Source organism: Halichoeres trimaculatus, unplaced genomic scaffold (genome assembly GCF_033239565.1).
Source record: "Halichoeres trimaculatus isolate MK-OKI-2021-1 unplaced genomic scaffold, fHalTri1.1 fHalTri1_scaffold_21, whole genome shotgun sequence".
Taxonomy (NCBI): Eukaryota; Metazoa; Chordata; class Actinopteri; order Labriformes; family Labridae; genus Halichoeres; species Halichoeres trimaculatus.
The window spans coordinates 2,196,450-2,303,887 of record NW_027437199.1 but is presented as its reverse complement, the minus strand read 5'-3'; the positions used below and the strand labels follow the sequence as shown (position 1 = coordinate 2,303,887).

The following is a 107,438-nucleotide window of genomic DNA, read 5'->3' as shown; positions in this document are numbered from 1 at the left end:
ATTTTGAGACCAAAAGTTGGAAAATTACACAAATGAAGTCAGAAAATGTCAATAAATTGCAATAAAACAAAGAAAACATTAGGTAATTGTTGACAGATTGCCAGGAATTTAAAGGAATAGTTCCACTTTTCAGCTCTTGTGTCTCAACACTAAACTCGATGCTTCAGCTTGCTTAGCATGACCAAATACAGATGGTTAAAATTCTGCTTATTAGCATCTTTAAAGCTACGTAGTTGCAAAGGAGTTGTAGTTAAAGTTGGGTTTTATAGCATTTTGGGAACTAGCTGTTTTCTTGGTCCTTATGCTAAGCTAAGCTAACCAACTACCTGCTCAAAACAGATTAACACAAAAGTAGCATTAACCTTAAGCGTTAATACCAAAACAGTGTTTTAGTAAAAAACTCCTCACAGGAGCTTTAAATGGATCGAATGTAGCTTTTACTCAAATTATGTCGCCTTAAAGCTCCTGTGAAGATTTTTGAACTGGATATGAAACAGGCTGAAAGTCACAGCAATGCCTCTTAATGACCCACAAAATGAATTGAAGCATTAATAAAAAAGATCAAACATTTCGTTTTTTTAATTTTTAACGCCTTTAACTGGTGACAGGGGGTAGGCGTCACACTTTTTATTCTTTAATTAACAGCAGATGCTCATGTTGAGTAAAACATCTGAAAGGAAGATGACGTTCATTGTTAATTGGATGGTTGAGAGATATCACTCAAAGGTTCCTCAAAGGAGCTTTAAAATGAATTTCATTTTCCTTTTTCTGAAACAAAAAAAGCTGTTTTAATATATTTTAAAGCTCCTGTGAGGATTTTTTTAACTGATAATGAAAGAGGCTGAAAGTCACAGCAATGACTCTTAATGATTCACAAAATAAATTAAAGCATCAATGAAAAGATCAAACATTTCGTTTTTTAATTTTTAAGTCTTTTAACTGATGCCAGGGGGTAGGCGTCACATCTTTATCTTTTATTTAACAGGAGGTGCTCATGTTGAGTGAAACACCTGAAAGTAAGATGACCTACTCAAAGGTTCCTCAAAGAAGCTTTAAAATGAATTTCATTTTGCTTTTTCTTAAATAAAAAAAGCGGTTTTAATAAATTTTAAAGCTCCTGTGACTATTTTTTTAACTGGTTGTAAAAAAGGCTGAAAGTCCTTGAGATGCCTCTAAATGACAAACTTAGGGCTTAAAAATTTAAAAAAAAAAATTGATGATTTTTTTTTTTTTAGTTTTTAAAACTTTTGATGGTTGTGAGGGGGTAGGCGTCAGCTGATGCAGTCTAGAGCGCGTATCATCTTTATTTTTCACAGCAAATGTTAATATCCAGTGAAGTATTTGGCTGTTTAAAGGAAGCAAGTCAAAAATTTTTTGTCACTTAAATTGTTGAGAGGTATCAGTTTGTCCACAGGGGGCGCCGGCAACAACACTGAGTCACTCACAGGAGCTTTAAACGATCAAAGTCTCATTTTCTTCCCTTTAAAGTGGCTCATACTCCATCGTTTGCTTTCAGTGGGATTAGTGTTTAAATACGGCACATTTTATTGTATTTATTCGTATTTTATTTTGTATTTTGTGGACCAGTCTGTGGTAAAAAGTTGGAACTGTAAGTTTTTGGAAATAAAAGAATTTTGCAGGTTTTTTTTAAGGTGGAAATAAGCAAAAAATGTCACATAATCATCTAAAAATGTTATTTTGAAGTTTTTCTGATGGTTTTACAGGTCAGCATATTTCATGTGTATTGTTTATTTTGTATCTGATGTCTCTCTCTCGTGTATTTTTGTTATAAAACGACGTAAACGTCTCGTTCTGAAGTGTCATCAACGGGCTGTGAAACCGCCTCGGTGCTTCTTAATGAATGTATCTTTAAATAAAGATGACTGACACACGATGTGAGCGTGCTGCTGTTGAATTCCTGCGTCAGACGGCGTGTTGACAGACAGCCTGAGCGCTACCTGGCTGCAGCACACCTGTGTGGGCGGGGCCAGCAGCCCTGTGACCTCCGGCTGATGACAGGGCGGACTACAGAGCGGTGTGTGTTTTTGGGTCGTGTGTGTCGGGGTCTGCGTGGGGACGAGGGGTTAGCCAGGTGTGATCTTCAACTTGGAGGAAAAACAAGTTTTAAAAACAGTGTTTTTAAAGTTTTATTTACAACAGTAGAAAATAAAACACAAATATTATAAAAACATTAAATTTCTATTAGAAACGGTACAAAAATATATTCAGAGCCGACTGTTTTTGGAGGAGAACGGGTGAAATGTGAAGCTTTCTGTCAGGAGTGCGGTAGATAGGAGTAAACGGAGTTAATCCAGATAAACGCCGCCGCAGCTTCACGCTCTGTTCGTCCCGTGTGCCGCCTCCCCCGTGTCGAACATGTGTGACGTCACGTAATCCTCGTACTCCCCGTCGATCAGCTTGGCGGCGTTGTTGCGAGCGAACCAGCAGTCCACGCTCTGGGTCCCACTGTAGATCCTGCGGCTCTTCCGGACCACGGGGACCGAGCGGTCCTTCACTTTCAGGACGGTGGAGGGTTTGGCGTCTCCGTCTGCAGGAAGCTCGGCGAGGCCCACTTCCTCATACAGGAACTGACCTACGAGTTAAAACGGAGGTTGGAGCCGTTTGAGTGTTTGACGCCAGATTTTGATGTTCATGAGGAGCCAAAAACAAAACAAATAAAGGTTAAATATGTGTTTTTTTAACATTATTCTCTCAGGCTTTTTATCTGTGAGGGATTATGTACAGTGATCAGGTGATTATTAGGAAGTTTTCCATCAAGTAGAGATTAAAAAAAACGGGATGGCTTGATTTTTATCGAGCTATCAGGGCGGTGTTTGAAGGTTAAAGCCTGTTTCACTCTGACCCAGGTGGAGACAACCAGTGAGCAAAGTAGAGACGCCCAGTTTGGGGCTAAAGTAAGGTTCCTGTGAGCAATGGCTGGGACAAAACATCCATATCCTCCTGAGACCAGGAAGAAAAAACTTTTATAATCTGATTTTTCTGCATTACATTATTGTCTTGATTGAAAGTAGCATGTTGCAATATTTTCTTTCAAAAACTTTTTTTTTTTAATTTAATGTCCTTTGCAGGGACAGCAGGACTTTCTTATACTGAAAAACAATCTTTCTTCTGTCATCTTTTCTACCGTTTTAAAGGTTAAAGTTTTTTGTTATAAAAACAAAACAATTAATCAATTATCTAAAACTTAGCTTCTTACAGTTGTAGCTTGTTTGTCCTCTATTTCTAGGTCTATAAATGTCATCAAATCTGGAATAAACAATGAATACTTTAAACTTAACTTCCATAGAGCTGTATATGTGTACTTGTGTATTTATGAGTGTTTATGAGTTTTTAAAGATCAGTTTTTAAGTATGCAGGTACTCTGCATTTCACAAGAAAAGTAGATGTACCAAGTCCCCCTGTCCACCGTGAAAGACACTGGAAAAAACTGTTGTCTTGAGTAAAAAAACAAAAAAAAAAAATCAAAGTACGACATCAAAACTTCTCAAAATACAGAAACATCAAACATTATGCGCAGATATATATAAAAATATCTTTGAAAGTGACGTCAGAAAACTAAAATGCATGTTGGGTCTCAGAAGGACATGCCAATAACAACAACCCCACCAGTAACCCCATGTACTCATCTACCCATCTACTCCATGAGGTGGCGCCACTGATGTGAACAGAGGTTGAAAGCAGCTTCATACCAGAAAAGAGCGGCGGGGATTCGATTCAGACAGCGTTAAAAAAAGAAACTGAGAGATGCTCAAGTTAATCTTGAAACAAAAAGAGAAGCAGCTGTGAGCGCTCGATACTAAGACGAGGAGAAAGGAGAAGAGTATTTTCTTACTCTTTGGTAAATCAGATTTGGTGATCTATAGGGGTGTAACAGTACACAAAAATCATGGTTCGGTGCGTACCTTGGTTTTAAGGTCACGGTTTGGTACATTTTCAGTACAGTATGGAACAATGCTAAACCATTTGCTTGTTTAGCGTGTTTATTAAACCAAAAACTTGCCGTTATACAGCGAGGAGGGAGGCTCTTCAAGCTCTGGTTGGTCGTTAGCAGCAGCCATGATGCACAATTCAGACACAAGCTCCTGTGGCTACGGAAGCTCTTTGATATTCATCTTCTGATTGGCTCACCGTGAGACGTCACGTCCACATGATATGCACATGATCGCAAAGCACGAATCACAGACCACTTTCCTCATGAATATTAAAACGCCTTCCCTGCTCAGCCAATCATAGACGAGCACTCATGTGAATATTAAAGAGCCATGTGCAGCGGCTAATGTAAACTTACTGTACTCGTTTGAATACAGCACTGTACCGAACCCAACGGCCTTATGGAGCGGTTCAGCACGGATACATGTACTGTTACACGCCTAGTGATCTATCGTTACCAGATTCTCCTATAATCGTATCGTGAGTCGCCCTGCAGCAGCAGCAGCTTTCCCACCCTGTTAGGAACAATATCTCATTTATAACAGCAGCCTGGCAAAGAGCACTAAGCCTCTTAAAGGAAAGGAGGCAGAAAGAAGAAACAAAACAAAGGCACACAGCAACAGTCGACAGATTGAGTTGTGTAGTTTGTGTTTATGATGAGAAACTGCAGAGTGAGTGAGACCGGCAAACCTGGACTGACCAAACCTCTGCAACATCAGCGCCATCTGAGCGTGGCTGACTGATGCTCACTTCTCTCAGTAAGATGAAGATACAAGCTGCAGTGTTAGAGGTTAGGTCATACCCCTTGAGCACAGGGGACGTGGACCTCAAGTTCAGGACAAACCTGCAGCTCTCTGCTATTCTGACCCCTCCTCTTGCTAAATAACCACAGAAAAAAAAAGACGCACTTACCTGACTTTTTAAATCCAGACACAAAACCAAAAACCTGTTGTTGGGTTTCGGTACCAGGTAAAACTGATCCAGTCTGATTCTGGTATCAGTTTAACGTCCTCTGATCTTTAATATGAGGGAGACACCGCTGTCATGCTTCCTTTATAACAGTTTAGCTGTTCAGGAAAAATGCACAGACCTCCCAGTGTTGATGAACACAAGGGAGCATAGAACTAAGTTACCTAGATCTGTCCTACATGAAATTCCACAATACAACTTTAAAAAGTTTACAGAAAACTGAAAGTCTGAGTCAATTTCTTTCTGTTTTCATGTTAAGGCAGATTTATTTTGAGCATGTTGAACTCTTTTTATGCTTCTATAGGCTTTGTAGCTCTAAATAACATGTGTTAATTATGTTAATTTATGTGGAAAAATAAGATTTAAGGAAGAAAAAGTGTTGGGAAAACTTGACACTTTGAGTCTGAATTATTTCTAATGATGCAGTTTGAAATCCAGGAGTTTTATTTTGCTCTGTGTGACTTCACGTCCACTTCAGATTGATACTCAGCTTGTTTAACAGTTTTTACGCCTCTATGTGCTCTATTTCTATACTTAACTGTCAGTTTAATAAATTATATTAATGTAAAAATGTGATTTTAGGAAAGAAAATTCATTCGTTGTTTATGTGAACTGTATCCCTGACAGGGTGAGCAGGACTCGGCTCGTATTGGACTGTGAATTAACGTATCATTGATTAGTGACGGGTCAGGTCGGCTCTTACCCAGCAGCCCGTGGACGCTGTGCGACAGCCCCTTGCTCTGTCCGATGTAGAAGCCCAGGTGGTCTCTCTGGTAGGCGGCTGGGTTTTTGTACTGATGCAGCAGAATCACAAAGCTGATGTTCCCGCCCACCGTCACCGTCACGTTACTCTTCCCCACAATGGACACCGAGAGGGCGCCGCTCTCCACTGACACGGTGGAGTGACACGGCAGCACCATCCTGTCCCGCCCGTCCAGGATGACCTTCTTGGGCGTCACCTCGATGTAGGCGCGTCGGGGCCGATCCACCACGATGATGATGGTGCTGAAGTACGTGCGCTGCTGTTTGTGGCTGCCAGGCGGAGCTGGGGCGCCGATGAGTTTACCGTTCACCGTCACACCTGGAGGCGGGAAACATGAAGCGTGTGATTCCTGACGTTGATCACGATGAGAGGTAGAGGAGGTGTTTGAGTCTTACCGGAGTGTTTGTGGTCGGAGACGAGGCGCAGGACGTGACCCGGCTCCCCGTTGATGTTGAAGCAAACCGTCAGCTTACTGAGCGGGAACTCGACCACGAAGTGAGGGTCGCCGTCAGCTGAGGACATTCAAAGGTTAGGAAAATAAGATAATAAGGTATGAGCTTTTATTTTGAAAGGCCAGCTTGAGCGCTCATCCCAGGACCAGGACCTGATCCTCAGACCTGAGCCGGAGCGCCCCCTGTCCTGTGAGAACCAGCAGAGATGAGGGAGATGATAGAGCAGCAGTAATGACGGGGTCATTAACACTCGCTAACGGCCTGTGACGCTCCCTGTCTTCACTGTAACACATCCACAAACATCCACCTTCATCCTGCACCGCGTGTGTGTGTGTTTTTGAACACGCACTTGCATGTTCAAAGTGCCACGTAGAGCCCGTGTTGGTATTTCAATTAGACGCTGTGCTCCCTGCTCTCTTCAGGTGGAGTTCAGAGGAATCCCTGAGACCGTGGCGCTGTCTGACAAACGTCCAAATTACAGGACGGCCACACAGAGCGTCTCACAGCGTCTCACAGCGCCTACTGTACATTCCCCGTCTGCTTTCTCTTTGGTCTGTGTGGAGACGCTAACCGCAGCGTACACGCTTAAAACACGCAGAGTTTAGATGTCGTCAGATGAAAGGAGGAGGAGGAAATGAAGGAGTCACCTGATGTTTTGGAGATGGTGATGGATTTCTTGGCTGGTCTCCTCTGAACGTTACCTGCAGGGAGAAAATATTCATTTACAACCAGACACACGGCGGCTTCTGTACGTAACATCAATCCAGCTTCAGAAGGAGCGCAGCTGCAGATTAATAACACATAAACTTAAAGGCAAAAGATTAGAAAACAGCATCAAAAAAACATCTAAAGTTTCTCTTTCAGCCCAACTTGAAGTATCATATTTATCATGATAAATATGCCCGAAACTGAAATCTTATCAAGTGTTTTTGTCTTATTTTCAATATTGAATGTCTTGTTAGACTTAATCTGAGCCACTTTCTCCTGACCAGTCCAGAGAAATGTCTCATTTCAAGTTATTTCAAGCTTCAGGAAGGAAAAAAGAGAAGATTCAGGGTCTAAAGCTCTTATTTTCTAAACTCCACTTCAGTCAAAACAAACAAAACTGAGTAACTTTCATCTTAAAGCTGCTGTGAGGAGATTTTAACTGACTGGGAGACAAACTGATTTTAATATTGACGTCTTTTTGAGCAAACTAGACTGTTAAATAAAAGAGAAACTGCTTAAATAAAGTTTTATTTAACATCTGAAACCAGTGAAGTCAGATCAAGATATGAGATTTCTTTAATTTCCCACGGCACAGACTTGGAGAATGAGGCATTAAAAGTTTTGTTTTGTCAGAAATACAACTTCATATCTACTGCACAAAATCAGCAAAGACAACTTGGTCCACAGGAGGCGCCAAAATCAACACAAAAAAAAGATTCCTTATAGGAGCTTTAACTTTTTCAACAAGTGCTCTTTAGTTTACCGTAAATCCTTAACTATTTGGGCAAGAGAAAAATCAAACAGCTCATAAAAGAAGAAAATACAAGCTTTACGGCGAGATCCAGGTATTATGGTAAAGCATGGGAGCCCACGTGCAACAACGTTCCAATCACAGGCTATAATTAATGCTCACTGTTCTCATTACCGTAACTCTTCAACTATATGGGCAAGAGAAAATATTCAAATAGCTCCTGAAAGAAGAGAAGATGAGCTGTCCAGGCTCTTTAAAGCACAAATTAACAAAACAAAAGTCCAGGTGGCCTGGTTGAGACTCAGGCGATGAAGGGTTTTACTTCGACCTCAATATTTTACAGTTTCAAGCCTGTTAGTCGAGTTTCTCAGTCACAGCTGAAAATGGAAAGAGTGGACTGTGTATTCTTAACTCTTTACACTGCAAAACTGAAATCTTATCAAGTGTTTTTGCCTCATTTTTAGTAGAAAATGTCTTTTTAAACTTAATCTGAGCCACAATCACCTAACCAGTCCAGAAAAATGTCTTGTTTTAAGTTATTTAAAGATTAAAACGATGTCTGAATTGCTGCGAAACGTAAAAAAAATCTGCTAATAGAAAAGTTTAGGAAAAGTTTAATCTGATTTGTTGTTAGACGGTGAGAAAAAATAAACTTATGTGTCAAATTTCTGGATTCAACTGTATATTTTAGTCACGATCCAGCATGTTGTAGCTAAAGTCAGAGAAAAATGGTTGCTGAGGTAGGATCAAAGGTAATCTGTGTAGTTTCTGGGAAGTTTGTGGTGATTTAAATCAAACTGAAGCTGCTCTCCCTCGAAAAACACCGTCAGCTCGAACATCCTCACCTCTGCTGCTGCTCACAGAGGAAGTCTGGCTGCCTGGTTTCCCTGGTTTCCCTCCAGCCCCCTGCAGCTCCTCGTCCTCTGGGTCTCCTGGCAGGTCGTTCTCAGCCTCACCTCCTGCTGGGCCGACGGTTGGCGGCACCGCCATGGTGTTATCAGGCAGCACTTCGGGCTTCTCCACGACCAGGTTGGTGAGCGGGCTGAGGAAGTGGTAGGTCAGGGACAGGTTGGTGGCGTGCTGGACGTGCTCCTCCCGCTCTTTACTGGTTTGGCTTTTCAGCTTCGACTTCAGCTCCTCTTTGACGCTCAGGAAACCCCAGACTCGCTCCACAAAGTCCTCTGTGATGGATCCTAAAACCTTCGCGCCCTCTGCCATGGCCGCTGTGGCCGCTCTCACGTGTTTCTCTGTCTCAATCTGTCGGCGTCGGAGCGGTACGTCCGTCTCCAGGACGATGCTCTTGTCGTTGTTGCTCGCCGTGACCTGGACGTGGAGAGACTCTGCGCTTAGGTTCTTCAGCTTACCGGCGATGACGAGCTCCGAGCCGTTGAAGTAATTGGTGAACAGGTTCTGGGTCACGTACTGGACCGAGTCTTCGGTGTAGTTGATCCTGATGTCAGAGAGCAGAGGAGTTCCTATCTCATCGTAAAACCTGGAGGAGAAGACGACGACAGACATTACAGTCTTTTATTTCCCACAGAAGTCTGAAGCTAAAACTGTGACAAAGGGTTTCTGTGGTTCAACTAAAACCAGTAAAACCAGCAAAACTCAGTGAAATAGGAGAACAAACTTATTATAACAAAGATTCATAAAGTTTACAAATATATTCACAGATTTCGATCGAGGAAATGTTAAACACCAACTCATCCTGGACCAGGTCCACACTAGACCACCACAAGATACTGTCCAAGGAGCTTCAGAGCAGCAGTTAAAAGAAACTTCATGTGAGTAAGAGGACACTAAGTTATTTTTATTAGTTTGTTTGTATGTGTTCCCAGAATTCAGAGTTTTTGCTGATTTTTTTGTAGTTTCTTTTCTCAGCGCTCTGACTTTATTTTCAGCTCTGAGAGTTTATAGTTAAAATTTTTATATTTCCTTATAATTCAAACTTTTCTGTCTTAGAATCTGATTTAAGTGACGAAATTTTAATTCTTTTTTTTCCCCCATGATTTGTTTTGTACAGAGGAGGATCAGGGCCACTGAGAAAAAGACATCCAATATTTTTTTTTGTTAGTATTTTTTTCTGAGAAAAATTAGTAATAAAAATAGATTAATAATAAATAAATAAATAAAAAGTCCAAATTTTCTGTTATTCACATTTTTTCTGAGAAAAAAACAGTAGAGAGAAAAAAATAGAAAAATTAACAAAAATCCAAATTTAAATATCAATTATTTATTTATTTTTTATTAATTACTGACAAGAAAAATTTGAGGGGTTTTTTGTTAAATTCTAGACACTTTTATCCTACTATTTTTAGGTTTTAATTCTAATTTTTAATATTCACTTTTTTCCTTAATTTTTTTTTCTTAAAATAAATTCTGAATCAAATTAACAAAACAGCTCGAGTTCACATCAGTCGAAGCTGTTTTTAAGAAGCTTGTTGTTACTGATTTTAGTAAAATCTCGTATTGACTCAAACGAACCTCTTTCCGGCCGTAAACCTGCTCCCCTGACCTCTGAGTGCTTCTGCACACATTCATAAAGAGTGTGTGCAGAGAAAAGAGTGTGTGCAGAGAAAAGAGTGTGAACGTGTGTGTGTGTGTGTGTGTGTGTGTGTGTGTGTGTGTGAGTCCTGTGTCCTGTCCTCGCTGTCAGGCCGTGGTAAACCTCCTCACCTCTTCAGCGGCGTGTTTGTTCAAGCAGGACGCGCGCCATTATCTGAGGAGTCTGTCTTTTAACCCCAGGTACACACCCCAACGCAGGTTTCACAACACACACACATTCCTGCCCCGCTGAACAAACACCGAGTGTGTCCGAGTGCGGAAGAGACGCAGAGCAGAGGGATGGGAGAGAAAGAGGGCGGCTGTCACATGGCGGAGTTGATTAAAGAGGCGTGTTGTCAGCACCGTCACATTTTGGCTCCACGTTCCCTCGCAGCTTGATGAGAGACGAGTTGGAGGGTGGAGGAGGGATTAAGAGGAGTGCACTGATTAATAAAAAGGTGTTTTTCCCTGAATGGAGGCGACGGTCGACCATCTTACCCTTTGAGCATGGCGCTGGCATTGGCGTCCTCGTTGATCCGTCTCATCATCCCGCAGTTCTCCAGACTCATGCGCTCCAGGAGCCGGTAGTCCACGTCGTTCCCCAGCCCGATGGTGAAGATGCAGAATTTCTCCTGCACAGCTGAGCGAGTGTTTCCCAGGATGGCGTTGGACTGCTTTTCGCCGACCGTGGGGCGCCCGTCTGTGAGGAAGATGATGAGGGAGACGCTGTTGGGGCTGGCGTCAGGGCGGGAGAGGTGCTCACGAAGGAGAGCAGAGCCCGTCTGGATCGCACCGTCGATGTTCGTGCCTGTAGAAAGAAAACAACGTCAGCGTTTGTTTTTCAAACACTATCACATCTGCAGGTGGTAGCGTCTCACCTCCAGTGGTCGCCAAGGTGAAAATGAACTTCTTGGCGTCCCTGACGTTGATGGCGGTCACTGGTACGAGCTGGTTCGGCTGCCAGACTTTGATTTTGTTGGAGAAGCTGATGAAGTTGAAGCGGTCAGTGGGGCGCAGATCCCTCAGGATGGTGAACAGAGCTTCTTTGGTCTGAACAGGAAGTATAAAAACATCTTTAGTAACAGTCACGGACACTTTGGTTCAGCCTTGTTCTGCCAAACACGTTACGACCGCCGTTAATCAGCAGCCACGCCTGATAACCAGCTGTTGGCTTTGTGTCACACGAATAAGATGTCAGGAGTCTCAGACTCAAGACTCTGAAGATGTTGGAAAAGCTTGTTTTTAAATCTTCATTTCAGGATCTGCAGATCATTTTCTCCAGAGTAACTTTTGCTTTTCATATCCGACCTTTCTCTGCGTTAAAAGCTCGGGCGCTTTGATGGTTTTCACTGACATATTAATGAAGGTTGGCTTGTATTCACATATGTTTATGAGTCTTGGCTGCAGACGTTGACTGTGAGGCTAAAAGATTTAGAGCTCCCCCTACTGACAGGCTTTAACAGAGGTCACAAGCCTCTTTGAGGGTGACAGCTGGGACAGGGCTCAAACTGTGAAACACACAGAGACAGAGGATTCTGGCACAGCGCCACTCGATTCCAAAGTGTTGGTCTAAACTAAAGTTTTTCTCCTTACTTGCGTATTCCTGGAGTTTTGACCCTTTTTTCAAACTTTTTAAATGTTTATTTTTCAGAAAAGTTTAGTTGTTAATCTGCTTCATATCAACCAAGTAATCTGTCCCGCTGTGAATATTCACTCAGATCTTTTATGATTGGTTAGATGTGTGTTGCAGTTAGCAGACTACTTTTTTTGCTTCATATCTCATAAATAAATGCATTTTATCCATTCTATACACAGTCAATGATTACTGCTTGCATCACACTGCAAAAAACTAAAACCTTATCAAGTGTTTTTGTCTTCTCTTAAGTAAAAATGTCTTATTGTACTTGCAATAACCCTCATTAAACTGACCAGTCCAGAAAAAAATATCTAATTCAAAGTTATTTAAAGACAAAATGAAGTCTGAATTGCTGTAACAAATTAAAAAAGATATTTACCAATGGAAAAAGAAAACTTGCTTGAAACTGGAGAAATGTCTTAATACAACAAACTTTTCTCCTCTTCCACTGGCAGATTTTTTCTTAACTTATTACAGCAACTCAGACCCCATTTTGTCTTTAAATATCTTAAAACAAGACATTTTTTGGACTGCTCAGGTGAATGTGGCTCAAAATAAGTCTAAAAAGACATTTTCTGCTAAAAATCAGACAAAAACTCTTGATAAGATTACAGTTTTTGCAGTGTAAAGAATTAAGAAAACACAGTCCACTCTTTCCATTTTCAGCTGTGATTAAGAAACCTCGACTCACAGGCTTGAAACTGTGAAATATTACAGTCTAATTAATACCCTTCATCACCAGAGTCTCACCCAGACCACCTGGACTCTTGTTTTGTTATTTTGTGCTTTAAAGAGCCTGGAGAGCTCATTTTCTCTTCTTTCAGGAGCTATTTGAATTTTTTCTCTTGCCCATATAGTTAAAGAGTTACGGTAATGAGAACAGTTATTGCTAATTTTTTGCCTGTGACTGGAACATGCATTACCGTAATTCCCCAGATATGTCCGTAAAGCTCATCTCTTCTTCTTCTTTGAGGCACCATTTGATTTTTCTCTTGCCCATATAGTTGAAGAGTTACGGTAATGAGAACAGTCAGCATTAATTATTGCCTGTGATTGGGACATTGTTGCATGTGGGCTCCCAAGCATCACCGTAATGCCTGGATCTCGCCATAAAGTTTGTCTTATCTTTTTTCAGGGACTGTTTCAATATTTACTCTTGCCCATATAGTTGAAGAGTTACGGTAACCAGAACAGTGAGCGTTAATTATTGCCTGTGATTGGAACATGTATAACCGTAATACCCCGGATATCTCGACATAAAGCTTGTCTCTTCTTCTTTAGGCAGGCCTGTACAGTGCGACAGTTTTCGTCGCATTTGCGAATAAAAGTCATCATGTGCGAGGAGAAATTTGTAAACACTAGCACATGTGCGAAAGAGTTGCGCAGTAAGGCTTCACGCAGTGAGAAAAGTATTGTTTATGTTGGTACAACTGTTCAACGGGAGTTGTAGTTCTAACGTGTATGGTATCCGCCTCAATTTAACAATTACGGACTACATTACCCAGTATGCTCCGCGCTCCATCTCAAACTACGCTAGCAATGAGGGCAAAATGAAACTATATCTTCAGGTGGCATCCGTAAATACGACCGGCGACGACAAGGTAGCGAAAAGAAGACGTCTTTCGGAGGAGTCGTCTGTCGCTACAGAGTGTCTGGACACTACCGCTTCATCAACTTCATCTGACGGTACCGTCGCTTCGGACAACAGCAAGACTTACCGTTTGAAGCTGCAGTGGTTAAAGGACTTTCCATGGCTCGTCTTTGACCAGACCAAGAAGGCAATGTTAAGCAAGTACTGTGTTGAGGCTGGAGAAGCGTTAGCGGGGAAGACAACCTACGTTACTGGTAACATTATCTTTAAACAAAAAACATGGCACGACAAGACGGCACATTGCCTGCAGAGACGCACACCTCGCCTCTAGCCAGCCGGCTCGCGCAGGGACAGTCCCCGCTGCTGTCAACAAACAAGTTGTCAAGATGAACGAGGAAATGCTCTGTTAAGTAAAACTGAAGATGAATATTGCATACTGCATTGCAAAGGAGGAGCTGCCATTCACCAAATTTGGCAAAAAAGTGAGTAGATTATGACTTTAAACGGATCTACTTTACTTACTTAACTACCTCTCCTTTTATTTACAATTCTCACTCTCCCACATAACGTTTATTTTCATAGAGGAGGGTGCAGCACTGACAAAGTGCAGGAGGAGTGGCAGAATCTAAAGGTTCTTGTTGCCAGGACCTTCAGAGACAAGAACTACCCAGCCCTGTGGCAGACTCTTCTGACAAAGTAACCATACAAACATGACTTTGAGGTATGTCGACAATAATGTCTCTAGTATTAGTTAAATGTGTTTAAGCAGAACTTACATATAGATTCTGTTTTACAGAACATCCTGCACTTTGTGGAAATCATGCTGCTACTTCCAATCTCCTCTACCCAATGTGAAAGAGGTTTCTCCGCCCAAAATAGAATAAAGAATACTGTGCGGAGCAGTCTTCATGTCTCCACCACGGAAGATCTCATTTGGATCAGCACTGAGGGACGTCCACTTGAAACGCTCGACCCAACAAATGCTGCAAACCAATGGCTCTCCTCATCTAAAAGTTCCAGGCGGCCAAACTATAAGGAGTGGCCACAGTCTGTGTCTCAAATCTAAGAGTCTCATTCAGATCAGCATGGGTTGATGAACTGTAAAGAACCTACTGAAGAATGTGTTCCTTACTGTTGGTAAGCTAATGAAATTTTACTTGTGGTATCGAATAAGTACATTATAAACATTTTAACTGTGCATCCAGGTGTGCTACTGAATTTTTCTTGGTGCTACTAAAATTTTGAACTTACTAGCACCAGTGCTACCACTTTAAAAAGTAAGCGTACAGCCCTGTTAGGAGCCATTTGATTTTTCTCTTGCCCATATAGTTGAAGAGTTACGGTAATGAGAGCAGTGTTCATTAATTACTGTCTGTGATTGAAAGATTGTTGCATGTGGGCTCCCATGGTTTACCGTAATGCCTGGATCTCGCCGTAAAGCTCGTCTTTTCTTCTTTAAGGAGCCATTTGATTTTTCTCTTGCCCAAATAGTTGAGGATTTATGGTAAACTGAAGAGCACTTGTTGAAAAAGTTAAAGCTACTTTTAAGGAATTCTTTAATTTGTGTTGATTTTGGTGCCTCCAGTGGACAAAGTTGTCTTTGCTGGTTTTGTGTAGTAGATGTAAAGCTGTGTTTCTGACAAAAAAATCTTTTAATGCTTCATTCTCCAAGTCTGTGCTGTGGGAAACAGACTAGTTTGTTTAAGAAGATGTCAGTGTTTAATCAGTTTGTCTCCCAGTCAGTTAAAATCTCCTCACAGCAGATTAAAGTTGATAATTACTCAGTTTTGTTTGTTTTGACTGAAGTGGAGTTTAGAAAATAAGAGCTTTAGACCCTGACTCTTCTCTTTTTTCCTTTTTTGAAGTTTCTCAGACTGACTCTCTCTGCAGCGCTGAGCGTGGGTGTGATGTATAATCATCGTGTCGCTCTGGGGGATTCACTGAGGTCTCCATACGTGCCGTATACAGCCGGGTCAGAACCACACGCTGACCTACGCTGAAACCCTCTATTGTGGAGCCGCATCCAAACACACTCGTTGTTCTGTTCGCGCTGTCTGCTGGGGGCCGCGATGGGCGGGCGGATGGATGGACGGGTCGAGGGTGCTGTTGTCTAGAAAGTTCCATTACCCCATCGACTCTGACCTTCCTCCCTCACAGCTCGGCCTTGTGCTCGCCGTCTGCGCTGAGAGTCTGTTTTTCAGTTTCTCTGTTTCTGCGCTTTCTGTCACGGCAGCTGCAGAGTTCAGCTTGGAGGATTACCGTGCTGTTACAGATGGAGGGAATAAAGTCCTGATACTGATACTCCTGAGTGGGCGTGAGGAGGTGGGGCGTCAGGTTTCTGATCCGATAAAACCATCTGAAAGTCTGAGGTGAATTGTTTTGCAAGAGAAGCGAGGAAATTCATCAGATTTCCTCTGACACATGTGGGGAACAGTAAGGACAGGTTTGTATCCGGTGTATCCGGCCCTTTAAGACGCTTTAAGCTGCACAGATCAGGCCTTAATGTGAAGAGCTGATAAAGAGAAAGATCAGACGACTTCACATGTGAAATGTGATGAATTCACGACACTGACCTGTCTGATTTTGGTCCCCAGCATGGAGGCGCTGGTGTCAATCACAAACACCACGTTCTTGGGAACCACAGGCAGGTCTTTGGGGGCGAAGTAGTGCACGAAATGTCCGTTTAAGACCTGGGAGGGAAAGAGAGTTCACACACGTGAGATCAGATGAATTTCAAAACATTTCACGATTCTTAAGACAGAGCAGAGTTTGGCAGAGCAGCGGCTGTCGTGGCAGGACGCCAGAGAAATGAATGACTAGCAGGTGTGTGTGTGAGTGTGTGTGTGTGAAGCTGGATTACAAAATATGACAACTATTCCCATGCTCTGTAACCGTCTGCTCTCCTCCATCACCTGGATGTCTCCGATCCCCATGTCTCTCTGCACGTCGAAGTGGATGACGAAGTCTCCCAGGAGGCCGTTGGTGGTGATCTTGGCCTGCTGGACGATGTTAGGGCTGAAGGTGATCTTGCAGACGTTGTTTTCCTTTTTGATCACGGTGGTAATGGGAGGCTCGGGCTTGGCTGGAGCACAAAGACAGGAAGTGTGTTTGTGTTTTAACTGGATCGACAACAAACGGCTGAAGAAAGTCAAGTGACCGTGACCTGGGGGGGGGGGGTTTAAGAGGGTGGTACCCCGGCTCTAAAAGTGATCTCTGAGGATTTGGCTCAAAGACTGCGACGTATCCACTGTCACGCCCAACGCTGGAACACTTTAAGCTAGCAGTTTAGCGTTCTAGCACTATAAGTGATAAGGGAGACAGAGTGAAAAAGCGTCACCTTCTTCCTGACAGTTAAATCTTATCTTTCTTTATCATCGACCTGAGACCAAGAGCATCATTGTCTTTAAACCTGCATTTTTAGTTCTGACCAGCAGGGGGCGACTCCACTGACTACAATGAGAAGTCTGATCAAGATAAGAATATTTAAGTGTTTCCACCATTTTTTCCTTCTTCTAGTCAACATTTTTTAACAAGCTTAGGGTCTCAATCTCAAATTTTCAGTCTTCTTTTGTACAACATGATGTTTTTCTACTCTATGGTCCCGTTTTTTGGAGTATAAACAACCTTAAAGCAGCGTATTCCTCAACCAAACCTACATGTTGCTGCTTGAATTAACCCATTTTTTCAGTTTTTTTGTTGCACTCTATGACATTTTCTTTATTTCTTTCAGTTCTAGCCTTGACCATCTTAAATTTATGTGGCGAGCAAGGATGCTCGAGTTGGTCCAAGTAGAAGCACACAATGCCACCAACCCATGCTCAAAAAAATCCTAGAAAACATGATTTTTTTGATGAGCTTTGCAAACAGTGTGGACCCTAAACTCTTAAAAAGTAAACTTGATTGAACTAAACTTAATTTTGTTCTTTACGCTTATGATAATGTCAAACAAATCCATTAGAACAGACAGATAGTGCTTCTTTCAGATATTAATATGCTATTAATTGCGATTAAAATGTAATTAATTGTGATTAATTAATTGCAAAACCTCAAATTAATTTGATTAATCTTTTTAAACCAGGTCTGACCACTAATAATAGTACACATCCACTCTCTTGTGCAAATTTAATAGCATCTGTTTCCAATAAAATAAGCTAACTCATCAGCTAATCTGCTAAGTTTAAAGCTATACTCTTGTGTTTGCTAATAAATGTAAGTAAATAACATAATTATGACCAAACTATAGATATTGGGACTGTAAACTTGTTAAAAAAGGAGTTGTGAGTTTAAATGGTGTGATGAATAAGTGTTTATCATTTTGTAACAAGTGCAGTCTCCCCCTGCTGGCCATGACATAGAATGCAAGGTAGAAACACATGAAGAGGCTTTCTTTAAAAGGAGCAAACCACATGTCGGAAACTATGAAAAAAAAAAAAAAAGATTAAAAGTAACGTGTCAGTAAACCTGGAATCTTCGGTGCATTCGGGTTTGTGGGGGTGTTGCTCCTGCCATTACGCAGCGGCAGCACCTGGAGGTCGGTGATCGGCGAGTGATCGACGATGGTGACGTCCACACTGAGGCGGCTGACCAACTGCAGCGGCCTCAGACTCGTCACGTGCTCGTAGCGTCCCAGGCGCCGCTGCAGGAGCTCCTCGTAGGTGAGGAGGAAGATGGCGCGGTTACGACCTGGGATGTTCGCCGCCATCTTGAAGACCTCCACTTCTGGTTCTGGGCTGGAGGGGGGAGAGGGGTAGTGGATCAGTTACGTCTCCTCAAAACCAACATAAACCAAAATTTCCTCACAGGAGCTTTAAATTATTCTCTACACGTGTTTTTCTGACATGATGCTGCTTTTGTGACTCCACCTTTTGGCTGAAATGTGAAAGTTAAATCACCAAAGCAACCACAGGGGCGTTCAGGAAAGAGGAGGAGTGTTTCACTAAACCATCCAAGTGGTGACATAATTCACATGACAGAGCTGCCTTCTTCTCAGCTCACTCCTTCCATCCTCGTGTCCTCTGCCCTTTAGAGCTCAGTCACTGAATCATTGAGTCTCCTTTAATGAAAATGTCACTTTAGGAGGAGTTGATGTCACTTCTTCCGTGTGTCACAGAAATTTATGTGAACAAATCTTTAGGGGAATGATGTGATTTTACCCTCAGACACACTGAGCCTGTGTGAGAGCTCTTAGTCTGTTTATTATCAGTCTCTGTTTGCAAAATAGGAACATTAGGGGTTAGAGGAGCTGCTGTGTAATTAGAGGACACACACACACACACACACACACACACACACACACTCACACACACTGGGGTTCGTCTCACCTTGCATCACCTGCCTCTTTGTTCCGTCCTCTTCCGCTCTCCTGTCTGACCTTCTTCTCCCTCGGCTTGACCTGGCTCTGGTACACCCGCCCTCCGATGATCCTGGTTCACAGGGGTCAGAGGTCGAGGATTAAGGGCTGGTAATCAGGACCACCTATTGTCACATGTCAGTCTGGTTCTCTTGAACAAAAAGGACTAAACTCAAACCCCACACAAACACCCAGTCGTTACCTTTAGACGGGCTGTTTATGGGTCTGTGTTAAAGTTTCCCTCTTTTTGCTCTTTGCTAACGTCTCCTTAACAACAGAAACATCATAAATCCTTTTCAGCCAACAATGCAGCATAAATCTGCTTAGATTTAACAGTTTCTGGGGACAGCCTGTACGAGAGACTGATGATGGTGTTATTATGAGAGGGTTTAGTGCTTAAATGGTATTTTAAGGTAAACTATGAGCTAGCATTAATGCTAATTAGACTCTCAGCCTGTTTACTCCTGCTAGCTACAGACGAATGACTGGACAGGCTCAACCCTGAAACTTTAATGCGACTCTAGTTACTAATTAACCATTAAATCATCTTATATTTTACTTTAAACTCAATAAATTCAACGAAACATACCGTAAGGATGCGGGTAAAGCGAATAAACGTCGACATATTTAACCGAGCGCTGTGAGACGATATCACTCCGCCAGTGACAGTTTGTCACGTCAAGGCGTAGTGCGGTGCTATAGACGAATGACTGGACAGGCTCAACCCTGTAACTCTAATGCGACTCTAGTTACAAATTAAACATTAAATCATCTTATAGTTTGCTTCAAACTCAATATATTTGGCTAAACATACCTTAAAGATGCGGGTAGAGCGTAAAAACGTCGACATATTTAACCGAGCGCTGCACGCGATATCACTCCGCCAGTGACAGCTTGTCTCCTCAATGACGTAGTCTGGTGCATCAAATAGACCTATACAAAACTAACGAACAGCATCCAAATTAGGCATTTATCATTAAATAACACCATGAAAATAATCTCAAAGTGAGAATAATAGTAATATACGAACCAAAACTTAACAAAAATAGGTGTTTACACCAACTTTCTTCATTTTAATGATAAAATTTGTATAAATGGCGCGAAACTAGTAATAGGGGAGACCGGATACAGTTGTAACACTTCCAGTTGCTCCAATAAGGAACAAATTCAGAGACACCTGCTTCTCTATTAACATGCTCCGTTTAATCCTTAACCCACATAAGAAGAAAAAGAAGTGCCCTGAAGCAGACACAGTTATATTTGTGAAGGAAAACATCATTTTGACAAAAGAAAGTTTTTCTTTTTGGCTCAAATTATTTTTGTGATTACCCAGCCTGCTTTGCAGTTGAACTCATCAAATGCAGATCACGTTGATCGCGTGTCTAGCCCAGCTTTATGTTAAGGTTTTTAGTGAATATGCATTCTTTCAATGCAGACAACACTTATTTTAAAAATGAGGAACAATTTAGACATTATTCTTACCACAATTTCTTAAAAATGATTTCCCTGAAATTACATTTATCTTTTAACATTTTAGCACATTTTCAAAGAAACTGTTTATCATGTTGGTGGGATAGAAGTCTTTGAAACCCATGTAGCCTATAACATATGACAGATTCAGCTTTATAGGGTTAAATCTTTACTCTGAAGTAGGCTAATTTTGTATAAAAGTTTTGAAGAAAAATATAAAGATTTCAATATCTTAAGTCATTGTCATGGCCTTTATTTCATCAAGTAACATTTCACTCCAAGGTTTGTTACAACTGACCTGGACTAAGGGGTCGATTGTTACAGGTCACTCCTTGTTTTTTAGTTGAAACCATGCATTTCCTGTTTGCTAGTTTGTGCAGCAGTTTGAAGACACTGGGTTAAAAGAGCTTAAAGTTAGAGACAGAAATGTCAAAAATGCAACTCTCCCCAGTCTACCCTAAGTGAAGTTAGTGAAGTTATTTTACTAATCCATCTGAACTATGCACAGGTACTGGATCCCAGCTGTAAACAAGGTGAAATTTAGAAAAATTTTGTTAGTGTATTTTCTTTACTTTTTCTTCTTCTTCTTCTTCTTCTTTTATTTTTATTTATTTTTTTTTTATTTTTATTTTTTTTTTGCAAAACCACAGGTTGATTTTACTCATTACCTGTGCCACATAACGTTATTGTAAAGGGTAACAAGCATTAAAAGGACATAACCCACTGTTTACCACACTTCTTTTGGTGATTTAACAGCAGTTTAAAGTTTAAAACTCTCCAGAGGACTGAAAGTCTATAGGAACACAAAGATGGGAACCTTTTATAAAGGTTAAGTATAGTTTGCTGTTAAAGTAGGATTTGATGAAGTTTGATCATGTTTTCTGGATGTCCCCTGAACAAACCCTGGTTTATCTAGTTCTGTGCTGAGGTATTAAAATATCTAAACGACACAATTTCCTTAGGAAAACTGTCAGGTCATGCTCCAAAAGGATTCTAAAGTGAGTTAAATCCAGTATTTAAATCCTGGCAGTCATTTTTGTGTCTTTCTTACATGGTGAAGTTGGAGACGTAGGCTCCAGCAGGGACCTGAAACTGGAAGACGCCCTCTGAGGCAGCGGTGTGCCTGTTGAGCATGGCGCAGTACACCGCCGTGAAGGCGTAGCGGGAGATGATGGTGGTCTTGATGGAGAGCTCCTGGATGTGAGGTTTAGTCTCCTACAAAACAAATTTGCATCATCAGCGCTGAACCTCGCTAATGTCACACAGATGTTTGTCAAGAAACGCCAGTTTGGCACCGCCTCACGCAGCCCTGGTGCACAAATCCCCAAATTTATTTTTGATAAACTCAAGAAAACAAAATTCCCCCATAGTTACAACAACCAAAGAGCGGAGGAATGCCTTCCCATGAGCGCAGTGCAGTTCAGATGCTCAGGCACATCTGCGCGCTTGGCTGATCTCGGTGCGTAACGCCCAAACGGCACAAGTCAGAGATGACAAAATATGCTTGTAAATAACTTCAAGTAGGTCATGCATTCTAGGTCACTGCTAGAAATATATGGTTCCGTTAAAATCAGGTGTTTCTTTAGGACGAGGAAGGAGAGCGCGCTTTAAACTCTCCCTAAACTGTCACATCATCCAGACAAAGAATCGATTTTTATCAACTGTGCCAAATGATCACCGAGCAGTTTTTAAATCTTTATTTTTGATAAAGCTCTTCAAATATGTAATGTTAACGTATCTTTCCTTTAAAAATGACTTTAAAACACGCCTAAGCTTCTGAATTTAAGAGAAAACCAGAGAAATAGTGACATATCTTCATATCAGTGTAATAAATTCCACCTCACCTTGCTGAGTATAGTTTTCACCTGCCGTGGGACCCTGCGTGGAGCCTGTGTGCACGAAATGAGTCAGAAATTAAGTCTTTTTTACAGAAAAGAAACAAAACAATACAAGATGTCTTTGGAAATGTCCTTACAATGTCTAAATCAAAGTCTGCAAGGTCGAAATCAAACTCCTCTCCAAACTGGGTTTCCTCCAGTTGGCCCAGCACGTTTGGGATGAAACAAACCAGTAAAGCAAACAGCAGCATCGTGTAATCCTTCTCCACTCAGAGTTAAAAAGTTAATTTAACATTATTATAATGATGAATGTTATTATTAGAAGTGTTTCCGCGCGACTGCTCCGGGAGTCCGGATCAGAGTGACCGGGTGTGGGGTGAGGGACTCGGGACTCAGTGGGGAGGGAGGAGAAACCGCCCACAGAGTGGAGGAGAGAGATGCAGAGTTCAGTCCCTCTCTGATCCCGTACACCCCCTGCCTGAGTGCCTCCTGCTGCGTTCAGGGACTGTGGGAGAATTAAAACGTATTTATTCCAGAAAACATTAATTATATTAACTTTTTTATTTACCAAACTCACTTTAACTTCATCTTTGTGCCGCATTTCTCTCAACCGTTTCTTGCTGTATACATACTGAACAAATGCTCCCCAGGCCACTAGGGGGCCCCAAAGCTGCATGCTCAGCCTCACCTGAAGAGCCACGAGTTAAAATGACCTGTCTTTTTCAGCAGCTATCTCTGCCTTATTATTTCCCCTAAATGCTTAAACATTAAATTAAAAAATGAAATAAGCTGCAATGGTAATCTCGGTTTGGTGTTTTCATGGCATAAAGTACGGTGGCCCTAAAGACCAGTGGGAATAAACGTTTCAAAAAATGCAAAATAAATTTCAGGAGTAATGATACATTTTACAAACCACATATAAATTTCAAAAAAGACTGATACAAGGCACAGAATAAAGATTTCGCAGAACAAAAACACATTAAAAAAAATAAAAGAAAAAAAAAATACATTTCATAGAAAGCAAACGAAATCAACAATCACAAAATACATTTTACCAATCACAAAAGAAATTTCATTTATCACAAAATAAATTTCACCAATCACAAAATAAATTTAACCAATTAAAAATATATATATCACCAATCACAATTTTTTTTCACCAATCCCAACATATATTTCACCAATCAAAAAATACATTTTACAATTAATTTTTTTTACTAATCACAAAAACAGTGATTACAATCAATTTTACCAATCACAAAGTAAATTTCACCAATAGCAAAATAAATTTCACCAATTACAAAATAAATTTTACAAATTAAAAAATAAATAGTACCAATCACAAAAAAACAGCAATTACGAATGATTTTACCAATCTCAAAATAAATTTCACCAATCACAAAATAAATTCATAAATTAAAAAATAAATTGTACCAATCACAAAAAACAGCGATTATGAATACATTTTACCAATCACAAAGTACATTTCACCATACACAACATTAATTTTACCAATCACAAAATAAATTTTGCCAATCAAAACATTTTTTTTTTACCAATCACAAAGTAAATTTCACCAATAACAAAATAAATGTTACCAATGACTTAATACATTTTACAAATCACAAAATTAATTTCATGAAACCGGAAAGGTAAGGATCATGCAACTTGTCTCTGATTGGCTAAGTCAAAGCTTGTCAGTCACATCAGTCATGTTTACATTGGATACCAGCTGTAGCAGGGCATCTACCATGATGGGAGAGGAGCTTGATTTAACTGTACAGTACTTCAACAAGGGACATTTATAAAGCGTGATTATAGAAATGTTTTCCTCTTATCATGATACAAACACATCACTAGGAACCCTTAAGTCACGTTTAAAGAACTTTGGGCTGCAGAGGAGTCTAGTAAGGTCTCACTTTTGACACTCAGACCTTGTTTCTGCTTGAGTGTTAGCCACATTGCTTGGTATCCAAACAGTTATCCATACACTTTAAGACATGTTATATAGAAAAAAAAATTGAGATCATTAAAACAGATTAACATTTATTACCACAGAAAAACACAAAAAAAGTAACAAAAATTGGTACTGTTGAGTACTGATATCAATTGCCAGGTACCAGGCATCAGTATTGTATTGTTTCAAATGTGAAAGGTATCATCGTCATCATATTAAAGAAGATCTTTGTAAATAAATAAATAAAGATCAACATTGTTAAACCATTAAATAAAAATGTTAACCTATTTTATTTATCCAATAACTTCAAATTCAAACACAGGTGAATAAAAAGCCACCTGTAAGAAGAGACATGTAGTACCAGCTGTTGCCACTAGGTGGATGCCATGAGTCCAGTTTGTTCCAAGCTTGTTCAGAGTCAGCTGTGTGTCATTTTTCATTTAACAAGTCAAACCTTCAGCCCATGATAAACTATTTTCATCTTAATCAGCCGTTATTCAGTTTTTCTTCTTCTCTTGTTTGAAATGTGCTGCAGAAACTGACTTTCTTGGCTTGATCTCATGTGAGCAAGGCATATTTTTGATTTTAAGTCTAAAATAAAATAAAGATGCAAATAAAACATGCACATAACAAAGAAATCAGGCTGCTTTCTTCATTTTCCTGCAGAGATTCTTCTTTGTACGTGCCTGCTTTCTTTGCCTCTGTTGCCTTGGAGTCTTGTTTTTAAGTTAAAGTGCCCAAACCTCAAATTTCTCCCCTCTGTATCTCTAAATAACACCCTGCTCCTCAAAGGAAAAGATCTCCTGAGGTTTTCTGTGTGATGAAGGAGGTGTGGATGCTGTTTGGCCTCCTTTAGCGCCATCTTGTGGGCCTGCTGCAGCATCACATGTGCTTGAGTAAACTGGGAATAAGCAGCAATAATGTGAATGCACATGATTTAACGTTGTACCTGCTCTTTTATATTAACGCTGCTCCACGGTGAGGGAGACATCAGAAGGATGAAGATGAGCGTGCATCCGGCTGTTCAGGTTGTGACTTTGCCTCAGAGTCCCAGACTACAAACAGTCTGTGTTTGATGAGTTTAATCTCTAAATGAGATTGATGTGTCCTATTTACCCGGCCCACTGCAGGTCAAGTTTCAAAGTTTCCTTCTCCTCTCCGGCTCACATGAAACACAACAAATATTGACAGGGGCCGGAGTCGATCAGTTCAGTGGATTTTAACCTTCAGTTCTCAGCTCGGCTCTCCCCAGAAGGAACGTCCCTGCCGTGTCCCAGCAGCTGTGTTGTGTGTGTTTTTTTTAATATATATGTGTGTGTGAGGGAGTGTGTGTTTGAGTCCACAGGACGGAAACATGAGGCGTCTGGTGCTGCTGCTTCTGGGGCTCCTGCTGCTCCATCAGGGCCGCTGCTTTGAGTTTGTGATCGACGGGGAATGGGAAGACGAGGCGGTGGGTGTCTTAAAAATACTGTTTATAAAACTTTTTATTGGGAGATTATAATCTAACCATTGTTTACAGTAACAGATTATTAGATTAGAGCATGAATTAAGATATTTCTGAACTGTGTGGTCTGATATTAGAGGCTGAAACATGATTTAAAATTTTTATATGTGGATAGATGCGACGCAGTTTGGGGACTTTTATTTTGAAAATCTTTGTTTTTAACTGTTTTTAGTGTTATTTTCCAGCTGATTTAAATCACACAAACCTAAATTACTTTATCAAGAAACTCTCTCATTCCAGTTTCAGAAAGTTTTGAGAAACAAGGAAAGTTTTGAAGCTCGGCATTTGACGGGAAAAGCTTTGTAATTCTTTGTACATGTTTTAAATCACATAAAAAAGAAAATACGCTCATAATAGATTTAAAGAACTTACATAACTGTCCCCCAGTCTGATTTTTCTGGCTCTTTGCACATTTTTCTTATTGTTTAGACATTTTTTGCTCGTTATAAAACAACTGTTGTGTAACTTTTCTTTACTCAAACCAAATTAACCCAGTTCCCGGCCCTGACCTTTGACCTTTAAAACCTTTGATGCCTGTTAAAAAAAATCAATTTTGCAGCTGAATCTTCAATATGAAGAAAAACATTGCTTTGAAATCTTATTAGCATGTGTTTTTTAAAAAATATTCTGCAGAAATTAAACCCTAATTCTGTTTTTCTACTAGCAGACTCATATCCATGATCATCAGGAGAGACATAAGGTGAGATTTTAGAGCTCAGCTTTTTCTTTTCTTTCAATTTATAATCTGCTCTGAGAGTAGATTAAACTGATGATTTGTGTCTTTTTGTGTGTTTCAGAGAGACGTATTGACCAGCAGTGAGCGTGAAGACTTGGAGGTATGACTCCTCGTGCTGTTGAAGCCTCTGCACCGTGACAGAGTTTAGCCTTATCTGACGGTCAATATTCAGCTGTTTGAAGAGATTCTCGTGACTGTCGGGTTATTGACTTTATTCGGCACTAATCCAGCCCTGCCCCCAATTTCCACTGGTCTTTTTCTGCCTAAATGTGTCTCAGGAAACCCAGTTCTGATTTGCATCAAAGTCAATGCTAACAAAGAGCTAATGGTCGCTAACAACTAAAGCTAGAATTTTATTAAGTCGTTACTCGGGAAACAGTCGCTGCAACTTCATGAATCACTCTACCATAAAAAAAATGTGTAATTTGGATTTTACTGGGATGAAACACTCAGTAAATTAATAAGTTTGTGTATACTGGACTGTTTAAATTTTTTAAAGGTTAAAGCTAAACTGGATTAACTGTTCCCTTTTGTTTCCTGTCTCTTGGCTAAGCTGACCAAGGCATAATTAACAGAAAAGTAGAGTGCCTTTTTTTTTTTTAATATAACTTTTACGGAAAATATAGAACTACTTCTTAATAAGGCAGCTTCACATCCTGAAGCACCATTTTCTTAAAAAAAATCTAAAGATTAAAATGTTTGCAAAGATACTTTGAGAAAAAGTAAAGAAAACAGTACGCTACATATCCACAACTTTTACTTTCAGGGTCCCAGACTAAAATCTTACAACAGTTTGTACTTTGATAGTTGTGATTCAGGGTTGCCTCCCATACTAGTTTTGGATATTGAGTGAATTTCCATAGGGTTGTATTTAGAGGCTATAAACCACAACAAAATGCTCGTTAACTGTAGCTACGTGTGGGAAAAAGAAGGCAAAATATGTAACTTGGGGGAATAAGCTTGGAGCAGTTACAAAAAAAATCCTAAAGCAGCTTTAAAGGGAACTTTTCCAAGCCAAGACTTAAGATTCATTAACAATAAGCTTTGAATTTGTATCTTTCTTTCATCCAAAATATCAAACTTTTCCTCACAATTAGCAGCTTCACATCCTGAAGCAACATTTTCTCAAAAAAATTCTAAAGATTAAATTTTTGCAAAGCTACTTTAAGAAAAAAATGAAGAAAACAATACGCCACATATCTATAACTTTTAGTTTTTAGGGTCCCGGATTAAAATCTTACAAGAGTGTATATTGTGATAGTTGTGATTCAGGGTAGAGACAACAGAGAGGAAAGTGTAGCTGTTAAATCCTCTGCCTCCCATACTAGTTTTGGAAACTAAGTTTGTTTCCGTAGGGTTGTATTTAGAGGCTATAAATCACAACAAAATGCTCGTTAACTGCAGCTACGTGTGGGAAAAGAGGGAAAACCTTCAACTTCGGGGAATAAGCTTGGAGCATTTACAAAAAAATCCTAAAGCAACTTAACTAAGAACTGTTCCAAGCTAAGACTTAAGAATCATTAACAATTAGCTCTAAACTTGTATCTTTCTTTCATCCAAAATATCAAAGTATTCTTCACATTTCACCATTTTTTGGATGATTTTAAAGATTTCTTAAGATAAAAATGACTGCATAGCTACTTAGAAGTCACCTTAGGCTCATTTTTAGCACAGTCTGTGAAAAACAGCAAACTACATATCAATTATTTTAACATTTAGAGATCCAGGTTTTGAAATTTTACATTATAGTGTTGTAATATTTAGTGAGTATTGAGAGAAATGAGATTTAGAGCGTAAACTCCCTGCCTCCCATATTAGTTTTGGAATCCAAATGGGTTTCAGTGTAGTTGTATCTAACTATAAATCATAGCAAAATGTATTTTAACTACAGCTGTTCTTATTAGACAAAGCCAGTTTTAGAATTATAATAATACTTAAAAAAAAAACACTTGGAGAAACCAGACAGAAAAACTTCCTAGGAACAAAAGCTTAGAGCAGATATGAATAAGCCAAAAAATAGCTCAGCAAGGAACTGTTCTAAGCTAAGACTTAATAATCCTTAACATTAAGCTCTACCTTTTCATGTTATGTTCACATGAAATATCAAATATTAGTTTAAATTAACAACTTCACAACCTGACGCATGAATTTTTTAAACATTTTTAAAGATACGTAACGGTTAAAATGTTTGCGCAGATAGTTGATGATGATTATCAAGTGTGATTGGTGATTGGAGATACAAGCGTGTTTCAAAGTACGGCTACAATGAAGTTCAGAGGCCACCACTTTAAGTCTTGAAAGATGTTTATGAAGTTATGAAAAGAAATGGTTACTAATGCGTTTGTATCACATGAAAAAGCAATTGGAAACAGTTTGTCCACAGGGGGCGCCAAAATCAACTCAAAGTGAATCTGAACAAAGGGAGATCCTGAGCAAAAAATGAAGCCTACCTTCAAGAGAAACGTTTTCACCCACTCGACTATTTCCTCTACAGGCCATCCGCGGAGATGACATCACCGTCAAGAGCTACAAGGTGGAGAGCCGCATCACGTCACGGTTCGCCCACACCACCGTCAGGAGCTCCGTGGTCAACTCTGGCTCCAGTGCTCAGAGCATCGGCTTCAACGTCCAGATCCCCAAACGAGCTTTCATCACGAACTTCACCATGTGAGACCAGCTCCAAACGCTCCCACAGGTTTTTGGATTGACGTGGTTTTAACATTGGTGCTTCTTTGTTGCAGGAATGTGAACGGGATCACATTTATGGGCTCGGTTAAAGAGAAAACAGTTGCGAGGAACCTGTACGCTCAGGCCAGAGCCAGAGGCAAGGCTGCAGGGATCGTCAGGTACCAAATTCTCAAATTTACCTTTGAGATTTCTTACTTCAGGAGACCTTCAACAGCTTCTCACAGACTCTGACGTTTCTTTACAGGGCAAACTCTCTGGATATGGAGACCTTTCAGACCGAAGTCCACGTCCCTCCTGGCAGTCACATCGAGTTTGAGCTCCACTACCAGGAGCTGATGCAAAGGAAGTTTGGCTTCTATGAGCACTCGCTTTACCTGCAACCCCGAAGGCTTGTGCCACAGTTTCAGGTAAGATAATCATGACTTGATGAATGTTTTCACTCAATCCACTTGTTCTTTAAACACACCTTGATGTGTTTTCTCTCCAGGTGGATGTGTTCATCTACGAGCCAAAGGGAATTTCAATGGTTGAAACGCCAAACACTCTTGGGGAGCAATACACAAGCCTGATCAAGATGACATCATCCAAAGACAAGGTACAACTGAAGACAACCAGAGCAAGGTGACTCTTAAAATCCCAAACCTTTCCTAATTCCCATATGTCTTTCCTCAGGCTCATATCACCTTCAAGCCAAACCTGCAGCAGCAGAAGAAGTGTGCAAACTGCACTGAGAGCGGCATCGACGGCCCCTTCACCGTGAGATACGATGTGAACAGGGACAGCAACGCCGGAGAACTACAGGTATCACATTAACCTGTTCAACTGCATCAATTCGAGCATCATTAACTCATTAGTTGATCAAGCCATCGCGATTTCTTCCAGGTGTCTGATGGGCACTTCGTCCAGTTCTTTGCCCCGAGTAACCTGTCATCTCTTCCTAAAAACATCGTTTTCGTCATTGACGTCAGCGGATCCATGTGGGGAGTCAAGATGAAGCAGGTAAGCTGGATTCTTCGCGCTACCTCCCATACTACTTTTGGAAACCATAAGCAACCACATTGTAATCCCGTCAACAGACAGTGGAGGCCATGAGGGCTATTCTGAGCGACCTTACGATCGACGATCACTTCAGCATCATTGACTTCAACCACAACGTGCGCTGCTGGAGCGAGGAGCTGGTCCCTGGTTCCTCCATTCAGATTGCAGACGCCAAGAAATACGTTGAAAACATCAAACCCAACGGAGGTGAGAGGGGTTATTGCTCTTCTGTCTTTTCTCGAGTTCCCTGATCAAGAAACGTCACCTTAGCTGACTTTCAACCCAAGGTACCAACATCAACGAGGCGCTGATGAGAGCAGTTCAGATGCTGGTGAGAGCGTCCAATCAAGGGCTAATCAACGCTCGCTCTGTCTCCATGATCATCCTGGTGTCTGATGGAGACCCAACCGTGGGTAAGACTCACTGAAACGACATATTGAGGACATCGTGAACAAGTACCAACGCCAAGAGATAACAGGTTGATCTGTTCCAGGTGAGATCAAGCTAAGCGCCATCCAGAAGAACGTGAAGCGGGTGATGAGGGAGGAGTTCTCGCTTTTCTCTCTGGGCATCGGCTTTGATGTGGACTACGACTTCCTGGAACGTATCGCCATGGAGAACAGAGGGATGGCTCAGAGAATCTACGCGAACCATGACGCTGCAGAACAACTGCGGGTACGTTGACCTTTCTTGCTCTTGAAGGGATTCAGTCCGCTTTGTTTTGACGTCAGCATCCTCTTCCTCTTATTTCTTTCTCTGCAGGCATTTTACAGCCAGGTGTCCTCTCCTCTGCTGAGACAAATCACCATCCAGTTCCCAGAAGACACCGTATCAGACGTCACCCAGAACAGCTTCGATAAATACTTTGGCGGCTCAGAGATCGTCGTGGCTGGAAAGGTGTTGCCATCCGACAGCAACACCTTGACCAGCTTCACCACGGCAGCTGCTGTGAGTACAACAAGCACACCTGTAGATTCACATCCAGATTTAACACCTTTAGTAGCACTCACAGTCTTTTCTGTGCTGTAGGCGAGCCTCGACATCACCCTGGAGACGGACGCCGACATCTCGGAGCTGGACGAGGAGCTGGTCAAGCATCAGCATTCCTTCACAGGGTTTGCTCGGCAGCTGTGGGGCTACATGACCGTCAAACAGCTGCTCTCTGAAAGGTAAGAAAAGGAGGAATTAACCGGAAATTAATGCATATGAAAGGTTATAATCAAACATGTTGATCTGTGGTGTGTCTCTCCTGCAGGGCACTGGCTCCCACAGCCGCCAAGAAAAGGAAGATCACGCAACAGATCATGGCGCTGGCAAAGGAGCATCAGTTTGTGACTCCTCTTACGGCTTTGCTGGTGGAAAGTGAGGATGGCACGGAGAGGCTGCTGGCTGACTTCCCCAAAGACCCCAAACATGGCTGCTGCTCAGGTGCCTGACAGGAAAATCAGTCTTTAAGTGTCGATGGAGTTCATTGTCTCAAACCTGACTGTACCTGACTTTGTCCTCGGGTTGTAGGAATTGGCGGAGGAATTGGTGGAGGAATTGGCGGAGGAATTGGCGGAAGGCCCGGAGGAGGCAACGGAGGTGGCTCGGATTCCTCCAATCTGGCTCCAGTCCGTGTTGTCTACGCACCTCCACCTTGGGTCCAGGTGGCAACTGCAGCGACCCCTAGTGAGGCCGCCAAGGGTCCAGAGGAGCAGGCCGTACCCGGTCGACTCGCCTTAGGTACGAACTTTGTGGATAACGACCCTCACTTCATCGTCCACCTGCGCAGAAGTAACGCGCATGTCTGCTTCAACATCGACTCCAAACCGGGGCACATCCTCAACCTCGTCTCCGATCCTGGAACAGGTAAGCTCCACTACATCTGTAATTAAGTTAATTAGCTTAAATGTTTTAAAAATTTTAGGAGATGCTTTGCTGGGATCCAGAACTTCATGTTTCCAAAATATAAACAAAAAGTTTCGCGATCATTGCCACACAGTTCCACTTTTGTAAAGCAGAGGAAACTGATCTTTTGTAGCATACTGTTTTGTTAGCGATTATTAGCCTATTAGCTTTGAAGTATCAGAGATGTTAGATGCCTCTTTCAACAAAAACTTAAAACTACAACTTGTTGATGTTTAAAGATGTTATGCTCCTGATATGAAATCAAGAAAATGCAGACTCTTAATTTAAGATACGTATTAGCTGTTTTTACCTGAATGCTAAGCTACAAGCTAACTACACCCCTGCTACAGCGCCATGTGCAACAAGCATAGGCATGTAAGGTGTCAAACTTCTCCTCTTAGCGTCTGCAAAGAGGTTAGTCTATTTTTTTCTCAATATTTTTTTATTGTTTACTTTCACTTAAGGGTTTTATGTGTTGGTTGTTGAATTTCATCCGTCAGACAACAAAAATGCAACATGATATTTCACTTGACTGTACAACTCTTCAATTTATTACATCTATTCTATTTGAGCCAAAACCCCAAAAATTATTTCATAAAGAAGATTTCAGATATTTCGCTGCTTTTCTCTGACTCACACTTCTGTCTTCAAGGTTTGGTGGTAAACGGTCAGCTGATTGGCTCAAAGAAGTTAAAAAAAGGCAAACTCAACACCTACTTTGGCATCATCTCAGCCTACTACCAGCCTGATGGAATCAGAGTGAACATCAGCCCTGAAAACATCGCCATGAGCGACGGCGTCAACCACCAAACCTTCACTTGGGGGGCCACAGCGGACATCACACAGGACGGGTAACAGTTCAACAAACTTGTGGCTGCGCTACCTGCTGCACGTCTGGGTATTTTAAACATTTTTTTTTATGTGTTTGTGTTTCAGTGTGAGGATTTCCATTGTGAAGAACTCCCACGTTACTATCGTCATAAATAATAACATCCAGGTGATGGTGTTACTCCACCGTGTGTGGAAGAAACACCCGATCAGCGTTGACTTCCTTGGTATCTACATTCCCAACGACAACCCGTACTCCCCAATGGTCCATGGACTCATAGGTACCCCAACACTCAGCAACCCACAACACCTGGGAAAACCACTCAGAGTTCCCTTGAGCAATTTTCTGACAACCAGTGGATTTAAAGTTTACCTTCTGGTGCGTTTTTGGTCTTTTTTATGAGACAGGATGTCTAAAAATAAGACAGGAAGCGCAAGTGGTAGTGTCAGAGAGTCAAACCAGTGAATATGTAAACAAGGGTGAAAGCTTCTGCACAAGAGAAGTAGCTTTAACCGCTATGCTAACAGCGCTCCTGCTAGCAGGATATAGAAAAAAAAGTTTGATTTTTTTTTTCTGATTTTTTTTTTCCTTAAAGAGGTGATATTAGCTTTTTTTTCACATTTTATGATACTAAACATGAGCAGAGATTCCAATTTTGATGTAATCCTGTGTCGGAGGGATCTCAAAATGAGATGTATTTGAAAAGTCACGAGATTTCAGTGAGAACAAGGTGAGATTTGCTCAATTTGTAACATCATCAGTTGTTGAATAACCTTAAAAGGGCAAAATTTGTATCTAGAAAAGAAAAGTTTATCCTTACCTACAATAGAGGACGGGTTCCGGAATGTTTCTGGGTACTCTGATGTTCCTTAAAGAGACAGTAGCTGAAACAAACGGAGGCTGAAAGGGCGGTTTTCACGTCACTTGTCTGAGATAAAGAGAGGTTTTTCAGCTTTAAATCGTAAAACTTTGAGTCCTCCTCTTTAGCAAACAAAAGCTAACGGCTACATCCTCTTAAAGGTCCCACATCCTGCTCCTCTCCTGCAGTTTAATCTGGATCATTGATGTCTTCATGAAATGGTAGTAACATGTTTTGGTCCAAAAAGCCAATAAATCAAGCACAGCAGCATTGTTTCCAGGCTCTCATAGCCCCTCTGTTCAGAACGCTCTGATTTAGTGGGCGTGGCCTTCATATGTAAATGAGCCACCGCTGATACCGCCCCGCTCTTCCACGTCACTGAGAGCGGCGCCACGAGCTCCGAGTGCACAATGTTTAGAAAACAGCAAAGCTCGTTTACCGTAACATTACAGGCTAAAACAACAGGCTAACTGCAGCTAAAGTTAGCATCCTGAAGCTAACACAGAGACAGGGGGGACACTGAGGAAAAGCTCTTCCATCTGCTCCACAGCACACAGCATTTAAAATACTCACATTTCCAGGGTCCCAGGTTTGTTGGAGGATGGTTGGTAATGCGCCTGGATTCAGGACCAGTCTATTGGCTAGCCCTCTGTTGGACTGTCCAAAGTTGGAAAAGCAGTCGGCCGTGAAGTGACTAGCACACACATGCACAGTTTTACTGAGTGTAGCTGGAACATTTCCTGATAAATGAACTCTAGACACTTAGTCTGTCTTCTTCTGAGATGGGAAGCTTGAGCATGGAACTATGTGGCTGTTTACAGCCAAAAACAGAGCAGTGATGGCTCTTCAACTTTGGTATTCTCCTCCCAGGGAGGTGGTTTGGAAGTATCTGCTCTGGTGGACCAATCAGGTCAGACTTGCTCCTGATTGGTCAAAAAAGGGAATCACTGACGTCAGCAAATCCCCAAAATCCAAACAGCTCGTTTTAGGTCAGGATTTTACATTAACAAGCTCTACTAAGAACAGGTTTTATCACTAAATATCACATTTTGTGGGCTGGGAGGAAAGACAAAGACCCACAAATTTCACTTAAAGACTTGATAAAGTGATTTTTGCATAATATGAGGCCTTTAAATTTGGAGTTAAAAAACGTCCGTCATGGCTCCTCAGGTCAGTTCCACAGAGAGCCCGAGCTCAGCGTGTACGACGTGCGTGACGGAGCCGACCCTCTGAAGAAAGAAGCCACCATGGAGGTGAAGGGCAACAGGCTGCAGGTCACCAGGTGCGTTAACCTCACATGAGAAGAGCTCAGACAAACTTCTTCTTCCTGATGACGTGAACTTGTCGTGTTTGTGTTTCAGGGGCTGGCAGAAGGACTACAGGCGGGACAACAAGCTCGGCACAGACGTCTACTGCTGGTTCATTCACAACAGCGGGAAAGGCTTCATCGACGGCCACTACACCGACTACATCGTCCCCAGTCTCAACAGCTTCCTGCAGACGCACTGAGCAGCTCTGAGAGACGTTCGAGAACCAACTGCTGCTAACAATCCTCCAAAAGTTTAACCGTTAGAAACCGGAGCTGGTGTCTGCGTCTTCACTTCCTGAGTTCAGTTTTTCTTAATCATTTTCCAAAAAGCACCAGGAGTCACATTTCATACATTTATTTGGAGAAAATGTACATCGTCAAATTTAGGATCAACTTGAACAATAATACAAAATAAAAAACAAGTTGAACAAACTGCTCTCGTAGTTTCTCTGTGTTACCTGGCTGGTGGTGCATTGTGGGATATGTGTATGTACAGGTGAGTAAAGGGGGAAGTAAACTCTGACACAGTAGAGTCTTTCAGCCCTTCCTGAGATTGAAACAGGGAGGAGTCGAGTTCAGGCCAGTTTGGAGAAATCCTCGTAGGCGACGTCGACTCTCTTTCCTCTCTGCTGACCCTGAGGACGACACGGAGGGAGACTGTGATTAAAGCTGCGGCCGCCACCGACTCGAAATGATGATACAGGGAGGAAACAGAGATGCCAATTCTGGGATTTTTCTTTGATTTGTCGTAACTTTGCCTCTTTCCTCGCACTCTTTATTTGAGATTCTGCAGAAAACAGTCAAAATTATGATTTTCTTGAAACAAAAATGTTAAATTGCCTTTTTTTCCTGGCGGGAATAAACAGCACAAAACTGCAAAAAAATTTAGAGGCGTCATATTCAATCTGCAGCTTTTCTCATACAAACGTTGCCTTTATAATCGTCGTCTTTGTGGTTTTTATATCTTTTGTCATAAAGTACCAGGCGCTGGGACACTGACACAATCAAGCGGTCCACCATGTTGAATGTTTTGGTATGTGACATGCAGACTTGGGGAGTGACCGATTACATGTAACAACGTTACATAACCAGGATACAAAAGAACGTAAGATGTTAAGTAGCTGTAAGCTAACTTTGGTACAATGCATCAAATAGTGACATTTATGTTAAATATCGTAAATGGTCCCTTTATAAATCGATTAAATTAATTATATTAAATTAAATTAAATTATTTTAATTTATAGCTTTAATTTTCTTCTTTTTTTTCAAAATTCAGTATTTGAACACCTTATTTGTTAAAAGTGTAAAAATTAATTTCATTGTTTTGTTTCTTTAAAAAAATACACATAGAAGACGACACATCTTTCATACCCTCTTGTCTTTATCTGCATGTTTGGTATTGAATTATTTCAAAAGTAAATAAAAGTAATCAGTAACATTACTTAAATTTTGTGGTACTCAGGGTAAATTACTGATTACAATTTTTAACAGGGAACTTGTAATTGTACTGGATTACATTGTTAAAGTAACCTTTCCAACCCTGGTGACGTGTCAACAACCAACGTTTTGATTGGTTGGATGTTTACCCATCACAAGCGAAACTGGAAAAATCAACCTTGGTCCAAAAAAACAAAAGCTGCAGTTTTACTCAGTGAAATAACGTTGCTGCTGTGAAAGCTTGCTGAAAAACAGTAAGTTTGAGAAAAGATTAATAACGCATGAAATATTAGCACAAAAATATGCGTCTGGGGTGTAAAGGTCTTAATTCTTATCAGATTTAATTTTGTGTTAAAGCTTTTGGTCGTCATGGACAGAACAGCCTCAGACAGTTTTGGATAATCAGCATTAAATCCTCTCAGGATCTTGATTCGATCTCAGGACCAGAGCGCCCTCAACTGGCTGAGCCAAACTGTGCTGTCTACTGTCTACTCTGTGCTTAAAGTTTAAGATGACGACAGACTGGATGAAGCCTGGAGCTGAACAACACTTACAGAGTCGAGTGTGAGCGAAGCGCTGAAGTTCTTCTCGTCTATCCCTTCCAGCACGGCCTCTGTGTCTCTGTGTGGACCGTTCAGGATCAGGACACGTTTACCTGTAGGAGGAGATCAGTTTAACACCACTTCCTCTGATAATCTGAGAATATTTCCTGTAGATTATTGGTGTTAATGTGAAGTGAAGGCTTCACCTGGTGCAGGTATGACCGTCTCCACATGGTTCTGATCCAGTTTCAGTTTGTCTCCAGAGTCCACCATCTTCACCACCGCTCCGTATTTGTCTCTCACCTCCTACAAACACAGGATCTTCCACAGTTAGCAGCACAAATCTTTGTTTACTCTTCCTCTTAACAACAGTGAAGAAGAAGTGCGCTCACCATGACCACGCCCTTCTTCTTGTGGTACTTCTCTCCGAGCCTCTTAGTGACGACTTTGACGACGATGTTGGGCTGCAGCCAGTAATCCGTCCTGACCGACTGCTTCATCCTCCTCTTCTCCTCCATCTGAAGGAAATAAACTCACTCTCAGTACAGAATAAATAAAAAAACAGAGGAAGACTGGATCAAATAATCATCATCTCTACCTCCTTGATCTCCTCCAGAGCTGATTTCTTCTTCTTCTCCATCCTGGAGTCTGAACCTGAGGACGGCTCTTTCCTTTTGGTGGAGGATGCTGCAGCTTTGAGGGCGCTGGCACTCAGCGCAGAACTGAGGAGAGACAGAAACAGCTGAAGAAAACCAAACAAACTCTGCAGAGCAACAAACCAAAGGCTGACGCATACCTGGATTTGGAGGGACCGGCTATGGATGAGGAAGCACCAAGGTTGAACGTGACTGCAGGAAACAGGAAGAGGAGGAAAAATTCACATCTCTGTTCTTTTAAAACCAAATCTGCTCTCATATTCGTCTGTTAACGCTGCCTCACCTTTTTCTTCCTCACTTTCTCGTTTCAGCTCTGTGAAAACTGGAGTCTCCTGCAAAATAAAGCTCAGGTGAGTCACAGCTGGAATCCATCTGAGCACGTGCAGAGCTGTCGGTCTGTTCCTCACCTCCGGCTCTTTGCCGTCTCGGCCTCTGCGGACCTGCTCCTCGATGAACTTGGCGCTGCGCTCCTCGTCGTCCAGCTCCTGCTTCTTCTTCCTCGCCTGCTCCTCCTGCCTGCGGATGGTCTCGGGGTCGCGGTCGATGTACTGGACGTACCAGCCTTTAGGAGTCTCATCGACCTTACAGAGACCTGTCAGGAACATCCAGCACAAGGTTATTCTGAGGAACTTTAACTTCAAATCTGTCCGAGTTTAATTTGGATTTTTAAAAAATTTAAGAATTTATTTCTTTCACGGTTTTAGTTTCCAATTTTTATTCGGCTTTGATTTTTTTTTTACAGGTTTTCTGTTCGATTAATACAATGTAAGTTCTGGCGCTGGTCAAGTTTCATATTTTGTTTTTTCATTCTGATTTTTGAGACATAATAACATCCATTTCAAATGTTGACATTTATCTTTTTTTTTTTTTCTTTTTCCAGGTTTGATTTGATATGATTTGCCATAAGATCACTCATACATGGCTTTCTGTAACCGTCACTTCTTATTTTTTTTCACAACTTTATTATTAAAGTTTTCAATGATCACAAACAAAACCTTTTCTCTACAAATATAATTTTTTTTAACAGTTCCCTACCCACTTCAACAACATACAAAAGAGAGAAAGAGAAAGAAGGAAAATAAATAAATAAATAAATAAATAAATAGAATAAAATGAAATAATAAAGAAAGAAAGAAAGAAAGAAAAAGAAAAGAGAATACATTTAATTTGTTTTATTGGACTTCTTTTTTTTTTGAGCAGGTTTAATTCAAAAATTTTAGCGGTTGGCGTTTAATTTTTCTGCAGAAAATTTTCAATACACTGTATATATTGATTGAAATTGTAGTACAGTAGAAATAAAATGTCATATGGTTTTATTTGGACTTTTTTCCACATAAAATTTAACAGATTTAAGATTTAAATTCATTTACTTTATTTTTTTCATTTTTTTCACAAATACTAATGGACATATTTAAGAGTATTTTAGTTTTGGTTGTTGTACAGGTTTATTTCTGATATCTTTAATGTTAATATAACTGAAAATTTAGCATGTTTTTAGTATGTTTTGTGTATTGATTCAGCCTTTAAGCAGCTCTACATCACAGTTTTTTTTTCCATGGGTATGAGGTGTTGTCAGATGTGACACATGCTTTACATAGGATGCCTGAATTTCCCGGGGATCATAAACGTTACATCCATTAATATCTGTTTTTAATCTGCTGTGAATCTATGGCCCCACCTTCTCTGCCCAGCCACTTGGTGAAATCTGTGAGCGTCTCCCACTGTGTGGAGTTCATGTGGACGTGCTCTCGGTCACTGATGTACTCATTGTAGACGATGTTGTTGTGCACACGCTTGGTCCCTGCAGGAGGGAAACAGAAGCACAGATTGATGATGCTTTAAAGCTGCTGCTGAAGAAACTTCTGGATCATGTGTGGAGAACCAGGACTCACCAAAACGTCTCCTGAGCAGCTCCAGGAAATCACTTTTAAACTCACTGAAAGGGAGGAAACAGTGGGAACAGGTTAACTACTTTAATAACATTATTGTTTATCAGATCATGGAGCTGAACTCACTCTGAGAAATAGTCCATGAACTTGTTTGGGTCCTCTGAGGCCAGCAGCAGCTGTCTCTGGTGAGACTCTGACATGCAGTGACATTTAAAGCCATTCTGTGAACAAATACAAGAAATAAATACATACCCAAATGGCCAAAAACAGGAGAAACACTAAATTATGTGGATCTAATAATCAACTCACCTCATCTCGGCATTGTTTCTGACACATTTGACAATACCATCTCAACTTCTGGAGTCCTTTGGATTTAATCCGGTTGGCGATGGCCTTAGGAGACAGAAAATCGGCCTTTCCCATCCTGGCCTTATAAAATTAAGATAGAAGTCTTAATATTTATTAATTTATAACGATAAAAATAAGAAAACACTCCTCGATACGATGCTAAACTTCAACAACCGCTAACATGGTAAACAGCTTCCGCGTGTGAAGCGTCAAAGTCTCGCGAGATTGTTTGAAAGAACGCGATTACTGTAGATGCGTTCAGGGACTCATTGCAGGCTTTCGCCAAGTTTTAACTGCTAGAGTGTTTGACCTAAAATCAAATGGTAAGTTTAATCAGTCTGTATTCAAAAGGTAAATTATTGAGATTAAATCATATAGATGAGTTTGTGCTGGGTATTTATCTAGTTTTTTTTTTTTAAACAGATTATTTTTGTATTTTCTTCTATAATATGTTTTCAGCTCATTGAAACTTGAAATTGTTTATTAGAAAACATTGAAAATATATATTTGAGAACCAGATGATGCTTCCTCTATACACCTAAAACATATTCATGCTTTGTTTTGGGGGTATATGGCGTCCGGCTATGTAAAACTAATTGTTACAGTACTTGTGGTAGTCCGTGAAGGCAGCATCCATCCATTTCGACTTTAAGTTGCGCCTGCGCAGTCCTGCGTGTCTGACCTTCATAGTAACCATGTTCGCCAGGAGCAGCGCGTTGGTTTTCACCCCACAATGGTAAATTTAAGATATTTAAACACGCTAACAATATCATTTAACTTTGAAATAACTTACTAACTCTTTATAGATCGGAGAATAAACTTAACTTGTTTCTCCTGCTCTAATTTTCATTGAAGTATGAATGCAAGGACATGCTAACGTGGAGGCCGCAGCTAATGAATGACAGCGGTGTGCGGCTAATATGACATTTACAGGCTAACGATCCCAGACAGTGCGGGAGAAACTAGTCCACAAAGTGAAAAACATCATTAATGACACTGTTTAACAGTTACTACACAGTTAGGATACATTAACTACAACATTATCTTCAGTTTGCATGAAAACGTTACGTGCACACTGAAGCTAAGTGATGCTAACACGCCTGCAATGTTATAAATCAATTAAAATTCATCTGATTGATCCAGAAACTTCTGTTACTGCAAAACTCTGTTCATAACATTGATTTATGTTGATGATATTTGCAGCTAGAGCTGATATGCACTGTTTCTGTTAACAGGGGGCAGGTCAGGAACATGGCTACCTTGAAGGACAGTAAGTACTTTAGTGTTTTTGTCCCTGACATGAGAAGCAAACGTTTAAACAGCATGTTTTAAGATATCCTCTCTTACTGATATTAAGTAAAAAGCAAAGAATGAATTGTCTGCAAGTCTTTGCAAGTAGTGTAAAGGTGGTTACATGTAAATAAAGCTGCATAAATGTGGTTTATTATCATATAATTAATTTCTTTCCAGAAGTTTTCTTTAATGCAAACTTACTCTCTGTGGTTGCATTTTAAAAGACTTTGACTTTTCATTTGGTGTGATATTATTCGTGGGAGGTGACAGCAACAACTATGGGGGACAAATAATTGAAGAGAAATGCTAGCTTAACTTCTGCTGGTGAACACTGATGGAAGATAAATAAAAAGCAAGATATATGGATGTAGGTTTTGTTTGTGTTTGTTTGTGCTTTAAAGGGTTAAAATCATTGCTATTCAATATCTTAAGTACATGTGTGATCTGTATCCAACACTTTTCAGCCTGTGACCCCCAAAATAACTGTACAAGGACCCTTGACCCAGCTGTTTTACACTAAAGCCTAGAATAAAGATAGAAACCTAGTTAATCTGCCACAATCACACAAAGGTCATGTGGCAACCAGAAAGTTGGAAAATAGGTGAAATAGTTTTTATTTGCATGGTTTTATTAGAAATGTTACTTCTATTTTCATTTATAGTTAGTCAATAAAGGATCAAGGAAGTAATTTTACTCTAGAAGGCATCTTGTGAACCCCTGGGAGGTCTTAAAGGCTTTAATAAAAAGGTGAAATATTACTAATAATTTTTTTAAACCCCAAGGTGAGGTCTTGAAATTGACCATTTAAATTAAATTTAATAAGCTAATATCAGAGGAGAGTAGGAAGAGGAGTTTGTGCTTTTCTATTTCATTAAAGCTCCTGTGAGGTGTTTTTTTGATGGCCGTTAAACAGACCGTAAAGAATATTAATGTCTTTTTATGGCCTATTAAAGCAAACAGGATCATGACAAAGAGATAATTTTATTTCTATATTGTAATTTTTTATGTTTGAAACAGCTGACGGGGGGTAGGTGTCAGACAGAGTGGCTCCTTTTTAACAAAGATTCTCTCTCTGACTGTTGATAAACGGAGATTTTTCTGTAAAGAGGCACCAAATCTAAATCAGGGTGTCTGTGGGGTCTTAAAAAGTATTAAAAGTTGATAAGTCAGTTTTGGGAAAATTAAGGGCCTTAAAAAGTATTAAAAAGTCTTAATTGTGGTTTAATGAGGTATTTAGTTTCATAGGTATTCAAGCTTTGACCCAAAAAATGTCCATGAATATTTATTTTCCCCTTTGCAACCGTCCCCTGATTGGGACGTTAATACAGTTATAAAATAGAATAGAATAGAAAAGAGTAGAGTTACTTTATTGATCCCAAACTGGAAAAATGTTGTGTTAACAGCAGAAATCGATGTAGTCAGTAGAAAAATACAAAAATAAAAAAGAATAGAATAAAAAAAATACTTAAAGACTCTAGTTAGAATAAAATACAACAATAAGGATTGTGAGCGGTATAAACACCAGCTATAAATTAACGTCATTTCTAGTTTCACAAAGAGAAATTAAATACAACATTAAAGCAAATCACACAATCTCTGGCACATGTCCTAAATTTTAAAAATGATTAAATAATTTCTCTATTTTTTTTAGGAAGTTGGCCTTGAATAATTTAGTTTCATGTGTTCTTTCAAGCTTTATTCCTCCTTAGCTTGCATAATTTCTGTAAAAATGTAAACTACAACTGTTAAAAAGTGGATGCCATCAACAACTGAAAGTTGCGATAAAGTCTTAAAACTTTTTTAAAGGTTTTTGAAAAAGTCTCAAAAAGGTATTTAAATCAACCTCAGGATTATAGCATATACCCTGTAAATGCACAGGACTGCTGAGTCCATATGGAGCGCCAAAACATCCCTCACAGGAGCTTTAAAATGACTCAGATTGATAGATTCCTGTTGCTTAATTTTGTATCATTAAACATCTTTGCAGAACACGTTTTCTTAATTCTTACTTTGCAAAATCATCTTTTTCTCTCTAGTCACCATTCGGTTGAAGTCCATCAAGAACATCCAGAAAATCACCAAATCCATGAAGATGGTGGCCGCTGCTAAGTATGCCCGCGCTGAGAGGCAGCTGAAGCCAGCGAGAGTCTACGGCACCGGCGCTCTGTGTACGTACGCTTCACCTCCTTGTTTCAAGACTAACGTTTAATCCAACTTGAGACTGAACTCTGTGTCCTCTCCAGCTCTGTACGAGAAGGCCGACATCAAAGTGGACGAGAAAGCCAACAAGCACCTGATCATTGGTGTGACCTCTGACCGTGGGCTCTGCGGCGCCATCCACTCTGGTATCGCCAAGGCCATCAAGAGCGAGATCGCCAACCTGACCGACGCTGGGAAGGAGGTGATGGTGATCAACGTGGGGGACAAGCTGAGAGGTCTGCTGCACAGGTACGGAGGGGCAGAGAAATGAGATCAGCTGATTTCAATAGGATACAAGCTTTTAATTCTGCCAATATTATACTTTTGAAAATGTGAATTAGATAATTTAGATTTAGTATATTTTGTTTGGTAAAACCAGTTGGAATCGTGTATTTTTAAAAATTAATTCTCAGAAAGAAAAGGTTGTTGTGTTGTTTTTTTCCTCAAAGTGCTGCTTCAGCAGGTGAAATTAAGATTTATTCCTAAATTTTTCCACATCTTTCTCATAAAACTGTTTTTCTCATTAGAACCCACGGGAAGCACATCATCATGAACTGTAAGGAAGTCGGCCGTAAGCCCCCGAGCTTCGGCGACGCTTCAGTCGTCGCTACCGAGCTGCTGAACTCTGGATACGAGTTTGACCAGGGAGCCGTCTTCTTCAACAGATTCAGGTACGATACTTCATTTTTCTGTCTTCATGGGTTTTATTTTGCAGGAGGAATGTTTCAGAAGAAGAATAACCCTCCTCTTTCCTCCTCTGCAGGTCTGTGATCTCATACAAGGCGGAACAGAAGCCTCTGTACTCCAACGACTCTGTGGCCAACGCAGGTAACGATATTTATTTGATAAATCTCCAGTCTGAGATTTATTTACTGTTTCGGATCGTAGCAACAGAGTAACTAACGTTCCTCTTTGACAGAGAGCATGGGCGTGTACGATGACATCGACGCCGATGTGCTGAGGAACTACCAGGAGTTCGCTCTGGTCAACATCATCTATCTGGCTCTGAGGGAGTCGTCCACCAGCGAGCAGAGCGCCAGGATGACTGCCATGGACAGCGCCAGCAAGAACGCCTGTAAGACTTCATCGCTGACACGTTTAACTTTGAAATATTTACTTCCTCCCACTCTGAGTCTAAAGTTTAACTCCTGACACTTTCTCCCCTCTCCTCCTCTTCCTCCAGCTGAGATGATTGACAAGCTGACCCTCACTTTCAACCGTACCAGACAGGCCGTCATCACCAAGGAGCTCATTGAGATCATCTCTGGAGCCGCCGCTCTGTGAGTCTCCAATTTCCTGCTCTTCATTTGCACATTTTCCTCTGGCTCATTATCCTCCTCCGGCTAACTCCTCTGACCTCTGAGACCTCCTCCTTTTCCTCCATTCACGTCTTTTTTTGTGTTGAAACATCCTAAAGCTGTCACATTCTCTCGTGTCTAATTCTCCTCTCTGACCTGATCCTCACTTTCTGCTCCACTCAGGAACTGAAGCTTGTTTTAACAGAGGAGGTAAAGCTGTAGAGCAGACTGTGGTGTTAGGATCTGGTCTGTGGAGCGCTGTAGGAGAATAGAAAGATGTAATTGTTGCTGTAATAGTGTAGTCTAGTTAATTTGAGGTGTAGTAGTGGAGATTTTAGCTTGTTAGCATTCTCTTTCTGACCGCTTTGTGTTTGTGTCTCTGCAGATAAACGGGTGAACTCATCGCTCCCTCTGCCTCCAGCTCTGCAGAGCACTTCAGACCCATGTCGTCGAGAGTCTATGAACATTTGTGCTTCTATTTGTAAAATATATAAGGAGAAAATAAACCTCTTACTGATTCCTCATTTTCTCAGCTTTTCCTGTAGATGTCTCTCACAATAAATCCTGATGACCAAGAATGAGAAATGTTGATGCTTCACTTCTGTGGCATTGATTTTTCAGAGACGGTGAATTATACATTTCCTGTGGTTTATCTTTTTCAGGTCCTCCTTTAAACAGCTCTGTTTTAACGAGAAATGTACTCTGGTTAAAACTTATTTGACCATTTGAGGAAGAAATTCAGTCACCTTAAAGAAAAACGCAAATTTATTGATTTATAATCAACAAAATAAGAGTTTAGCTGCCTGTATGACGCTAACTATTTCAAGATTTGATCTGTTATTGTTCACAAGGTCATTTTAAAGCTTAATCATTAAAATGAAATAAAATAACTAATGCAATACTGAGCTAAAAAAATTACTTTCTAGGGTGTTAAACTGAAATTGCAAACCTAAGATACCAACCAAACATGTATATGATTAAGCTAAAGACCACTATTTTTGTTTTAATTTTTTTGCTAATGTGTTCATGCTTTACAGGATTGACATCAATCAATCTTCTGAGATCCTGTTGTGACAATGAATTTGGTGCAGCCATAAATACTGTTGGACCTCACTGTTAATTTACTTAAAAAGAGGCAAAGACAGTTATATATGTATAAATTCAGGTTTATACTGATGCATCAAATAATGAAAGTAATAAGACAGGAGTGGTATTAATAGTTCTGGTACTAGAGTTCAATATTTAAAACAATAAATGGACTAGTGATGGAGTATCAGTGTACACAGGGGAGATGGTAGCAATTCTTTTAGCAACACTATTGGTAGGGGAAATAAAACCAGTTAAACCAGTAATATGTTCAGACTTTTTTCATCTTTAAGTATTAAACATAGAGTTATGTGTATTTTCTTAATACAGAAAATTGACAATAAAAACCTTTATATCTTGATGATAAAGAGGAAGAAGAGAGTGAAATATGTAATCTTATCAAGTCAAAACTGGTAAGGAAACTTGAAGATGTTTAAAATATAAAAAACAAAACAAAAAAACCTGAATAGATAGATGCTGCAGATCTTTGTTTCAGTTTCAAATACGGAAAAATTTGATTAAAACATTATGAAGTTGGTTTGAGCATCCTATGGTGATATCCTGAGCCACCCCATAGGTGGCGGTAACGCGCCGAATCGTTGTTCGCCAACCGCCATGAACAAAGAAGAAGAAGACGCTGAATTTGAAAACACCGGGAAAACTTGTGTTCGCCGGCAGCTTCCCTGAACTCAGTGTGTCTTCGTGTTTTTACGGGCACAGGATTAAAACAGGAGCTCACTTTGACGAAAGTAAAAGGTTTTCTGGTAAGTTGTAGAAAATTTTCTCCGTTTCTTGAGTCAAACCGTCGGTTTTGTGACGAAGTTAGCGCCGCGGCAGCTAGCATAACTGTCTGTGAGTGCAGAGCCGCGCCAAAACACGACAGGCGTTCAAATACACGAACATTAACCGAGTACACGGTGTTTTTACTGTCTAATGTGAGCACAACATAAAAATAGTAGCCAGGGAATTCATTTTACTACATTTTGTACACTGAAAGTGCAATAACTGAAGACGTTTTCTGCTTAAAAGGCATCTAAAAAGGTATTTTGTGATGTTTGTTCCACTACAGTAGTGTCCACAAAAGTGATCATCCTCTTCTGAGTACTGGATTAATTTGTTCTCATGTAAATGATTTCTTAAAGGCAGATTTGTGCAACTTTTCATTAAGGATTTGAACTTAAAACATTATTCAAAATCTAAATATTGCTTCCAAGTAGACTCATTTGAAAATATAAAGGTGAAATTTGTTACCTTTTGGATCAGACATAAAATAGAACAAAACAAACTTAAATACGACGATTTAATAAAATATGGTACAATACAGGAGGAAACTATGCAGTATTATAGAGTGCAGATGTGTTAAAAATGTATTCTACTTTATTTTATTTTATTTTATTGATTTTATTCTGGTCTAGTATTTTTAAACTTATTGATTTTTATTGTTTTTATGTATTATTTGTTGTAAAGCTCTTTGGTTCACCCGTGGGTGGTTGTAAAGGGCTGTATAAATAAAGCACATTTAAATTTACATTTTTAAAAATCAAAGAGGAAGCAAAACGAGCATGAATGTATTTTTTTTTTTATATAAGAAATGACATTGTATAATTAAAGTATCTGAGCTGCTAACGGATAGAAATTACCTAAACAAAAATGTCAGAATTTCATCCAAAATATTCTTTTATTATTACATCCTTCTGAACTCAATTTTGTGATTTTGTGATCAACATTAATATTCTAAAATGGACTTCCTGTTGTTTAAAAATGCCTAATTATTATCTTTGAACTTCCTCATATAAAACAAAAGAGCTGTTTTACAGTTTTTCTCTTTGTAGGTGATGTGTAGATGACTTTAGTTCCAATTTTGTAGCAACAAGTCAGTAATCTACAGTTTTATGCCATGCTTTCCTTTTCTCAGGTTTTTAAGCAACAAAAATGTTTCACATAAACAATTTTATTATTGTTTATCATCATTATTTTATTGACATCTTTATTAGCTTCCCTTATTTTGATTTAACTGGGACCTGACTACTATTTTTTTTTCCACCTGATATGGCAGCATGTGTTGGCATAAAAATAATCAACCTTTAATCTTTAAACAAAGGAATAAAAAACAGTTTTTTGACACTTGTAAAAATAAAGGCTTCAAACAGAAAGCAGATTAGTAAATAAATTGTGGTTTAACAAAAGAAGTATCATCCTCATCCTATGTTTTGTCTTTGGGTTGTAGTATCAAAAATGTCCACCAGGCTGTGCTGTCTGATAAGGCATGAAGCATGTTTCAGTCTTCAGGACCAACCTGACAGTAAGTCAAACTTACCAGGAGTGTTTTCCAGCCAAACGTCACATTCAGCATGAGAAAGGGTTTAGTTTTGGTCAATTTAGCGTCTTTCTTCAGCTCAAACTTCAGATTTTTGGTGTAAAGATGTGGTTTCTCATATTAACGCAGAGCAAAAGTTATATTCATAATTTCCTCCAGAATACAGATAGAAACCAGGACACGAGCTGTGGTTTGCGGTTCGCATTTATTATCGTTTGTGTGTCCGAAGCGCCTGTGTGTGCATAAACGAGTGTGTGTGTGTGTGTGCATACATGTCCTGCAGGCCTTGTTTGTCTATTGTGTTTGTGCTTGTTATTGTTTACTCCTGAGGGGAGAGCCGAGCGATTGCATCTGAACACTGAAATTACAGCGATGCCAGACTCTGATAAACGCAGTCAGAGAGCAGCAGCCTCCTCGTCTCCCCCCGCGCTGCACATACCCCAAACTCAACATCACGTAGACGCGGGTGAGGAAGGGTGAGGGAGGAGGAGGAGGAGAGACTTTCTGCAGAGTCGAGGTCACAACTATGAGAGATGAGAGCAGATTGTCTGTTTGTTTCTGTCGTTTTAATGTTTGTTTTGTGGAAAAGCCAACGCAGGGTCTCGGTGAAAAGGAGAAAAAGGAAGCGGGGAGTCGGGTGAGGAGTCTTATCGCGCTAAGAGACGACTCAGAGGTTCATTCTGCTTTGAGACGGGACAGTGTGAAGTCTGAAGGTGTCTCTGCAGCTGTAATTCTCTCCTCTGTCTTTGTTCGGGAAATAAAAACAGTCAATTTTGCACAATAATACAGTTCATAAGCTCCTGTAAACTCTTCCTTTAGAAGTTGTCCAGGCTTTGGGTCAGGAAGTCGACCGTTCAGGCCGTGAAAGACAGGACATGAAGGCACAGTTTGGACCAAAATTTAAAGTTGAAGTCTGAGAAAGTCTGAGTTACTGAGTCAGTAAAAACAAACTTTACTTCACAAGTTCAACTTAAGTTATCAGTGTGCTGATTTCAGCCTTTTATCCTCACTTCTACAAGTTTAATATCCAAGAAAAAAATAAACTGTTGAGTCAAGTTTCAAACCTGAAGCAGGGCCAACTCATAATTCTCAAAATATCTAGAAAATCAAAGTCTGATGTCCCTACTTTTCCTGATTTTATCTTCCTCCTTCTTTAAAAGTGAAAGTTCAATAACTGCAGTTCCTTCAAGTGTCCACTGGGGGCTGTCTCAGAGAAAACTGTTCAAGCCAGAGTTAAAATGCCTGTACTAAAGCCTGGTGAGGTTCTTTTAAAGAGGTTTACGTCTCTTTACCTCAGTCATTTATTAGCGATGGCTGTACTGGAAGTAAATATTATATAATACACTCATTTCATTAAATTAAAAAACTTAGTTTGTTGTAGCGTCATCCCTTTGCCTGTCTTCAGCTCAACATTTGTTTAAGTCAGCATTTCTAGTAGGATTATGTAGAATTAAGTCTTTTTATTGTCATTGTCAATATGATAAATAAACAAAAAAATGTAAAAGTCCCTTCTCAAGCTGGCGTTAAAACACTCAAGGGGGGAAACTTTAAGGAAACTGAGCAATTCTGCCAACAAAGCGTATTTTAATAGACACAAATAATAAATGTTAAACAAATGAAACCCATGAATTCTCAAGAGACTGTGTCCAAATCCAAAAAAGTTTACTATTTAATCAAAATCAATGAACCTGGCGCGTAATGATAATCCGACTGAAATATTTGCTGAAACAAAGCCCCAAACACAGTCCTTTCTAACCCTAAATTATGTAACAATCCCAATCTAACGGAAAATACCCCGCTTGTCCTTTTCCAAGTCCTTTTGAATTGTCTTTTCCGCAGTTTTTTGGTCCACTTGCCCACAACAGAAGCCGCGGTAAATCCTCCAAACCCTAAAAGTTAACCCACACAGGGAAAAAAAAAAACAAAACCCCAAAAAACATGATCGATCAACCAAAAACACTGGTGTACCAGGAAAAATGCAAAAATAAAGATGATCTCACCACTCTTGAAACAAACTTAAAACCACAGAAACGTCTTTCCGTTCCGAGCGCACTCTTGGTCCGGGGAAGCAATAATCCGAGGGGATCCGTTGGGATGTTGGACCGGCACCAGTAACTACCCTTCAGGTCGTTTATTTTAAGTTTATTGCAACTTAGTCCGAACAGTTTATTACTTTTTCAGGCCCTTTCTACAGACACGCCTGTTTCATTGCCTGATCCCTCGCGATCTCCTCTCCGCCCCTTCTCTGACGCCACGTCCTCCTTTTATAAATTCTGTATTTTCTTTTCGTTTTAACCATAAACCAACTCAGGAAACATTACAACAGGTACTCCATCCTATATTACATTTTTCTAACAGGGATTTATTTTCATCATACTGAAAACGTCTCATTAGTTTCATTAATCGCACTTTCATTCATTTCATTCACGATAATATTTCCCTCATTTAATCAAATTTTTGTTTTTGGTGACACTGAGAAGATGTAATATGTCATCCACCATTTTTGGTGGATTTAAATCTCCAAACTTAGGAAAAAAAAATTGTTTTATTTCAAGTAAAACACATCTGTTGGAAAAAATATGATCAAAATGTATGCATAGAGTCCAGAAATGTCTTGTTTGTAAGTATTATGAGCTAAAATGAAGACTTAATTGCAATCCTATAGGGTACAGAGACAAGTCCATGTTTCCTTAACCTGTTGTCGGATTGATTTCACTTTTTACTAACTAATTTTTTGGCCCTTTTAATTGTAAAATTATATATTTTTTAGGGGACTTGGAAATGAGATCAATCGCTCACAGTGTTTTATATACTCTTGGGATTGTACGTGCACGTTTGTTTTCATTTTATCAGCCCACACAGACCTCTGCCACCTTTAGCAGATCACCTGTGAGCACTAAAAAACAGAGGGTGAAATGCTTTTCTTGAATTGCAGTTTGACCCTTGTTTCCTCAGTTTTAACACTTCAAACAATCCTGCGTCTCTTAGGAAAGTGTCCAAAAGTGAGGAACCTTTGGAGGAACTGGGAATATTTCATCCAGGAACCACAGTATTTGCTTCAAAAGTTCCTAGTGAAGGAAGAAGCTTAAGACACTGAACAGTTTGTTGATATCTGCATCTTTTGATCCAGAATGGGTGGATTGTGATTGTGCTTTGATGTGTAAAGGAAAAGAGTACCAGCAGAGAAGAAACTGTGTGCTTATGTCCAATAATATCACTGTTTTATTAAATTTCTGCAGTTTTCTGTGAGTGAAACATCATTAACATCCAAACGATGGACAGAAACTCAGAAAATGAGCCCTGATGACTCCAGGATTCAAACCAGCAGCAGGTTACGAGCCACTAACCGAACTATAACCACAGAGAGAAACACGCCACGCTCTCATTCTTCTGCCATGTTCACGATGAAACTGTGAAAGTAACGAGACGGTGATGTGAAAATTAAACGGCTCAAACATTTGCGCGCGACTGCCTGAAGAAAAAAGACCAAATGTGTGAGTGTGTGCATACATCTCTGCATTAGAGAGTGTGTGAGGGTGTAAGAGTGTGTGTGTGTGTGTGTGAGTGAAGACATCTGAACATTGTGTTCAGGGGCCCAGACGGCGCTCTGTATTAGCTTCACCTCGTTATCGTTATCGCCCTCCTCCATTGTGGCATGAAGGGCGGAAAATGATTAGAGGAACAGGTGACAATGGAGGCAGAGATTTCTGCCTTTACCCGGGGCACAAACCTCCGTCAGGTACAGCGGCGTTACACTCAGAAGAAAAGACGACGCACAAAAGAGCTCCTTTCTGACTTTAAAACACTCACGTCTTCTTCTCAGGAGCCAATTGACTTCCTCCATCCCTCCATCCGTCTGCATGCTAATCACAGGAGGAGACGAGGGCTTCAGAGGGACCACTTTATCATCCTCCTCCTCCTCACTCATACTTCTCTTCATCTTTTTTCACTCCTACCTGATTCCATCATCTTATCTTTGTATTTATTTATATTCCTTTGGATTCATGTTAAACCTTCATTGTATTTGTCTTAAATCCTACAGCTCACAGATTCTTCTTAATGACCTACGAAATCAAAACCATCAGAAAAACAGATTGCTAAAAATATTCAAATAAGTCAGGGAGACCAAAAGCCACAAAAATTAAAGAGCCACATCAAAAACGCACTTCCTCTCACACATAAACTAAATAACAAAATTTTCAAAGCGACATTTACTGCGTTTGTAAGCACCAAGGACAAATTTCTGTTTTTACTGCAGAAGACACAAAGTTCCATCAATTTAGTAAGCTATGTGCACATGAGTGATGTAGAGAAAAGAAACTGAAACTGAAGTATCAATCTCATCACCCAACTATTGATCAGTACTGACCCCAATGTTAGCATCAATATATCAATATTTTAGAATGATTGGCACATCACTACTCATAGCAATATAATATTTTTTTAATGAATGGACCAAAGAGCCGCATGTGGCTAGCGAGCCGCAGGTTGGCCACCCCTGAAATAAGTGATACATTATTTCAGGCTGTTAAATAAAGTAGAATAATTTATTTTTGTTTGTTAAAATTGCTTTCATAAGCAGGTGAGTATCAGTAAAGCAACAGGCGGTATCACTTTGTCCACAAGGGGCGCCAAAACCAACACAAAGTTTCCACATCAACTGCAAGGGTTCCCCCCACCTGATTTGGAAACTTGGGTCACATCAAACCTGCATTTAAGTATTTCTTAAAGTATTTAAAATCATTGGTTGAAAAAAGAAATTGATGACAGAGTTGAATTGTACATTACAGTACCTACACAGACCACTAGAGGGCCACAGTCCACACATTTGGAAAGCTCTGTGGTAGGGAACTCCTGGAACAACTGATTTAACCGTCTTACCCCTTTACATCCTTACGATTCTTTCTCTGTTTTCTTTTTTTTCCATTTTTCCATTAAAAATTAAATGATCTTGCCCAAACAGTAAAATTGAATAAAATAAAGAATTAAAAAAAGAAGCAAGAAGGTCAGATATTAACTCTTAAAGTCCAGTCAATCCAGTTACACTGACCCTTTTGGACACTGAAAACTATTAAAGCATTCTGACTTTTACGGATATATCTAGGGATAGCTACCCGGCTAGGTACTTTTATAGGTACCGACCGAATTCTAACAAAAGTACTGGGTACCAATTCATGTAAAGTCAAAAGGTACCATGTTCAGGTACCGGGCATCGGTACTGTCATCAATTCATCATGTCATCATTTCAAATGTGAAAGGTACCCATTCCTAGATATATCTATGATTTTTGTTTTTGTAATTTTCCAACTTTTTCAATAAAGGATTTGACAGTGGACTGAGCAGGAAACAGTGTGAGAGTAGAAAGTTAGCTAGCATCATGGGGAGTGTGACCTAACCACTTGGCCATACCAGCGCCCCCAAAAGGTAGGGTCTGCAGGATTTTCCTAAAAAAAAAATGGGAATGTCAACTTTTACAGGAATGTGTGTCAGTGTCTGTGTCTGCCTCAGCCCCCTCCTCTGCCTGGATGTTGATGTTTTGATTGTGTTGGGACGTTTCTGCGCAGAGAGTAAGTGTGATTACATCAGCCAATCACAGAGCGCCCAGTGCACAAGTGACTTTGTGTGTTGATTAGCGAGTGGAAGAAGCTAATCAGAGCAGCTACGATTAGCGGACGTAGCACGTAGGAAGAAAAACAACCAAAGTGAAACAAAACAGGGTGAAGCTTGGCTCGACTTTCTCTCGCTGTCAGGAACTTGGGATGAAGAGCGGCGCGAGTTAGCTTTCTGCTAACCAGGTATGTGTCAAATATCTGTGATTAGTTTGTGCTAACATGCTAAGTCAGGTGCACGGCTTTTGAAAATTCCTGCGGACCCTAACTTATAATCATTTTTAACCTCAAAGTTTAACTTAATAATGTTTTTTTATCTGATATCTTTTGTCTTATTTTTCGACAGTCATTGCAGGTGATTGTATCGTCTCTACGATGGCTTCTAGTGCAGAGACTTATGAACGTATAATGTCAAGGTTTGGCTGATGTGTTGGAAATCCTCCAGTCTTGGTTATTCCCACATCATCTCTGGTATTTTTTAATATTTTAGCTTTGTTTTGTCTTATTTATAATTTTTTTCTTTTCTTGTTTGTCTTGATTAATCGTGCACCAGAGTTTCCCATCTTACTGTAGAGCATTTACTTCCTCTTCAGGTGGGCTGGACAGACGTTCACGGATGCAAACAGACTCCTCCACCCCTCTGTGGTAATAACAGGAGGGGAGATGAGAGCTCAGACCTCCTCCTCCTCTTCTCCTTCCTCCTCTTCTTCTCCTTTTTCTGATCAGAGGCAAAAAAGAGGAGAAGATAGGGACCAAAGGAGGGAAGACAGGAAGCGAGGCCGAGGCTGTTTCCCACGGCGTCGGCTGGACTCTGATGTAGTAACGCTGGAGCATTATCTCATTCACCCCCCTCCTTCTTTTCTTATCTCAATGCTTCCTCTTTTTTCCTCCCCCCTCCCCCTCCCCCATCCTCGCACAAAGCTATCTGCTCCGTGGACTTTTCTGACTATTTATGTCGGACAAGGTCAGGATCGTTTAAACCGCTCTGCCTCTCTCAGCCCCCGCAGATGAGATAGCGCGGGAAGGGAGGGAGAAACGATCGATTCCCGCCGCCACGCAGATTTATTCCTCCCTCCTCCCTCCCTCGTCCTCCCTCGGTCTTCCTCCTCTTCTCTCTCAGTCGCCCATTTGGGCTTTAAACCGACTCAGGAGGGAGGGAGGGTCACCGTCTCTGCCTCCTCCAGCAGCCTCATCAGTCTCTTTAACACCCGTGGCGTTTAAAATACAGCAGCAGCTCTTAAACTGGCCACTTTTCTCCTGGTCCAAATGAGGGCCCAGTGCCCATCAATCTGTTCAGCGCTGGTTTCAGGAGGAGTGAGGCCTTCAGGGGGAGGAAGAGGAAGAGATTCAGACAGGGGAGGCATTGGTTCGGATCAGTCACAGGAGAGTTTCACCGTTGGAGAAGGAAACTTGGTCAAACTTGGAGGATTTTCCTGAAGAGGGCTAACTGATCAGAAGAAAAGAGTTTCAAAAATGACAATAAGACGTTGATATTACTATTATATAAAAATTAACAGATAGCAGCAGAAATGGGACCAAAAGAAGCTGAAAAGCAACCTCAGGTGTCAGCAATTGACTGCATATTAAGTTGGACAACACCTCTCTACCTCCTCTATAAAAAGTAACACCCAAATACAACAAACCACAGAAAAATCTAAGAAGAAACCCAGATATCAGAAACCAGATTTAGTCACAAGGAAGAAGATTGCCCAAATTAATCATTTAATCAATGAATTTCTACCTTTATATCCACAAAAATCCACCAATGACTTAAAGAGGGGGTGTTTTGCTGTTTGACACACAACAGCTCAAGAAACTCACGTGTTTAAGTAAATCCTTATTTTGTCTAAAATACATCATTTTAGCTGCTCTCTAAAGGAACCCCACTCCACAAGCCCCCTTCACTCTGATTGGCCGGTTCTCTCTAAGGCTTGTGGGTGGTGTAACTATGTGAAGACCTTAATGTTTGAGGATTCAGGGATTTCTGCAACATTTGAATCTGCACGTTTCATAAGACCATCCTGTATTGTTTATGTCCATATTTAAAATATAGGACATCTGGATACCCCCTCTTTAAAATTGACAAACCCCTTGTGCTCTGCTTAAGTTGTCTACGATCCAGATTATTGTATAAGAGTTGAACCAAGGGCGGCGTTATGGGTGAGCCAAGAGGTCCCAGGCCCACCCTAAAATTTTCTTATAATTTTTATATATATATATATATATATTTTTAAATTGTTTTAAAATGAAAGAAAAGAAAAGAAAAAAGTAAAATAAAATTGAAATAAAAAAATTATTTAATATTTGTAGAATTTTGTCAATTCATGTTTGTTTTGTTAGTGTTTAAAAAGAAACAAAAGTAGAAGAAAAAATTAAAATAAAATTGAAATAAAAAAAATAATTTTTGTAGAATTTTGTCACATCATGTTTGTTTTGTTAGTTTTTAAAAAGAAAAAGAAAGTACAATAAAATTGAAAAAAAAAATTATTATTGAATTTTTGTAAAATTTTGTCACTTCATGTTTGTTTTGTTAGTGTTAAAAAGAAACGAAGAAAAAAATTGAAGTGAAAAAATTTATTTGATTTTTGTGATATTTTGTCACTTCCGTTTTTTTTTGTTAGTGTTAAATGCTTGGTCTTTGTAAAATGGGCCATGTTTTTCAGCCTGTTGGAAAATAAAAAATTGAGTTATGAAACATTCAGCTTTATGTGTGCAGGATCAGTACATGTTTTTTGGAATGACTTTAGATTTTATTTTGTTTAATAATAAACAAAAATGCCGTTGCGGTGAAGCCTACTGGTGCGTTAGAGCGCCACTCTTTGGTCAGTACCATGGAGAGCAATTGCAGGTAGATCAGTCTAATGCACCAAAGGGTTACAAAAATGCAGTTAAAGGTGAAAAAAGCAACCAAAGCCGCTTCAAAACCCCACATGGTTACTGTAGTTTATTTTAAGATGTCTTTGTTAAATTAAATTAAATTAAATGAATGATCAACAAACTTTTGTAAGACCATCCCAAAACTGAAATCCTGGCTCCGCCCCTGTTTTAAATCTTTCTTTCTTATGTGTAAATATTTGACTGTGGGCGTGCTGCTGCCATCTAGTGGTGAGAAGCTGAAACATCTCTCATGAAGTCTGTAACTCCAGGATTATAAGATACAGATGTGACAGTGAAGACATCTGTATTTAATGTAAATGTAAAGTGTCGATAATTATTTATGAATTCCTCGTCGCTCTTCGCTCTGATGGTCTGAGATTCGACGGTTTTAGGAATTGATGAATGGAGAAAACGCTAAAGATTCTGACAGTGACGAGGCAGAAAAAGCGCTGATTCATGCTAACCTGCCCAACTTAAGCATCAGATTCAGGACACAAAGAGAGTTTATCAAAGCGTCGTACGAAGTGGCATGTTGTTGGTTTGGTTTGAAAGAATACTCACACAACTCTTCCTCTTTGTGCGTGTGTGTGTGTGTGAGGTGTGTGTTTGAGGTGTGCTGTCACTCATGTCTCTGGTTTCAGTGTTTTAGCTCTATGATAGATGACTCAGCCCAACCTCAGAGCCGCGAGCCGGAGCTGCCCGACAGCATGTCACTGCCAGTTTCCGCCAACCCAGTGTGTGTTTTTGGATATGAGGATGTGTGTGATCCTGTGTGTGTGTGTCTGGCCAGTTCCGACCCCCTACTGCAACAGGATAGGTGGGTAGACACAGCCTGGCAGTGTGTGTGTGTGTGGCTTGAAGTGCCTGAGGTCCGTGTCCTGCTGAGTGTGTCGGCCCCGGCCCTTTCCTGTCCAGACCACACGTCTAACCAAAACCCAATGTGTGTTTACACGTCTGTGTGTGGATTCATACGCGTGTGTGTGTCCAGGATAAACAGTCATACACACTGCTGTTCAGTTTCATTGTGTCCTGATCACTTATCTGATCTTTCAAGTGTCAAAAATTTGTTTGACTCCTGGAATCTTTTGTTTCCTACTCCTAAAGTCGAATGAAACCCAAGTTTGTGAATCCTGAAGAAAGATCAGCTTACCCATCGACGGCTTTTCTGATTAACCTGTCACCTGTTTCGTAGAAAAAGCACAAGTGACACCTCTAACTTGTCGTGTTGTCCGACCAGTAGCTCAAGAAGAGGAAGGCCGGTCGTTATTTCGTGCCACGTCACGAAGCAAACTGTAAAGTAGCTTTTTTTAACTTGTGTATCTATTGCTCTGCTTTTGCTCCACTTTACGGCTTGAGGTGGACGGAGGGTCACAATCACAAAACGGACTTCTATCAATAATAGACGGTGAAAGAGCTTGAATACCTGGGAACGGTGGTGATCATCTGACTTTTGACCCAAACATCAGTGAAGTTTGTGCAAAGGCACATCAGTGGAAGTTGACCCGGTCTTCTTCTTTATTTTTTATTTTTTATTTTTATTTTTTTTATTGAAGTTTCTTTTTTATTTAAGACAGACACCAGCAATTGAGAAAAGAAATCAATCATTTAGAGGCTATATGTTGCTGAGCCTGCTTGTCTGTCATCAATCCCCCCCATGCATCCATGATGCCCTGTATAAATTTATGTCAAAAAGAGACTTTACTGGACCAGTGCCTTGTTGGTGTTAGAGTATTAAATATAATAATAACAATAACATATGATGATATGTCTTAAGATGTCTTAATACACTCAATGTCTTCAAGACACAAAAACCTGTCTAGGTGCACCCCATCTCATGTCTTAAGACATGAGTGGTACCGAATTAGGTACTTTTATAGGTACCGACCGAATTCTGTCCAAAGTACCCGGTACCGATTCATGTAAAATCAAAAGGTACCATGTTTAGGAACCTAAATGCATCCTTGTGACTGTGAGGGAGTGGAAGAGTAGGAGATTTTCCATACTGGACATGAACACAGCATTACAGGGTTTTATTTTGAAGAATAAAAATGTTAAATTAAATGGAATTTACATTTTATTATTAAACAAACTGAATCTATTCCACCCACACATACAAAAGTACTGAAAATTGGCACTGTTCAGCACTAATATCGATTGCCAGGTACCGGGAATCGATACCGTATCGTTTCAAATGTGAAAGGTACCCATCCCTAGTGGCGTCTTTAAATTTTTGTTTTCAGATGTCTTAAGACGTCCTGATGTACAAAAATGTCCTGAGACACTTTGATGGCTGGGTATGTAGACACCAGGACTACAAGAAAACACAAGAATTTTCAAAGTTGACCACATCTTTATTAATATCTTGTATCTTGTCTCCTGCGCACACTGCATGAATAGGACATGGGAAATGGCTGTTAAACCTGTTGTGGACAGTCTACACCAGGGGTCACCAACATGGTCCCACAAGAACCACTTCAGGTGCCCCCAAGGCATGCTCCAGAAATCAGCACAGGTCACAACAAAGCTCTTTTTAGAAATTTAAACATGTTTTCTACCGCTGTTGTTGTGTAAATCATTAATTATAACTCACACAGTATTGTTACCACTACTATTATTATTGTTAATTAAAGTTCATAACAGACAAGTAGTCATTTCCTCTGAGGTAGCCCTCAGCCTCAAAAAGGTCGATAAACACATTGATAACTTAAAAATTTGTGACACAAAAGCCTTTGAACAACTGTGAAAACGATTGACTTCCTGGTTTTGAGGATTTCCGTGGTAAACAGTGACTCCGTCATTCGTTTTTAAAAAATACTTTTGTCCACACGCACCGGATCAACCCACCAATAAGTGTTTCTCAGTTCTAAAAAACCTATGCCAGCCAATCAGAGTGAAGTTATAGCTGTGACTTTTGAGAACCAAAAACTCTATTTTCCCTGGCGTCTACTTTGGCGTTTTTAAAAAACATTGTTCTTTGTGACGTAACACTGCTATTTGATGCAGATGACAGGCGTAAACGTATAAAACACGCCGTTTCTACCGTTTTCTGGGGAGAAATTCTGCACGTGGAGCCAAAAAATTCAGCACAAAAAAAATCAATTATCAGGATTAATTTTGTATTATTTTACTTATTTTGGTTAAGTTTTTCTCAGTAGACCTCCTTTCTCAATCAATTTTCATCTTATAATTTTAAACTTTTTAATTGTTCAACATCCTTAACGTGCTCAAAAATGGAAATCTGATCAGGGTCAAAGGTTTAATCTGATGACGAGATTCATAACAGTTAGTTAATGGACGTCTCAGCAGTGATTAATCAAATCAGAGCGTAGAGATGACGTAGCAATAAAACTGACAGATTCATGTAAACAATCTGTCTTGTTTGTTTGAATCAGTTTTTGTATGAACTGTTGGTGAATTTTCTTTAACATTTAATTATTACATTCTTTGGTTTATCTGCTCGCACTTTGTTGTGATTTCTCTTAAAATACGTCCTCAGATTTCTCCGCTGATACCCGACAAACTCGCGGCACCTAGAGGAGAAAGAAAAATAAGTAGTCAAATCCCGCTGCCCCCCTCCTCCTCCTCCTCTTCCTCCCTATTCTTCCTCGCGCTCTCCAGCTCTGCCAGCAGACAGTGTGTTTCTCAGCGTAGTGGAGATTATAGCCGGGAATGACAAGCACGCCGTCTGATACCATATCCGCTCTGAATTACAGATCAGCCCTTTTTAAATGATATTTTAAATACTTGCTGCAGGCTGCGAGTTTTCACAGGGTCTTATTTCATTGTTATTATACTAGTACCATATTTTTGTTAGAAAATCAGTGTTGGCGCTTATTTAAATGAGGGAGAGTGGAAGCCGATATACACTCCAGTGTGTTATTTTACTGTGCCACTTTGGAAAATCCCTCAATACACCCCCCTCCTCTTTCTTTCTTTCGCCGCTGCTTTTCTCTCCTCACACACACACACACACTCCTTTCTTTTTTTACTGTGTTCTTGGTTGGAATTAAAAGGGAGCACTGTGAAAAGGACAAAAGAGAAAGGACAAATTGTAATTAGTTTGATTTTGTGTGTGTGTGTGTGCTTAGCTGTGAGGTTGGTGGAGCCCATTAAGGGTTAGATTCCCACACAGAAAGACGGCGCCGGCTTTGATTACCTCTCTCATGTGTTTGGTGGGCGGTTGAGTCAAAAAACGTGCGTGGATTTGACTTCACCGTCGCTTATTTTGATCATTGAATTAATAGCAAAATTGTCCCTTTTGTTTCTCTCTTTTCTAGAGGAGGTGTAGTACCGGCTGTGGCGTGCTGGGTGGCGCTGTTGCCCCAGCCATGCCCTCCTCCCTTTGGATAAAAAAGGTCCCTCGGTTTCAGTCGGAGGCTCTGAGCTCTTTGTGCTTTGGCGTTTCATGATGGGATTCTCTGGAGAGCAGAGGATGGAGAACGACACTCCTTCCCCCTCTAACCCTCTTCCTCTCCTCCTCTCCTCCTCTCCTCCTCTCCCTCGCGCGCCGCTGGAATACACCCTAACCTTGACATATTGAGAATGAAAACGACGGTTCCACATCCCGTGCTCGCTTGTTGACAGCGTTAACTCTCTATTCATGTGTGTTTTGATAGCTGGAAATGAACCATATTAGACTGTTATGAGAAATTATGTTAAGTGAGTCTACAAAACATGCATCGGCCTTACGTTAGTGTGTGAGTGTGTGTGAGTGTGTGTGTGTGTAGCGTATGTCTATGTAACCAAACTCCCACACTCAGATGAACGTACACGGGTCTAATTGGGCTCCTTGTTTGTTTATTTGGTCTGAGACAAAAGTATGTAAATTAGACCCCAGAGGCACAAATTTCGCCTGCGGGGCTAAACCAACAATCTGAACCCTCCCTGCTACTGTCTCACCCTCCTGACCCCCGTCTCACCCTTTTATTATTCGACTTACCCTCCTAAATGTCGTATTAATACACGGACGCCCCCTTTAACTGCTGTTCCACCGCTTTTATCACCAACTCAAAATCAAACCACATTTGACTTTGATGTGACTATAGACCTAAGACAGCTAAGTAAACAAAACTGGCAATTTTAGGGTGTGTCCGTATTGCAGGACACCAAACCTTAAGAGAGCTAGTATGATGAGGTCATCACTTAAAAATCCCTTAACACATTCATGACATGTTATTATAATGTCAGGGCCTCAAACACAAAGGTCTGCTCACAGCTCTTGCCTCTGGCCAATCAAAAGAAAGGGGGGTTGTCTTAAAGAGACGGCAGCTAAAAAGAGGCTGAAATACGTTTTTTTCTAAAACACCAGGGAAAGAAAAGGCTGTAAATTATGGAAAACTACTACAGATGCGCCAAAGAGACAATAAAGAGACAAAAAAAATAAAAATAAAACACAAAACAGCTGAATACCCCCCTCTTTAATGTTTACACTTGTAATAAATATATTTTAGCAATGGTTTCAAGTTTCCATATCTTTTTAATCCAGATAAAGTATTATATATTTATGAAACTAACTCATTAACAGCCTGAATACTCTGAAAAGAAAGTTAAAAAGGTTTTTCAACTAAACTCAAAAACACAACATCCCCCGGCCTTTAAAGTGGGGTCATACAAAAGCCTGAAGTGATGCTGAATCCAAGCTCCTACTCCTTCCATATCCTCATTACAGACATTATTTCAGTATCCTGGTGATAAAACCTTCAGAGGTTTGATCTTTTATCAATTCAATAATCAGAAAAAAACCCCAAAAGTCATAATATAATGAACCGGGTGTGATTTTTAATAGTTATTTCCAGGCTGAGTTTTAAGTCGAGTAGTTCAGGGAACGTGGAAAATCACCGTGTTTAACACTGACACACAGTCCTGCACTAATGGTGCTCACTTCCCTCTCGTTTGTTTGTTTATAAGAGTCTGTGTGTGTGTGTGTGTGTGTGTGTATGAGAGAGAGATACATTCCTTTACTGCATTAAGTTCTGCTTCATTTGTTGACTGGTTTCACTTAAAAGTCTTGTCTTATAATGAGGAAATAAGTTTATACAGGTTTGTTGCAAAACTCGAGGCAGAGCCAGTATATGTGTGATTGATTTAGTTAAGGTCTACGACTCAAAAAGATTACAGGTGGGCTCCTTCTGATGATCTTGATGAGTGTAACAAACCTCTTAAGCTAGACACTAAACCTGCATGAGAAGTGTTAACTGCAGTTCCTGAAATGGCCACTGGAGGCTGGCACCAAAAGCTAGTCAAGCCCCATAGAGCCTAATGTTAAAATGCCCCACATTAGAGCAGGGTTAAACATATTTACAGCATGGTAAGGACACCGTTTTAGTTTAATTTTTTCCACAACCCCAAAAACTAGAAGGGCTAGCGATTTTAATTTGTGTCACAAAATGAAATATTCAAACAAATATGTGTCTGTTTCTCTACAATCGTAGAGCTGTTCATGGAGATGTTATTTAACAAAGATTTGAGTCTATTCTAAGCAGACCACCTCTCCCCATGCCTCTGATTTTCCTGTCATCACACAATTCAAATTTTTCTTTTCCTCCATCTCTCCGCTCCCGTCCTCTCACCTCATCAACTCCTGCTCCGAGCTTTCATTTCCCTCCTCCCTCATCCCGTCCTTTTACCTGCTTTTCTCTCCTTCTCCTCTGTAGATAAAGGATGACTGCATGCATAAACATGTTTACACACAGAAACGGAAACATGCATGAAAGCGATTAAAAGCAGAGATGTGTACTGTACATGAACTGATACTCGGGTTGAACCAGCACATGCATAGCGCCGCATGTTTCCACTGAAGCTATGGATCGCCTCAGGGCCTGAAGTGAAAACCCATTAAATCGGACATTTTTCCCTTTCAACTGCGTACTGTCACAGTTTGGGGAGGACTGGACGAGAAGAATTAAACCTTTGTTTTCTTTTTTTTTTGGGTTGGAGGTTCCGAATGTTCTAATCAAGACCATGGGGACATCTCTTGTGATGTATGAATGCACTTAAAGAGGGGGTACAGTGTTTTTTAAAGTCTTTGTTTTGTTCCTTTGGTGCCCCCATAGCAGCTGTACATGTTTTCCAGCTGATGTCCTCACACAAATGTTTAAGAAAACCCTTATTTTAGGCTCTGTCGGTTTGATTTAGCCGCTGTCTCTTTAAGGAACCCCCTTCCCTCAGATTGGCCAGGCCAACCCTTTACACCGTCAGGGGGCGGAGCTACAGGCAGACCTTGGTGGTTGAGGCCCGCTTGTCCAATGTGTCATGATCAAGTCAGTGGATCCCAATATAATGATCTCATCATTGACACAATTCTAGTGAAGATTTTGTGTTTTATTTTCAGAATGTAAAGACAGATTCAGAGATTTTTGCAACAAATGTAGCAGGTTGAACATCCAGTATTCCTACTTTGTATTGGATATATACACTGCAGATAACACACTGCTAGCAAACGTTAAGGACCACAAAGAGGGAACGCTCAAATTAGTATTCTTGGTGACAGATAATTGAAACAGAGGTTATTGATGATTGATTTTTTAATCATCAATAGGTTATTAAGTTAAGTAATAATTAAATTAAGAAAAAAAAAATCAAAATTTATTAAATTTCTTTTTAGAAAAAAATATATGAAAAAAATTGACATTTCGTTTTATTTTGCATTTTTTCTTATTTTTGCAAATATTTTTAAAAAATTGAACATTTTCGAAAATGGAATTTTTTTGAAATTTTATAATTTTTTAAAAATATTTGTAAATTTATTTAAATAAAACACTTTGACAATGCATGCACAAATGTATAAATTAAAAAAAGAATCTCATTAAGATTATTATTCACTAGATTCTTTCTACACAATTATTAATATGTTATTAAATTCAAGCAAAATTTACATTCTAAAAAAATAATAAACAAAATTTTTTACATTTTAAAAAAATACAGAAAAAAAAATGACATTTCAATTTTTCTGATCTTTTTTTTCTTATTTTTTTTTGGACATTTATTTATTTATTTTGGAAAAATTTGCAAATGTTTTTTAATGGAAATGTATTGAAATTCTTGTTTTTTTTAATATTTGCAAATTTATTCAAATAAAAAGTGACAACATTACATGCACAAATTTATAAATTAAAAAAAAATTTATTCAGATAATTTTTCACTAGATTTTAACTATGTAGAATTTAATATACTAAATAGTCATAACTTTGAAGATAACATAGATTTTGTGGCTCCAAAGTGACTAACCCAGGTGAGGTTACAGACTCCTGCACTAGTTGATAAAAAGATGTCAGTTTTGGTGATAAACAAAATAAAAAACCTTAATCTTCACATAAATTAAGCTAATTTGAAAATAATCTTGAATAAACTGTAACAATAGCCAGAGCAAACTACCTTGTTTAAGAGTATTTTCATCTAAAAAAAGCTTAATTTTTGATACGTGATAATTACATGTTAGCATGCTTTTCTTCCAGCTTGTTGAACACAACACTGATACAGAAATATGGCCCTGGCAGTAAAGGATTAGACAAAACCACAACAATTCAGACAATCAGATAAAAACTCACATTTGGAGGATCTGACCTGTAGCTCAGATTTGAAGCTTTCCTCTGAGATTTGTTTCTTAAAACAAACACTGGCGTTAAAGTCGTCTTACAGTAAAGTGTTTTAGGAAGGTAAATATTCAAACCCTGCTGCCGTGGGTTCCCACAGTCATTCACCTTTTTCCCACCGCCTCAGAGTGTGAAGTCCAAATGAAACAGAAAATATTCATGGCTCCTCTCTGTGGGCATAAAGACCTGGACCTCCTGCCCTGGCCATTCAATTAGCCTCAGTGTCCAGCGTGTGTGTGTGTGAGTGTGTGTGTGTTTCTGTGTGTGAGTGTGAGCACAAACTATTGCCCTGTCTGAGCAGCCAACCTCAACTAAGGGCCAGGCTCAAACAGCGGCTTAAAGCTAACCAGGTCACAGCTGATGGTGTGAGAACCGGGGCTGTGCACGCCGCAGAGTGTGTTTTGGTGTGTGTGTGTGTGTGTGAGAGGACGAGACTAAGAGCTAAAATAGCTCTCCTAACTCCGTCTATATGTCAGAGTGTATTCCAAAAATAAAACCAGCTACCTGACAGTTTTCCCATGATGTCACTCACGCTGCGGCGGCTTGAACCGTGTGTTAAAACTCCTCTCCATGTGCGTGTGTGTGAGTGTGTGTGTTTAGTTTACTTCTGCCTGTTTTCTTTGCAGCTGGCAGCGGCCTGCCTACGTGCCAGGCTCTGCCAGGGCTGCCATGTCTTTCAGCGGCGAACAACAACTCTGTCAAAGCAGTCAGGCTTCAGCGGCTTTCTGCTGAAGTTGTTGAGTAATCAGAGGCGGACTCTGTGGAAACACGGCGTCCTCCTGCTGACATATGAAAGCTCGTTGTGTCTCTTTAAGCGCAGGCAGCACCGCAGGGTTAATAGTGCGTCCACATGGAGCGGTAGCTTGTTTATTTTTGGCGACAGCTGTGGAAACCAGGCTTGTTTAATTGGTTTTAGTTTACAATGTATAGAGTTACAGATAATGTTGCTGCTCGGGGGGAGCCTGAAGCGTTTGTTGTAACAGGTAACATGACACCTTCAGGTGTTGTTTATTCAGAAAGGTGAATTAAAGGCCCTGGAGGTTTTACTTTTATATATTTAAATTTTCATTATCAGTGATTTATAATGGGACCATCAATGTCAAAATTGGCTATTTCCTAATACTGTTTTCTCAGTGTGTGTGGTTATGAATCCCTTCAGCTCCCACGGCACATAATCCGACAGTCCCTTTGACAATGCTACGCTGGCCAGCTACGTAAAGCCACGAAGATAAAGCCCCGTTTCCACCAAGGGTCCGGTTTGGATCAGTACGATTTGGTACGAGTTGGATCAGTTAAGCTGTTTCCACAGCTAACCATGCCCCCTTGTGGTAGGCAGCTTCAACCGGACGTCATTAGCTGCGTCAGTTACGTAATAGTAGGGATGGGAATTGAAAAGCAATTCCTGTTGAGAATGGATAAGAATTTTTCAATCCATCGATATCGTTAGCCTTTGTGCTTAACGATTCCCTTATCATTCTTTAGACTATGCAGAGCTGCAGAACCTTACTTACACTAGTCTGCCCCTGCTATCTTAGCTTAGATACTTAGATTACTGTAGAACTGAACTCACAAAGAAATGTACATTACTCTCTCACAGGAGATTCTTTTTCACTACAGTCAACATGTTATAAATCTCCAATAAACAAAATGGCACTAGCTTGATGCTAGCATATATGGAAAACTGATATGCTAGCGGTTTACATACATCGGTATAACTTTGGCTTCAGAATAGAATTTCAACTTTTAGCACAGACATCACAGTTACTCTTTGTAAGAAATACTGAAAACTCCAATTGTCAAATACAGGTGCAGGCTCATGGTTGGCTTCATAACTACGGCAAGGTTCCAAACAACTTAAAATAATGCTTTAACCACTTCGAGACGCTAGATGGCCTACTTCAGTCAATAACATATCACAAAACACTACATTGACATCCCATGACAAACAATTTTTACCTATTTCTGTATATTTACGTCCAGATCCAGTGACCAATTACATATTTATTCACTTACAAACTCAATGAACTGTTGTTGACATAGAAAACCTGTAAAGCTACTTTTTTTTAAAGAGAAAATTCACAAGAGGAATTGATAAAGAATTAGATCAATAAGCAGAATTGATAAGAGCATTGGTATTGATAAAATCTTATCAATACCCATCCCAACGTAATAGAATGACGCCACAGCAGCGCAACACAGTGTACCTTGCTAATAAAACCAAAGAAGAAGAAAAACAAAACGTAAACAAAGGGCAACAACAGAAGACATCCAGCGATTTGTCTTCTTTGTGATCGGCACGGACTGCAGTGTTGTAGCGCCACCTTCTGGGACTGGATTAGTTTAGTCTGGCACCCAACAAAAGGGTCCCAGAAAGTGGGACGGTACATCTTAGTTATTTGGAGATCCTTGCCAAGATTAGTTGGAGGAAATGCCACAAAATGCGTGCCGTACCGAGACGAACCAAACTGAACCGCTTGGTGTAAACAAGGCTTAAGTGAGAGCCAAGTTTTTATGACGAAATAACATCTTTAGTTTGGGAAACTCTACTGATTCTGGCCACAGGTGTCACTGCAATCCACCCCAAACTGATCGCACACACTTGTTGTAGTTTCACTTGACCTCCTTCTTTAACACTTCTATAAAAACAATAATGTGAAAGTTCACAGTGTGACTCCTCCACTTGTCATCTTTGCCTCGGGCGTTACTCCGCCTCACTTCCTTGGAACAACCTGTTGCCCAAACAAAGAATGGGAATTTTCTTCCTTTGAATTTCTGATGAGGAAGTTTAAGACACATAAATGTAAAACCCCTGTTTAGTCATTCTTACACCACCCTTGGCGTGGCTTCATTATTTCCAGAGAACTTCATATAGTTTCCCTGATCAGAGATCTCATAAACTTCAGTTGTTCAAGCAGGAAATCTTATTTTAAAAAGAAGAAACCTCACACTGTTACTGAAATGCCCCGATGTGAGCTGGAACTTCAACAAACCTTCCTCTTCCTTCCTGACAGGCGTTTCCCACCATCAGAGACCGCCGTATAGTGTGTGTTTCTATAGTCTGCCATTCCCAAAGTTGGCGGAGTGTGAAGACATATAATTGCTTCATGAAACCTAACTAGGTGATATGAATAATCTGTCAGAGGAAGAGGCGACCCGGCCTCCTTGCCAATCACGGAGGTGTCCCGGAGTAGCGGAGCGTGGCCAAAACCATACCTGTCCATCCGGAAAAAAAACATATCTGTCCCTCAGCTTCACCCTGCTCCCCCAAACGGCTGTTATCAGACCAAACTGCTGAGTGTGTGAGTGAGTGTGTGTGTGTGTGTGTGTGGAGACTGTCTATATGCCACCATGATCAACTCCAACATCAGATAGAGGAGTAGCCACTGATTGGTGTGTTTGTAAGAGTGTGTGTGTATTTGGCTTTTCTTCACAGCGATACAGAATTTGGGACAAGAGAAAAGCTGAAAGGAAACAGTTTTGATGAATACATCGATAAAACTGGATCAGTCAGAGCTTTTTACACATTTTTCAATTCATAAAAAAATGACTTTAGTCTTTTATTTATTCATTTATTTATTTTAATTGACTTATTAATCTTGGAATTGTTTAAGCTTATGAGCATTTGGATGATCCAGACCCATGGACTAATACTGGAACAAAAAAATAAAATAACAAAAATAATAACAATAAAAAAAATTGAATGATAATAATAACAAATAGTTCTGCTGACATGACTAGGTATAAAGAAAAAAAAATCTTTCTTTTTTAAAAAATAAATTATATTGACATTAAGACCTAAAAAAAAAAAAAATTCAGGTGAAAATGCCCATTCCTCCATTATTTCATCCCATTTTTAAATAAACTCCATCACTTCTGCACTTTATACACTAAAATGTAACACTAAGAGCTGAAAATAAAATTAATTTTAATACAATAAAACAGAAAGACCCCATTTCCTTCAATCTCAACCCTTTCAAAATAAAAGACTCATTAAGATCTAGAGCTGAACAGCAGAAAAACAAAATTTTAAACTTAACAAGAAGCTAAGAAAAACAAACTGGACATCTTAAATCATGTTAATAATCCAAAAAAAAACCAACTAGCATAACATAAAAATGGTGTAAATTATAAACTAAAAAAAATATAAATATATTTAAAAAAATCACATAATTTGTGAATTTTTAAAAACAAACTTAATAAGTAGCCCAAAATTATTGAAAGCTCACTAAATATCTACAAGAACTTTTTATTTCAGGTGGTATTACCCAGTTAAAAAGTTTGAAATATTTGCTCCTAATGTGTAAATGTCAAATTCAACCCCTATGCTGTAAGAAAAGTGCAAATAACATAAAATAAAAAATAAAAAAGTAAAAATAAAATAAATAAAAAATAAAAATGAAATAGATAAAATAAATAAATAAAATAAGAAAGAAAATTCTTAGCCTGCTTTAAAATTAAGCTAATGTTTTTAAACCTTTGCGGCTAATGAAGCATTAATTCATTTATTTTTTCTTAAGATTACTTTGTTTTTCAGCCTTGTTTTTAAATAACAGCTAGAGATAAAGACAAAAACTATATGGAAGAGTGGTGGAAAACATTAGCACCGAATCTTCAACCATGAACTTTTAACCAACATTCCAGACCGCTAATTCAAGTTAGCACCAGAGTAAAAGGTTTCAACATCAACTATTCAATTACCTTTTTATATTGTGTGAGTTGTGTAGCGTGTTGGTTGTGGCTAAGTTGAGCTAACTGGTGTTCAAAAATAGAAACATGATTCCTGAATCATTTAGAATGAACCAAGCAAAGAGCTAATGCTAGAGCTAGCTTGTTTCCAATGCTTTTACGTTGTATTATCTTATTGTGCTTTTTCAGTACGGTTGAATTTTCAGTTTCCCGGAAACTGATACGTACATACGTCTATACGTATGTTCCTAAAACTCTGATTTCAGTGTGATCCTTTCAGAGCCGGGCCTCCTACTTTGACTGAAACTCACAAAATTAGCTTATTGCTGTTTTAAATGAGCGTAACACCTGCTCTTTTCTTCTTCTGTTGTGACAGAGTGGATTTATCCACACTGAAAATTGGTGTTCACTTCCATGCCTTTTCCCATGATCCCCTGCTTTCACCATCCTCCACCTCGCCATCCTCGTGGTGATCTTATCGAGTCTTTTTCATTTACAATGCTGAACTGGCTTCAATGTGCGGCTGCGAACACACGGACTCACCAGCGTCCGCGTTTACACACGGATACAGGCGACGTTTGTGTTTCCCTCCTCAATGAACGTGTGTTATGTTCGGTTTGTGGTGTGTGTATTAATCTGTGTGTGTGTGTGTGTGTGTGTGTGTGTGTGCAGATACAGTATATAGCGTGTTTGTTTTTATCAGAGATCTTTAAGCTGGGTCATGTGTTGTTGCTTCACATTTCATCATCCTGCGCTCTTATCTGCTGTTTTCATACACAACTGCTGTAATACTGTTATAACACACACACACACACACACACACACACACACAATATACCAGACTCCCACCATATAACGGTAAGCCGGTAAAGATAGTTTGTAGGAGGGAGCATGAAGGAGTAATGGAGAGAAAGGAGGCAACAGCGTTGAGCAGGAGAAGAAGAAGAAGGAGGAGGGAAGCGGCCATTATCTGACGCTGTTTGTTGTTGTTTTTCGTCGTTGTTGATTTTGAAGCCTGATGTGGACCGACAGAAGCTGGAACCTGTCGACGATGCGAGGAATGAAGCGTCTCAGATCGTCTCTGCAGATTACTCTGTCCTCTGACACACACGTATCTCCCCCTGCACGCTCCACATAGCGTTGTTTTGTCTGCGGCGCTGTAAATATGAAGGTTTTTGTGTTTGTGTGTCGCCATGCTCAGGCGTACGAAGGTTAGCGACGGGTCATGATGGACGAGGTATGAAAATCAGGGACTTTCCTCGACACTTATGGGGAAATGATGTTTGGGTCACTCCACAAGAAGTTGCGTGCAAAAGGCTCAGAATCGTGTCACAAAGTCAGGAAGTGTAACGCATGGCGCGGACATTTCCCCCTGGTATTCAAATAAAAATAAAAGGGACAGATGTATAAACACACAGGATCTGAGAAATCATGCAAATTATTGGCAGATAAAGAAAATAGTGGATGGTGAAAATGTTGTAGGGCGCCATGCGTATTTTATTTTTTTATTCATATTTAACATCCTGCTTTCCTTTATTTATCATCATTTTTCTTCAGGGCCGATACTGATACTGATTTTTAGTCGTCGAGGAATGCAACAGCTGATATTTGGGCCGATATTAATTTGCAGTAAAACTGAAAATATTAATGTAAGAGATGACTACAATTCAGAGGAAAAATTGCTGACTTAATAAAGGTCAAATTGTCAGCAACGTCATGATTGTTTTAATTTTGATTTAGTTGCTTTTAATATCAATCGTACTCGTGTTTTCTTTGGGACTTGCGCCAAACGTCACGCAATAACTCACCTTCGAAAAGTAGATCTGTTATATCCATAGACTGTAAAAAAAAAAAAAAAAATGGACATCATCATGCTCGGCTCGTGGTGAGGTCTCCACAAAAACTGCTCCCCCTGGTGGCTGGCTGCAGTGTTGGTAAAAAAAAAAAAAAAATCCATCTCCCCAGTCATTCCAGATGGGCTGTGGTCAAACTTTAAAAAATTAATCCACCTGGTAGAAATGTTTCTCTGATTGTTGTGGTGATTTGAAGATATCATTTGGCTGTCTTGTAAGTCAGGAAGTGTAACTCATAGCACAGACATTTCCCCCTGGTATTCAAATAGATATAAAAGGGACAAGTGTGGAAACACACAGGAGCTGAGAAATCATACAAGTCATCAGCAAATTAAGAAAATAGTGAATGGGGAAAATGTTGAAGGGTGCCATGTGTATTTTTTTTATTTCCATTCATTTTTAACATCCTGCTTTCCTTTATTTAACACGTTTTCTTCAAGGACGATACTGATACCGATTATCAGTAGTCAAGGAAGTCAATAGCCAATATTTTGGGCCAATTTACATTTGCAGTTAAAGTGAAAATATTTATATAAGAAATTACTACAATTCAGAGGAAAGATAGCTGATTTAATAAAGGTCAAATTGTCAGCAACGTCATTTTTTCAACGTTGTGTTAACTGATTTTGATATCAATCGTACTCGTCTTGTCTTTGGAACTTGCTCCAAACAAGTGATGCAAAAACTCATCTTCGAAAAGTAGATCTCGTCCTGTTTGGCCCATAGACTGTTAAAAAAAAAAAAAATGGACGTCATCTTGCTTGACTTGGAGTGAGGTTGCCACAAAAACTGCTCCCCCTGGTGGCTGGCTGCAGTATAGGTCAAAAAAATCCATCTCCCCAGTCATTTCAGATGGGCTGTGGTCAAACTTTAAAAAATTAATACACCTGGTACAAATGTTTTTTACATCTGATTGTTGTGGTGATTTGAAGATATCATTTGGCTGTCTTGTGTTTAAGTCCTCTTTTTTTCTGAAAAGTTTTGTTTTCATTAATTATAGGAGGTTAAAAATGAGGTTTTACGTCATGTTTAACAATGATTGACAACCACAGTGGCTTCAAAAGCGTACAACAGTAAATGGCAGAGCCGCGCTGTCCACTCTATGGTTGAGTCTTTAAGCTCCACTGAGACCCCGGCACATGAAACATCCTTTGCTTGCTTTTCCTGTCTGAGCACATCGTCTCCCATGAGCCTTTCCTCCGTCCCGGTCTGAACCATGGGAGTTTTTCCTTCCTGACGCTCAGCTCAGAAGCTGATTGGATGATGACCGTAATGGTTTGTTGTTGGACGAGAGGGGCAAGCCGAGTGCGTGGGCGCATAATGGCATCCGATTTTGGGAAGGAAACGAGATGTAAATGAGGTAATTATGTGTCTTAACGAGGGCAAACTGCGTTGACATTCTAGCCCCAGTAACTGGCGTATTTATAGCCCATAATAACCTCAAGAGGGACTGGCTGGAAGACTGTCAAGGGAATTAGAGGCGACTGAACAGCGCTGCTTTTGTTTTTATTAGGGCTGTGTGCTTGAATCAGCAAAGGTTTGACTTGGATTCTGTCTTCAGACTGGAGAGAATGAAGTTGACAGGCGTAGCGTTGAGCTCTGAGAGATGGGAAGGATGCTGACAGACTCCCTGCTGATTCGTCCAAACTCCCTTTTAAGATAGTTTGATAGTTTCGATACAGAAAAAGAGCAAATTGAAACTGGAATCCCCCCCGTGGAGAGAGATGGAGGGGTCTAATTTTACTTGGCCTCTTGTGTGAAGTGTAAACAAAAAGGTGGAAATATTTCCCTCGAGGTTTTTTTGAGTTTGTCGTATTGAAAGATGGCTCCTCTAACTCGTCTACCCTCCCTGCTTTGGAGCTGAGGAGTCAGCACTTTCAACATCCTAAACCTTCCCTTTAAAAGAGTTTCATAGCTGTAAAACACAAGAAAAGAGAGCAGGGTGAAACTTTATCACGTCGCACAGACAAAGCTGTCAAGCACCCATTTTTCATATCCTCTCACATAAATGTGGAAAAAAACCTTGCAGAGCTTTGTTTTGCTTCACAGTAAAAAACCAAAATGAAAATGTTCCAAACCTCCTCTTTAAGGAGTTTTAAAGTTTGGCTGTATTAAAAAAAAAAAAAGAAAGAAAGAAAAAAGTAAAAGGAATCAGGATTCAGTCAAGTGGCAGTATAACAGTGAGAAACAAAGCCTGTGCATAATTGCCAAAAATCTGCAGTTCTCCAAACGTCCACTTGAGGCTGGCTGCAGAAAGATCAGAGACCATATACACACCAAGCCAAAAAGACTTTTTCCAAAGCGCCCCACCTCTACGTCATCCTTACTCCTACAAATCCAGGTTGAGTTCAGGTTTTTCAATATGGCCTCATCTGACGATCTGCTTCAAAAATCTGTATCACAAACAAATAGATGATGTCACAGACATTGCAGTTGCGTAATATACAGTGTATAGATGAAACTTAAATCCCCTGTTGGAGAAAGCTGTTGGGGTCGTCTATTTTTTCATGGATGAACATTTAAAACATTTTGAACTGGGGGAAATATTTTCCCTCCAAGATTTTTTAATTTGCCGTATCCTTGGAAATCCTAAAAACCAGTTTTCAGAGATCAGGTTTACGTAGATATTGGCTCCTCGAACACTTCTAACTTCTTCCTATGTCAAAGCTGAACTATTTAGCAACTTTAAGATCTCATACCGTAGATTTTATGAAATATGGATGTCGTCTCTACGTGGGTTTCCGTCCGCCAATCCGTGAACACCACATTGGAAATGGCGCCGGCTGTGAGTTTCCTTACAAACCACTATAGGGCGTCTGTCAGTCACGTAACCTGAGCTGTGTCTCTGATTGGACAATTAAAATGATCCTAATAACTTCTGAACCACCAAGTTGGAAAAAATTCACTTTCCGTACAGTGTGTGCTGATAGTGAAGTCAGTGTTTCAGACTCAAGCTGTTTTTTGAACCAGGCTGTAATTATGTTTTTTAATGCCGTACAAGTCTGGGTTTTTTTTTGGCTGGGTGTGTACATGACTTTGGGGCTTTTTGCAGCCAGCCTCAACTGGATTCTTGATGATTAGCAACTTTAGCACTTCCGCATTGAGCTTCATTTTTCTAAACCGGATGTTGCCCCTTGTCTTAAACCTTGAAATAGTTTGATAGTTTTCATACATAAAAACAGCAGGAGGAATCTGTTGCCATTTTTTGTGAATCTTCCGTATACGTGACCAAAACCTTGGCGTGAAAAACTAAAGAAACATGGCTTCCTGTGTAAAATTTATACAAACACTTCCCACTAAATTTGATGAATTTGAGAAAGACAGGCAAATACTTTCTGGCTCCTCCAACACTTTCGACCCTTCTCGCTCATTCAAGAAAAACTCAAAGTTTTGTTTTCGTTAAAAAGAATCTGCAATTTTAACAACTCAAACTTTGTTTGAAAAAAGTTCAGGATGAAACGTTGTTGACAATATTGTCTGTATTTCATGGCCTCTCACGCAAATGTATAAAATGGTGAAAACATCTTTCCTCCAACGTTTTTGTTTTTGTTGTATTGCCTGTTTATCATAAGGGTTGATTATGAAGAAGTGAGTGGGGCTACTTTTTAGCTCCTCCGACACTGCTTCCCTCTTCATACGTGGAATATTTATTGATTAATTCGTAAAAAAAAAAGTTAAGAATAAAACTTTCTCAATTTTTTTTTGCCTCTCACAAAAATGTGTTAAAAACATCTCAGAACTCTCTTTTTGAGATGTAAAAAAGTTCAAAACTTCCCCTTTAACTTTCCCTTAAAATAGTATGGATATCAAAAAAGTAAGCAGGATGAAACTTTTATCCCACTTGTGATGAAAGCTGAAGAGGTTGTCCATTTAAGGATTTATTTTGAGAGACTGGTCTAAGATAGTTTTTGTCTCCTTAAACACTTATAATTTTGTTTTTTAGCAAATGTATCAGCAAATCTTCATCCTTAACCCCCTCTTTAAAAAAAAGTAAAAGTTTGAATGTTAAAGATAAAAGAGCCAGACAACAACAGCGTTCATTTTTTTTCCTTACATGATGTGACAAGAAAACTTGAAGTCTTTTTTTTAACTTGTGGTAAAATCTGAAAAAGTCTGAAACCCCCCTTTAAATACTTTCAAACCTGAAAAAGAAAGCAGGATGAAACCTTAACCCCCCTGTGGAGAAAGCTGGAGAGGTCGTATACATTTTACATGAGAGGCCACGAAAAAAAAGGACGAACAGGCGAAAATATTTACCCTGTAGGGTTTTTCTGTTTGTCGAACTAGTTAGTGAATCAAAAGCCTGAGCCCTGAGTCAAAGAAAACACCGAGCGCTCCCTAACCAGATTGAGTTTCAGTCGTTTTTGGCTCCTTCCTGAACTCCGTTTTTGGTTCTTTTTGTTTTAAAAACAATAAAAAACGATTAAAAACCAAAAGAAGTGAAGCTGAACCTGGTCAGGGCGAGGCCAGCAGGACTCTGGGTAAAATGTTTTGGCATTAGGATTGTGCCGAGCGCAGCAGAAAGGCGTTTCTGACGGAGTAAGCACAGGGGGCTTTGGAGTTCACCCTATTTTCATATTCTCTCATACATCCATTTCCCTCCTCGGCAGATTAAAATGAGAGTTTCTGCGTTGGCAGGATTATCACACGGCACTGAGGGGTTTTCAGGGAGAAGAAATATGGAGATGGAGTGAATTTATTTAGAAGTGCTGGACGTCGGCTCGTAAAATGAGAGATTCTTGTTTCTGTGAGAGGACGAGGAGTCGGGACGTTTCTGCTTCATGAATGAACTCGTGAGTAAAATCTCAGAGATTAACAAAGATGAGTTCATCGTCCTGAGTCAGTGATCGTTTCATGGCGCGGCGATGATGGTGCAGACAAAGTGGCATCACCTGAAAGGCTTCACCTGCTTCCCTCCATGGTACACATATTAAGCTAAACGCCTCCTCCCCCTCCTCCCCCTGTCGTCCTCCCCCCGTGGTCGGTCTCTCTTTCCGACGGCACTCAGCCGTTACGTTCTCAAGGGAAGGGCAGACTGCTGGCGCCGCACTGTTTGGGCTCTCGCTGTATCTCCTCACACACAGTAAAACAAGCACACACACACACACTCACACACACACCTCCGCAGGTACACAGGTACTCACACAGCAAATTAGGCGTATTGTTGCGTTGCCTCCACCATCCAGGGGGTGAAAAGTCACTCAGAGGTTTATTTGTTGGACCATATGAGGGTTCAGGCCACCGAGGGTTTGAGTCTTTGTGCTGAGGAGGACGGACAGAAAAGTTTAGGAGATGGTTTATTGTGATCTTTGTGCTCCTTTAGGAGGAGGTTTGTCGTAGTTTTACTGCTGTGTCAGCTCTCTTTTGGTCCGTATGCAGGGTGAAATGTGAAAAAATGAGCCAATAAAGACTTGGCACCTTTTTAAAGCTAGATAATTTAAAATAGGCTAAAATAAAAAAAGCTTAGTGTAATGTTAAAGCAGCTTAAAAACCAAAGACAAGAAAATGTAATTATTCTGCACATAAAAAAAGTAAAACTACGAGTCACTAAAATATGAAAGTGCTCCACAAACATAAAAAAACTGATTGTACAGATGAAAAACTGGATATGAATAAAAGTTTAAACATTTATACTTTCAGACTGAAAAAAAAGTCTCAAAGGCAAAACTGCAACAGAAAAATCTCTTCCATAGAAAATTGAAATTTTTAGGAGAGAGTTTTTCAGATAAAAGCTTTTATTTAAGATTTAAGAGAAATGTGTCGATGGCAACAACCAAAAGTTAAACACAGTGACAGAAATGAGAAGTAGATAAAACTACAAATGATTGTACACTTTAGATAACAGAAAAGAATAAAACAAGATAAAAAGCTAAAAACTACCAAAAGATGAAAGAAATACAATCACGTCAGAAGGATAAAAGCAATAAAAAGCTAAAATTAAAATAAAAATACTGAGATCCTGCCTGACAATGAATAAAAGCAGCATCTACTCTGGAAAACTTTCCCATAAAAGTACTTTTATTTCATCAAAATGTGTCTCAAACTCCTATGAGAAATTTTTAACCAGCTGTAAAATAGCCCTTAATTTAGAATCTAATGTTATTGTTATCTAAAAAAGACAACATCATCATCAGCGTAAAGGTTTAAGTTTTCTTTTTTTAAATTTTTAAATTTATTTATTTTCACCAAGATAAATCTGTCAATGGGTCTGAAATTTATCTGAATAAAGTGGGCAGGAGAGTTTGCTTTTAGGTGAAAGGCTTAAATCTACAATAAAATAAGTGCCATAACTTTGTCCACAGGGGGTGCCAAAATTAACAAAGTTTTGTGTGACTTCTCACCCACCATATTGATTCATTCCTCACCCCAACCCCCCTGAAACCTGAAAAAACGTACACCCAGAATTTCTCAGTGGCTCAGTGTGAAGAAATGAATCCCTATACACATCTTTATCTTCAAAGCCATTCCGGAATATTCCTCTGTATCTAGAAAGCCATTCTGAGTAACATTCCGGAATACTTCTCTTTGTCTATAAAGTCATTCTGAGGAACATTCCGGAATACTTCTCTTTGTCTATAAAGTCATTCTGAGTGGTGTTCCGGAACATTTCCTCTTTGTCTATCAAGCAGTTCTTAGCAACATTCCGGAATGCTTCTCTTTGATTATAATAAAGTTTAACACTTTCCTTAATTCAATCTTTGGGTTGCAGGTGATTTTTTTATACTAATAACAGGAAATTAAAACCTTAAATAAATATGAATTTTTAGCTTTTACATTAAATGGTTAATAAGCTAAACATACCAAACAAACCTACAGTAGTTTCATTTAAGCTGTATCTCTGAATGTGGACTTTTTCCTTTTTGCATTTGAAACAGCTCAGGTGTATTTTGCATGACCACAGAAAGTTTCCGTCATTTCAAAGGTTGGATCTCCAAAAGGAAAACTATTAACGCAGGTTTTCCTCCGTATGATAACGTGCAACCTGTAAAATAACTTTGGGTCGGAGGTACAGTTTGCAGTCAAAACTCCCAAACCCCCGTAAAGACTTGAAAGGAAGTTTGATATTGTGTGAAAACCTGAAGGACTCGTCTTTCTGTGAGCTTTTCATTTCCAGCGTGAGAGATCAGATCAGTGTTTATGAACCGGACACTTGTCTGGTCCTTTCTGTGAGTGAGCGCTTTAACAGACCCAACAGGAGGAAACAGAAAGTGGTTTTAAAATGGGGAAAGTATTCACGACACTCAGCGTGACCCTCGTGTGAATCCCAGCCTCTTTCGGCTGAGTGTTTTTGCGGTTTGTAAAGCTTATTTGACTTTTGACAATAAGTTTAAAGCACGATGTTTAGTTGAGGGTAACGCAGGATTATTTTTCCAGCCTAATTTGAAGCAGTAGGCTCCCTCTCGCCCTCCATTTTCTCCCCGTCCCTCTCTTCTCCTCCTCTCGTAATCCGCAGTCATCTTGATCAGAGGCAGACAGCGGGGTTTGGCGGAAAATTAAACAAATAAACTCTGATGCTTTGGATAACATTCCCCTCTGATTGACCCGACCCCCTGACCTCTCAGACACTCTGGCCGGGGTCGTGACCTCGCGGTGGCCTCAGCTGGCAGCGTCAGAGGGGCCTCAGTGTGTTGGTTTGGCCTCCGTGTCCCGACCTGAAGGAAAACATACAAAATAAAGAGACCAGGCCAGAAGATGATGTTAGACCCAGACTCACTCAGATCTTCCTCTAACACTGGAAGAATAAAACTCAAGGTTTAAACTGTACGGAGGTCCAATCTGGCAAAAGTTTAACAAGAAATTAAAACTGTAAAAAAGTTGGAAAAACTTAAAAAGTAAGAGGACGAAATACTGAATGTTCAAACTGATACACGTTTAATAAATCTGGACTCATTCATTTTTATCATTGTCTCAATAATTTTCAATATCTGTTATTGTCAGGGGTTGAGTCTTAAAATTTCAGATTTTTACAAATATTTTACTAAAAACATCAAAACTCTACCACGACTATTAAAATTTGTTTTTCCATTTCTTTAAGATTTACAATTATTCAAGAGATTTATAAGAAAACAATCGATTAAATCTTTATTGTAACTTTAAAAAGGTTTTTAAAAAAGAGATGAAATTTTAAATATAACAAAGATTTGAGTATTTCACTGAATGTAGTGTTTTAGGTGAGCACCCGCTTGTGGTAAGGCCTCTTTGAAATATATTTATTTTTTATTTTTATTTTTATTTTTTTTTGTATTTTTCCTTTATTTTTGACAAGGCAGCTAAAGAAAGACAGAATATGAGGGGAGTAGAAAGTTGGGGTGGATCAGTTTAAGGCTGGGGTCATGAGTTGAACCATCAACTGTTGCAATATGGACTAGCTAACTTCCGTACATGGGGCACAAGCTCAAACCGCTACGCTAACTGTACCCCATCACTAGCTGACGATACCGTTTCCTTAACCAATACTTAACATAGACTGTAAAAAAATGGACATCAACTTGCTTGGTTGAAGTGAAGTCTCCACATAAACTCCCCCTGGTGGCTGGCTGCAGTATAGGTTCAAAAATCCATCTCCCCAGTCATTCCAGATGGGCTGTGGTCAAACTTAAAAAAATTAATACACCTGGTAGAAATGTTTCTCACATCTGATTGTTGTGGTGATTTGAAGATATCATTTGGCGGTCTATTGTTCAAGTCCTCTTTTTTCTGAAAAGTTTTGTTTTCAATAGTTATGCGAGGTTAAAAACAAGGTTTTACATCACGTTTAATGATGATTGACAGCTGACGTTCTTGTGTATTTTTTTTTCGGGGATTGTAAAATATGTCAGGAGCTAGAGTCGAGAAGTGATTAGACTTTCAAAAGAAATAAATAATTATTATTTTTGTCACTCTATGTACAGTCCATGATATTTAGTTACTTTTGAGGCACGACACTTCGCTCTGCTGTCTTTTATCATAACGTTGAATTACAGCAAACTCACTAGTTTCTAGGAAGTTGGACAAACAAGTTTACCGGCTGATGCAGAGACGTTTTTGTGATATGGTGAAGTAGTTTTCTTATAAACTAAAACTGTAAAAGTTATCTTCTTATATTCTTCTGATATTAAATTTAGATCATCTTGATTTACGGGCACTGAACACGTGGCACGCCAACTTTCTTTTCTGCTGTTAGAAACTTGTTTTAAACATTTTATTAACTCAATAATACTTTTTCCTTATCTCACTGCGTACGTCTTGTACATAAATTCCACAAAGTTTTGTTTTCTTGTTTTATCCGTACGTTGCTTCAGCACCGTAAAGATGATCATGCATTTACTCAAACGACTATTTGAGGAGTTGAGTCAGAGAATAGTTTTAATGTCTGGTTTTAAAATGACTCAAACCTCACTCGGTCATCAGAATAGTTTCATAACGCTTGTTTATCTATTTCCCTTTCAGAGATAATCTGCGTGTCGTTGGTTTACTTATGCTGTGCAAATAGAAATGTACACTATGTGCACCAACAGGCCCCTATCCCTGTCAGTGGCGTGTAACCGTAAGCCGACCTCGTGTCTCTGTTCTGCAGCTCTGAGCGTCTGAAATGCTGATTTTCAGGATTTGGGGTTTAACGTAACGAAGGACGGTTTGGAGTTCGTGACCTGAGCGGAGACAAAGCCGAGGATGTGACTCAGTGACGGGGTCGTAGACAGGAAAGTGAGAGGAATGAAAGACGCTTGGTGTTGTTGTCGTGGTGTCTGCACTGATAAAGATAACCATTATCTTTAAACTTCAAACCATCAGAGCTGTTTGTTCAGAGTGTTTGAAGCTAGCAGGAGCTACGCTACGTAAATGTAGGTTGACTGTAAAGGTGCTCCAACTTTACCTGTTGTTATATAAAATCTCAAATGTTGAGTTTTAATTACTGATCCCATAATCCAGGTGTTATCAGCAATTTCTTTCCTTTTTAATAATATTAGCCTGTTAAACCTTTCCAAAAGCAGTTGATTTTTCGTTTTTTAACTCTTCAAACTGCAACAAAAATAGCTTGAAAAGCGTCAAATAATACTAAAAAAGACATTATTAGCTTAAAGCTCCTGTGAGTAGATATCAGCCAGGGGGTCTGCAACCTTTTTTTTGCCATTTTTCTTCAGCTAACCTGGATTAAAGTCATTCAGGAACCACAAAATCTGCCTTATCTTCACAATAAAGATTTTAAAGTGTATAAAATTCTAAACATACTTTAAAAATTTAGTACATAAATATCTTTACAAGTAGTTTTTTTTAAAATTAATGCGATTGTAAATGCGATGTTTTAATTTAGTTTTGTTAAATAAATTAGCAGAAATTTCAAAACATTTTTGAATTAAAAAAAATTCCAAAAAAAACCCACTTTGAAATGTATAAAAATTTGCAAAAAAACAATTATTGAAATAAAAAAAAAATTGCAAAAAACTTTTTCAATTTATAAAAATTTTTAAAAAAATAAACACTTTTTGAAATAAGAAAAAAATTGCAAAAAACCTTGAAATTTATAACAATTTGAAAAAAAAAATCACTTCAGAATTTATGAAAAATGCTTTTTCTTGGAGATTAAAAAAAATGCAAAAAAATAAAAAAATAGAAATTTAATTTGCAAAAATCATTATTATTATTATTATTATTATTTTTGAATACAAGCCACTGACTCCCAAAAATAATGATACCAGGAACCAATGACCTACAGTGGAAAAAACCCCACTAATAACCCAATCCAAAAACTGGACAAAAATGTACAAACAGAGGCCTTAAATGCTTAATTTAGCTGATTAGCTGGAAATAAGGCTTTATGTACACCCTTATTTCTCTGCTTTCAAAATTTACTTACACCATTGTGATTATAAGATAAGAAAAGTGAAATTATGATTTCATGATTTTATTTAAAATTCATCTCTAATTTTTGTGGATATTTTTACACAATGGATGAAAAAGCAGGTTTTGAATTTGGAAGGCATTTCACGACCCCCTGATTATTACACTGTTTTAGCCTGGTTAAAGAAAGCAAAATTAGATTTTTGTTTGGAAAGTTTTGTAACAGTGGGAGCAAATATATCTCCTGCAGGCAGGGGGCGCCAAAATCAACACAAACGTAACGTTTCTTATGGAAGCTTTAAGCTGTATCACTTGCACCTGATCTGAGGTGGCTGTAGTAAATTTTTGATATAAAAGACAAAGCTGGATCCCATCACATGTCGGCATATTTTGATTTTAATTCTGCTGGACGTAAATGTAAAAAATAAATTCTTGAGTCCGTTTTTGACCAAACATGAAACTGAACCACATGTAGACGTGATAATCAGCCTTCCACAGCTCACGTTGCTGTGATCTGGTGTGTGTAGATGCTCCTTGAGCAGCCCGTGTTGCCTATCGGCCTCAGAGGGACGGAGGACTCTACCCGGCCCTGGAAAACCTGCCTCGCCGTCATTTATCCCTCCAAGAACAAAGCCGAGGTTGAACGCGATAGGCGGCACGCATACGTGTTCTCCCGCTTATCTTGTTTATGTGATGGAGTTTTTCAAACGCAAACATTTTCTTTAGATGGCACAGTGGACCTCTGCTCTGAGATAAGCATCGAATGCAGACTTAATTGCCTGAGATAGAAGCTTATTATTCCCATTAAAACGGCGTTCGCGGCCTCGCTCGGCGGCTCTCTCTGCTGCAGGAGCCTCCCTCCCTTTCATCCCTCCTCCTCCTCCTCCTCCTCTGCTCCCTGCTCGTCTCTTTTGTCCGTTTGATGTGGAGATGAAGGGGAAAAAGGGCAACGAGAACAGTTTGGTGCTGAAAAGTTTGGGAATCTGGCAACAATTGGAACGTAATGGAAGTGTTTGGAGGTCTCGTCCCCTGATGTGCTTAGCTAATGATTTCGCCGCCCTGCGTGCACCCTGCGTACGTGTTCGCTGACACATAATAACATTTCATTTGACTTATTTCGAGGTGGGCTTTCTATTTCTTCAAGTTCCAATCTTTTATTTCACCTCTCTGACATCTTTTATTGACTCTAAAAAACTTCCTCCGCTCAAAGTTCTCCTGCACGGACGTTTGCCTCTGTGGGATTTCTGCGTCTCTGGCGGCGTTTTCCCTCGCCGCTCGGCACTGAGCCGGCATTCCTTCATGGGTTCACTGGCAATGCTCAAGTGGCTCCCTCTTAACAGCCCCCCTAATCACTCAGGGACATAATCACATCCCACTTTGAAGTAATAGTCAATTTGCTGCGAGTCCACCGTTTAGCAGAACTGCTCCGACGCGAGCTCGGCCACTGCTGATGTAAAGATACGGGAACTCTTGATTTTTGCTGAAACCAGCTTGTAAAAGTGTTTATTTTGGGGGAAAGTCAACAGAAGCACAGGTGAGGTGGAGAAGTTTGCGTGTGACCAGTGGAGGAGAAGTTCACAGGAAGTGCTCAGACTCCAGCCCGTCACTCATCCCTGCACGCTCTGCCCCTGAATGCACCGCCGATCGCTCACAATGACACACTGTACCTGCCGCGATACGTGCGAGGTGAATCAGGTAAGGAAGGCGCGGGGCGGCCTCCAGTTGGCCCGTGTTTATTGTTTACGGGACTCCGGGTGGCGCCAGGCCCTGAAAAAACAGGAGCTGAAAAACACTTTGTTTTGCTGCTGCGGTTTTGTAATCGCCGTCTCTATCAGGGGCCCTGATCGCTTCACAGCGAGCCGGGGAGGAGGGGGGAAAGGTATGTTATTCCACACGGAGCACAAAGCAGGGAGCAGGGAGAGGAGAGATGTAGGCGCTTGGCAGTGGGTCACTTTTCGGCCTCTTCACAAACTCCTTCACCCTCTGAACTCAGACTGACGCTGAGTCAGAGCGGGACTCAGACTGTCGCCTGTCTGAGCAGCTCGCACAGGTAGCCTCTCCTTAAGGTGTGTTAAAGACGTCTATGACTCCTACCAAAGATATTACACTCTCACACTCCACCTTTAAACAGGTCACAGTCATAAACACATGATTATCATGGCAGAAATGAAGAGTTTTATTGGGTCAAGTCCGAAAAAGTCCTGTACTTGTGTGACTCGCTGCTGTTTCCACAAATTCACCAGAGTTCAGAGCAGATAGTTTATTTTGATTCAGCTTCGCTTTAAAAGTTACATGCAAACGTATTATTTATTTTCTGTACACATGTGCCCAACGTGAATCAGAGCAAAAAAAAAATTGCATGTTTAACAAAACATTTTGGCTAGCTACGGTGGCTGATAGGTGTCAGACAATTTGCAAAAGCAACAACTCAACAGGAGTTAAGAGGACAGTTTCCCTACGGACATAGAAAAGTAGTGAAAGTAAGTTAATGATTGTTTTCTTTTATAACTTCAGTAGAGCTGCAACTATCGAGTATTTTTGGAATCGAGTACTCTGTAGATTATTTCTTCGAGTACTCGAGTACTCTAACGAGGTATACTATTTTGTTTTTTAAACAAATTAATCAATTATATAGAATGCAACATGTTAAGGCTTTTAAAATGAGCAACCAAATACTGTTTTTTCCTCAGAAAATGTTTTTTAATGAACAACTTTCAAAGTTTTGACCAGTTCTGGCCTAAAATCAAAGCCAATTCAATACTGCTTTACAAAACAGTAATATAATTCTGCAATCCAAAGCAGCCTAAAACACAAGGCATAAGAATGTAGTGTATTAGTATGAATTTTTCAAACATGTTTAAGGAAGGCTAGAAAGAGACAGAGATTAACTCTCAAGTCCCTGTAGAAAAAGAAAAAATCACAACACTACATCAAAACATAGTTAAGATATGTGATATGAGAGAGGGGGGCTGCAAAGTGCTGCTCTTCCCCTACAAAAGCGCACCCTGTAAGGCAGGGGTGTCAAACTCAATTGCACATGGGTCCAAAACTCAAAACACACACTTTAGGTCAAGGGCAGAAAAAGAAAAGTTGATTGAACACATTAAATCTAAAATGTTTTGTTAATAAATATGAATAAATGGACACAAATACTATCATTATAAAAAAAAATAAAAATATGAATAACTATGGATAACTTAAAAAGCTTTTGCTCTCCCTAAAAATGTCTCCTGTCAAAATAAAAAGTTGAAAATATGAACACGAAAAAAAACAAAAAAACCCCCTGAAAATATTATATAAAATTGTGCTTTTGTTTTCCATTTGTCTATTGTTCAGAAAGGCAGCTTTTCCACTGCATTATGGGATCTGTATTTTGTGTGTTATCAGCACTTAATAGGGCTAGACCATTGGTAAAAACAAAAAAACAAAACAAAACAAAAAAACAATATAAAACTATCGCGTGGGCCAGATATAATTGTCCCTCGTGCCCCCTGGTCTTGAGTTTAACACATAAACTGTGAGAAGTGGTTACAGCTGTATTTACGTGAGTGAGTAAAACTTGTCTTGCTACTATATCGTACTATACAACAGAGTCCTGCGCGGGTCCAATTTTCAAGATCCGACCCGCCCGCCCCGACCTGGGGACGTACAAACCCGCACCGCAAACTCGCGCATCAGCCTGATTAGTACCGCAACCCGACCCGACCCGTTGAAACACGACCCGCAGCCCGACCCTTAACATTCTTTAAAGTATTCATTTTGGGTCATATTGTCTGAAAATTGAACGGTATATCGCCATAGTTCAGATGCCAGTGAGTAAACAACGCACCTGAATGAAGCAACTCTTCCAATAAAAGCCTGACTTCAGCTCCATCATCAACCCTCTGTGATCTTCTCACATACAACTGTAAAATCACTTGTTTTTTTACGTTTAATGCTTTTAAACTTTTAATCTCTTAAAAGGACCTTTACATGTGTAATAGTAGACTTACTTTCTGTCCAGACTTAAGCGACGCTCAGCAGGTATGAGCCGTGATCATGTCACAACCATGGATGTAGTATAAGAACTGGATAGCGTGGCTATATGGTCACAGCCCTACAACCAGCTTACACCTTACGTTTTTATTTTATTGTATTTATTATTATTTCATATAAATTTTGATGCGTCAACGACACTAAAACCCGCAACACGATCCGCATGTTATTTTTTCCACCCAGATCCGAGCCCCGAAAAATAAAAGTTTTTAAAAACCACCCGCAAATCAGCTGTTTCTGCGGGTACCCTCCCCAGCGCAGGACTCTGCTATATAATGAGCAGGCGCTAGGGTTAGCAATTTTAGGTAAGTTACCTGGTAGAACCTCCTCTACTTGAAGTGGTGTAGTGAGGGTGTTTGCGTTTAAGGTGCTGCAGTATCGTCGACGTGGTGTGATGGTATGCAAGTTCGGCTTTGCTGTATACACACTGAACGATATTTTCGGCACTTCGAAGTGTGAAGTGGTCCCACACACCAGACGTTTTCGGTCTTTTTCGTCCACCTTCCGCCATTGTTCAAGTCCGGCATCGCTGTGATATGTCCGTCAATTAAGACAGTCCGGGTGACACACATACACATACACTCACACACACCTCCTCTCTCTCTTTACCTCTCTGTCCGTCAATCACAACAGTCCGGTGACACACACACCTCATCTCTCTTTCTCTCTCTCCTTTTCTCACACCATCTCTCTCTCACGCACACATACATACACAAACGCGCGCACCCGATAGCTCTCATCGCCATGTGATGTTAATTAAACGAAGCCTCGAGGTAAAGAATTTGCCTCGATCATTTTTTGTACTCGAGGTACTCGAGTTACTCGAGTAATAGTTGCAGCCCTAAACTTCAGCTATGATAAATGTAGCTCTAATACTAACGTATATAAAGAAATAAAACTACTATGACGTATTTTACAAGGTGACACCCCTGTGGCGTTTGCATCTGTGTTTTCTGCGTTGTAGCTTTTGCAAATTGTCCGACACTCACCAGCCACCGTAGCTACAAATCTTACCTCTCACATGCCGTGTAAGTGAAGCATCCACGCATATAACTTCCTGGGTGCCCACCCAAGTGCCAATGTGACCCAAACTCATGCATAACACCATGGAAACCAAACTAAAGTAACCTAACGTTGAATAATCGAGCACAAAACAAAACATTGGCTCCTAAAGACGTCATCACCTAATTTGTATAATTGAGCCCTTTGCACACTAGACGTGTGTTTTTTGCACAAATATTTCGCTTGTTGTTTATTTTTTCTTTAACCTTGGTTAAACCTGGTCTGAAAAGTTGTTAGTTGGTATCACTGTCCATTGCTTTGAGACGTGATGAGAACTTTTCAGGTTGTTTTTATACACAGGAAGTGTGTATAGAAACATCTTAAAGTAGTTCCAACTGTAATTTTTCATTTTTTATTTCTTAATTTAATCTACAATTCATATTAATTGACATTTCTGTAAATATGCCAGAGTTAGCCAAAGGGCCAGTTTCCACTTTTAGTCCCTGGCCGGATGTTGAAGTAAGCGACTTAATATGAAATTTCTTTTGTTGAATTTTGTTTTTATGTCAAAATATCAACTCTCCTCCTTTATTCTTTATCCGAGCTTGGGAACTGCAAAAGTGACTAAAAAAGAGGCAAGAAAAAGCGAGATTCATATGCATAAGTCGCCTGCTCTGACTGTAGCTGCGAGGGACGAGGACTCGTCCGTCTGTAAGTGTTTTGGATTAGAAGCAGCAGGTGTTTGAGATCGCTACATCCTTTCACATCAGTCTCCAAACTCCAGAAAACTCGCCAGATTTGTTGCTGGTCTTTCTTTAAAAATGTTGCTAGAGTGGTTTGAAAAGTTGTTAGTTGGCATCACTGTCCGTTGCTTCGTTTTCCTTCAGTGCATCTTTAATGTGACGAGAACTTTTCAGGTAATTCTGAAAATCTTGTTTAGTCAAAACTTGAATTTTCTCCTCTAAATATTTATGGCATGTTTTTCAAATCTCAGAATCAGGATCTAATCAGAAACCAGAATTTATTGTCACTTCTAAGAGCACATCTTGGCATACGTGGAGAGGAAATACTGCGGTCCACTGATCAGACACAGAAACACAAAATAAGACAAAACGATAGCAAACATTTACAGTGGGAGCTACTGGGAGAAAGTGCAGATTTTTCTTTGAAAAGAAATATATTTTTATCAATTTAAATCCTTTTCTTGTCCTCTGAAACAGTGAGAAATATGAGTGACACATTTTTGACTCTGTTCCTTTCAGAGTTTGTTAAAATTCAAGTGAAAGTTTTTTTGTTTTTTTACACGTAGTGAATTTTAAGAAAGTTTTCCCATCACTGACCGTTAGTTTATTTGTTAATCTGGTAGAAAACCACCAATAGTTGACCAACATCTTTCAGGAAATGAGTTTTCTGTTTGTTTATCTTTGGTTTTACAGAAACAAAGCTCCTGGTTTTGACTTCCTGGGATTAAGAAAAGGACAAACATTTCCTGAAATGCACCGTTTCGTTCAGAAAAAGTCAGACTCCATATGACGGTGAAATCACGCCTCGCTTTCAGACGTGAACCTGCAGAAAGGCCGCACACGTCACGGCTCGCCTGCTCTACCTGTCCGCCAACAAAGAGCCGCGCACGGAGAGGGGACGCCTGCATTTTACGACGGTTTGTCCCATTTTTCAGAGCCATTAGTGCGAGGAGTGAGCGCGTCTTTATCCGCGCGGCGACATTAGAACGTAATGAATCATGAAGAAAGACGATTGTTCCACGCCACTTTCTCTCACAGGTGTAAAAACATCATTATCACCAGGCTCCAATTGATGAAGAGTATTAAACCCCCCAAATTGATTTTCCTTACTCTGCGATCACGATGACACCAGCAAAGAGACGACGAAGAAAAGACGCAATCATCAACAACTTTATATTCCAATCAGCATATCTGAGCCGCACCAGGAGAAAAGAGGAGAAGGAGCCGGGGCCTCAAATCAGCTCAAATTGCTTTGCTTTTTTTCCCCCTTATATCATGAAATGTTGGCGATTATCATGAAACGCGTAAATTGAATTCTTTTTTTCATTTAAGTAATAATTGATTTGACATTTCCCAGCACTTCAAAGGCAGTTTGGCCTGAAGGCTCTGCAGTAAATTACAGTATAAAGCCGAGGATTTACCATTAGCTGAGTGTCAAGAGCGCTCGGCTTTCTCCCCCGTTTCCTCCCCCTCTATCTCCCCTCCTGAAATTCCAGTCAAACTTTACACAACTTGCCTCGGCCGCTCTGTTTGTGTGTGTCCAGGTCTGCTGGTTTATTGTAACACTATAAAGGCGCGCTGTGTTTATCAGTAAACCGAGTCGCCCGCTTCCATTATAACTCCTCTCACTTCCTTGTTTAGTTTGTATATTTCTCTGCAGAAAATGTCTTTTCGCGCGCGCAGGGAGGAAGCACGGGAGGAGAAAAGGGGGGAGTGTTTGATATGTAAATATTCAGTTCAACAAAGTGCAGGTGTTATCTGCGCCGACAGAAGCCGACACTTTGAGCCGGGGATGTCTGAAACGTGCAGACACAATTAAAACACACAGGCTGGACTCAGAGCAGAGAATGAGGAAGATATTTTCATTTTTTATTTATTTAAAGAAAAAAATCAGATCAGGTGTGGTCAGTGTCAGACGCCCTCCTGACTCGAACGGTGGAAACAAAGCTCTGGGTTTGCAGCACGCGGTCGATAACGTGAGCTTATCGGACGCTTTGCAAAGAGGAATCCATACTTTGACGGATGAATGCAGCAGATTTCTTATGATTATATTCACATTTTTAAAACCTTTACAAGTCTCTGGATCTAAACACTCTTGTCTTACCTGACGGGATACAAACGATGCAAAGATTTAGTCATAATTAAAAAAGAACGAGCATTGAGCCGACCCATAAACTGATTTCTTTTGTGCACAAACTAATATGCATCCATATCATAAACCTGTTAGCATGCACATTTGCGTACACACATTTTTTTTGGCTAATATTTGCACAACCTCTGACCAGATGCTATTGTTTGTTATAATATTAAAAGTGCAGAGAAAAAGGGATTTCTATCAGAAAATATAACTCTCACTTAGGAACCAAGACAAGCAGAGTAACACCTGGTCAACAGAAAGCGCCAAAACTAAAGGGTGCTTTTCAACCACAGGAACTCAAGACCTGTTAAGGAACTCATGAGGAACCAGGGACCAGATCTAGTTCCTAGGACATTAATCTTCCTTAACATAGCCGTCTTTTATTCTGCATACTCTTCCCTCTGATATGTGCAAACACATCTTTAAACATTGATTTTATTATAATGAAACATTTGAAATATTTTAATTTCAGCACTGTCATGTGCAATATGTCACTTTTGATATTATTATTATTATTATTATTATTATTATTATTATTATTATTATTATTATACCCACTAGAAATGTGTAATACCCGGTCTGAGATAACTTGTTTGTGTGCAATAGTCTGACTGCGACTGTCCCCTTTCTACTCTGTGTACAGTGCTTTTGGTACTCTAGTGTTTTTTGTATATTCTTTATTGAAATTGTTTCATATTCTTCATTCTCTATTTTTAAAATGTTTATATTCCCTATTTAAATCTTTTATACATATCTTTAAATCCTTTATATTTTTTACCTTTAACTCTGAGACAGCCCTGCACAAGATTTCCATTGTGGACTGTCGGTCCATCTACAGATGGCAAATAAAAAACCTTGAATGCAATTCCTTTTTTTCTTGTAAGGCACAAAGTTCCAGGAACTTTGGGGGCGGGGCCTGTAATCCCGGACATTTCTGACTGGTGCAGCAGCCACCGTATCTTTATTTCCTCCTCCCTCTGTCCAAATTAAGTAGGGATGTTCAATACCACTTTTTATGCAGACCCATACCAGTACGAGTACTCCTTCTTGAGTACTCACCGATGCCAAGTACCGATACTATTAGTACTTTTGATACATAAAATTTCAATGAACAGTGACAGTTCATTTTGATCAAAGACAGCACAGTCTCTCTGACATTAAGTCCAAATAAAACACAAACAACTTCCTCTGAGTTTAGAAATTTTTTTGATAAATATTAAAAAAATATAAATTAAAACTGCACAATAAAACTAACCACTGTCAGAGTTTGAATATTTTTTAAAGTAAACTAAAGTGCAAAATAAAAAAAAGTTTAACAGTTAACTCTTCCTGGTTCAATCATATTATCTGAAAAGGACCTGGCACACATTTGCTGTGGTGTTAAACCGCAGCAATTAGCAGCATCTAGTGGCGAGGAGGACTTCCTCGACGTAAGATTTTCTTGTTTAGAGTATCTGCTGCTGGTATCTGCAGCCTTCTTGAATACTGATACCTTGAAGAAAGGCTGGTATCGGCCTGATACCGATACCTGGTGTCGGTATCTGGCCATCCCTAAAATTAAGCTGACCCCCAGCTGTGGTGGTCTTGGTTTAGTGCCTTCCAACCAATGGTCTTTTTGAGCCTGATTGTGTGAATGTGTCTCTGTCAGCTCCCGATGTTTTGGTTTAAACAGTGACCTTGTAAACTGGAGACCTTCATCTGAACGTGTCAGTGGAGATCCAGGTTACATCAGCTGTTCAAACACAGAAGAAGTCCTCAGGAAGTCATCCTGGTTTAGTTTTCAATCGAACGTCCAGGTCTCTTCATTAAAAAAGTATTTAATGTTGTTTTAAACATGGAACGTCCCGAATTAAAGGGGACGCTCTTAAAACAGAAACATCGTCCGATCTCTTGGCTTTTGAAATCTTGCTTTAATTGAAGCATTTTAGGCCTTTTGATTCCTCTTTATCTCAAGAGCTTGTCTTCAAACAAACACACTAACTGCACGTGTATGGCCTTGGTCATTCTATCTTTCTTGCTGCCATCTAGTGGTTTGGAGTTGAAGTGCAGTTACTTGTGTAGTTTTTTACCAATGTACGGTTTTAAGCCAAAATACCCCGTCACAGGCAGCCGGAGTGGAGCTGGTGTTAATTCAAAGTTGTTTCTTCTTCTCAAAGTCTAATCTCTTCTTGGTTCTCCATCCAGACATATCTTACTATTCCCCAAAAAAAACTATGCAAAAACAGCAGCAGTCAATCATCGTTAAAAGTGACGTAAAACCTCATTTTTTAACCCCTAATGACTAAAGAAAAAAAAAAACTTTTCAGAATAAATGTGAGAAACATTTCTACCAGGTGTTTTTATTTTTTAAGGTTTGACCACAGCTCATCTGGAATGACTGGGGAGATGGATTTTTTGACCTGTGCTGCAGCCAGCCACCAGGGGGAGCAGTTTTTGTGGCGACCATGGTTTTTCTAGTCATCATCAGGCCAAAGGAGCCTGGTTAGTTCCTTGGAGAAAGGTTCCTGGTACATGCGCAGAAAATCGCTTATAGTAGCTTTAAGTTTGGCCACTAGTTTGTACAACATTCATGCTAACACCTGCTGTAGTTACGCCTGAATGATTTCCAGCTCATCAAAATCACATTTTCTTTAAGGTTTCGTTGAAAAACATCAAAGTTTCCTGAATTTAAAAACACAACTTCATCACTCTGCCGCATCTCCACACGCTCTTGATCGCTCAGATTTATTACGACGAGTCTCATTAGCGAAACTTTAACTCATGCAGGCGCTTTACACACACACACACACACACACACACACACACCTCTACCTCCTGATTGTCACCTGAATCCCGAGTTAGCTGGAGGTGACACGTATTGTCTTTTGGCCTTGAATTAATGTGCCTGTAAATACGTTTTTTTTCGCCCTCATTCCTATTTGTTAAGTTATTCATAGAAGTGCTGATTGCAGGCAGCCGTCACAGCTAAATGAGGCCCTTTGTTATTGTTGAGTAATTAGGACAGCCATCATCGTGCTCCGAGATGACAGGGTCAGTTAAATACTTTCTCTCTCAGTAGTCCGCGGCTGATTATGGCAGAGAGGGAGGCAGGCCTGGGAGGAAGAGGAGGAGGAGGAGGAGGAGGAGGAGGAGGGGGGAGGAAAGCAGACCTTATCTCAGGCAATTAATCAGAGACACTCATATTGCGGGACAATTATTCAAAGCTCACTCCTGCATAACTCAGCCCAAGGTTCCAGTGGGCTCGCTGTCTCTTTCCATCCAACCACACTGGAAGGTCAGGAGAGTGAGAGCAAGGTATTGTGGGAGTGTGTGTGTGTGCAGAAGACAGAGACACGGCGTGCGCGCGTGTGTGTGTTAGTGCAGGGTCAAAGTCGTTCAAAGTCTCCTCTCCTCTGGAGGCTTTTTTTTGTTTTCCGACGAGTTTATTCCCCGTCATGTTTACATGTATTCGCTTTTCTCGCCGGTGGTGGAATAACATGGGCGTCGCCGCTTAACGTGTGTGTGTTGGTGTGTGTATAAGAGTGTGTGTTGAAGCCCAGGGCCAGCATTATCAACATTCCTCGGTGGCAGCAGGGTGGCTCGCCTGGCACAAACAGGAAGAGGAAATAGCTCGACTTAACTGCGGTTATCTCCTGGAGAGCCCTCACAGTGTGTGTGTGTGTGTGTGTGTGTGTGTGTGTGTGTGTGTGTGTGTGTGTGTGTGTGTTTAAATATGGATCCCAGTGGCGATGGTAAACAGCAGTTGATCTGTTTATTAAGAAGTTCTTCATTAGCATCGAGACATTGTTGATATTTGGAGTTTTTAGCAGCAGCAGCAGTGGTGCACTGTGGGGTGTGGTGCGTTCAAGGGCATCAGGAATTTTCCAATGTTACGGATATTCAGGATAGAAACAGATAAAGTCTTCTGGGGGTTGCCAAAAGGGGAGACAAAAGTTTGAGTTAAGAGTGAAACCAAAAGTCAGAGTTAATTTCTAAACTTTTTTCCTGAACAAAACGTGTCGTTATGAAACTTAAACGTCAAATTTAGCGAATCAAAGCAAAACATGGGCATAAAACTCCAAAGCTCCTGTGAGTTACTCTCTGTTTGCGTCGTCTCTGGCGCCCCCTGTGGACAAACAGTGTAACAGTTTTTTATAGATTTCAAATGCCGAGAATCTGAGCTGTAGGAGTAATTACCTCACACGTAGCTTTGGTACCAAGAACTAAAAGTTGGTTCCACCTCATTGAGAGTTTTGCAGTCCACACAGAGATTTTCAGATCTGTTGGGAGCTACTGTGTTTTATTACATGATATTACACTTTGTTAAAACAAGTTCTGATACAACATGGAAGAAGGGACATTTACAAACATTTATAAAATATATTTTTGTTCAGGGAAAGTTCCTATGAGGAGTCCCTGTAGGTCAGAAACTGTTCGCTTCAGAGATGAACGGCGAGATGATTGAGTTACAGAGAGATCTGTGGTGAAGGGATTGAATTTCTTGTTGTCTGGATTGCAAAATGTAGTTGTTGAAACTGTTGTCAGTTCAAACATGTTTTTGTTTTGTTTGTTTGTTTTTTGCTTATTTAAATAATATCCATTTGTCACTTCCCTTGATGGTTGAAAGTTTGCTTTGAGAGTTTAAATGGCCCAACAATAACGGCGTGTTAACTTTTCATCTGTCAACATTCAATGATTTTCTTTTAGCCCCCAGAAATCTGAATCAGAAACTGATTAGAAGTATTATAAAAGTAGTAGAGGTAGTATAAAAGTATTCCTCTCATACTCTGGTCAGGCTTTTTCTGTTCAGTCTCTTTTTTCCAACCTCTACTTAAAAAAAAGTTAAAGACTTTGCAAAAAAAGTTCATTTATCTTCTATGAAGTCTTAAAAAAGTGAGAAAAATCAGATTAATCTCTAACCTGTTTAATTCTACTGGCAACAAAAGTTGTTGTTTTTTTTTTGTTTTTTTTTACTTGTGGACTCTCTTGAAGTGTTTGTTTGACTGTGGTTAGCAAGTTTTAAAATAAGAGTATATGAAAAAATATGAATTAATTAATGATGATGATGATAGCTACAAAATAAATAATACTGATTTTAATAAAATAATAGTGAAATAATAGTAAAGTAATGAAATGTTTTAATATACATATACATATAAAAATGTGAAAAAAAAATCTTACATATTTTTTTTACTAGGGAGAACTAAGAAATGAAATGCATGAACTTATTTTGCAGGGAAAATTTGGGATTAAACCAGTTAAAAGTGTTAAATAATAACCCTGTTATTTAAGAAGAATGTAAAAACTAAGTTTACACTAAAATGAGAAAAAACAAAATTGTTTTTTTACAACTTTATCAGAAAGGAAAGACAAATGATTTGTGCCATATTAAGTGAACTTTTGTGATTTTAAAATATTATTATTTTGCTGTATTTGGTGTTTTAATTCAAGAAAACTGAATAAAATTGACAAATTTGCACACATGTTCTAAATGTTGACTAAAGTCACAGAAACTGAAATGCTGAGGCAGGGAAATTTTGACCAGGCAGTAAAATGTGCCTTGTAGTTATTTATTTATTTTTAAATATTTTATTCAATTTTAATTATATTTTGTTACATTTGTTATTTTTTTAATATTAAATTTAATTTAATTATATTTTATTGATTTTATTTTATTTTTTAACAATTAATTTAATCAATTAATTTATTAATTTATTTATTTATTAATTTTGAAACGATGAAGATGGATGGATGGATGAATTTCAAAGTTTTTAAAATTTTCTGAGACACACAATTACATTTTAATAAGTTCTAAGGACAATAAATAAATAATAAATTCCAAAAATACATTCAAAGGGAGTAAATATCAATAGATTACTAAAAAATCAAAACTATTCTCTCAGAAAAGTTTTTGCCACAGCAACCAAAATAACAGTATTTACAGACATCGCTAACTTTACCAGCAAAAAACAAGATCTGGGGAAAGGTTTTTATCTTAAAGGAAATTAATAAATTAGCCCCAGATATCTTTAAATAATTCTTGTTTGTCTTGGAGTGTGTGTGTTATGAAAAATGTGCTTTTATTTTATATATAAACTCAACTCTACCAGCTTTAATTTGAAAGTCAGCCCTCTCTTCCTGTTTGGCTCAGAGCTAACCCCAGCAGGTTTGTGTGTCACTGTTCCTCAGGTCATCAATAAACAGATAATCCAGCTGATCATCCTGAACAGAGCTGATCCTGCTGAGATAACCCATCCATTCACCCCGCCCTGTTATGTAAATCATTACACTGACGGGAACTATTTTTAGCGTTTGAGCGCGTGCAGAAAAAAAAAAAAACCTCCTGCAAATAAAACACGTTTAAACTCTGGCCGACATTCAGGAGCATTCATCGCCTCGCCTTTCTCCCTTTTCTCTGCTCTCCTTCCAGCCCAGACCTGATCCACAAATGTCACCTCCACTCGGCGAATAAAAGGAGAGGAAGACATCGAGGAGGAGGAGGAGGAGGAGGAGAGGAAGAGAGAAGGAGAGTGTCATAAAATGCAAATGCAGCCGGCGTCCGCTTTTTTACAAATTAAATGTCAGGACGTAAAATATTGTCAGTTTCATTTTGCCGCCAGAAGGATGACAAATCCATATTCTGCCTTAAATAAAACTCTCGCCGCCGAGGAGGGGTAATCATGGCGGAACAAAGCGGCGTGATTAACGATAGCAATTTATTGTATCTGGCGGCCGGCAAGGGAGACATCATGGTTATCATAATTCATATCGTAAATAACCGGGCCCGGCCAATCACAAGGAGGCGCCGATGTCATCCCAAATAACCTTTGATAACAATTACCATAGAAGGAAGTACAAACCCTGGAGTCACAATGTTATCTTATCCCCATTCTCTGCTTGTAGAATACAACACTATTACCATATAGATTAGACTATTTATAATGCTGTGTGTCATTCTGGGCGCGGCTTTAGGTTGTCAGCGTGTGTGTGTAGGTAGGAGACACAGAGAGGTGTGTGTGTGTGTGTTGTGGGGTAGGTGGACCTGTCGTTGGGAGCAGATTATAGCCGGGTCTTTATGAGGAGCTGAATTGCCCCTCGCTCAGTATCACACGGACGCACATTGCCAGGGCGGCCCTCGGCTTTCATAATGGCGTAGTGTGTGTGTCCACGTGGGAGGGGTCAGGTGTGTGTGACTGCATGAGTGTGTGTGTGTGTGTGAGATGAAGGGAAAACTAGAGGAGGAGATATTAGCAGGGAAGCGTTGATAAGTGTTGGAGATTAGTGGCGGCGTATCTTGTCCGAGGTGTTGTTCCTCCTTGTTTTATCTGCTGATAGAAATTTTCTGATGGAGAGCGGTGATATGTGGCTACACACACACACACACACGCACACACACAGGGCCCACCCACTGCTGTAGACTCCCGCCCACGGGATGTGAAGTCTTTTTTTTTCACCTTTTATTAAAATTCTGTTTGGATCATTTTTTACAGAAATCTGCAGAATTAAAGACACCCTCTGCGATTTTTTTTCTGGCTGACGCATGCTTCAATGTTTGAAGCTGTTGGTCAGATCACATCACAAGAAGAGCTAAAAGCAGAGACAGGTTGATGCACAGCTTAACTGACTCATGCTACAATAAATCAGGAATTCAAACCTCTTTGGAGTTACAGAAAATTCACAGTATCTTTTTTCCCCCTAATGTTTATTAATAACTTCATCCATGGTCTGTGTCGGATCTTCATTGTAGCCTGATGCCTCTGCACATAGCTTGGCGATCAGATCTCTGCATGGTAAACTTTAGCTCAACTTCAATGCAACACTCTAATTAAATTCTTGAATAATGCCCCCAAGGGTTGCAAAAACAAACTCTATTATATGTGGATCTGGATCAGGGGTCTGCAACCTTTACTTTCAAAGGAGCCATTTTTCCTCAGCTCACCTGGATTAAAGTCATTCAGGAGCCACAAGATCTACTTTATCTTCAGACTAAAAAATTATATTAAATTCTAAACATCTTAAAATTGAGTAAATCTAAAAAATTAAATTCAGTAAAAATGTAGTGGATAATTATCTAAACAAGAAGTTTTTGTAATCATAGAATTGTGCATGTGATGTCTTGGTGTTTTATTTGAAATAAATTTCCAAATATTTTTAATAAAAAGAAAAAAAATGTAATTTCATAAATTTGCAAAATTTAAGACATTTCTATAAGTTGCAAAATTTTTCAATATTTTTTTTATTAAACTCAAAAATTAGGAATTTTTTAAAAAGGAATATATTTCTAAAAATGTGGAAAATTTGTGAAAAACACTCAAATTTAGAAATTTAAAAAATTTGCTAAAATGTCATAAATTTGCAAAAAGAAATCAAAATATTGCAAGATTTTTCTAAGAAATGTAATTTTTAAATGTTCGAATATTTCAAAAGTCCACAAATTCTTAAATAATAAAAAAAAAATGCTTACATGTCATAAATTTGCAAAAAAGAAAACTCAAAATTTGCAAGACTTTCAAAGAAATGACATTTGCACGCTCTGCAAAACTTTTCAAAATTTCCTAAATTTTTCAATTAAAAAAAAAAAGCTTAAATGTCATAAGTTTGTAAATAAATAAATAAATAAATACTCTCAATAAAATTAATATATAAGTCACGAAATAAATAATTTAAAGAATTAATTTAATATATGTGCAAAATTTTTCAGTGTTAAAATTGTAGTTATTGCACTCTGTGGTTAGACTTTCAGTGATCTCGCATGTCCAGATGTCCCATACATGATAAATGTTTTCCAGCAAGCTTTGATTTCAAACTACTTTCATAAAAGAAAACATGAAGGAAGCGTTTCAGGAGGCGGTGGTCAGTGAGGCCGATCATGAAAGATCTGACATTGTTATTTCCTGCTTAAAGCTGTGTAACGTGTGGCAACAGCAACACTGCCCCCCATGGTTTCAGGTGGTACTTCTCTGTTTCGTTCATTTCCATAAAAGCTTGATGGAAATGTGCAGAAATATGGACAAAGAGAACACAGAGCATGGACAGAAGGCTCAGTCCGTATCCGTATCCGTATCCGGATATCTCTGATCTTGAAGCCCGTTGGGAAAAGTAAAGACGGACTCTAAAAGACAGTTTTTCAACTTTCTGTCATGTCATGGCCTGGATAATAAATCAGTTTTCAGTCAAACAGAAACAGATTCTACTTAAAAAAAAGTCTTTTACTAAGTCTTTTTTTTATTATAATTGTGTGTAAATGAAATGTAAAATGTCGGAGGATTCTGAGCACAAAAAGAAAACAACTCACCGCCCTCAAAAACGTAAACACACAGTCAGAATCTTTCCAAAACCACACAAAGAAATTCAACATCTCCCTCAAATATTTCCAGCCCTGTTTGGTGTTTCTTTAGCAAACACCTGAGACAGCTGGGAAAGAAAGTGAGAACAAAAAACCGTCTTCAAAGGACACTTCACTTAAAGGCGGAGGATGAGGGGAGAGGACGAACACAAGGACGAGATAAAACGCTGCGCGAGCGCCGCAGAAGAGAAGCAACCAAAGCAAGGACGAGGTGAAGGAGACCAGAGATATTTTATTCTTTTGCTTAAATTCAGAGAGGCAGAAATTCACGGCGCTCTCCAATCCCCGACAACAAACGCAGGACGGCGAGACGGAAACAGGCCTGAGGTAGATGAGGAGATAGAATAAAAGGAAAGTTTTTAAAAGTCAAACTGAGGAGCAGGAGACGGAGGAAGACCTCTGAGGACATGGAGCGGTGCTGAGGCAGAGTCAGAGCTATGATATCTGGAGTTGTTGGCTCAGAGATCCCTGTGTGGGCTCCTGAACAGTTAATCTCTCCTGACAGGATCTTCATTTGAATAAAGATCCTGTCAGCAGCGTGTGCTGCCGCTTCGCTGAAGAGGAGGACCTACAGGAGCTCAAATTGCTTTGACAGATCGCAGCTGATGGGGGGAAGACGGCGTCCTACCTGAGACACCTCAGCGTTAACTTAAAAATCTGCAGGAACAAGCGGCGAAACGAGTCTCTGAGATGTTAGAGGCTTAAAGCTGGACGTGTCTTTTTTTTTATCATCTATCATACACGAAAACTAAAGGTGGAACACTCACATGTAAAATCTGTATTTGTAAAAACTGGGCTGACTGTCTGAGGCCTCAACAGGCCTGTTTGATTCCTGCTCTCAGCTCTAACTGTGACAAATAAAGTATAACTGGCTGAGGAAAAAGACGTCATGATCATTCTCATTAAATACGTACGATTAGTGAGGCCGTCCATGGTAGGATTACCGAGCTTGAAGGGTCAAGACCAAGTGACTGATGCTGACAAAACCAAACATGGTTGAGCCTTGGTGGCGTCACACATTGGTTCCTGAAGAGACGTTATGAAACTGAACCATGGTGGAAATGCTGACTCAGCTATTCGATTGGTTGGTCTTTGGTTTCACAGCATTAAAAACAAATTTACAGCCTGATTCAAAAAACAGCTTGAGTCCGAAACGCTGATTTCTCTATCGACCTTTTGCATTTGTGTGTTTTGCTCTTGCATTTGTGTTGTCGCTTTATCATAAGTACAATCACTTTTGCTTTCATGTTTTGGTTTTTGCATTCATGTTTTTTCTTTGGCTTTTGCAATTGAGTTTTTTGCTCTTGTATTCGTGCTGTCACTTTTGCTTTCATGTTTTGGTTTTTGCATTCATGTTTTTTGCTCTTGCATTAGTGTTTCGGCTTTTACATTTGTGATTATTGTTCTTCATTTGTGTCGTGGCTTTTGCATTCATGTTGAGACTTTTGCATTTGTGGTGTCGCTTTTGCAATTGTGTTTTTTGTTTGACTTTTGCATTCGTGTTTTTTGCTCTTTGCATTTGTGGTGTCGCTTTTGCAATGGTGCTGTCACTTTTGTATTCTTGTTGTGGCTTTTGCATTTGTGTTTTTTGCTCTTGCATTCATGTTGTCACTTTTGCAATGGTGCTGTCACTTTTGTATTCTTGTTGTGGCTTTTGCATTTGTGTTTTTTGCTCTTGCATTCATGGTGTCACTTTTGACATTGTGCTGTCACTTTTGCATCCCTGTTGCGGCTTTTGCATTCATGTTTTTTGCTCTTGCATTCGTGTTTAGCTTTTGCATTTGTGTAGTGGCTTTTGCATTCGTGTTGTTTTTTTGCATTTGTGCTGTCATGTTTACTTTCATGTTTTGTTTTTTGCATTTGTGTTTTTTGTTTGACTTTTGCATTCGTGGTTTTTGCTCTTGCATTTGTGTTGTCGCTTTTGCATGTGTTTGTTTTGCTTTTGCATTAGTGTAGTGGCTTTTGCATTTGTGCTGTAGCTTTTGCATTGTAGTTGTGGCTTTTATTTGCTGTTGCATTCATGTTGACACTTTTGCAGTTGTGCTGTTGCTGTTGCATTCACGCTTTGTTTTTTTTTGCATTCATGCTTTTTGTGTTAGCTTTTGCAATCATGTTTTTGCCCTTGCTCTTGTGTTGTCCCTTTTGCAATTGTTTTTGCTATTGTATTCATGTTTTGGTTTTTGAATTCGCTTTTTTTGTTTTGGCGTTTGCAAATGTGTTTTTTGCTCTTGCATTTGTGTCGTAGCTTTTGTATTTTGTGTGTTTTGCTTTTGCCTTCGTGTTGTTGCTTTTGCATTTGTGCTGTCACGTTTCCTTTAATTTTTTGGTTTTTGCATTGTGTGTTTTTGGTTTTGGCTTTGCAATCGCTTTTTTGCTCTTGCAGTCATGTTTTGGTTTTTGCATTCGTGTTGTAGCTTTTGCAAACCATCTGACACCCATCGGCCACTGCAACCATCACGTCTTGAAGGTTTTAGTCGTAGTTTTGCAGAATAATCGACTGTACCAGAATCAGATTGTGGTTAATTTACGTCTGTTTGACCTGTGAATCAAACACACACACGTCTCTGAACACACCGTGTGTGTGTGTGTGTGTGTGTGTGTCTCCTTAAAGGCAGCTGATGCTGGAGTTCAGAAATCCCCAGGCCTCTCCTCCTCTCCTCCTCCTCCTCCTCTCCTTCCTCCTCTTCCCCTCAAACATTTCTCATCTCCTCTCCTAGATGGGATTCACAAAGTGATTTTCTCCTCCTTCCTCTAAATCTCTTGATCACTTTAATTTTTTGCTAGGCTGCTTCATCGGTGTCCTGGGAAACAGAACGGAGGAGGAGCGGGGGCAGGAGGAGCGGGGGAGCCGCTGAAGGGCGAGAGACTGCAAACAAGGCTGCGTGAGTGTGGAGAGAGAGGAGGAGAGGGAGAGGAGCAGGGAGTTAAGGCTTTATCAGTGAGTGCCCTGAGGTATGTGGGGACGCTGCTGAATCCAGAGAGATTAGGGGAAAAATGCAGCACATGGCAGTAAGGGGCTTACGCCACAGCTTGTATTAGTTCAGGTGAAAAGAGTATTGCTTTTACATAAAACTGGACAAATCCAGCCACAATGCGTTTCCCGTTGGACCACAATGGGGTCCTCTATCTGCGGACCTCACCTCCTGTCCCCCCGGGTTCCCCAAAGCTCCTCTATCTAAACAGGAGGGGAGACGGAGGAAGGAGGAGAAAACAGGCGGACGGGAGCAGGAGGAGGAGATATGGCGCCGCACCAAACTTCATTTTCAGAGTTTACACCTTGTCAGGAGGAGGCAAAGGCGCAATTTCCAGCGGGGGGCAGGGGGGGTCATGTCCACCTTACTTTTCTGAACACCGTTTACCTCCCTCTGACTTTTACAACTTGGCTTCATCCACATTCAGACGCCTTTCTGCTTCGTTCTCCCCCGACACGGAGTGACAGACGCTGAAACCTCAGACTCTAAAACTAAAGTCCAAATACTGACCCACAGACACAAGAAACAGAAGACGTTTATTCACATTTTACACATCTGAATCACATCAAAACCCTAAAAACACCAAAGGTAGTTTCTTTACAGGCGCATAAGTACCTGTGTACTTTCTTTCAGAGCTGTATTTTCATGCTTTTACAGGTCAAACCTATAAATTAGCTTAATAAACACACGTTAACATTAAATCAGTGTCTCTAAACCAAGGGTCTTTAACCTGTGGCCCTTTGACTCCTTTGCAGTGGCTCCTTCTAGCTTTAAAAAAATATAATTAAAATAAAGAATTGTTATTTTTCTTACAGAGGGTATTGATGATTAAAGACACTGACACTAAATTTTAAAGTTTTACAGCCCTGGGAAGATACCAAGACAAAAGGGGTGAAGCAGTTTACCCATATATGTGATCAAATTCAAGTATTCTTTAAAAATTTTTGGAATTCCATTTTTTTTTCTAAATTTTGCACATTTTTTAAAAAACAATTTTCTTTATTTATTTATTAAAATTTTTTAAATTTCATTTTTTTCTCAAATGTATTTAATTTCTATTATTTTTAATTTTTGCAATTTTTTTGAATAACAATTTTATTTATTTATTTATTTATTACAATTTTTTAAATTACATTTTTTCCTCAAATTTATTTAATTTCTATTATTTTTGATTTTTGTTAATTTTTTAAATAACATTTTTTTTTGACATTTTTTTTTACTTCAATTTTTTTTGAAATTGTTATGTTTTTTTTTTTTTTAAATTTTCTGCTTTTACTTTGTTTTATTTCAAAGTGTTTGGGAATTTTTGCAATTTTTGGGGAATTCCAGAACTTTTTTGAAATTTAAAAAAAAAAGAAAAAAAAGAAATTTTTGCAATTTTTTTTTTTTTTACATTTCTTTAGACTGAAATAATAAATTCACATATGAAAAACTAAGAGGAAACATTAATGTCTCCAGCAGAGTGGTTCACTCAGTACAACAAAACAATATTATTAAGCTTTAGAAGCTAAATATTCCCAATTAATTTGATATTATATTTCTTAAATAACTTCTTTCATCAGTACACCCGCATAACTTCTGGTATGGTGAATTATTTTACACTGGTCATGTTTTTGTGGTAACACCATCTAACATTTTCATGGAACTCATTCTTTAATTGGTTAAAAATGTTAGAAATGTCAGTTAAAACACGTTTCAACAAACATCCAACATGTTGTTTCAACTAGTTTAAGCTGATTTTTGATACCAACCCTTTTTGTTACAGGCCCCACTTCAAAATACTCAAGTCCTGTAAATAAAAACTCTAAAAACACCTTAAAGTTAGTTTTACACCGAGGCTTTTTGATGTAACTTTAGAAGCTGCAAGTCGAACTTCGTCTCCAGACGTCTGATGAATAAAATCCTCTTTAGTTCGATCATTTTGGTGAAATATTCACTAAATTCAATTCACCACATGAATTTAATTTCTTTAGATCGTTAATCGGACGCTGACTTTGATTTCAGGGTCCGTAGTTTCAGCATTTTTAGACTCAGCCTCTGTTATTCCATGTACGATCAACACTCTGGGAAACGATGCGGGGAAAGGCTTCTGAATTCAGACCAAGTTGTGAGCGTCAGGGATTAAACTACATTGAATTTATTTAAAACAGTAAGAGAAGTGAAAGCTTGGAGCATTTTAGTGCTCTGTATCGAGCCACGGATCCCCATGAACCTGGACCTACGTGGAGCGGTACGTTGGGGGTCAGAGCTCTTGCCATGACAACCACAATTCTCTGACTCCCTTCACTCCTTTAGAAACCAATCCTTTCAAAATAAAAGCCTACAAAACATGACTTTAACTCCCTTCAACAAGCATCTTTGAGAAGTAAAACAAAAAACAAGTAAATAAATTTGTTAAGAGGTGAATTTTTTCTGCAGGGATTGCATTGAGGTTGGATTTCCTGAAATATAAAGGAGGATAAATACGACCCAGAGTCTGTGGTCGGCAGACAGAGCAGGAGCAAAGTTAGACAGGAGTAAAGTTTGACTCAGGAACCAGCAGAGGGAGGTTTAGATGAATGTAAATCAGATTTATGAGGAGAGGTTTGACGCAGAGATTCACGATGAATACCCTGAAGTGATGGAGCAAAAAGGTCTTTGACGCTGAAGTCTCCTTTTCTACTTTCTCTGGGACTTTTATCTAAATCTTCTGTTCCTCAGCTTCGTTTATCTCAACACTTTTTCATCTTGAAACACGGGTTGAGGAGAGCTCGGCCTGCACACTTCTTTATCTCTCACCTGTCATGTACAGTAAGCCCGGCTAACAATGGCGCCTTACATTACATTACACGTCTGCTCTGTATTCACGCCATCCCGACAGACATCCAAAGCGGCTCCGTCGGCCTCCCATCCTCACTATTATTGGCAGAACAATGCGCTCAAAAAGCCGAGATGGTCAAAAAAAAGGAGAGGCTTGGTATCAGCGATGGTGCTTAACATCAATTTGTGACACGATTAATCAATTTGGACCCCCTCCCTCCCTCCCTCCCTCTCTCTCTCTCTCTCTGTCTCGTCACTGTTGTCACGTTTAAATAAAGAGCGGCGGCGGTTTGAATGAGCCCGGGCTCATCGTGATACGGCGCAGGTTAAGTAGGAGGCGCATGTTTTAGGATAGCGCCCCGCCGCTCCCTCTCGTCCTGAAACACTTAGCTGGTGATTAGCATAAGCTGATAGCGCTATCAGGAACGTGCCATGGAGGTGACCCTGAAGCCCCCCCCACCACCCACCCCCTTAACCAACACCCACCAACCCCCCCACTCTCCACCTCCTCCTTTGTCCCTCTGAGAAGGTCTTATCAGGGATGTACAGGGCCTCTGGAGCCTCCTGGGGAGGAGATGGAGGGAGGAGGCAGAGGTGGGTGAGGAGGATGGGGAAGACGAGGGGATCTCGTGTCTTTGGATGTGTCCTCTAATGTTTTAATACCTTTGGCAGAATTACACTGCAAGATAAACTTTCACTGATGATGATTTTAGACTCACTCTGGAAACTTCTGGAAAATTTTGACGTAAAGTCACTTTTTTTACATCAGCACATTTTTTATTCCCTGACTGAAAACAACACAGGCTTCTCAAAAGAAAATAAGACGATGTACAGGAGAGGAAAGAAAATAGATAGTCTAAAGCCTCCTAATTACCCTGATTGGTTCGAGGACAGTCATTAAGCTCACTGAGGTTTTCACCTGTGGTTGCTCACAAGTCAGGAAGGATTTTAAGGCCATATCTAGGTGTTTTTAAGTCCCAATACTTAAAATATGAGTTGGGAATATTTTGGATGCGTCTACGGTCCGGCTCCCCTGTTGCGTGTTGGCTGCGTACATCAACCCACAGCAGCTGTGCGCTCCGTCCGCCACTTTGCGGGACACTGGACAGCTATCAAGACCAAGGAGTTCCCTCGAAACCCACCTCAATGATGATCCACTCCTTGTTTATGTTGGGCTGTAAAACCTCAAACCTGAAGTCTCCAGTGGCCTGTACTACGAAGCTGGATTAGCTCTTCGAGAGATAACTTCCTGGATAAGTTTCGGGCTTTCCGTACTACTAATGTGGATCTCTTTTTATCCAGACACGTTGCCCTGGTAACTGATGCTGAACGCCAAACCTGATCTGGAGGAGGTTAAGTTCCAGGATAAGAGCTCCCGGTTCTCTCGGGCGGGCATAAAAGACCGCTCAGTCACCAATTGTGAAGTCCTCCGGCGCGGGACCGCCCCCTGTCATTTTGGACCAAGATTTTTTCTTGTGAGCTGTGAACAAACAATATCTGATCATCATAACTGAGACATTGTCAGGGAAAAGTAGAAATGTGAGCAAAAGGAATCTTTCATACTGAGCACTTTGAAGGATGTTTTTATATTTATTTTTTATTTGCTCCCACCTCCTTTTCTCCCCTCTGCTATTGCATCAACACAAACTGCCTATAATGAGCGTTTTCCTTGGGATTTGAAGGAAAGTGGACTCTTTCTAATTATGAGGTCAGATATGAATGAATAAGGACCTAACTGCCCGTGTCGTCACATGATGAGATAGGTCTATTAATATCAGCATTTTGGAAATTTACTCATTCACAGAGTCGGCCATTTTATGCCAGCAATCCCTCCGGCTTCTCGCGGCCGCAGTCGTGTTGCTCCTGGCCTGGATAATACTGCGGTACACCTCGTATTTTTGCAGGATTATTTGCTGCACAGATCCCAGCCAGATTCACTGATCGAGTTGATAACAAGCTTCGTAGTACAGCAGATCTGGATGACGGAGATCCGGTGAAGTGCAGCGAGTTGTCGCAGAGTTAACCTGGATGACTTAATCCAGCTTCGTAGTACAGGCCCCTGGTCTGTCAGTTTGATGTTACGGTCAAGCTAA

General features: G+C 39.7%; 4 protein-coding genes and 1 long non-coding RNA gene across 10 annotated transcripts; 3 read left to right on the top strand and 2 right to left on the bottom strand.

The window, feature by feature from the left end:
- Window positions 1–2,246: 2,246 nt before the first annotated feature.
- itih5 (inter-alpha-trypsin inhibitor heavy chain 5) lies at window positions 2,247–22,360 on the bottom strand. 5 transcript variants are annotated; one of them, XM_074698830.1, is made up of 14 exons: window positions 22,161–22,360; window positions 22,030–22,074; window positions 21,237–21,400; window positions 18,687–18,788; window positions 17,827–18,095; window positions 16,278–16,447; window positions 15,939–16,055; window positions 11,017–11,188; window positions 10,637–10,946; window positions 8,440–9,086; window positions 6,783–6,836; window positions 6,079–6,195; window positions 5,624–6,001; window positions 2,247–2,593 (listed from the first exon to the last, which is right to left on the bottom strand). In XM_074698830.1, the coding sequence occupies exons 1-14, from the start codon at window positions 22,272–22,274 to the stop codon at window positions 2,334–2,336; spliced, it is 2,919 nt and encodes a 972-aa protein (XP_074554931.1). In that variant the 5' UTR covers window positions 22,275–22,360; the 3' UTR covers window positions 2,247–2,333. The 5 variants fall into 5 exon arrangements, with proteins under 5 accessions (XP_074554931.1, XP_074554933.1, XP_074554935.1 ...); XM_074698832.1 differs by lacking the exons at window positions 21,237–21,400; window positions 22,030–22,074; window positions 22,161–22,360 and adding exons at window positions 18,918–18,982; window positions 19,305–19,418; XM_074698834.1 differs by lacking the exons at window positions 21,237–21,400; window positions 22,030–22,074; window positions 22,161–22,360 and adding an exon at window positions 19,530–19,628.
- A 2,974-nt stretch (window positions 22,361–25,334) lies between these two features.
- Window positions 25,335–35,033, top strand: itih2 (inter-alpha-trypsin inhibitor heavy chain 2). Its single transcript, XM_074698777.1, has 19 exons — window positions 25,335–25,430; window positions 26,282–26,320; window positions 28,715–28,887; window positions 28,962–29,066; window positions 29,153–29,315; window positions 29,396–29,503; window positions 29,581–29,709; window positions 29,791–29,907; window positions 29,985–30,153; window positions 30,234–30,359; window positions 30,440–30,621; window positions 30,709–30,894; window positions 30,976–31,115; window positions 31,202–31,368; window positions 31,522–31,797; window positions 32,489–32,687; window positions 32,773–32,945; window positions 34,695–34,806; window positions 34,886–35,033. The coding sequence occupies exons 1-19, from the start codon at window positions 25,335–25,337 to the stop codon at window positions 35,031–35,033; spliced, it is 2,808 nt and encodes a 935-aa protein (XP_074554878.1).
- Window positions 35,034–35,242: 209 nt separating this feature from the next.
- kin (Kin17 DNA and RNA binding protein) lies at window positions 35,243–39,929 on the bottom strand. Its single transcript, XM_074698365.1, has 12 exons — window positions 39,667–39,929; window positions 39,484–39,578; window positions 39,361–39,404; window positions 39,147–39,269; window positions 37,876–38,060; window positions 37,752–37,800; window positions 37,609–37,660; window positions 37,411–37,534; window positions 37,205–37,330; window positions 37,019–37,118; window positions 36,825–36,925; window positions 35,243–35,468 (listed from the first exon to the last, which is right to left on the bottom strand). Exons 1-12 carry the CDS (start codon window positions 39,778–39,780, stop codon window positions 35,409–35,411), a joined length of 1,173 nt encoding a protein of 390 aa, XP_074554466.1. The 5' UTR covers window positions 39,781–39,929; the 3' UTR covers window positions 35,243–35,408.
- Window positions 39,930–40,327: 398 nt separating this feature from the next.
- Window positions 40,328–45,087, top strand: atp5f1c (ATP synthase F1 subunit gamma). 2 transcript variants are annotated; one of them, XM_074698064.1, is made up of 9 exons: window positions 40,328–40,441; window positions 40,941–40,975; window positions 43,035–43,166; window positions 43,242–43,446; window positions 43,725–43,868; window positions 43,961–44,025; window positions 44,117–44,272; window positions 44,381–44,477; window positions 44,881–45,087. In XM_074698064.1, exons 1-9 carry the CDS (start codon window positions 40,401–40,403, stop codon window positions 44,882–44,884), a joined length of 879 nt encoding a protein of 292 aa, XP_074554165.1. In that variant the 5' UTR covers window positions 40,328–40,400; the 3' UTR covers window positions 44,885–45,087. The 2 variants fall into 2 exon arrangements, with proteins under 2 accessions (XP_074554165.1, XP_074554166.1); XM_074698065.1 differs by lacking the exon at window positions 44,881–45,087 and having other exon boundaries at window positions 44,381–44,481.
- A 1,117-nt stretch (window positions 45,088–46,204) lies between these two features.
- LOC141810470 (uncharacterized) lies at window positions 46,205–97,014 on the top strand. Its single transcript, XR_012600109.1, has 3 exons — window positions 46,205–46,345; window positions 47,809–47,883; window positions 96,659–97,014. It is a non-coding gene; the product is annotated as an uncharacterized LOC141810470 (long non-coding RNA).
- The last annotated feature ends 10,424 nt before the right edge of the window (window positions 97,015–107,438 follow it).

Bases quoted from the DNA above. Each gene is read 5' to 3' on its own strand.
- itih5 (XM_074698830.1), bottom strand. From the start codon at position 22,274: ATGCTGCTGTTTGCTTTACTGGTTTGTTTCATCCCAAACGTGCTGGGC. The intron at 11,189-15,938 runs GTCAGTGTCGTG...CTTCCTGTTCAG, and splicing joins TGGGGACCAAAATCAGACAG to ACCAAAGAAGCTCTGTTCAC. The intron at 2,594-5,623 runs GTAAGAGCCGAC...TTTAACTCGTAG, and splicing joins CAGCGTCCACGGGCTGCTGG to GTCAGTTCCTGTATGAGGAA.
- itih2 (XM_074698777.1), top strand. From the start codon at position 25,335: ATGAGGCGTCTGGTGCTGCTGCTTCTGGGGCTCCTGCTGCTCCATCAG. The intron at 29,504-29,580 runs GTACAACTGAAG...GTCTTTCCTCAG, and splicing joins TGACATCATCCAAAGACAAG to GCTCATATCACCTTCAAGCC. The intron at 29,908-29,984 runs GTAAGCTGGATT...TCCCGTCAACAG, and splicing joins GGGGAGTCAAGATGAAGCAG to ACAGTGGAGGCCATGAGGGC.
- kin (XM_074698365.1), bottom strand. From the start codon at position 39,780: ATGGGAAAGGCCGATTTTCTGTCTCCTAAGGCCATCGCCAACCGGATT. The intron at 37,661-37,751 runs GTGAGGCAGCGT...TGTTTCCTGCAG, and splicing joins AGAAAGTGAGGAAGAAAAAG to TCACGTTCAACCTTGGTGCT. The intron at 37,331-37,410 runs GTAGAGATGATG...TATTTCCTTCAG, and splicing joins CTCTGGAGGAGATCAAGGAG to ATGGAGGAGAAGAGGAGGAT.
- atp5f1c (XM_074698064.1), top strand. From the start codon at position 40,401: ATGTTCGCCAGGAGCAGCGCGTTGGTTTTCACCCCACAATG. The intron at 40,442-40,940 runs GTAAATTTAAGA...TTCTGTTAACAG, and splicing joins TTGGTTTTCACCCCACAATG to GGGGCAGGTCAGGAACATGG. The intron at 43,869-43,960 runs GTACGATACTTC...CCTCCTCTGCAG, and splicing joins GTCTTCTTCAACAGATTCAG to GTCTGTGATCTCATACAAGG.